Raw genomic sequence first — 144179 nt, 5'->3', positions numbered from 1 at the left:
GAGAGTGGAAGCTCCTTCCACATCGTGGCTGGAAACCAAACCTGCTGATCAGAACCTCTGATCCGGTGTCGCAGCTTTCCTCTCGTCTCAGTGGCACCTCGACACAAACGCACCCTGTAAACAGTAAAGTTAATCTCTTGTTTATGACGGATACGACTACACACAATACACATACCGTAACACGTGTATGGTAATCCGTCAATCCACTTGTAACACATTACATTAAGTGTAACACTTGTTACAGACATCCCTTTACATTTGTCGTCTGACCGCCTGTCACTGGACTGCGCTGCATAACCATGGATGTATTGCTGTATTTTCCGCACTATAAGGCGCACCGGATTATAAGGCGCACCTTCAATGAATGGCCTATTTTACAACTTTTTTCATATATAAAGCGCAACGGATTATAAAACATACGGATTATGCACAAATATGTCTAACTTCCTGCTGATGTGGCCCTCGACTTGCCATTTTTTAAATTCTGGCCCATGGTGTATTTGAGTTTGACACCCTTGATCTAAGCTCTAAATTCAGTTGGAAGATTAATAAGCAAAACACAAGTGTTATATTTAGACAATAACTGGGTGCATTTATTCACCATAGAAAATAGAAACACTTCTCTCAACAAGGTCTAATTCACCTCTATGTTATGCTTTGACAAAATGATGAGATCAAATACAGTTGACCAAGTTCAAGTGAAATTAAATGTACCTCTGTTTACCCCAAGGCTCTGTAAGATAGCACAAATAAGAAAGGAAAACACAATAACTCAATTGGCCAATGTAATTTTCTGTACCCAGGTACTTAAAATAATAAAAATAAATAATCATTTACACTTAATTTTTCACCAATATAGTATTTTTAGCGGTGATAATGTTGCCTGAAAGCTGATAATAATGGAACTGCATGTCAATCCCCCTCACTTAATCTCTGCGTAGCCTACCTGTCTCTATCCAGCAGTTCTTTCAACATAAAGGCAGAGTTAAAAAAAAAAAAAAAAACACACAGACTCCTCCAGCCTGTACTGCGAAGGAGGCTCAACATAGCCAGGTTTTGTGTTCATGTTCTAGCTCAACAAAATCTCTAGCCCTGCGGTCCCCTGGAGTTAACACGGTAGGCTACTACAGCTTATCATGTTGCTCATAACGCTCGGATCAACAGCTGAGCAGCGTATTCCCTCAGCTGAACATCTGTATGCGGAGATGAGAGAGAGAGTCAACAGCACAGGAGCAGCGTGATCTCTCCCTCCATACAAACGCTTCGTTCAAAGTAAAGGTGACTCCAGCTGAAAATGAGTTAAACAGCGGTGCTGTTATAGTCGATTTTTTCAAATTCTGAAGATAACCTACAGGCAACAAAGGTGCATTCACTGTGCTTTTACAGCGTAGTAACTTGCAAACATGCCGTGCGTGCAGCTGCACATTAATTGTTCGTCTTCGATTACAGTGTTTCGAAGCCAAAATTGAAATTCAATTAATCGTCCAGCCCTACTATATCGTGCTAAATGTAGTGTTTAAAATTTAGTGTTAATTTAACGACCGGACCACTTACTTCTGCTTTAAGTGATAACATTAAGTGATTACATCAATGTGACACCTTTAGACTGATATTCTCCTCTTGATACTCTAAATATTGATTTGGTTCATTTAAAGTTTGTGATTTTGGCCATTACTATGTGGTGATCATTTAATATTATGATTAGTATTATAATTACAGTGTTTGCAAAAGTTATTCATTACCCAGCATCATATTCAATAATAAATGTTGTAATGGACAGTGGTAAATTTATCAATTCCATATCACAAGTGCATCTTTATATTAGCAGATACATGACGCACATGTAAATACAGTGGTTCCCCCACCGTTAATTTTTTTAAAATAAAAAATAAAATACAAGCTATAGTCTAATACAGTACATGAGCTCCTGACGCTCAGCTCAACGGGTGAGGAGGCGGAGACAACTCTCAGCGGTGACGCTCAGAGAAGTAAGCAGCAGCGATCAGCTGATCTCTCCTCCGTACACTGGAGTTTCACAGTTAAGGTGACGCCAGCTGACAATGAGTTAAATAGTGAAACAGCGGCGCTTTTATCGCCAGTTTTATGATTAAACTCTGAAGCATGAATTGATGATCTACAAGCTGGGTTAAAAGAGACGACGATACCACGCCACTAACCCACTAACTGTGCGTTCACACCAAAAGCGATAAAATCGCCTGTAGTCGCTCTGGTCGCTACTATCCGGCCGCTTGCCAGCTCGAGCAGGCCCTCGTACCAAGCGACCGAGGGGCGGGACTTTCAAGCTGTGCTGCAGATATGTGTCCATTCTGGCTCTCTCAATTTCTCCGGCTGTGAGAATCCCGGTCCGCAATTGGCTGTCGCCGTGGTCGCGCCGCTGCTCATTTGCATAAAGTTGAGCCTCTCTCAACTTTGGTCGCTAGCGTCGCTTCCATCGCGTCGCTCGCACCGCTCAAATCGCGTCGCTCCCGCCGCCGGTCGCTCCTCATCGCTCCTTGTCGCCAGTGTACATTGAAAATGAATGGCAGCTAGTCGCCACGGTCGCTCCGGTCGCTTTTGGTGTGAACACACAGTAAAGTGGCTTCACAGTATTCTCTCGTGTTTATTTGTTTGACTTCCTGCCCGGCTTATCGATCGCTGTAGGGCGCGAGCCGGCCGCGGTGCACGTGAACAACACGGTTGATGGGGCGAGCCGCCCCGCTAACAGAACAGTAGGGGAAACACTGTTATTACCATTCACGTTCATGCGTTCATCTTGTTTTTGTTCATTTCCTTCCTCATTTCTACCGCTCACTTCTAGACCCACTGGTGACTGTAATGCGCCACCTTGTGGAGGTTTATGTGCTACTACATGCAAAAACACTTCAAATCGATATACATTATGTTAAATTTATGGAGGCTATACACCAGAGATGGGATCAAGTCACACATGTGCAAGTCTCACGTAAGTCTCAAGTCTTAACCTTCAAGTCTCAAGTAAGTCCCAAGTCATTTTCCTTTTGGGCAAGTCAAGTCAAGTCACAGGTTTTGTCAAGTCAAGTCCAAGTCAAGTCCTGCATAGGTCAAGTCAAGTCCAAGTCAAGTCACCTTATTATTGCAATTTCACCCGCAGAATCTAATCTAAATAAAGTGAAGACAATAGAATAGAATAGAAGAGAATAGAAAATCTATTAGCCTATACTATCATGACAACACCATTCTCAGCTTCATACCAAGTAGTTTTAGATATTAATTTCATATTTTCAAAATTTTCAAAAGTCAAACAATGTGGAACATTGAAACATCCCTGGATGCTATGAGTGTGACAGGCAAACAGCCAATCGGCTAACAGCGGTGTAGTTGGGTTGCAGCACCATCTGCAGCAGTGAGAACGTGAGGCTGAAGGAGAGGAGGTTAAAACCTACATCCATGTTAAAAACGGACACGTTAGCTCCTCGCTATGGTAATCTCCGATTGAATACACTGTGATGCGAGCGTCACACCATGGATGTATTATATTATAATATATCCATGTAGCACACCCGCTGATCCTGATGGCCCCTTTGCTCCATATCAAACCCCCTTCTCACTCTCTCTCCCCCTCCCTCCCTCTCTCCGGTGCTCCTTTCAAAATAAATGCATGAAAAGTCCGCGGGGAAACAAAACAAAACACCGACTGAGCTGGTGCCGTGCCGGTGAGAAATTCGGCGGTGGTGGCTGGTCATTTAAGTTATTCAAGTCATGTGTCTCAAGTCAAGTCCCGAGTCTTTAACGTCCAAGTCCGAGTCAAGTCGCAAGTCTTTTATTTTTTGTCAAGTCAAGTCAAGTCACGTCAAAATAGCGACTCGAGTCGACTCGAATCCAAGTCACAGTGACTCGAGTCCCCATCTCTGCTATACACTGATTATCAAAGGCTTCAAATGCAGCTGGTAATGTTTGGATTGATGAGTGATTGCTCCTCCAGTCGGCCTCGGTCCTCTCAGTGGTGGTCTATGTATGGGATAATGTAGTTTGGAGATTGTTATGGAGAAATAAACCCTGACAGGAAGTAAGGAACTCCGTACTTCATGAAGGGGTTTATTTCTCCATAACAACCGGCCAACTACACATTATCCCGCTTATAATCAGCTTATTTGGATTGTGGATGGGTTGGACATTGAGAGGGTTCAGTCATACAAGTACCTCGGGGTACACCTTGATGACAGGCTGGACTGGTCCGTACACACTGATGTGTACAAAAAGACACAAAGCAGGCTCTTCTTTTTAAGAAGACTCAGGTCTTTTGAGATTTGCAATGTTATGCTGCGTATGTTTTACCAGTCTGTAATTGTAAGTGTAACATTCTTTGCTATTGTCTGCTGGGGTAACAACATCAAAGTGAGGGACAGGAACAGACTAGACAGGCTCTTCAAAACATGTAGCTCTGTGATGGGGGAGGAAGCAGAGCTGCTAGAGGCTGTGGTTAAGTGGAGGATGGGGTGTAAGTTAAAAACCATCCTGAGGGACGCCTAACACCCTCTACACAAAACCCTCTCAGGTCAGAGGAGTAGCCGTAGCAATAGGCTCATCTCCCTGACCTGCAGAACTGAAAAATATAAGAGGTCATTTGTTCCTGATGCAATAATTTTGTATAACAATTCCTAAAATGTTTTTTGTGTTCATCTTTCTTTCTTTTTTGTGTCATTGTTTTGCGAGCCACTGGACTATTTTGCATTTTCCCTGTTAGGGATAAATAAAGTATTCTCTACTCTACTCTACACTACATGGCCTATGAGTAAAATGATTAATTTGAAACATAATGTTGATCAAAATACGATTTTCATCAGTTTTTAATTGCATCATTTAGCAAATCTGCAAGGCTAATCACATCCGCTGTTTTGCTGAGCCTCCTCCCGGTCGTGCATTTGAAGCCTTTGATAATCAATCAGTGGATCGATTGATTACACGTGTTAGAATGTGTGTATTGTGTGTACAGTGTTTCCTCAAGGATTTTTTAAGGAGTGGCTTTTGGGGTTTTATTTAAAAAACAACCCGTCAACAGCGACCACTGATCTGAGTCTGTTGTCTTTCTCTCACCTGAGTTAAATGATTATGTGGAAAAACATGCTGTGGTCTGTCATCCAGGTGCAGGGGGGGTGCAAAGAGTAGATACTGAGCAAGATAGTTATCTGTAGTTTACCTTAGTAGCTACTCGTTAGGTGCAGTGCAGGACTCTGCCGTGAAGGTGGAGGCATGCTCTCCTTGTAACAAGTTACTAGTCATTTATCTAACGTCACTATTAGTCCCAAGCTGTTTAATGATGATAAAAAAACAAAACATAAGGTAAAGTTTCTCTTTTCTGTAAGCTGGTGATGTTTGGATTCACTGATGAGTGATTGTTCCTCCTGTTAGCCGTTGCTATGGAGTCCCATGCTATGGTCTATTGAGAAACACTGCAGAATTGATTGAATCTAGTATTCAAGAGACATATGTTCTAATATATATTAATTATGAATATGAGGGAATATTATAATAAAATGTTTTTATTAAGTTCAAGTACTTAATAAATATTTTATTGTGCTAAAAATCCATAAAGATTATCCATCATATTCTTCATACTTTTGGCAATATGGCCCTGAAGTTGAATTGTTGTTAATGTTCATAGCTCATACTGTCAACCAAATTTGTTTTACAGAGGCATTGAAGAAGAACGCATTAACGTCTAAGGTCAACCAGCAGGAAGCAGAGAGGGCGCTCTCGAAATGGTTTACCGGGGCAAGAGACAGAGGAGGCCGAAGGGCGGCCAGACAGCCAATGGCAAATTAACCCTCTGGTCCAGCTAAAGAAAAGTTAAGTTACTCCTGTTAAGGCCCAATGTTAACACCACAACATGTCAAAGTAAAAATTGGTTACACATTGCAATTTTTTTTTTTTGCTTAGCAGCTGTTAAAGGGATAGTTCAACATTTTGGCAAATTGGCCCATTGCCATAATCGCTATAGTCATAGCAGTAGGTTCATTACCTTTAATTGTAGGCTAAAGCTATTTTCAGTACGGCGGAGCGCAGCAGCAGGCTGCTCAGAGCTATGCTATGGAGGCTAAGGGAATTTCTTGGTTTCCCTCATTAAACTCATCAAATACAAAATCCCAAAACTCCACAGCGCTTTTGTTGTGAGCTGCACAACCACCACTCTATGAGATAATAACGGAACGATACAAAACTGAGCCGTTTTCGAGGTAAATACATGCAAAACCGCTGATGCATGTTGCGTTCAGGGACAGTTTTTCAGCAAGCAGTCTCCGTATTTACCCTGTATTCACCTCGAAAACGGCTCAGTTTCGTATCGTTCCGTTATTATCTCATAGCGTGGTGGTTGTGCGGGTCACAACTTGTCCACAAAAGCGCTGTGGAGTTTTGGGATTTTGTATTTGATGAGTTTAATGAGGGAAACCAAGAAATTCCCTTAGCTTCCATAGCATAGCTCTGAGCAGCCTGCTGCTGCGCTCCGCCGTACTGAAAATAGCTTTAGCCTACAATTAAAGGTAACGAATCTACTGCTATGACTGTAGCGATTATGGCAATGGGCCAATTTGCCAAAATGTTGAACTATCCCTTTAAAACTCTTCCGTTGTTGGACACGACATGAAACTACTCCAGTTAGCTCAGACATGTTGTAACTAAGATATCCGCTGGAGATTTTTTTTTATGGACCGTTTTGAGTCACTGAGTTGTTAAAGTTGAACAGGTATAACTGTTAGCCGTATGATAACCAAGTAGTTGTAAACAACAAGGTCGTCCTAATGAATGATGTGTAAGGGCCTGTTTTAGTGAGAGAATGCTGATGTCTGATAAAAAATGTTGAAAAACTGAAATAAATCAAAGATTCAAAAAAAAAAAGAATTTCCTCCAATTATTTTGAGGACAGTCATATGTCTGCCTTTGAACAGGGCCAACATTGATTTGTTTGCTTAAAGTTTGCTGGAGCTTTTTTCCGTTTTATATGACCATGTGCCGTACAGTTTTTTGTGACATGTCGGCTAAAAGGCATGATCACGTGACTTTTGGTGTAAAAAACATGACATCATAATAGACATATGGCTAGATGAGAATTAAAAGACCAACATACTTTTTACTGGACCTCAATCGACCAATGATAAGTGGTATAATCTGATATTTTAGAGCAGAGTTTTTTTTTATTTAACCAATACTGGTTGGTAATTTATTTTTTGACTAATTGCAGTTGTGGATGTTGATTCAAATTGTACTCAGTACTCAATTAGGATGTTGTATGAAAATATTATATGTGTGTATCTGTAAAAGGTAAGAGATTTGAAAGTGGGATGCATGTTTTTTCAGCTCATGTTGTCCCCATGTAGGACCTATATAGGACTAAAAACTGGGACAAAAATGGGTCTTGTATATCTTGCCTAGTTGGAGCCCACCTAACACATAGTGTAATCCTGCATTAAACCCACATGGGCAATTGGCTTGGGGCCATTATGGAACCCGCTGACAATCCCACTTGCAACCCACATACCAGCCATTACTGTCCCCATTTAGTACCCACATAGGACTAAAAGCTGGGACCAAGATGGGTCTTGTCTGTTTTGCCCATCTTGGGCCTATCTAAAACCTTGTGCTATCCTGCCTTAAACCCACATGGGCAATTGGCTTGGGGCCATTATGGAACCCGCTGACAATCCCACTTGCAACCCACATACCAGCCATTACTGTCCCCATTTAGTACCCACATAGGACTAAAAGCTGGGACCAAGATGGGTCTTGTCTGTTTTGCCCATCTTGGGCCTATCTAAAACCTTGTGCTATCCTGCCTTAAACCCACATGGGCAATTGGCTTGGGGCCATTATGGAACCCGCGGACAATCCCACTTGCATCCCATATTTCAGCCAATACTGTCCCCATTTAGTACCCACATAGGACTAAAAGCTGGGACCAAGATGGGTCTTGTCTGTTTTGCCCAGATGGGGCCTACCTAAAACCTTGTGCTATCCTGCCTTAAACCCACATGGGCAATTGGCTTAGGGCCATTATGGAACCCGCGGACAATCCCACTTGCAACCCATATTCCAGCCCATACTGTCCCCATTTAGTACCCACATAGGACTAAAAGCTGGGACCAAGATGGGTCTTGTCTGTTTTGCCCAGATGGGGCCTACCTAAAACCTTGTGCTATCCTGCCTTAAACCCACATGGGCAATTGGCTTGGGGCCATTATGGAACCCGCGGACAATCCCACTTGCAACCCATATTCCAGCCCATACTGTCCCCATTTAGTACCCACATAGGACTAAAAGCTGGGACTAAGATGGGTCTTGTCTGTTTTGCCCAGATGGGGCCTACCTAAAACCTTGTGCTATCCTGCCTTAAACCCACATGGGCAATTGGCTTGGGACCATTATGGAACCCGCGGACAATCCCATATGGGTGTGATCTGAGAATCCTATATAGGGCCCATTATTTAGCCCAGTATTTACCCACATGGGCCCCACATAAAAATGTTGGCTGGGTCCATCCACTCATCCCTCTATCCATCCATCCATCCAGCCTTTCAACCATCCATCCATTCATCCATCCATCTACTCATCCATCCTTCCTTCCATCCATCCATCCATCCATCCATCCATCCATCCTTTCAACCATCCATCCATCCATCCACTCATCCATCCACTCATCCATCCATCCATCCATCCATCCATCCATCCATCCATCCATCCATCCGTCCATCCATCCATCCATCCATCCATCCATCCATCCATCCATTCATCCATCCTTCCTTCCATCCATCCATCCATCCATCCATCCATCCATCCATCCATCCATCCATCCATCCATCCATCCATCCATCCATCCATCCATCCTTTCAACCATCCATCCATCCATCCACTCATCCATCCATCCATCCATCCATCCATCCATCCATCCATCCATCCATCCATTCATGTTAATGAGTCAACAACAATAACCTGTATAGGCAGGTTTGTTCAGGGACAAAGAGATACTGCCACCTCCTTTCCCTCTCTCTCTCCCTCCCCCTCCCTCCCCCCCTCCCTCCCTCCTTTCCTCCCTCCCCCTTTCCCTCTCTTTCCTCCTTTTCTTCCTCCCTCTCCAATCAGAGTCGAGCTCTCCCATCACTCTGTGTTTTTCCTCCTCTCTCCCATACGTCTTGCATCCTCTTTATGGCGTTCATATTTCAACTATACGGCTCTCTATATGGCGGCTATATATATGGCATATGATTAACGGCCCTCAACCCGCTCTGTGTGTCCACTAAATCATAAATATATATATTTTACAGACTTATATACTTCTTTGGAGCCAGAGATGAAATTTTAATTTGAGATACCGGCCACTGTGTGTGTGTGTGTGTGTTTTATTTTCTGTGTGAGGCTGCAGCTCTTTAACTCCCTTTGTTGTGGCTCCATCATCCTCCAGTGGCTTTTCAAAGGCTTCAGAGACTCTGCAGGGCACAAATCAAATCTTATATGTGTGTGTGTGTGTGTGTGTGTGTGTGTGTGTGTGTGTGTGTGTGTGTGTGTGTGTGTGTGTGTGTGTGTGTGTGTGTGTGTGTGTGTGTGTGTGTGTGTGTGTGTGTGTGTGTGTGTGTGTGTGTGTATTTGTGTGCGTATGTGTGTGTGTGTTTGTGTGAGTGTTTGTCACATGCATGTGTTTCAATAAACTCAGTCCTCGCTCTCGGGGAAGTTCACTGTGTTTATGTCTGAGTGTGTGCTGCTGTTACTGCTCTATTAATCCCTGTCAGCTGCAGCTGCATGGAAATGTGTCTGTGGTCAAAGAGTCAACATCGCCTCCGCGGCCTCATTACAGCTGCAGGAACTATAACGTCAGGTGAGCTGCTGCTGCTGCTGATAATGATAATGATAATAATAAACTTCATTTAAAATGCTCGTCAGAATAGCACAAGATGCAGCTCAAAGTGCTTTGACAAATGTAAGAGGCCATTGTTGTGAATAATAATTAATAATTCCTTTGGGTAAGATCGGTTTCTTTCCTCAGCTGCACATCCACTTCATAAATAAACTATATATATATTGTATTGTTGTATTGTTGCGTATTTATAGATACTGCTTTTCTCTAAGTGAATCACTTAAAGGGATAGTTCAACATTTTGTCAAATTGGCCCATTGCCATAATCCCTATAGTCATAGGAGTAGGTTCATTACCTTTAATTGTTGGTGCAAGCTATTTTTAGAACGGAGGAGCAGAGCGGCAGGCTGCTCAGAGCTACGCTACGGAGGCTAAAGGAATTTCTTGGTTTCCCTCATCAAACTCATCAAATACAAAATTCCAAAACTCCAAACGCTTTCGTGGACAAGTTGTGAGCTGCACATTCACCACGCTATGCGATAATAACACAACGTTACCACACAGAGTTGTTTTAGAGGGAAATTCAGAGACTGCTTGATGAAAAACTGTCCCTGAAGGCAACGCGCATCAGCGGTTTTGCATGAATTTCCCTCTAAAACAACTCTGTCTCGTAACGTTGTGTTATTATCTCATAGCGTGGTGAATGTGCAGGTCACAACTTGTCCACCAGAGCGTTGTGGAGTTGTTGGATTGTGTATTCGATGAGTTTGATGAGGGAAACCAAGAAATCCCATAATGAGCCTCCGTAGCGTAGCTCTGAGCAGCTCACGGCTCTGCTCCGCCGTTCTAAAAATAGCTTGCACCGACAATTAAAGGTAACAAACCTACTGCTATGACTATAGGGATTATGGTAATGGGCCAATTTGACAAAATGTTGAACTATCCCTTTAACTCGAGGATCTTAAACACCACCTGCAGGTAGAAAGGTGTAATAACAGACACTATGATATGACCACGCTGACAGTTTATTACCGACTGGGAAGCTTCTAATAAAATAAAAGCAATAATAATAAAAACTCTGCTCTCTGGGGAGTCGAGTTGTTTCCTGCGGCGCTTTATTTTGAAATATTTTTTCCATGTGAACAGGATTTTCATTTAACAAAATAAAAGAACCAAAGGAAAACTGGTGATTTGTGAAGATCATCCAACAAATATGCAATTAATGAATGAATTAGTCAAACTCATTTACATGCAGTCAGCCACTAACTGTCTGAGCCCGGGGGTCGTGACCTGGAGAGGGGCGTGTGTGTGTGTGTGTGTTGCTGTTTTGTCCGAGTGGCTGTGTGTTATTGCGCCTCGGGGCTCGATCTGCTGCTTGTTAGTCCTCATTTATTACTGGTTTTTAATCTTTTCACATGATTTGATAATAACAATAAGGAGATAATTCCACTTCTGTCTTCGAGGCTGCAGCCGTGACGTAAATTAAATATTCATGAGCTTTTAATTCTGCAGCAGCGAGCGGCGGCGGCGGCTCGGAGGAAAACTCCAACGGAACATCTGTCGTCGTGAGTCTGGGGCCCCGAAGGCGCCGACGGAGGAGATTTAATTGTTCCACGACCACGACGGAGAGACAAAGAAAAGAGTTTTAATGAAAGTTAATATGATTTTACTGTAATAAACTAAATGTTTTAAACCATCAACAGGAAGTTTCCAAAAAATATCTGATAAATGAACGATAATCAATGAAAACCTTTAAAGTTTTTAGTTTCCTATCTCATGATGTCATCGTGTTCTTAATCGATAATCTGTAGCTACAGCGCGGTGAGATCTACGGTGGCTCTGAGGGGTCAGCTCACTGCAGCTACAGGAAACACATGTACGACGAGGAGGAGGGAGAGGAGGATGAGGAGGAGGAGGAGGAAGATAGAGGAGGTGGAGGAGGAGGAGAGGAAGATAGAGGAGGAGGAGGAGGAGGAGATGAAGGAAGATAGAAGAGGTGGAGGAGGAGGGAGATGAGGAGAAAGAGGAGGAGAAAGGAGGAGGAGGGTGAGGAGGAAGACCTGGGGGGAGAGGAGGAAGACAAGGAGGAGAAAGGAGGAAGATAGAGAAGGAGGAGGAAAAGGAGGAGGAGGGGAGGAAGATAGAGGAGGAGGAGGAGAAGAAAGAGGAGGTAGAGGAGGAAGATAGAAGAGGAAGAGGAGAAGAAAGAGAGCGAGGAGGAAGATAGAGGAGGGCCAAGAGGAAGAGGAGAAAGGAGGAAGACAGAGGAGGAGGAGGAGGAAGGAGGAGAAAAAAGAGGAGGAAAAGGGGGAGGAAGGGGAAGAGGAGGGGAAAAGAGGAAGAAGAGGAGGAAGACAGAGGAGGTGGAGAAAGGAGGAAGAAGAGGAAGAAGAAAGAGGATGAGAAAGAAGGAGAAAAAGGAGAAGGAGGAGAAAGGAGGAAGAAGAGGAAGAAGAAAGAGGAGGAGGAAGGAGGAGGATGAGAAAGGAGGAGAAAAAAGAGGAGGAAGATAGAGGAATAAGGAAGAGGGACAAAGCCTCATTAAGAGACGAGTCTCTGGTTTAAGTAACAAAGGGGAAAAAAAAGAAAAAAAAATGAAGATGGAGTGAAGGTGAAGGTGAAGAGAGAGAAAATGAGTCCAGAGAACGAGGGAGGGGGGAAATGGGAATGATGGAGGGAAGTGACAGGGAGAACGGGGGAGGAGGAGGGGGAGGAGGAAGGGAGGATCAAATTTTATGGTCGACTTCCTCCTTTCACCGAGTCTGGAAACAGCCAAACAATTTACTGTCATGAAGCTTTAACCTTTCAGAGAGGAGGAGGAGGAGGAGGAGGAGGGAGAAAGAAGAGGACGAGGAGGAGGAGGAGGAAGAGGAGGGAGAAAGAGGAAGAGGAGGAGGAGGAGGAGAGAGGAGAAAGAGGAGGTTGATTCTCTGTCCGAGCTGTTTTCTGCATGAAAGCCTCCATCCCTCCATCAATCACCTGTACAAGAGAGGAGGTGTGTGTGGTGTGTGTGTGTGTGTGTGTGTGTGTGTGTGTGTGTGTGTGTGTGTGCGTGCGTGTGTGTGAACAAAGAAGTAGGACAAAGTCGTAAAGAAAAAAGAAAAGGCGTCCGTCGACAGGTTGAATAATATTCTGCGTTTGTGTGAAAAAAGACACTAGTTAGTTAATTAGTTAATTAATTATGTTAATGAAACCACAGTGATGATGTCACAGCTCTCTCAGCCAATAGCATCGTGTTTCTTTACTACAAGTTTCAAAGTCTGTCACAATTTATTTAACAGGATTGATGTTTTTTTTTTGGAGGGGGGGAAACAAACCAAACCAAACGGTGAAGTCGTCACTGTGTTTAACATCAAGCTGTCGCCTGATTGGCTGTTACACTGTGACATTGACACGGTGCAAACTGAAGGAGGAGGAGGAGGAGGAGGAGGAGGAGGAGGAGGAGGAGGAGGAGGAGGAGGAGGATGAGAAGAGGAAGAAGAAGGAGGAGGAGAGGAGAGGAGGAAGAAGGAGGAGGAGGAGGAGGAGGAGAAGAAGAAGGAGGAAGAGGAGGAGAGGAAGAAGAAGAGGAGAGGAGAGGAGAGGAGGAGGAGGAGGAGGAGAGGAAGAAGAAGAGGAGAGGAGAGGAGAGGAGGAGGAGGAGGAGGAGAGGAAGAAGAAGAGGAGAGGAGAGGAGAGGAGGAGGAGGAGGAGGAAGAGGAAGAAGAGAGGAGGAGGAGGAGGAGGAGAAGGAGGAGGAAGAAGAGAGGAGGAGGAGGAGGAGGAGGAGGAGGAGGAGGAGGAGGAGGAGGAGGAGGAGGAGGAGGAGGAGGAGAAGAGGAAAAAGAAGAAAAGAGAGAGAGAGGGACACGACCCCTTTCCATCTAATGAACGGCCCTTGTGCTCAGTGGGTCAGTGGATCGTGAGTTCGAGCCCCTGCAGCGTGTGAAACATCGACCACAGAACAAAGAGGCGGCAAAACAAGAAGCTGTTGTTCCACTTCCTGTCCTCCATTAACCCCTTCATCCTCATCCCTTCATCCTCATCCCTTCATCCTCATCCCTCCTCCTCCTCCTCTATGTGAGTCAATTAGAAGCCCTTTAGTTTTGATTTATGGACCGTCGGCCTCCTGTGGCCAAATGGAGCGCTGAATTAATATGCTAGTGTGTGTGTGTGTGTGTGTGTGTGTGTGTGTGTGTGGAGGTCACACTTCCTCCAGATTCAGACTGTAACGTCGTCGTAGTAACGGATCAGGAACAATAACATACTCTGTAACTTCCTGGTGATGATGATAAGATCAGATCAGATCAGATTGCACTTTATTGTCAGATCTCTGAAATGTGTCTTGCATCCCATAATGACGTCCAAAGTTTCACATTAATAACTAACAAAACAACAGACACGTAACATTTAAACAAAACACAAACTACATCCTAATTCTAATTCACAACATAAATCCAACATTACAAAGTGTCTGTGGTGCAACACCCAGTGCTCAGTCTGTACATGAACCCTACACACTAAAAAATGTTGGGTTATCTCTGTAACCCAATTTCTGAGTTATTGGTGTTGAGTTAAATTTTTGGGTTGTTTTTCCAGAATGTAACCAAGGGGGCAGTTGTGGGTCTGAGAAGTGAAGCTCACTTCCGCGTTCAAAAAACTGCAATCCCCTCTTCTTCCTCTGGGGGCTGGTGTCAGAAGGGAGCATTCCCCATAGACCCCCATGTTAAAATCGCCGATTTTACATCCTCAGTAAACATGATCAAAGCCTGGTGTCAGAACGTTTTTTTGTCTCAATCGATAGTTTCTACCCCCGCACACACTCTGAGGGGGGTGAATTTTTTTTTAACTCTATCGTTTTACTGTTATTCGGTTAAAACTCTGGCCAATTAGGGCGCGGAAACGTTGAGTGACAGGTCCGAGCAGCTCCGTGGACAGCTGCTTTGAGGCCAGTGGGCGGGTTCTCGGCCGGCCAATCCAACATGGCGCTGTTCAGGCCGCCATGTTGGAGTCACAAAAACGACTCCCCAAAACCAATGGGTGACGTCACGGACGCTACGTCCATTCTTTTTACAGTCTATGAGTGTAACCCATTTTCAGTGTTATAGGGCTATGAATTTAACCCAATTCCTGGGTTGTGCAAGTAATTGGGTTATTTTTCAGTGAGTAACCCATTTGTTGGGTTGGGTTGGGTAATTCTGTGACTTAAAGGATAATTTCCGTTTTTTACAACCTGGATTTCTAGCATAAAATAAGATCATTTTACTCACCCAGAAACTTTGGTGTCATTTGGAGTTGTTTTGACGAAATTAGCCCCAGTGGAGCGGCGCGTATATCCGTATAATGCGAGAACACGGGGCACCCAATGCAGCCTCTAAATAACACATTATCCGCTGCAAAACTCGTTCATTTCGCCAATATTTTGTTATGATACACTAGTGATATTCCCCTCCGAGCCCGTGGTGGCATGTTATCAACATGCTGCGCCTGTAGGTTGACCTACTAACCTCCGACCTGGATGATGTCATCTCCGACCGCTGCCCGGCGCGGCTAACTTGCTACGGCTAATGCTACGGTTCGTTTCTGCGTGTTTCCGACTTGTCAGAACAAAATGAGCAGCTGGATGAAGTTCAGCTTCCACAGGCTTCCTCTCTTCAACCTGGACTCACTAAAGCTCCGGCTAGTTGAGCTAAAAATGGACCCGAATGCCGAAGCAGAATGATTATTATCATAATGAGCCGGGCAGCGGTCGGAGATGACATCATCCAGATAAGAGGTTAGTAGGTCAACCTACAGGCGCAGCATGTTGATAACAGCTAACCCCGGACTCAGAGGGGAATAGCACTAGTGTATCATAACCAAATATTGGCGAAATGAACGAGTTTTGCGGCGGATAATGTGATATTTAGAGGCTGCATTGGGTGCCCCGTGCTATCGCATAATACGGATATACGCGCCGCTCCACTGGGGCTAATTTCGTCAAAACAACTCCAAATGACACCAAAGTTTCTGGGTGAGTAAAATGATCGTATTTTATGCTAGAAATAAGGTCCAGGTTGTAAAAACGGAAATTATCCTTTAACTGGCCGGTTCGCTTGAAAAAATGCCGTCCGGGCACTACAACATTGGGTTATTTTTAACCCAACTATTCGGTCGAGCAAGTGCTTTATACATGACCCAATAGTTGGGTTAAAAATAACCCAACGTTGTAGTTATGCATAACCCAAAGTTGGGTCAAAAAGATTAACAATTAATTAAAAATAACCCAAAAAAGGGGTTCGTCCTTATTTGAACCAGCAGTTGGGTTAAAATTGGGTTATTTTTATACCCAACTGTTTTTAGTGTGTAGGGTCTACTTAGAGCCCAGACTCTGATTTAACAATTTGACAGACGAGGGACAAAAGAGTTCCTCAGTCTGATGATGATGACGATGATGATGATGCGTTCAGGGTCGACCGATTCATCAGGTTCAGGGTTTTTCTTCCATTTGTTGAGGTGAAAACATCCTGGGGGGGTCAGAGTGGGGGCAAGTATACATCATCATCATTATCATCATCATCATCATCATTATCATCATCATCAGACTTTTTGTAAGACACACACTCTGACCTGAGGCTGTTGACACCCGACGCCGATACTTCATAGTTCACAGGGTCATGAACTACACACACACACACACACACACACACACACACACACACACACACACACACACACACACACACACACACACACACACACACACACACACACACACACACACACACACACACACACACACACACACACACACACACACACACACAGAGAGAGACACACACACACTCGTCTGTTGACTTCTCAGGGTCTAATCGAGACAAACGGGTTCATATCTCCGCTGCACAACAGACCTGATGTATGAGGGACAAAGACAATGACTTAATGTTAAAGTAATAAACACAGAAATGAAAATTAATTTCTCATTTAAAGGTCCAGTCTGTAATAATAATCAAGGTTTATTGTTAAAATCTGAATCTACTACCCATGAATCTATTTGTTTAAGTGTATAATCGCTATAAAATAAAATGTGTTTGGTTTTCGTAGCCTCATAATTATTCTTTTATATCTACATTTTAGAGCCTGATAATCTAATAATCAGTTTGAGTAGTTTTTAAAGGGAAAAAAAAGTCAAAATTCTCTGATTCCAGCTTCTTAAATGTGAATATTTCTGGTTTCTTTGTTCCTTTATGACAATAAAGTGAGTCTCTCTTTGGTTTGTGGACAAAACAAGACATTTGAGGACGTCGTCTGGTGGTTTGGGAAACACTGATTGATATTTTTCAACATTTTATTGACCAAACAACTAATGGATTAATCGTTTAAATAATCAACAGATTAATTGATAATGAAAATAATTGTTAGTTGCAGCCTTACTGTACATACATATAGCAAGGGTCTCGCTTTACAGAGTGTCGCCATGTTTGTACGGTTTGTTTTGTCCTCGGGGGCCACTGCCACGCTGGATGTCACGGTTTTATCTCCATTTTACAGACTGGACCTTTAATTATGAAGTAATAAACACAAAAATTAAAATTGAAAATGCTAAAAAAAAAAAAGCTAAATAAATTCATCTTAGTCCTGAATTTTTTTTTTTTTATTGAAGAATTTCCACTTTTCTGCATTTCTGTGTCCATATGCTAATTAGGTGGGCGGTCCAAACGCCAGTCTGAAGCAGGATTGGTTGGATGGGGCCGGTTAAAGTTTGCCAGCAGCTTTATCAGTCCCTTCAGGAATTCACAATGACGCGATCGCAACAGTTAACACAAATTCAACCAATTCCCCGTGAATTTTGTGCGATCTTGCAATTTTGTACAATCACCACAACTTTTCCGCAAATTGGACCAATCGTTGGTGCTTTCCGTGAGTTTCCACAGCGGAGAGGGAAAGTTGGGACGGAGCGGTGGTCCAAAGAAAGTGAGTCCACAGAGGAACGCCGTGGCCCGGCTGACGGCAAGAAACTTGATACAACGCGAAGGTAAAGGAACGCGAGCTGAGTCGAACGTGTTGAGTGTGTGAGTTGTTTTAGCACCATTTTTAAAGAGACATTTACATTTTAAGTAAAACAACTTTCGTAATTTTCCTGTGCCTTTCTTAAAGGGACAACAAGGAGTTTTGGAAAGCGAGGTGTTCTCATATTACATTTACCATGAGCCTCCACGCGTGCACGGTGAAATTCTTTGAGCGGCGCAAGACAGACTCATGTTTTCATTCATCAAGAATTAAAGTCAGAGGTTGGAAGACGATCACATACCGTCGTAGTTCCCACCATAAACGGAGATTCGGTGGCGTTATTCTCATGACTCGCCACGAAACCGAAAGCATTTCCACCACCACTAATAATAACAAAATAACCATAGAGACAAAACCATAGATTTATCTAAAATGGACCATTAACAAGTGGTAACGTAGATTCATCCACATTAATATCAGACTTTTTTATTGTCGCAGAATTTTTCGTTCTGCCGCTGGAGAAACTCCTCGTTGTCCCTTTAAAACAGAAGTAAGCGATCCGGTGGTTTTGGCTAATGCTGCGTTCCAGGCCGGCTTTTGAAACCGTAAATTACAGCTTCGAGTCACAACTTACGACTTTGTAGCGTTTCAGGCAACCCACTCGTGTTTCTCCGACCTGTTTTACCTGTGAAAGTCACTATAACGGCCACTCGTAACTTCTGACCCGTGAACTCGTACCAGATCAAACTGGTACGACTTCACAGGTCGGGAAAACACGAGTTACGGGTTGCCTTGAACGCACCAAAACAGTCTTCGTCCCTACGTCACCACATTCACGGCGCATCCCTTGGCTGCACACACAGCCCTGCATGCCGTTCTCTCTCCTCATTGGATAAAAACTATAGGATACGAGAAAAGTTTTCTCCTCGGCTCAGAGCAGAGCAGAGTGACTGACAGACCCGTGTTTCAGACCAAACACTCTATGTAAGTGATTGCTGTCGGAAGATATAACTATTTAAGACTTATATTAACACAAAAATATCGCTTACTTCTGCTTTAACAAGTGGAAAATTGTGACATTTCAAAATTTTCAATTGTGTGTGTGTGTGTGTCCAGCAGCAGTAGATGTGTAACTCCCCTGCAGGGACGCCGATGATCCTCCATCTAACTGAGCTCATTAAGGCTCCGAGGTCTTTTCCTTCTGAACACTGTGTGTGTGTGTGTGTGTGTGTGTGTGTGTGTGTGTGTGTGTGTGTGTGTGTGTGTGTGTGTGTGTGTGTGTGTGTGTGTGTGTGTGTGTGTGTGTGTGTGTGTGTGTGTGTGTGTGTGTGTGTGTGTGTGTGTGTGTGTGTGGATTATTAGGGGTTTAATGGCTAACGAGGCCTGACAGGTGCTGCTGCTCTGGTTGAGATTGAGGAGCGGCAGGTTAACGACGGCGGCTCAGATCGTCATCACTCAGACTGAGTTCAGCTCAAGACTGAACAAGGAGGAGGAGGAGGAGGAGGGGGAGGAGAAGAGGAGAAAGAAAAGGAGGAGAAAAACGAGGCAAGGGGGAGGGAGAGGAGGAGAAAGGAGGGACAGGAGGAAGAGGAGAAGGAAAAGGAGGAAGAAGAGGAGAAAGAAGAGGAGAAAGAGGAGGAGGAAGAGAAGGAAGAAAAGGAAGAGGATGAAGAGGAGAATGAAGAATGAAGAGGAGGAGGGAGAGAAGGAAGAGGAGGAGGAGAAGGAAGAAGAGGAGGAGTAAGGAAAGAGGATGAAGAGGAGAAAGAAGAGAAGAAAGAGGAGGAGGAAAAGGAGGAGGAGGAAGAAGAGAATAAAGAGGAGGAGGAGGAAGAAGATGAGGAGGAAGGGAAGAGGGTGAAGAGGAGGAAGAAGAGGAGGAGGAGGAGATGGTGGTGGAGGAGGAGGAAGGGGAAGAAGAGGAGGGACGAGGAAGGAAAGAGGATGAAGAGGAGGAAGAAGAAGAGAAAGAGGAGGAGGAGGAAGAGGAGGAGGAGGAGGTCTCCATTGTGAATGGATGAAGAGTGTGACTGTGATGACACAAAGTGACCAACAGCTTTGGAGTTAAATTTCCCACTGACCTGAAGGCAACACGACACGAGTCACAACCGACTGGAAACAAACATGAAGAACAGAGCAGCTTCTAGTTTCTCCTCCTCCAGGTGCTCCTTCTGCTCCTCCTGCTCCTCCTCCTCCAGGACAAAGAGAGAGAGGAGCTCAGAGAAACACCAGGTCTCTACCTCCCTCTGCTGGTGGAGGAGAGACACTGCAGCTCTGAGAACAAAGGACAGAGAGACCAACAATAGAGAGAGAGAGAGAGAGAGTGAACACAACACAACACCTGCACCTATCTATCTATCTATCTATCTATCTATCCATCTATCTATCTATCTATCTATCTATCTATCTATCTATCGTTCTATCTATCGTTCTATCTATCGTTCTATCTGTAATCCAACTGTAAGCACTTTTAAATCCAGGTTAAAAACATTTCTCTTTTCATGTGCTTATAGCTGAGCTCTTTTATTGTAAGAACTTTTAACTTTATCTATTTTATTTTACTTTTTTGGTATTTTTTGCTCCTGCTTTTAACTGTGTTTTTTGTCTTTATGCTGTTTTATGCTGTTCTTAAAAAAAAAGTTTTGTCTTTTTTAGTGTTGCACCGATACCGATACTAGTATCAGTAGGGGGCCCGATACGGCACTAAAATGCTGGCATCGGTATCGACGAGGAAAACAAATGAGGCACCGATGCCATTTACTGATAACTAATATGAACGCTGCGCCTTGTGTCTTCTCTCGCCCGACACTCACTGCTGTGTGATCACACGTGTTCAGTGCATGCCAAGCCAAGTAAGGATGTAAACAATTAAATTAATTGCAGTTAATCAATCCTTTTCTACGAGTTTTTGGTGAAATGTAAACAAGCAAAGCCGACATAAAGTAGCGGGATCTCTATTTAAATGTGTGCGCACCGCACTGAGCAGCGCACTGAGCAGCGCACTGAGAACACAAGGGAGAGAGGAGGTGAAAAGAGGCAACAACACTGTTACCTGCTGTATACTGGCCTCAGGCTGTACCATCACGAAAACCCAGACCAGTGTGTAACGAGTCAAAAAGCCGCCGTCACTGAGCTGCCAAACCGACGCGGATCCGGTGTGTTCATCCATCTATCAGCATCAGTTTGGCATTAAATAGATGTAACAACGTCCCTGGCAACTAAACTGATAAATAATCATAATCAATAGTTATTACGTATAATATAGAATGAGTCAAACAGCAACTACAGAGACAGCGAACGCATCGTCTGACTGGACATCTACTTCTACAGTTACACAGATCAGTGGTTTGCTGATCAATCAGAGCCCCGAGGTCGTCATGACATCACTGTGACATCATCACTGTGACTGTGTGGTCTCAGGTGTTGAGGATCATTTCAGCTCTTTCACCCGCGTCGTGACAGGTGACAGGTGAATGTGTGTCAGCGTTTAGCTGCAGGGTCAGAGCTGATTCGCTGCTCCACACACCTGCACCTGCACCTGTTGAAGTTTAACTTTGATTTGCACAACTGTAGAATCAACAAAATAAATGAAATGAAAAAAATAATAAAACATGTGCAGGTGAGGTAGAAATCTACTCTGGTCTTATCTTTAAACATCATCTATAAAAAGTAATTACACAAATAACAAAACAAAACAAAAAATATATACAGTATATATAGGTTGAATCGCATTAAATAGAATAAAAATAAAGGAAACAACAATTAATTTGAACCCTCCTGTTGTCCTCCTGGGTCAAGGAAGGAAAGAAGGAAGGTAGGTGGGAAGGCAGGAAGGACGAAGGGAAAGAAGGAAAGATGGACAGAGGGGAAAATGGGAGGAAAGAAGGAAGGGGAAAAGGAAGGAAAGATAGATGGAGGGAAGGAACACATTGGGTCAAAAAGGAAGGAAAAAGGAAGGACGAAGGGAAGGAAGGAAGGAAGGAAGGAAGGAAGGAAGGAAGGAAGGAAGGAAGGAAGGAAGGAAGGAAGGAAGGAAGGAAGGAAGGAAGGAAAAAAGGATTGTGAAAAGAAGGAAGGGACAAAGGAAGGAAAGAAAGATGGAGGGAGGGAGCAGATTCAATCAAGGAAGGAAAAAGAAGGAAGGGAAAAAGGATTGTGGTAAAAAGGAAGGAAAGAAAGATGGAGGGAGGGAACAGATTGGAAGAAGAAGTAAGGACGGAGGGTTATGTTTTTTAATCAGAGCATGTTTTAGTCTCAGTTTGAATCTGGGCAGAGACAGAGAATTAGTGAATAAATGTAGTTCCGTAACTGCGCTCCATTGAAACCTGACGTATGGGACCTGTATGAATGAATTGAATTGAATATTGATATTTATTTAAATGAATCACCTCACAGTCACCATTTGAACAGCAAACGTCTCATTCTTTAAAAAAAAAATCAATCTCAAAAATCATTTGCCAAACCAACTGAGAAAAACTGTAAACATGAAAGGAGGCTGAAAATCACAGAAATGTCTGTTCTGATGATACAAGTCCTGAAATGTGTGTTTCTCTTCTATAAAACACATTCTACACCAGACATGCGACCACCTGTAACCTGTATACTATAACAACTGTCGGGGCCCCTTTTGAGTTTTTACTTTTCAGTTAATTGTACACAGTGGCGGCTGGTGGTCAAATTAGTTGGGTGGGCTAATAAATAAATTATACCCATTAAATGGTTAACACAGCTAAAAGTTAGGGTTATCCCGTCTCACAAAAGTATAGCAACTAACTAGGCCTACACACTAGCCTGGTCGCGCCCACACTAGTGACGTCACGCCTCGCAAAAGCGCTGCTGACTTCTAGTCTGGCCAACCGTGCTATTAACTCGATTTCTGTCTCCCGAATTTTCGGGAACTCCACCCTCTTTTTCGAGAGCCAATCAACGTCGAGCCTCTCCAACGGCTCTGGGTAGAGGCGTGTTCAAGTGCACGACTTTCCAATGTTGATAGGTTGATACTCAGCACGTCAGAGGAAAGAGCGGTGTGATTGGTTTAAGCTTCGACACCGCCTATTCTGGCTTCGACCAATAGCAGACTGAGGCATTTGAGGGGGGCGGGTAAACCAGGTTTGAAGGATGCGCTTTGAGAAATGGATTCTCTTAACGTCTTGGCCAGACCCAATGCTGAGTATCAACATTGGAAAGTCGTGCCAACCAGGCTACCTACACACTGCATTAAGTAGAAGGGTCTAGTCCAAAAAAAAAAGAGAACTTCACCTGGTTCTCTCTCTCTCTCTCAGCACTGGTTGTCAGAATATTTGGATCTGATTAGATCATATATTTTACCCCCAATTCCATATTGGAGAAGTTGTAAAAATAACTCTCTCTCTCTCTCTCTCTCTCTCTCTCTCTCTCTCTCTCTCTCTCTCTCTCTCTCTCTCTCTCTCTCTCTCTCTCTCTCTCTCTCTCTCTCTCTCTCTCTCTCTCTCTCTCTCTCTCTCTCTCTCTCTCTCTCTCTCTCTCTCTCTCTCTCTCTCTCTCTCTCTCTCTCTCTCTCTCTCTCTCTCTCTCTCTTCAAATTCGCTTTATTGGCATGACAGTTAAAAGAACTATGTTGCCAAAGCATTAGTAATCAATGACACAGTACAACTCATGAATATATACAACAATATACAAATAAATAAAAAATATACATAAAATGATTTACCCTATGCGTGTGTGAGAGCATGCATGTGTGTGCTGATCAAGTTCTCTCTCTCTCTTATACATAGTCTACATCACATGAAACAAAAAATAAATATGTGTGGTAAGATTGGGCATCATTAGACTGTTGCAAGTTGTTATATACTATATAAAACATACACATATTGTTCTTAAGTGATGAGAGTAACAAATGATTAAAAAAAAATAAAAAAAAAAATAAAAATGATAACAATATTAAGTGACATCAATAATGGTTCTGATAGTAACAAATGATAATAAAAAGCAACAACAATATTAAATGACATCAATAGTGGTTCTGATCAGCATTCGTGTACTTTTCTAGTATCGTGGCAGAATGTTACATATTGTGCAGCTAATTTAGCAAATTGTGGATCTTCTCCCAGAAATACTTTTAACAGATCGTCACCTGTTTTCCCTTGGTATGATGGATCTGCTGCAGTTATCTTTTGTATGAACACCTCTCTCTCACTTTGGTACAGAGGGCAGGAGAGGAGAAAATGGGCCTCAGTTTCTGTTTCTCCTGAAGAACAGTGTTTACATGTTCTTAGTTCTCTGGGCTTCCACTCTTTCTTATGCCGACCTTTTTCCACCTCTAGTTGATGGTCAGAGAGCCTGTACATTGCCAATGTGTGTTTTTGTTTGGGATTTTGTACACTTATTAGATATTGTGCTGGAGAGTATTCTCTATCCAGTGAGCGATAACATTCCAATTTGTTGATGGTTTTAATTTCATTTTTCCAATTGTTAATATAATTTATTTTGTTCTCTTTGTCGATTGATATTATGTGAGTTTTGGAGAGATTTTGGAGGTCTTCGATTTTGAGGTGGTAGGTTTCTCTGGTGTTACTCAGGGGGTCTGTCTCTGGGCAGAGGCTGTTACAGAGAAAGGCTCTGTGGTTATACAGTAGGAGTCAGGATCAGCTTGTGCTAAGTGCACCTGAAACTTAATTGACCTTTTAATCATGTGTAGAGAGAGAGGGAAGTGTCCCAGCTCTGCTCTACATGCATGATTTGGACAGTTTCTATGGACCTTGAGGATTTCTTTGCAGAACTGAAGATTAAATTTCTCTGTGGGTGTTGTGTCCCACGAGGTGTGCCTCTGTGTCATTAGAGGGCCCCACACTTCACTTCCATACATAAGTATGGGTTTTATTATACTGTTAAATCATTTTAGCCAAATTGTAATTGGAGGATTGAATTTGTATAGTGAGCTTTTGATGCTATAGTAGGCTCTGCGTGCTGAGGGAATTTATTGCTTTGTTAAAGCTACCGGATGCATTGATAATGATGCCGAGATAATTATATTCCATTGTATGCTGAAGTGTGGTCCCTCTTACCCTGAAAACATGTTTGGATTCCTGCAGCCTGGCCTTTTTTTGGAATACCATGACTTTGGTTTTGTTAAGGTTGATATCTACAGCCCAGTTTTGACAGAACGTCTCCAGCAGAGAGAGGTTCTGCTGTAGACCATGTTCTGTTGGGGATAGTAGAACCAGGTCATCTGCATACATGAGGAATTTGATTTCTTTGCCTTGTAGATCTAATCCTGGGCTTGGGGACTGTTCAAGAAGAGTGGCCAATTTATTGATATAAATATTGAACAGAGTAGGAGACAGGTTGCATCCCTGATGCACTCCTTTTCCTTGTTTGAAGAACTCTGTTCTGTTGTTTCCAATTTTAACACAGCACTGGTTGTCAGAATATTTGGATCTGATTAGATCATATATTTTACCCCCAATTCCATATTGGAGAAGTTGTAAAAATAACTCTCTCTCTCTCTCTCTCTCTCTCTCTCTCTCTCTCTCTCTCTCTCTCTCTCTCTCACGCCGCACGCACACACACAAACACCTACGCACGCACACACACCTGACGATATTGCTCAATTAAAAAAAAAAGAAAAAAAAGAAGACGATATATGCAGCTCATATCGACGGCCTTCTGGTCTGTTATCGCCATGTCATGGTGCTCCCGGTGAGTTTAGAAACTAGATTCTCCACTTCGTTCATGTTAGCAAAGACAGTTTAGAGCAGTAAATGTGATGCTAGCGCCTAGCGCCGCTGTTTCTGTCTTCTCCCTCCCACAACAACACAACTTTTCCTCCGGTTCCTGTCATTGGTCTGAAAACAGCGGTGTTGGGCTAAATGAAATTAGCCCCAATGACAAGTAAACCAAGGGGGCGGGACATGACGCCTGTCAATCACTGACCGCTGCTGATTGGTCAGAACCGCTCGGCCTGTGGGCTGAATGAAATTAGCCCCAACAGTCGGTCAATGGCGAGGGCGGGACATGGCTCCTGTCAATCATCCACAGTCGGAAAATGAATGAGAGCAGACTCGGTGAGCTGGGGCTGATTAAAATTAGCCCATTTAGAGATATCCTGTGTTTTTCTTGAAACTATTTAATATTGTTGCCAGTTCCGATTTTACTAAAGACTTAGAACAATCTTTTGTATGTTATTTAGAGAATATAATATAGGCTATATATACAATATTTTTTCCTCATCTTTTGTTGTGTAATGCAGGGAGGGCTTAGCCCCACTAGCCCATTGATACCAGCCGTCACTGATTGTATACAATGTTTTTGTGTATGTTATTTTGTTTTAGTAGTACTTACATGATACAATTGTGTATTACATTTTGTGCAATATCTACACACTTCTGCTTGTGCAACTGGGTGTAATGGGCATCGTGCAACACAACCTGGCACTTTAAACTGATGTGCACTTTAGGGCCTTGTGCAATACTATCTGGTACCTATGCACTCTTGCACTTTAGCACTTGTCACTTTAAACCAGCACTTATGCACTTTATCTCCCAGAATGAAACTCTTGTTCTTCATTGTCATAGTCGCCTTTTTGTCTTTTTGTGTTGTCTACATTATTATGTGTAATGTGTACTGTTATTGAACTGTTTTTATGTTTATGGGACTCCGGACGGAAACTAGCATCTTGCTATAATCCGGCACATTTACATGTTTTTATCCATTAATGTGCACTGTCCCATCCAAATAAACGGATAAAGTAAAGTTAATATTCTGACTCACTGTGTCAGGATTTTCAGGGATGCAGGACCCAAATGCAGACTTGAAGAACAAAAGGCTTTATTTACCAGGCTCGACACGAAACGGGAACACAGGAAACACACCATGGAATCACGAGGACAAACGACAAATGAACCGACATGAGACAAGGGAGAACACAGAGGTTATATACACACACGGAAACGAGAAACAGGTGGTGCAATCAGACAGGTGAGACACGTTCGGTAATCAAGGGCAGGGAGCACACAGGAAGACAGGACAAGGACTTCAAAATAAAACAGGAACTAAACTAGGACAAATACACAGACCATGACACAACACAGAACTTCAAAATAAAACAGGAACTAAACTTAACTAAACAGGGACCCATAAAAGGACATAACACTAAGACAAGACAGACAAGGAACACAACAGAGTCATGACGCCCTGTTCCTCTTCCTGACACAAACCAGTCTGACGACCTCTCCCTCCTCCTCCTCCTATCAGAGTTCAGCCTGTTCACTGTTCCCTCCCCTCTCACACACCCTCCTCTTTACACAGCGGAGGAAACCAGTGACGTGTCAGAGCTTGTGTGGCTCAGAGAACAGCTCTAGTCCTGGAAACAGAAAGTGAAACTTATTGACTTCACTGACGACGGTTGTAGAGGAGAGATGGCGCAGCAAATGTTTCAGCTGGATGGAGACAAACTGAGCTGTTCCATCTGTCTGGATCTTCTAAAGGAGCCGGTGACTATTCCCTGTGGACACAGCTACTGTATGAGCTGTATTAAAAACTACTGGGGTGAAGATGATCAGAAGAACACATGCAGCTGCCCTCAGTGCAGACAGAGCTTCACACCGAGGCCAGCCCTGATGAAAAGCACCCTGGTAGCAGAGTTAGTGGAGGAACTGAAGAAGGTAGGACTGAAAGCTGCTTCACCTGATCACTCCTACGCTGGACCTGGAGACGTGGCCTGTGACTACTGCACTGGGAGGAAGCTGAAAGCCGTCAAGTCCTGTCTGGTGTGTACGGCCTCTTACTGTGAGCAGCACCTTCAGCCTCACTACGACGTAGCTCCACTGAAGAAACACACGCTGGTCCAAGCCTCTTCTAAACTTCTGGAGAACATCTGCCCTCGCCATAATGAGGTGATGAAGATTTTCTGCCGCACCGATCAGCAGTGTATCTGTCATCTTTGCTTCATGGATGAACACAAAGGCCACGACGCAGTCACAGCTGTAGCAGAAAGGGCTGAGAAACAGAAGGAGCTCGGGCTGAGTCGTCGAAAAATCCAACAGAGAATCCAGGACAGAGAGAAAGATGTGAAGGTGCTTCAACAGGAGGCGGAGGCCATCAACCTCTCTGCTGATGAAGCTGTTAGTAACAGTGAGAAGACCTTCACCCACTTGATCCAACTCATTGAGAAGAGAAGGTCTGAGGTGAAGCAGCAGATCAGATCTCAACAGGAAACTGAAGTGAGTCGAGTCAAAGAGCTGGAGGAGAAGCTGCAGCAGGAGATCACTGAGCTGAGGAGGAAAGACTCTGGTCTGGAGCAGCTGTCAATCACAGAGGACCACCTCCATTTCCTAAACAACTACCCCTCTCTGCCACATCTGGGTGAAGCAACGCAGTTACCCACCGTCAAGCGACCACATTTTGAGGAAGTGACAGCAGCAGTGTCAGAGGCCAGAGATAAACTGCAGGCTGTTCTCAATGAGGAGTGGTCAAAGGTGGAAGTTTTACCGCTGCAGAGAGAACCTCAGACCAGAGCTGAGTTCTTGAGATATTCAAAACAAATCATTTTGGATTCAAACACAGCATACACATGGTTGTCATTGAGTGACAGGAACAGAAAAGTAACTTGGATGGGTGAGCACCAGTCATATCCAAGTCATCCAGACAGATTCACTGGATGTCAGCAGGTCCTGAGTCCAGAGGGTCTGACAGGACGTTGTTACTGGGAGGTGAAGTGGAGTGGTCACGTTCGTATAGCAGTTTCCTACAAGAACATCAAGAGAACAGGGACAGGGACTGAATCTGTATTTGGATACAATGACAAATCCTGGGCATTATACTGCTACAGTGGTGGTTATAGATTCAGACATAACAGTAATGATACCTCCATCTCAGGCCCTCAGTCCTCCAGAATAGGAGTGTACCTGGATCACAGGGCAGGTACTCTGTCTTTCTACAGCGTCACTGAAACCATGACTCTCCTCCACAGAGTCCAGACCACCTTCACTCAGCCTCTACATCCTGGATTCTGGGTTTGTCCAGGTTCAGTTGAGTTGTGTGAGCTCAAGTAAACAGGAGTGTTTAGTGAGATTCATCATGATGCTGCAGTCGACTGTATGTGTAGGTTTGTCTGCACTGATACAGACTGTGATGGTTTTTCTTGGGTTTTCTCTGGTTTTGTTGGTTAATTTTCTACTTCTGGATTAGATTATTTTTGTTTGATGATGAAACTTTATTACTTTATTGTTATTGGCACTTAACATGTGGATTATATTATGGATGTGGAAAATATCAGCATGTGTAAAATGTCTATCAAAGTTTATTGATCATATTAATCATCTGCCAGATGTTTGTGTCGCTATGAATATAACTTGGATGATTTAATGTTTACTCTGTTGTTGTAATCATGTTATCTAAATCACTTTACTCTTATTCATGGAGAAATATATTTAAAAAACTATAATAATCTAAATTTTATCCATGTTGTCAATGAAAAAATATAAGATTGTAAAATTTAAAAATATGATCTTTTAAAGTGGGTTGAAGTGTTGTTACTTGGTCACAGTTTTAGGGAACAGGTGTGTAAACTTTTTGTACAACATTGAATAAATCATCTCAGTCTCCATTTGAACAGCAAACGTCTCATTCTTTTTAAAAATCAATCTCAAAAATCATTTGCTTTACAGTTTTCTCCATTTTGGCTCATTTTTAAAAACAGAAATTACATTCTCAAAACAACATGGACAAACCTCCAAACCACTTGGCAAATGTTCACAACAGAATTGTATTTCTCGATCATTTCATCAAATTGCAAATGTCTTCGTACATCTTTGTAAATGATTAAATACAGGTAGCTGCAGTAGCACAATGTCCAGGTGAATAGAACTTATAAATCTAAACTGATTGTTGATTCTCAGTCTAATGGTTGTTCTCTCCAAAACATGTCAGCATCATCACTAGCAGCGTTTAGAGAAATGAGCCAAACCAACTGAGAAAAACTGTAAATATGAAAGGAGGCTGAAAATCACAGAAATGTCTGTTCTGATGATACAAGTTCTGAAATGTGTGTTTCTCTTCTATAAAACACATTCTACACCAGACATGCGACCACCTGTAACCTGTATACTATAACAACTGCCGGGGCACCTTTTGAGTTTTTACTTATCAGTCAATTGTACACAATATTTTTGTGTATGTCATTTTGGTTTTAGTAGTACTTACATGATACAATTGTGTATTACATTTTGTGCAATATCTACACACTTCTGCTTGTGCAACTGGGTGTAATGGGCATCGTGCAATACAACCTGGCACTTTAAACTGATGTGCACTTTAGGGCCTTGTGCAATACTATCTGGCACTTTAGGTAAATGTTTTTATAGGGCATCGTGCAATAAAACCTGGTACCTATGCACTCTTGCACTTTAGCACTTGTCACTTTAACGCAGCACTTATGCACTTTATCTCCCAGAATGAAACTCTTGTTCTTCATTGTCATAGTCGCCTTTTTGTCTTTTTGTGTTGTCTATGTAACAGTTGTCTGCGTTGTGTTGTTTAGTTGCAAGAAGGACCGACACTCTCTTAGCTTCAGGACCGGACTTTTATTGCCTGGACAATGATACGGAAATGACTGGTCAGCTCACGGTCAAGCACAGCACTCGTTAGCACAGCTTTATGGAGGAAAATTAGCAAGTTAGCTTAGCCTTCGAGCTAAGGTCGCTAGTTATAAACATTACACAAAATAAACCCTCTGTAACACATTTAGTTACATGTAAAACTGTCGCCAGCTTCCTGAACATAATATCATGATAACTGCATTATTACATTACATTGTTTACACAGTTTCAGTGGCTATAACGCTGTGCTTCGTGTAACAAACCTACCATGGGCTCAATCCTCGCATACTGGCACTGTGTTTACGTCACAGCCCATATTTATGTGCTGAGGGGAGCCCTGCTAACCAGTGAGCGTCCGTGATACATGAATAAAGATAAATATGATTGGCTGTCACTGTGGAAGTGGAATCAACACCAAAACTCTGTTACATCTACATTATTATGTGTAATGTGTACTGTCATTGAACTGTTTTTATGTTTATGGGACTCTGGACGGAAATTAGCATCTTCCTTTATTCCGGCACATTGACATGTTTTTGTCAATTAATGTGCACTGTCCCATTCAAATAAACGGATAAAGTCAAGTAAATATTCTGACTCACTGCTCCTCTTCCTGACACAAACCAGCCTGACGACCTCTCCCTCCTCCTCCTGCTATCAGAGTTCAGCCTGTTCACTGTTCCCTCCCCTCTCACACACCCTCCTCTTTACACAGCGGAGGAAACAAGTGACGTGTCAGAGCTTGTGTGGCTCAGAGAACAGCTCTATTTCTGGAAACAGAAAGTGAAACTTATTGACTTCACTGACGACGGCTGTAGAGGAGAGATGGCGCAGCAAATGTTTCAGCTGGATGGAGACAAACTGAGCTGTTCCATCTGTCTGGATCTTCTAAAGGAGCCGGTGACTATTCCCTGTGGACACAGCTACTGTATGAGCTGTATTAAAAACTACTGGGGTGAAGATGATCAGAAGAACACATGCAGCTGCCCTCAGTGCAGACAGAGCTTCACACCAAGGCCAGCCCTGGTGAAAAGCACCCTGGTAGCAGAGTTGGTGGAGGAACTGAGGAAGGTAGGACTGAAAGCTGCTTCACCTGATCACTCCTACGCTGGACCTGGAGACGTGGCCTGTGACTACTGCACTGGGAGGAAGCTGAAAGCCGTCAAGTCCTGTCTGGTGTGTACGGCCTCTTACTGTGAGCAGCACCTTCAGCCTCACTACGACGTAGCTCCACTGAAGAAACACACGCTGGTCCAAGCCTCTTCTAAAGTTCTGGAGAACATCTGCCCTCGCCATAATGAGGTGATGAAGATTTTCTGCCGCACTGATCAGCAGTGTATCTGTCATCTCTGCTCCATGGATGAACACAAAGGCCACGACGCAGTCACAGCTGTAGCAGAAAGGGCTGAGAAACAGAAGGAGCTCGGGCTGAGTCGTCAAAAGATCCAACAGAGAATCCAGGACAGAGAGAAAGATGTGAAGGTGCTTCAACAGGAGGCGGAGGCCATCAACCTCTCTGCTGATGAAGCTGTTAGTAACAGTGAGAAGACCTTCACCCACTTGATCCAACTCATTGAGAAGAGAAGGTCTGAGGTGAAGCAGCAGATCAGATCTCAACAGGAAACTGAAGTGAGTCGAGTCAAAGAGCTGGAGGAGAAGCTGCAGCAGGAGATCACTGAGCTGAGGAGGAATGACTCTGGTCTGGAGCAGCTGTCAATCACAGAGGACCACCTCCATTTCCTAAACAACTACCCCTCTCTGCCACATCTGGGTGAAGCAACGCAGTTACCCACCGTCAAGCGACCACATTTTAAGGAAGTGACAGCAGCAGTGTCAGAGGCCAGAGATAAACTGCAGGCTGTTCTCGGTGAGGAGTGGTCAAAGGTGGAAGTTTTACCGCTGCAGAGAGAACCTCAGACCAGAGCTGAGTTCTTGAGATTTTCAAAACAAATCATTTTGGATTCAAACACAGCATACAAATGTTTGTCATTGAGTGACAAGAACAGAAAAGTAACTCTGATGAGTGTGGACCAGTCATATCCAAGTCATCCAGACAGATTCACTGGATGTCAGCAGGTCCTGAGTCCAGAGGGTCTGACAGGACGTTGTTACTGGGAGGTGAATTGGAGTGGTAACGTTTTAATAGCAGTTTCCTACAAGAACATCCAGAGAACAGGGACAGGGTCTGAATCTGTATTTGGATACAATGACAAATCCTGGTCATTACACTGCTACAGTGGTGGTTATATATTCAGACATAACGGTAAAGTTACCTCCATCTCAGGCCCTCAGTCCTCCAGAACAGGAGTGTACCTGGATCACAGGGCAGGTACTCTGTCTTTCTACAGCGTCACTGAAACCATGACTCTCCTCCACAGAGTCCAGACCACCTTCACTCAGCCTCTACATCCTGGATTCTTGGTTTATCAAGGTTCAGCTGAGTTGTGTGAGCTCAAGTAAACAGGAGTGTTTAGTGAGATTCATCCATGATGCTGCAGTCGACTGTATGTGTAGGTTTGTCTGCACTGATACAGACTGTGATGGTTTTTCTTGGGTTTTCTCTGGTTTTGTTGGTTAATTTTCTACTTCTGGATTAGATTATTTTTGTTTGATGATGAAACTTTATTACTTTATTGTTATCACCACTTAACATGTGGATTATATTATGGATGTGGAAAATATCAGCATGTGTAAAATGTCTATCAAAGATTATTGATCATATTAATCCTCTGCCAGATGTTTGTGTCACTATGAATATAACTTGGATGATTTAATGTTTACTCTGCTGTTGTAATCATGTTATCTAAATCACTTTACTCTTATGTATGGAGAAATATATATATATAAAAAAAACTATAATAATCTGAATTTTATCCATGTTGTCAATGAAAAAAATATAAGATTGTAAAATTTAAAAATATGATCTTTTAAAGTGGGTTGAAGTGATGTTACTTGGTCACAGTTTTAGGGAACAGGTGTGTAAACTTTTTGTACAACATTAAATAAATCATCTCAGTCACTATTTGAACAGCAAACGTCTCGTTCTTTTTAAAAATCAATCTCAAAAATCATTTGCTTTACAGTTTTCTCCATTTTGGCTCATTTTTCAAAACAGAAATGACATTCTCAAAACAACATGGACAAACCTCCAAACCACTTGGCAAATGTTCACAACAGAATTGTATTTCTCGTTCATTTCATCAAATTGCAAACGTCTTCGTACATCTTTGCAAATGATTAAGTACAGGTAACTGCAGTAGCACAATGTCCAGGTGAATAGATCTTATTGATCTAAACTGATTGTTGATTCTCAGTCTAATGGTTGTTCTCTCCAAAACATGTCAGCATCATCACTAGCGGCGTTTAGAGAAATGAGCCAAACCAACTGAGAAAAACTGTGTATATGAAAGGAGGCTGAAAATCACAGAAATGTCTGTTCTGATGATACAAGTCCTGAAATGTGTGTTTCTCTTCTATAAAACACATTCTACACCAGACATGCGACCACCTGTAACCTGTATACTATAACAACTGCCGGGGCACCTTTTGAGTTTTTATTTTTCAGTTAATTGTACACACTATTTTTGTGTATGTCATTTTGGTTTTAGTAGTACTTACATGATACAATTGTGTATTACATTTTGTGCAATATCTACACACTTCTGCTTGTGCAACTGGGTGTAATGTGCATCGTGCAATACAACCTGGCACTTTAAACTGATGTGCACTTTAGGGCCTTGTGCAATCTGGCACTTTAGATAAATTATTTTATAGGGCATCGTGCAATACAACCTGGTACCTATGCACTCTTGCACTTTAGCACTTGTCACTTTAACGCAGCACTTATGCACTTTATCTCCCAGAATGAAACTCTTGTTCTTCATTGTCATAGTCGCCTTTTTGTCTTTTTGTGTTGTCTACATTATTATGTGTAATGAGTACTGTCATTGAACTGTTTTTATGTTTATGGGACTCCGGACGGAAATTAGCATCCTGCTATAATCAGGCACATTTACATGTTTTTGTCCATTAATATGCACTGTCCCATTCAAATAAACGGATAAAGTCAAGTAAATATTCTGACTCACTGCTCCTCTTCCTGACACAAACCAGTCTGACGACCTCTCCCTCCTCCTCCTGCTATCAGAGTTCAGCCTGTTCACTGTTCCCTCCCCTCTCACACACCCTCCTCTTTACACAGCGGAGGAAACCAGTGACGTGTCAGAGCTTGTGTGGCTCAGAGAACAGCTCTATTCCTGGAAACAGAAAGTGAAACTTATTGACTTCACTGACGACGGCTGTAGAGGAGAGATGGCGCAGCAAATGTTTCAGCTGGATCGAGACAAACTGAGCTGTTCCATCTGTCTGGATCTTCTAAAGGAGCCGGTGACTATTCCCTGTGGACACAGCTACTGTATGAGCTGTATTAAAAACTACTGGGGTGAAGATGATCAGAGCAACACATGCTGCTGCCCTCAGTGCAGACAGAGCTTCACACCGAGGCCAGCCCTGATGAAAAACACCATGTTTGCAGAGTTAGTGGAGGAACTGAAGAAGGTAGGACTGAAAGCTGCTTCACCTGATCACTCCTACGCTGGACCTGGAGACGTGGCCTGTGACTACTGCACTGGGAGGAAGCTGAAAGCCGTCAAGTCCTGTCTGGTGTGTACGGCCTCTTACTGTGAGCAGCACCTTCAGCCTCACTACGACGTAGCTCCACTGAAGAAACACACGCTGGTCCAAGCCTCTTCTAAACTTCTGGAGAACATCTGCCCTCGCCATAATGAGGTGATGAAGATTTTCTGCCGCACTGATCAGCAGTGTATCTGTTCTCTCTGCTTCATGGATGAACACAAAGGCCACGACGCAGTCACAGCTGTAGCAGAAAGGGCCGAGAAACAGAAGGAGCTCGGGCTGAGTCGTCAAAAGATCCAACAGAGAATCCAGGACAGAGAGAAAGATGTGAAGGTGCTTCAACAGGAGGCAGAGGCCATCAACCTCTCTGCTGATGAAGCTGTTAGTAACAGTGAGAAGACCTTCACCCACTTGATCCAACTCATTGAGAAGAGAAGGTCTGAGGTGAAGCAGCAGATCAGATCTCAACAGGAAACTGAAGTGAGTCGAGTCAAAGAGCTGGAGGAGAAGCTGCAGCAGGAGATCACTGAGCTGAGGAGGGAAGACTCTGGTCTGGAGCAGCTGTCAATCACAGAGGACCACCTCCATTTCCTAAACAACTACCCCTCTCTGCCTCATCTGGGTGAAGCAACGCAGTTACCCACCGTCAAGCGACCACATTTTGAGGAAGTGACAGCAGCAGTGTCAGAGGCCAGAGATAAACTGCAGGCTGTTCTCGGTGAGGAGTGGTCAAAGGTGGAAGTTTTACCGCTGCAGAGGGAACCTCAGACCAGAGCTGAGTTCTTGAGATATTCAAAACAAATCATTTTGGATTCAAACACAGCAAACACACGTTTGTCATTGAGTGACAGGAACAGAAAAGTAATTTGGATAAGTGAGGACCAGTCATATCCAAGTCATCCAGACAGATTCACTGGATGTTACCAGGTCCTGAGTCCAGAGGGTCTGACAGGACGTTGTTACTGGGAGGTGAAGAGGAGTGGTTTTGTTTTAATAGCAGTTTCCTATAAGAACATCCAGAGAACAGGGTCAGGGTCTGAATCTGGATTTGGATACAATGACAAATCCTGGTCATTGGACTGCTACAATGGTGGTTATATATTCAGACATAACAGTAATGATACCTCCATCTCAGGCCCTCAGTCCTCCAGAATAGGAGTGTACCTGGATCACAGGGCAGGTACTCTGTCTTTCTACAGCGTCACTGAAACCATGACTCTCCTCCACAGAGTCCAGACCACCTTCACTCACCCTCTACATCCTGGACTCTACGTTTATTCAGGTTCAGCTGAGTTGTGTGAGCTCAAGTAAACAGGAGTGTTTAGTGAGATTCATCATGATGCTGCAGTCGACTGTATGTGTAGGTTTGTCTGCACGGATACAGACTGTGATGGTTTTTCTTGGGTTTTCTCTGGTTTTGTTGGTTAATTTTCTACTTCTGGATTAGATTATTTTTGTTTGATGATGAAACTTTATTACTTTATTGTTATTGGCACTTAACATGTGGATTATATTATGGATGTGGGAAATATCAGCATGTGGAAAATGTCTATCAAAGATTATTGATCATATTAATCCTCTGCCAGATGTTTGTGTCACTGTGAATATAACTTGGATGATTTAATGTTTACTCTGCTGTTGTAATCATGTTATCTAAATCACTTTACTCTTATTCAGGGAGAAATATATATAAAAAACTATAATCTTAATTTTATCCATGTTGTCAATGAAAAAATATAAGATTGTAAAATTTAAAAAATATGATCTTTTAAAGTGGGTTGAAGTGTTGTTACTTGGTCACAGTTTTAGGGAACAGGTGTGTAAACTTTTTGTACAACATTAAATAAATCATCTCAGTCACCATTTGAACAGCAAACGTCTCATTCTTTTTAAAAATCAATCTCAACAATCATTTGCTTTACAGTTTTCTCCATTTTGGCTCAATTTATGAAACAGAAATTACATTCTCAAAACAACAGGGACAAACCTCCAAACCACTTGGCAAATGTTCACAACAGAATTGTATTTCTCGTTTATTTCATCAAATTGCAAATGTCTTAATACATCTTTGTAAATGATTAAGTCCAGGTAGCTGCAGTAGCACAATGTCCAGGTGAATATCTTATTGATCTAAACTGATTGTTGATTCTCAGTCTAATGGTTGTTCTCTCCAAAACATGTCAGCATCATCACTAGCAGCGTTTAGAGAAATGAGACAAACCAACTGAGAAAAACTGTAAATATGAAAGGAAGTTGAAAATCACAGAAATGTCTGTTCTGATGATACAAGTCCTGAAATGTGTGTTTCTCTTCTATAAAACACATTCTACACCAGACATGCGACCACCTGTAACCTGTATACTATAACAACAGCCGGGGCACCTTTTGAGTTTTTACTTTTCAGTCAATTGTACACAATATTTTTGTGTATGTCATTTTGGTTTTAGTAGTACTTACATATTACATTTTGTGCAATATCTACACACTTCTGCTTGTGCAACTGGGTGTAATGGGCATTGTGCAATACTATCTGGCACTTATACTCTTATAGGGAATCGTGCAATAAAACCTGGTACCTATGCACTCTTGCACTTTAGCACTTGTCACTTTAACACAGCACTTATGCACTTTATCTCCCAGAATGAAACTCTTATGGTGCCTCTACCTGTGGAATGTGTTTGTCAATGTGTTCTACATTGTCATAGTCGCCTTTTTGTCTTTTTGTGTTGTCTACATTATTATGTGTAATGTGTACTGTCATTGAACTGTTTTTATGTTTATGGGACTCCGGACGGAAACTAGCATCTTGCTATAATCCGGCACATTTACATGTTTTTATCCATTAATGTGCACTGTCCCATCCGAATAAACAGATAAAGTAAAGTTAATATTCTGACTCACTGTGTCAGGATTTTCAGGGATGCAGGACCCAAATGCAGACTTGAAGAACAAAAGGCTTTATTTACCAGGCTCGACACGAAACAGGAACACAGGAAACACACCATGGAATCACTAGGACAAGTGACAAATGAACCGACATGAGATAAGGGAGAACACAGAGGTTATATACACACGAGGAAACAAGACACAGGTGGTGCAATCAGACAGGTGAGACACATTCGGTAATCAAGGGCAGGGAGCACACAGGAAGACAGGACAAGGACTTCAAAATAAAACAGGAACTCAACTAGGACAAATACACAGACCATGACACAACACAGAACTTCAAAATAAAACAGGAACTAAACATAACTAAAGAGGGACCCATAAAAGGACATAACACTAAGACAAGACAGACAAGGAACACAACAGAGTCATGACGCCCTGTTCCTCTTCCTGACACAAACCAGCCTGACGACCTCTCCCTCCTCCTCCTGCTATCAGAGTTCAGCCTGTTCACTGTTCCCTCCCCTCTCACACACCCTCCTCTTTACACAGGGGAGGAAACCAGTGACGTGTCAGAGCTTGTGTGGCTCAGAGAACAGCTCTTTTCCTGGAAACAGAAAGTGAAACTTATTGACTTCACTGACGACGGCTGTAGAGGAGAGATGGCGCAGCAAATGTTTCAGCTGGATGGAGACAAACTGAGCTGTTCCATCTGTCTGGATCTTCTAAAGGAGCCGGTGACTATTCCCTGTGGACACAGCTACTGTATGAGCTGTATTAAAAACTACTGGGGTGAAGATGATCAGAAGAACACATGCAGCTGCCCTCAGTGCAGACAGAGCTTCACACCGAGGCCAGCCCTGGTGAAAAACACCATGTTTGCAGAGTTAGTGGAGGAACTGAAGAAGGTAGGACTGAAAGCTGCTTCACCTGATCACTCCTACGCTGGACCTGGAGACGTGGCCTGTGACTACTGCACTGGGAGGAAGCTGAAAGCCGTCAAGTCCTGTCTGGTGTGTACGGCCTCTTACTGTGAGCAGCACCTTCAGCCTCACTACGACGTAGCTCCACTGAAGAAACACACGCTGGTCCAAGCCTCTTCTAAACTTCTGGAGAACATCTGCCCTCGCCATAACGAGGTGATGAAGATTTTCTGCCGCACCGATCAGCAGTGTATCTGTCATCTCTGCTCCATGGACGAACACAAAGGCCACGACGCAGTCACAGCTGTAGCAGAAAGGGCTGAGAAACAGAAGGAGCTCGGGCTGAGTCGTCACAAGATCCAACAGAGAATCCAGGACAGAGAGAAAGATGTGAAGGTGCTTCAACAGGAGGCGGAGGCCATCAACCTCTCTGCTGATGAAGCTGTTAGTAACAGTGAGAAGACCTTCACCCACTTGATCCAACTCATTGAGAAGAGATAGTCTGAGGTGAAGCAGCAGATCAGATCTCAACAGGAAACTGAAGTGAGTCGAGTCAAAGAGCTGGAGGAGAAGCTGCAGCAGGAGATCACTGAGCTGAGGAGGAAAGACTCTGGTCTGGAGCAGCTGTCAATCACAGAGGACCACCTCCATTTCCTAAACAACTACCCCTCTCTGCCACATCTGGGTGAAGCAACGCAGTTACCCACCGTCAAGCGACCACATTTTGAGGAAGTGACGGCAGCAGTGTCAAAGGCCAGAGATAAACTGCAGGCTGTTCTCGGTGAGGAGTGGTCAAAGGTGGAAGTTTTACCGCTGCAGAGAGAACCTCAGACCAGAGCTGAGTTCTTGAGATATTCAAAACAAATCATTTTGGATTCAAACACAGCACACACACGTTTGTCATTGAGTGACAGGAACAGAAAAGTAACTTACATGAGTGTGGACCAGTCATATCCAAGTCATCCAGACAGATTCACTGGATGTTACCAGGTCCTGAGTCCAGAGGGTCTGACAGGACGTTGTTACTGGGAGGTGAAGTGGAGTGGTGAAATTTTAATAGCAGTTTCCTACAAGAACATCCAGAGAACAGGGACATGGACTGAATGTGTATTTGGATACAATGACAAATCCTGGGCATTACAATGCTACAGTGTTGGTTATAGATTCAGACATAACAGTAATAATACCTCCATCTCAGGCCCTCGGTCCTCCAGAATAGGAGTGTACCTGGATCACAGGGCAGGTACTCTGTCTTTCTACAGCGTCACTGAAACCATGACTCTCCTCCACAGAGTCCAGACCACCTTCACTCAGCCTCTACATCCTGGATTCTACGTTTGTTTAGGCACAGTTGAGTTGTGTGAGCTCAAGTAAACAGGAGTGTTTAGTGAGATTCATCATGATGCTGCAGTCGACTGTATGTGTAGGTTTGTCTGCACTGATACAGACTGTGATGGTTTTTCTTGGGTTTTCTCTGGTTTTGTTGGTTAATTTTCTACTTCTGGATTAGATTATTTTTGTTTGATGATGAAACTTTATTACTTTATTGTTATCGGCACTTAACATGTGGATTATATTATGGATGTGGAAAATATCAGCATGTGAAAAATGTCTATCAAAGATTATTGATCATATTAATCCTCTGCCAGATGTTTGTGTCACTATGAATATAACTTGGATGATTTAATGTTTACTCTGCTGTTGTAATCATGTTATCTAAATCACTTTACTCTTATTTATGGAGAAATATATATAAAAAAAACTATAATAATCTGAATTTTATCCATGTTGTCAATGAAAAAAATATAAAATTGTAAAATTTAAAAAATATGATCTTTTAAAGTGGGTTGAAGTGTTGTTACTTGGTCACAGTTTTAGGGAACAGGTGTGTAAACTTTTTGTACAACATTAAATAAATCATCTCAGTCACCATTTGAACAGCAAACGTCTCATTCTTTAAAAAAAAAAATCAATCTCAAAAATCATTTGCTTTGCAGTTTTTCTCCATTGGTTTGGTTCATTTTTCAAAACAGAAATGACATTCTCAAAACAACAGGGACAAACCTCCAAACCACTTGGCAAATGTTCAAAACAGAATTGTATTTCCCATTAATGTCATCAAATTGTAAATGTCTTTGTACATCTTTGTAAATGATTAACAACTGGTAGCTGCAGTACCACAATGTCCAGGTGAATAGATCTTATTGATCTAAACTGATTGTTGATTCTCAGTCTAATGGTTGTTCTCTCCAAAACATGTCAGCATCATCGGCGTTTAGAGAAATGAGCCAAACCAACTGAGAAAAACTGTAAATATGAAAGGAGGCTGAAAATCAGAGAAATGTCTGTTCTGATGATACAAGTCCTGAAATGTGTGTTTCTCTTCTATAAAACACATTCTACACCAGACATGCGACCACCTGCAACCTGTATACTATAACAACTGCCGGGGCACCTTTTGAGTTTTTACTTTTCAGTCAATTGTACACAATATTTTTGTGTATGTCATTTTGGTTTTAGTAGTACTTACATGATACAATTGTGTATTACATTTTGTGCAATATCTACACACTTCTGCTTGTGCAACTGGGTGTTGGGCATCGTGCAATACAAGCTGGCACTTTAAACTGATGTGCACTCTAGGGCCTTGTGCAATACTATCTGGCACTTTAGATAAATGATTTTATAGGGCATTGTGCAATAAAACCTGGTAGCTATGCACTCTTGCATTTTAGCACTTGTCACTTTTAACGCAGCACTTATGCACTTTATCTCCGAGAACAAAACTCTTATGGTCCCTCTACCTGTGGAATGTGTTTGTCAAGATGTTCTTCATTGTCTTAGTTGCCTTTTTGTGTTGTCTACATAAGGTATTATGTGTAATGTGTACTGTCATTGAACTGTTTTTATGTTTATGGGACTCCGGACGGAAATTGGCATCCTCCTATCAGAGTTCAGCCTGTTCACTGTTCCCTCCCCTCTCACACACCCTCCTCTTTACACAGGGGAGGAAACCAGTGACGTGTCAGAGCTTGTGTGGCTCAGAGAACAGCTCTATTCCTGGAAACAGAAAGTGAAACTTACTGACTTCACTGACGACGGTTGTAGAGAAGGGATGGCGCAGCAAATGTTTCAGCTGGATCGAGACAAACTGAGCTGTTCCATCTGTCTGGATCTTCTAAAGGAGCCGGTGACTATTCCCTGTGGACACAGCTACTGTATGAGCTGTATTAAAAACTACTGGGGTGAAGATGATCAGAAGAACACATGCAGCTGCCCTCAGTGCAGACAGAGCTTCACACCGAGGCCAGCCCTGGTGAAAAGCACCATGTTAGCAGAGTTAGTGGAGGAACTGAAGAAGGTAGGACTGAAAGCTGCTTCACCTGATCACTCCTACGCTGGACCTGGAGACGTGGCCTGTGATTACTGCACTGGGAGGAAGCTGAAAGCCGTCAAGTCCTGTCTGGTGTGTACGGCCTCTTACTGTGAGCAGCACCTTCAGCCTCACTACGACGTAGCTCCACTGAAGAAACACACGCTGGTCCAAGCCTCTTCTAAACTTCTGGAGAACATCTGCCCTCGCCATAATGAGGTGATGAAGATTTTCTGCCGCACCGATCAGCAGTGTATCTGTCATCTCTGCTCCATGGATGAACACAAAGGCCACGACGCAGTCACAGCTGTAGCAGAAAGGGCTGAGAAACAGAAGGAGCTCGGGCTGAGTCGTCACAAGATCCAACAGAGAATCCAGGACAGAGAGAAAGATGTGAAGGTGCTTCAACAGGAGGCGGAGGCCATCAACCTCTCTGCTGATGAAGCTGTTAGTAACAGTGAGAAGACCTTCACCCACTTGATCCAACTCATTGAGAAGAGAAGGTCTGAGGTGAAGCAGCAGATCAGATCTCAACAGGAAACTGAAGTGAGTCGAGTCAAAGAGCTGGAGGAGAAGCTGCAGCAGGAGATCACTGAGCTGAGGAGGAAAGACTCTGGTCTGGAGCAGCTGTCAATCACAGAGGACCACCTCCATTTCCTAAACAACTACCCCTCTCTGCCACATCTGGGTGAAGCAACGCAGTTACCCACCGTCAAGCGACCACATTTTGAGGAAGTGACAGCAGCAGTGTCAGAGGCCAGAGATAAACTGCAGGCTGTTCTCAATGAGGAGTGGTCAAAGGTGGAAGTTTTACCGCTGCAGAGACAACCTCAGACCAGAGCTGAGTTCTTGAGATATTCAAAACAAATCATTTTGGATTCAAACACAGCATACACATGGTTGTCATTGAGTGACAGGAACAGAAAAGTAACTTTCACGAGTGTGGACCAGTCATATCCAAGTCATCCAGACAGATTCACTGGATGTTGTCAGGTCCTGAGTCCAGAGGGTCTGACAGGACGTTGTTACTGGGAGGTGAAGTGGAGTGGTCACGTTTTAATAGCAGTTTCCTACAAGAACATCCAGAGAACAGGGTCAGGGTCTAAATGTGTATTTGGACTCAATGACAAATCCTGGTCATTACGACGCTACAGTGGTAGTTATACATTCAGACATAACAATAAAACTACCTCCGTCTCAGGCCCTGAGTCCTCCAGAATAGGAGTGTACCTGGATCACAGGGCAGGTACTCTGTCTTTCTACAGCGTCACTGAAACCATGACTCTCCTCCACAGAGTCCAGACCACCTTCACTCAGCCTCTACATCCTGGACTCTACGTTATGGGTTCAGCTGAGTTGTGTGAGCTCAAGTAAACAGGAGTGTTTAGTGAGATTCATCCATGATGCTGCAGTCGACTGTATGTGTAGGTTTGTCTGCACTGATACAGACTGTGATGGTTTTTCTTGGGTTTTCTCTGGTTTTGTTGGTTAATTTTCTACTTCTGGATTAGATTATTTTTGTTTGATGATGAAACTGTATTACTTTATTGTTATCGGCACTTAACATGTGGATTATATTATGGATGTGGAAAATATCAGCATGTGTAAAATGTCTATCAAAGATTATTGATCATATTAATCCTCTGCCAGATGTTTGTGTTGCTGTGAATATAAATTGGATGATTTAATGTTTACTCTGTTGTTGTAATCATGTTATCTAAATCACTTTACTCTTATTCATGGAGAAATATATTTAAAAAAAACCAAAGATTATCCATGTTGTCAATGAAAAAATATAAAATATAAGATTGTAAAAAAATTTTAAAGTGGGTTGAAGTGTTGTTACTTTTTCACAGTTTTAGGGAACGAATGATTTAATGTTTACTCTGCTGTTGTAATCATGTTATCTAAATCACTTTACTCTTATGTATGTAGAAATATATTTTAAAAAAACTATAATAATCTAAATTTTATCCATGTTGTCAATGAAAACATATAAGATTGTAAAATTAAAAAAATATGATCTTTTAAAGTGGTTTGAAGTGTTGTTACTTGTTCACAGTTTTAGGGAACAGGTGTGTAAACTTTTTGTACAACATTAAGTGTCATGCACCAATTAAGGCGCCATGCAGCCTATCAGGGCTTATACAAGACACATTATCATCATATTTAGACACCAAACAAAATCATCAGAGCACAGACAAAACAAAACAAAAACAAAAACCACATGGAATTCACATAAATAATTCACTTTTTCTTTTTGACCAGGCACTTTTTATGAAAGTGTAATAAAGACTTCTTTTCTGAGAAGCACAAAAGATTTTTAACGGCCCGACACACATCCTCAACCCAGAGTTTGATGTGCTGCCCTCAGGACGAAGGCTCACAGTCCCCAAAAGTATATTGAATAGATATAAGAACTCATTTATCCCTTCCGCCATTAAAACACTAAACAATAAGTACTGTAGCAGCACTTAATGGCAGAACTGTAAGTTTTTTACTAATTCGACCGGTTTTTACCTACTTTTTTTTTTTGTTTAGTTTTACTGTTTTATTACTTTTATTATTTCACTTTGATCATATAATTCTTTTTTATATGTAATGTAGCACTCTAGTTTATTTATGTATTGTTGGTTTTATTCCATTGGTTTAGTTTTTCTCTGTTGAACCACAGCGCACATAGGACTTTAACTTAAAGAGCTGCTGATCTGATCAGTTCTACAGACTGTTTTTACTGACCTATTTGTAATAGAGTGGAAGCACCCTTCACTGTTTTGAATGCGTGTTAAAGGTGTGAAAGTATTTTGTATGGATGTCTTGTATGTATTGTCTTGTGTATGCAGTGGCTCCGAGCCCAAAACAAACTTCCCTTCGGGACAATAAAGTACAATCCAATCCAAACCATTCCAACTTTACCTCATCATCAGCAGCCCAAAACAACTCAGGCTTCACATTTTGCAAATTTCTGAACCAAAAACTGCCTGTTCTGGCTTCGTCATATAACGGACAATGAAACACAAAAAATGCAGTTCATCCTCAATTACATTTAGATTACATAATGTGCATAGTCCTGCATAGTGTAGCTGGGCCACACTCACCTGTTTCCTCTGTGACCACGCCCACTGCTCCACCTGCCGCCCCAGGAGAGACCAGAGACCGACCTCCTCCTCAGATTTCTGTCTCTGACCCTCCTCCTCCTCCTCTTCCTCCTCCTCCTCCTCCTCCTACTCCTCCTCTGTCCACAACGGGCTGTAGCAGATATTTAGTCAGTTGGAGCCACAGGTGATACAGGTACGTCCGTTACAGTGAATCCTGACTTTTTCTGTTGGATTCAATCTGATCAACAACTCCAGACATAAAGAGACACAGAGATACACACAGGTAAGACTCCTCCCTTTTATTGTTAACACGTCATTAAAGGGATAGTTCAATTTCATTTTTGGCAAATTGGTCCATTGCCGTAATCACTATAGTCTATATAACAGTATAGGTTCATTACCTTTAATTGTTGTTGGTGCAAGCTATTTTTAGAACGGCGGAGCAGAGCCGTGAGCTGTTTTAGAGGGAAATACAGAGACAGCTTGATGAAAAACTGTCCCTGAAGGCAGCGCGCATCAGCTGTTTTGCATGAATTTCCCTCTAAAACAACTCTGTCTGGTAACATTGTGTTATTATCTCATAGCGTGGAGAATGTGCAGGTCACAACTTGTCCACCAGAGCGTTGTGGAGTTGTTGGATTGTGTATTTGATGAGTTTGATGAGGGAAACCAAGAAATCCCATTAGCCGTTCTAAAAAATAGCTTACACCGACAATTAAAGGTAACGGCAATGTTCCAATTTGCCAAAATGTTGAACGATCCCTTTAAGTGTGTGTGTGTCAGCTGAGGTTGAACTGAATTTCTGTTTTCTTTCTTCCAGATCAAAATGGGCTGCTTCACATTTGTCAAACTGATGATGGTCATCTTCAACCTGCTCATCTTTGTGAGTAAACCTTGTGTGTGTGTGTTTGTGTACATGTGTGTGTTTGTGTGTGCTGCTGCAGTTTTACATCTCATTAACTTTTAGCCTGTTAAATTAATTTCTGTCTTAATTATGAGCGAACCTTCGCAGCTGAATCCTCCTGGACTCATCATTTTCCCCACGTGGAGCCACATCTGTCCATTTCATTTAGAAGGAAACAGTTAAAGTTAAAGATCCAATCTATGTGGAGAAGGAACTGAACAGCGGTTTATACTTATAGACATGGACATGGGAAGACAGAAAGAGACAGACGGGATTTGAACCAGCGATCTCTGCTTTGGACAATACCAACATGGGATGTGCTTTAACCACTCAGCAGCAGACGGACAAATAAAAACATGAAAATACGAATGAACAAGTGAAAAGAGTCAAATGAAGCAGAAACAGTGAAGCTGCAAATGACCTGAAAACATCCACAATTAGTGTGGGAGTTGAAGCTTTTAGCCCGGGTTAACTTGACTCGTGCACCTTTACTGCATGGAAAAAATGTCCACAGGACTCCGGTGTAAATAGATTAGAAAGAATGTATTTATTCCTTGTTTTCCAAAGTATCCAATTACAGGAGTAATCCAAAATCAAAGTTTCTCATTCAAGAAAAGCACTACGGTAAGAAAACTGTGTGGCTCATTCCTAGCCAAGCCTCAACTGCCTCTGTCTTCTTAAAGCAACAGTAACAAAGGTTACAAAAAATTCTTTTTAACTTATCATGAATTAAATCAAATGAATTGTACTAATCTTTTGCCTATTTTAATCAACTATTTATCCAAACAAATCAATTATTTATTTACACTCATATGTGAACTTTGCAATATAAACAAACAAAACATGTAGAAGCACACAAAACACACACACTTTGGCACAATTAGTGAGAGGTGATGAAGATGATGATGAAGATGATGATGATGATGAGAGGAGGGCTGAGGTCTAGCGTCGTCTTCATCCTCCTCCTCCTCCTCCTCCTCCTCCTCCTCCTCCTCGGTGTCTGGCCTTCATCAGGTCATGTGACCCATGGAGACGGTTTCATACTCGGCTCGTGTCTCTTTCATTCGAGTCTTTTCAGAGAACCAAACCAATTCCATTTCAATCGGAGAGAAGAATATGGAGGTGGAGGGGAGGCATCTTCCTATCTCCTCTCTCCATTCACCCCCCCCCCCCCCCCCAGGGTCCGTGGCCTCCCATCCTGCAGCCTGTTATCCATCCCGTCTCCTCTGACCCTGATGGGATGGATTTCCATCTGCTCTCTCTCTGTCAAAAAAAAACCTGATTTAGTTTCTGTGGTTTTTGAACACGTGGGCGTTGAAGTGACAGCAGAGGCGTTGCAACAGGGCAGGAAGCCCAGGCAATAGGACAAATCTCCCCGTTGTTTACAACTACTTCCATTCGAACAATAGTGACGGACGAGAGTTTCGCTAGCCTATATACTGTAGCCTATCTAGTTTGTCATGTCACTATATCGCTGTTTAGACTAATCTGATGTTTGTAAAATCTATAAAACCAATGATTGGAGAAACATTACTATTTACGTGTGCACATTTTTGTTATTAGTCATGGTTATCATAGATTAGCCAGGCTACCTCAAAATATTGATTTTTCCACTAAAACTGAAATATTTGCTATGTTGTTTGTTGTCACGACCAGAAACTTGAGAGTCACGTGACTTGGACGCAAAACAACAGGAAAAAATATAGTCCGAAAAAATGTAACCGTCATACAATTTAAGAGCCGTTTTGTAAAAACCCTCTATGTTTTTGCACTTTGGACCAACGTAGCCAAGGTAGACTGCATTGGCATACCGTATTTTCTGGACTATAAGTCGCGTTTTTTTTTGTAGTTTGGCTGGTCATGCGACCTATATTCAGAAGCGACTTATATATCAAAAATATAGCCTACGCTATGACCACAAGAGGGAAGGGAGGCTTTTATTTCTAAATCCCTCCTCATTCAGTAGCTCCTCTACATCTTCCTCACGTGCTGTTCTCCTCATAGATGTATGGCTGCACTGTCGGACCTGTCTCCATTGCACCGTAGCGCTTCACTCCCAGTCAATTCAGAGTATTTTCACAGCGTGTTCTGCGGTCCGTCTTCGGTCTCTGCTCCGGTCCCGACCGGGCTACGGACACGGAGCAGAGACCCAGAGGAGAGGTCGGCTTCACTCCCGTCAGTCTTCACAGACAGTCCACGAAGACTTTCTGATCGTATCCTCGTCAGTTTGCTCCAGGCGACGGAGTTGTTTTTCTTTTTTCTTTTTTTTCTTTTTGGACCCGGCCGTGTAAACAAAGCCCCGGCCATTATATAAGTCCCGGCTATTAATTAAATGTGTGAAAAATAAATGCGATTTATAAACCGGTGTGACTTATATATGTTTTTTTCCTCTTCATGACGTATTTTTTGACAGATGCGACTAATACTCCGGTGCGACATATAGTTGCATATAGGAAAATACGGTAGTATGCAGAATTGAATCATCAATAGTTTGGGATTTTTGGATTCATTAACAGTTAATGTTTGTGGTCCCGGTTGGGGGCTGGGGGCCTCTTGCCTGGGGCCTCCAGAGTGTCTAGAAATGCCCCTGAGTGACAGAGCCTCCACCTGCTCACGGTGCTGCAGCATCACCTCCTCCTCCTCCAGCACCATGAGCTTCCTCCTCCAGCGTGCCGGCTGTAATTAAAGCAGCTGAGGCCTGATGCAGGCCGACGTGGAGGTAGACGGGAATATGTCTGTCACATCGCGTTTAGCTGCTGGAGTCATGACGGAGAGAGAGAGAGAGAGAGACGGGAGAAGATAGGTGGAGGAGCAGGGAGACAAAGAGAAGATGGAGGGGGTTGATCCCCACATGGGAGACGTCGGCCTCTGACATAGTGGGGGCTGCAGCGACTGATAGAGTCTGACAGACAATATCAGGTTTCAAACATGGTTTCTGCAGAAGAAGATGAAATCACTGTAGGAGGAGGAGGAGGAGGAGGAGGAGGAGGAGGGAGGAGGAGGGGAGTCAGGGGTGGGGGGCTGAGGAGATAATGCAGGTGGATCAGTCTGAAATATGAAACATGTGACACAGTTTGTTGGTTTGTTGGCAGCAGGTTGGACCAGTTCCACAGAGTTCAGTTTTCTGTCCATTGTCCATTGACAGGAAGAGTTCGACAAAGACTTGAACCAGAGGATCAGTGAGTCGTCCTGAAGGAGCAGGAGGAGCAGGAGGAGCTCCTCCATCTGACCTCTGGCTCATCCACCTTCACTAAACTGAAAACAAGATTTCTGTCTGTTACACTGCGTCGCATCAGCGTTGGGGTGTAAGAGTGGTGCTGCTAAAGTGTAAAGTTTGTGTTGATAAAGTGTAAAGGTGGTGATAAAATGTAAAGTTTGTGCTGCCAAAGTGTAAAGTTTACAATGGCAAAGTGTAAAGTTAGTGTTGATAAAGTGTAAGTGTTTTGGTAACAAGTAAAGGTGGTTTAGGTAGGCCTAACGTTAAAGGTGGTGTTGGCAAAGTCTTAAGGTGGTGTTGGTTAAGTGTAAAGTTGGTTAAGTTGGTAAAGTGTGAAGGTGGTTTTGGTAACGAGTAAAGGTGATGTTGGTAAAGTGTAAAGTTAGCGATGCTAAAGTGTAAAGTTAGTGTTGGTAAAGTGTACAGGTGATGTTGGTAAAGTGTAAAGTTAGCGATGCTAAAGTGTAAAGTTAGTGTTGGTAAAATGTAAAGCTATTGTTGCTAAAGTGTAAAATTAGCGTAGCTAAAGTGTAAAGTTAGTGTTGGTAAAGTGTAAAGTTAGTGTTGGTAAAGTGTAAAGTTAGCGTTGCTAAAGTGTAAAGTTAGTGTTGGTAAAGTGTAAAGTTAGTGTTGGTAAAGTGTAAAGTTAGCGTTGCTAAAGTGTAAAGTTAGTGTTGGTAAAGTGTAAAGTTAGTGTTGGTAAAGTGTAAAGTTAGCGTTGCTAAAGTGTAAAGTTGGTGTTGGTAAAGTGTAAAGTTGGGAACGTATAAAGTCGGTTTTGTAATGAGTAAAGGTGGTTTTGGTAACGTTAAAGGTGATGTTGGTAAAGTGTAAAGGTGGTAAATAATGTGTAAAGTTAGTGTTGGCAAAGAGTAAGGTGGTGTTGGTTAAGTGTAAAGATGGTGATGATAAAGTATAAAGGTGGGGTTAGTAAAGTAAAAAGTGTTAGTAAAGTGTAAAGTTGGTGGAGTAAAGGAGGCAGAGCTCCAGCGTACTAGCTCAGACACATGACGTGAGGCCTGAGGCTGCAGCTCTGCCTCACAAAGTAAACTCCTCTGTGAATGGAGGGAGGAGGAGGAGGAGGAGGAAGAGGAGGAATGAAGAGGAAGAGGAGGAGGAAGGAGGAGGTGATGGAGCTGCTGTCTCCATATCGTCCGTCTTGCCTCCGGACTGAGGCAGCTCTTGATTGACGTGTCCCTGTCTGTGGTGAAGTGTGGATTACCTCCTGTCCCACTTTGTGACGCCACAGGGCCTCAGTTGATCCCATGTTCGATCCCCTCATCCTGTTCTCCTGGTTCTCCTTGTGTTGCAGCTGGGGGGGCTGACGCTGCTGGCCATGGGCATCTGGGTGAGCGTGGACGGGGGCTCCTTCCTGCAGCTGCTGGGCCCGTTCTCCAGTCAGGGGATGCAGTTCGTCAACGTGGGCTTCTTCTGCATCGCGGTGGGGGCCGTGCTGCTGCTGCTGGGGCTGCTGGGATGCTGCGCAGCGCACAAGGAGAGCAAGTGTCTGCTGCTCACGGTGGGTTCTTCTTCATCCTCACACGGCACCTCATCATCATCTTCAAAACAAAACGCACACACAGTAGATTTCTCCTGTTGTGGAGAGAGAAAATAAGTCCAGCAAAATGAGGTTTCACTTTAAGTACTTTATTTTTATCTTGCAAGAGGTGGACTGTCATACACACAAAAGTCTGTACGAGAGTGCACACAGATTTGGTTACATCAGGTTACATAGGCACAAGAGCGAGAAGGAGCCATGTGCTCCTCCTCGGAGGCGGCATCATACATGGTCCAATAACATTATTGCATTCTTGCAGAATAAGTTTGCATAACCTAGTACAAGTTTGCACTCAGCGCTTTTGACATATCTTTGGGTTATTATAAAATCATCTTATATGTAAAGGCAGGAAGCTTGTGGTTGTCTGTAACTGAGGGTTTGTTGTGGTTTTTTCACACCTCAGCATGTTGACATCTCATTGACATCTCACTGTGATTTTGAATAAGGAGACAACTGCTTGCTTAAGCGTAAACATCACAAAATAACCGGAACCCAGTCGAACACCTGCATATTGCTTCATGCACAGCAGACAAGGGCAACTTGCGCTTTCTTCAAGATTCATCTAAGGTTCATGAACATACATCTTCAAAGTTCAATCAAGGGTCATCATAAACATAAAAATTTCCATTACACTCCACAAAGCTGGAGGTCACAGGTTCCTGTTTAGTCCAGTCTGACAGGTCCTGTGTCTCCATCATGTTTCATAATAAGACTATACCGTCCTCAGCCCCAGCACCGACCAATGAGCTTCTACAGGTGCTCCCTACTTAATGAGACAGTAGGCTCATGTCTGGATCCTGTCCCTGTTACAAAGGAGCTGTGAAAACTACATTTAAACTGGTCAAATGCCTCATACCATTTTTATGCGGATGATTCTGCACAAGCATTGAAATCTCAGCATGTTAGTGTGGCTCCGTCTCTTTTTTATTTCAAAACGAGCATGTAGTTGACGCGTGTCTTAAGTCACAAAAACTCCACAGTTCTTCTTTCTCACAAGGGTTTATTGAAACCTTTTTTCAAGTTACAACAAAAAAAACTGTGCAGCACTCCAAAATGGGGCAATAACCATGAGCACGTCTCCATACTCACAACTGAACCAAAATACGCACACATCACGTTACGCACATCTCAGCCAATAAGAAGAGTGCAGTTGTTATTAACTAATAGGCATTCTTATAACCTCAAATATATCAAATCAGGATAATGTACAACAAATCTAAATATTTATCACCTTATGTGTAATATACAAAATGGCTCTAACACGGCCTCTGACGCAGTGCAGACTTGTCTGGACAAATTGAAATTGGTTTTAAATACTGAAAAGTCCAAAGTAATTCCTATTCAAATGAATCTGTTCTCCCAGAGAATATCCCCTCAGTTAGAACTGTCCAAGCTAAAGCTCTAGAGCTGATCACCAGTTACAAGCACCTGGGATTAATTATTGATGGGGAGCTTTGAGTCAAAGCGCATGTTAGAAATTTGGTCTCTAAATTAAAGGGTAAAACTCTGTTTCTATTACAGAAATAAGTCAGTTTCTCCCTCAGAGCTCGGTAGCTTCTGATATCAGCAATTTTCTTTTTCTTCAGAGAACTAAAAGCCATTATGCCTCACGATCAAATGATATGTTGTATCTTATCTTATCTCTTATCTTATCTGATCCTCGTGTTCGGACTGAAACGAGAAAAAAAGCATTCAGCTTCTCTGCCTGCTCCAATCTGAACCAAAATTAATTTAACTTTAAGTCTTCTGTTCCATCTTAAAAGTTCAACAATGGAAATCCATTGAACAGTGCCTGTGTTCTTAAACTGCACTTTGTCTGATTGCTTACACTTTTATATTTAATTGTCTGAAGAACAGGAAGAAAAGAATCGCTGTGACAGACAGGAGCTTTTTGTTTTGTTTTTAAACAGGAAATAAAGATATTTATTTTTTCACTTTTGTCTCGTCCTCCTCTTCCCATCATGCAGTTCTTCTCCATCGTCCTCATCATCTTCATCGCTGAGGTGGCGGCAGCGGTCGTGGCTCTGGCCTACTCCTCATTTGTAAGTCTCCTCTCCTTCTTCCTCCTCTCCCTCACCCTCTCACCTCCTCTCTGGGTTTTATCTCCATGTAAATCCTCCATCACCACGGCGACGTCCATCATTGACTCAGTGGTTTTACTGGTTTCTGGTTTCCGTGGCGTCTCCACATTCAGCTGCTTAATGAGACTGTGACGTCCGCGGGCCGAGAGACTGTCTCTCTCACTTTGAGCAATTTATTACTCTGGGATATCGAAGCTAAAGCATTTTATATGCAAAACAGCCTATTTACATATATCTGCCCCCTCAACACACACACACACACACACACACACACACACACACACACACACACACACACACACACACACACACACACACTCCATTTCCACTTAGCCTCTGGTATAATAATTACAGGGATTTCAGATGAGCTACCAGCTCCTGATAAATACAACAGAAAAGGAGGTTTTATCCTCGCTAACCTCAGCCCTAACCGCAGCATTATCTCATGAAGGTCAAAGGTCAAAGACGTGACCTTTTTTTTTAGTGTGTCTGTGTGTGTCTGTGTGTGTCTGTGTGTGGGATCACAGATGCTTCGGAGCTAATTTACTGTGTAGATGTGGCTGAACTGTGGCAGCATCTCTGATAAGAACACAATAAAAACACAATAGAATAATAATGAAGAGGGACGGTACTCATCTAATATACATTTACATATATATATATAATATATATATATACATGTAAATGACTGAGAGCTGATCTGACACATTAATCTGCCTCAGGCCACAAGACAAAAACCTGCAACAACTCATTATGATGACAGCCAGGCTATTGCACACGCTGAAACATAAACTAAAACATCCGGCCAATCATGATGCTGCGTTCACATGTCATCCGGCCGATGGCGAATCGGGTGTCATTCTAGATGACAAGAGAAGGCCGTCAACGGCAACCGTACATGGCAACGCCGTCAGAAGTTAAAATATTTTAAAGGAGACATATTCTGTCCCCTTTTTCCACAAATTAAAATAGTTCCCAGGTGTCTTAAAGGGATAGTTCATCATTTTGGCAAATTGGCCCATTGCCATAATCCCTATAGTCATAGCAGTAGGTTCGTTACCTTTAATTGTTGGTGCAAGCTATTTTTAGAACGGCGGAGCAGAGCCGTGAGCTGCTCAGAGCTACGCTACGGAGGCTCATGGGATGTCTTGGTTTCCCTCATCAAACTCATCAAATACACAATCCAACAACTCCACAACGCTCTGGTGGACAAGTTGTGACCTGCACATTCACCACGCTATGAGATAATAACACAGAGTTGTTTTCGAGGGAAATACAGAGACTGTTGATGAAAAACTGTCCCTGAAGGCAACGCGCATCAGCGGTTTTGCATGAATTTCCCTCTAAAACAACTCTGTCTGGTAACGTTGTGTTATTATCTCATAGCGTGGTGAATGTGCAGCTCACAACTTGTCCACCAGAGCGTTGTGGAGTTGTTGGATTGTGTATTTGATGAGTTTGATGAGGGAAACCAAGAAATCCCATAATGAGCCTCCGTAGCGTAGCTCTGAGCAGCTCACAGCTCTGCTCCGCCGTTCTAAAAATAGCTTGCACCAACAACAATTAAAGGTAACGAACCTACTGCTATGACTATAGCGATTATGACAATGGGCCAATTTGCTAAAATGTTGAACTATCCCTTTAACGGCCATCCTAGGTGATTACACGTGTTCAGGTGTGAACACAAGGCACATTCAGGACATGTAGGACATCTGAAGCTCCGCCCACTCTGGTGAAGGGTTACCGAGCTCCCACTCTGACAACAGATCTGTGTGCTGATTGGCTGACAGCTGATGATGTCACTGAACAGAACAGAAACGGATCAATAACACGGAGCTGGAGGGTTTTATCTTGTTTCTGGGAGCTGATCACTTATCTGTGTTGATAGATGTACAGAAGGCCGAGTGTGTGTGTGTGTGTGTGTGTGTGTGTGTGTGTGTGTGTGTGTGTGTGTGTGTGTGTGTGTGTGTGTGTGTGTGTGTGTGTGTGTGTGTGTGTGTGTGTGTGTGTGTGTCTGTGTGTGTGTGACAGTGATGAATTAACCCTCTGATCTCAGCCGCTCTCTCGGCTTCTTGGGGGGCACTTTTAATTGTGGAGTGTATCCCAGCATCCCCCCTCGGGCAGCTCCTACACCCCCTCCCCCTCCTCCTCCTCCTCTCTTTAATGTAAACACACACACACACACACACACACAGACACACACACTCCTCATCTGTTCGGTCTTTGTGTGACTGTACGCGACAGGATTATTTATCAGGTTGGAAAAAACAGACTGAGGAAGGAAAGAGGAGGAGGGAGGGGAGTGTGTGTGTGTGTGTGTGTGTGTGTGTGTGTGTGTGTGTGTGTGTGTGTGTGTGTGTGTGTGTGTGTGTGTGTGTGTGTGTGTGTGTGTGTGTGTGTGTGTGTGCGTGTGTGTGCTCTACACCTCCATCTGAATTCTGACCCGTCTGTATTTTACACTGTGGATAAACTCAGTGTTCTGACTGAAGCATCAGCAGCATCTATATATATGTAAATGACCCAACACACACACACACACACACACACACACACACACACACCCTCCATCCCAGCGTTTACGACCGCGAAAAGAGGAGAAGAGGAAAAAGAAGTAGAAGAATGGAGAATTACGCCTCCACCATTTCTTTTTGATTTATTTCCATTTGTTTCCAGAAGCCGTTTATTTCCCAGGTGCTTTGAGAGAGAAGATTTATTTAATTCCTGATGAATCTGTGTGTGTGTGTGTGTGTGTGTGTGTGTGTGTGTGTGTGTGTGTGTGTGTGTGTGTGTGTGTGTGTGTGTGTGTGTGTGTGTGTGTGTGTGTGTGTGTGTGTGTGTGTGTGTGTGTGTGTGTGTTCAGGCCGAGGGGATCCTGAAGGCGTGGGCGACTCCGGCTCTGCAGCAGGAATACGGCAGTGAACCTGTGGTGACCAAGATCTGGAACACCACCATGATGGAGGTACAGACCAGAATAAATACAGATTTAATAGATACAGGTGGTGGTGGTGAGGGGGGCGGGGCTTAGTTGTGACATCACAAAGTGACAGGAAGTCCTGACGGCTGGTTTTAAGGCTCAGTTTCTGAATACAGGCTGTGTGCATTTCTCTGTGGACTGAGGCTTTGATACTTTCACAGTATTAATATAGAACCTAGAGCTGCTTTATTATCACACTACACATGGACATCTACCTTTATACTGTATGGAGCTTTAACACAAACATCTACCTTTATACTGTATGGAGCTTTAACACAAACATCTACCTTTATACTGTATGGAGCTTTAACACAAACATCTACCTTTATACTGTATGGAGCTTTACTGTATGGAGCTTTAACACAAACATCTACCTTTATACTGTATGGAGCTTTAATAGAAACATCTACCTTTATTTTGAAGGAGCTTTAAAGGGACAACGAGGAGTTTTGGAAAAGCAAAGTGTTTTACATTTATGAGCCTCCGCGCACCGTGAAATTCTTTGACCGGTGCAAGACAGACTCATGTTTTCATTCATCAAGAATTAAAGTCAGAGGTTGGAAGACGATCACATACCGTCGTAGTTCCCACCATAAAGTCTCATGACTCGCCACGAAACCGAAAGTAAAGAAACGCTGGTCGGCTCGCCCAGCATTTCCACCACCACTAATAATAACAAAATAACCATAGAGACAAAACCATAGATTTATCTAAAATGGACCATTAACAAGTGGTAATTCATCCACAATAATATGAGACTCTTTATAACCAAATAGAAACTCCTCGTTGTCCCTTTAACACAAACATCTACCTATCTATCAAGGAGCTTTAAAGGTATAGTATGTAGGAATTCCCCCCATCTAGCGGTGCGGTTGCATATCGGAACGTATTCTTGATGTTGCATTCACGTGAAATCAGGCAGACATCAGACAGACAGGCGTGACAACATGTTGTCATGGTGATGTGGTATTGTTTTACCGTCTTTCTCTGGTGGAGTAAAATGACATCCGGTTGGTTTGCCGACGGCCGTCTGCCTGACTGCACCTGAATGCAACACCAGTGCCTCCGTCCTTCCTCACACTACACAGTGGTGACAGTTTTAACAGGCCGTTTCCGTGGTTACCTACGGTCACGATGCAACATGGCCGCCTCGGTTCGGTGCGTCGCCCACTTATGTATTTGTAACGACTTGTAACAACTCATTCTAAGGAACCAGAAAGCTTTCATTTGTATGCAGCTGTGATTCACCTTCAGTGAAATACGGATTTATGAAAGACATGTTTGATTTTTGATAATAAAAAGACAAATAAGTTACATACTGGGGCTTTAATATAAACTTCTACCTTTTCATCTCTCAGCTTAACTGCTGTGGCTTCACCAACTACACCGACTTCATGGGCTCCAGGTTTGAGGAGGAGAACGGAGGAAGTCTCCCGCTGAGCTGCTGCTGGACCAACAGTGCCCCCTGTTGGCCGGACGAGGCACAACGCAGCGCCGTGCCGGTGAGACGCACAACACGACACGACACAAGCAGGTTGGACAGAGTGAGAGGAGTTACAGCTGCAGTTCCTCCACCGACCACTAGAGTGAACAACATTATAAACTCTAAAAGAGACTTTACTGAACTATGACTCTGTCTCACCTCTGATCAACTGATGAATGAATTAACATCTGATGGCTGAAGCTCTGATTTCCTCCTGGTCAGGGCTGCTTTGAACACATCCTGAAGACGCTGAAGGAGCACGCAAACATCGTGGGAGGAATCGCAGCAGGAATCGGGATCGTAGAGGTAAAAATGAGAAGAAAAGAGGAGAATCAGGCCTTAGAAATTATTATAATATTAACAAATATTATAATATATATATATATATATATATATATATATATATATATATATATATATATATATATATATATATATATATATATATATATATATATATATATATACACAAAATATATACAAAAATAACGTTGTACAGATTGTTTTGATAAAGATCTTCATCTACACGAACTCAGATAACCTTTGACCCTGTGGCGGATCTGGCCCAACCAGCTTCATGACAAAATAATATTAATGATAATAATAACGGTGATCATTTTTATTTTAGAGTCTTTCTCTCTTTTTGTTACTTCATGCTCATTTAAAAACGTATGTATGTAGACTAGACAATAAAAAAGTTCTATAAAAAATCGTTCTTTTACATGATGTTCTAAGTCACGTTAGAAGCTCTCTGCGTCTACTTTCCATTCAGATCCCATGGAGTTCGGCACTCACAGCAGAAACAAGGCTCTCTGCCTTTTAAAGGTGTACAGAAATGGCCGTTTGTCCTGTTTGTCGCGCCGAGTTGTGACGAGCTGCAACACGAGTTTACCCGAGTAAGGAAAACGAATTTGATTGGTCGTTATCGAGCGGGCGGGATATTCAAAGCTTGGGGCGAGACCGAGCTCTGTGTGTGTGTGCGTGTCTCAGACGTTTGAATGACGGATGACGGATCCAATATCAGTGGCTGATGAATCGTGTACAGGCTGACGTATAATCCGTGCGCCTGCATTATCCAATGCGGAAAAAAAAATACACACTTTCATCCCAGATTAAATCAAAAATAGAATTTTAGAATTTTGCACAAAGTTTGGCCTACAACGTCTGATAGATGAGTGATTACACTAATTTTATAACCCACAGTGGGCTCAAATTAAATGTTCTTTTCTGTACAGCTTTAACAAATATATATAGTATATATTCAAAAATAACATTGTACAGATTGTTTTGATAAAAATCTTCATCTACACAAACTCAGATAACCTTTGACCCTGTGGCGGATCAGGCCCACCCAGATTGACAGCTTGCTCATCAGATTCATGACAAAATAATATTAATGATAATAATAATAAAAGGTATATACATAGACTAGACAATAAAAAAGTTATATAAAAAATCGTTCTCTTTTACATGACTGACGTTCTAAGTCGCGTTAGAAGCTCTCAGCGTCTACTTTCCATTCAGATCCTATGGAGTTCGGCGCTCACAGCAGAAACAAGTCTCTCTGCCTTTTAAAAAAAAAAAATCTCCATGTAAGTGAACGGGAGTCAAAATTCTATTTCGTGATCCGATTGAATTGTGTCATGAGAAAAATATCTGACCTTAACCTACTTAAAACATCATGTTTCATGCCAAAAAATCAGCAGTTTGTCGTAAAACGGCAACAGAAGAATGAATTTTCTGTGAAGATCGTTCTACAGACTACACTACAGTAACAGGCAGTGGAGCAGCTGACACGATGCATGAAAGTCAGTTTTTGACCAATTCTTAAGCAGTTTGGTTTGTTATGAACTTCAGAAATATAGTTATCAAAATTATAACTAATTTGAATCATGTATTTTTCTATCAAAGTAATATTTGTAATATTTTTGTGTGGACAAGAGGAGAAAACACATGAACAGAGAAGAGATGTGAGTGTGTTGTTGGAGTGACATCAAGTCTGACGGAAACAAACTCGTCTCATGAATATAAAACAGATTGTTTTCATTTAAACATGTTTTAAACCTCCTCCTCCTCATCCTGCTACATCAACATTAACATACATCACCTTGTTTTTCTCCTCAGATCGCTGCCATGATCGTGTCCATGTACCTGTACTGTCACCTGGACAACCGAGTCAGCTGAGATGGAGACAAAGCATCGGCACCGTCTCTATAGCAACAGCTACATCATGTTTCTATCTATAATTCATGTTTATCAATAAAATCATCCAAAATACTTTTGTTTTGTTCTGAAAAGGAGGAGAAGCATTGATTTAATATGATTAATATAAGAAACAGTTGCTATTTTTAGTTAATCATTATAATATAGCGCTTTGGGTATCGTTGCAGGTATAGTACAGCACTATATCAATACAGAACATTTACTATTTACCAAAAACGTTCTTCCTACAGTGACACCGATCAGTTTGGATTAATGAACTCATCTATAATCTGTTAGTAAAATATTAATTCTTGAAGACAAGCAGTTATTTAATTATAAAGACGTATTAATGCTGCAGTTCAAATAGTTTCTTATATTTCATAACCATCTATGGACAAATCACTGTCTGACTCTAAATAAATGACATCATTGATCACTGACGTCTCCTAAAACACTGTTATTGATATAATACTTGATTTATAAATGATGAACTCAGTCTTTATATTAAAAATGACACAGACGGAAATCTGCTGAAACAACAGTATCTGAGTTTAAATCAACTTCCTTTTGTTTCTTTGATTTATGATTAATGTCGATTGATCGCAGAAAAACGGTAGGCCTACGATTATAAGTTGTTAATATTTTTCTAATGGAATCGAGCGCTGAATCAATACGAACCAACGGCCCAAAATATTTCCTTCAACACAGCTGGACTCAAATGAAGGTGTAGAACCGTCTCAAAGGTGAATAAAGGAAAGTGTTACAGCAAAGGCTCTGAAAACTGTTTTTCATATTTATTTAAAGTGCAAAAATGTCTAAAATTCTGGGTTTGTGCCGTCATGATGGGATGGTGAGATAAGATTGATGAAGAAAAATAAGAATTTTACAGATTTTAATGTAAAGCTGCAAAATAACAAATGTTATTTTGCAAATATAACACCTTTCTTAAAGGGATAGTAGCATTTTTAGGTCAGGTCCAAATAAAAACTGCATTTTTCCTGCACTTTGAAGGGCTGGAAAAAATTATATTATAGCGAACAATGGAACTGTGTATTTTTTTTCAGGTAAAACCTCTTTTAGGCCGTGAAAATAGGCCGTTTCTTTGGGTCCATTCACAACACTGTATGTTGTAAATCTCTGGGCAGGGCTATTATGGGCTGGCGTTGCTAACAGGAGGAGTGCAGAGAGTCTTCTACTGCAATTAAAGTACTTAGGGGCTATTTGGAGATCATACAACCCCACTTTAAAAAAAATGCTACTATCCCTTTAACAAAGTTTTAAAGTGATGTACAGACTAAAATAATGTAATTTTCATCTGTACATCTCATTCCAACCTCCAGCTGAGAAGCTTTGAGGACTTTGGTTTCTGCTGTTTTAACTGACATCCTGAGACGAACGTTTCCATGTTGAGGTTCAGTCTCTGGATGTTTTTAAAAGTTTTAAAAAAAGACACAGTCAAGGTGTTTTCTGGTTCTGTACCTGAACTCTGGACTTCCACGTCGTCGTCACAGATGAACAGACTCAGAGAAGGTCGAAGCTCGGAGGACGAGGAGCCGCAGGAGACCAGGTGACTTCACCTCGGTTCGACCACAGAGAGTCACCGCAACCTCAGGATTTCCATACATTTCCCTCTCTCCGCTGCTTTGCCTGTTGTTTTTTTTCTTCCCTGGGGACCCTGAAGGCAGCACGGACGTCTGAGCTCAGAACGACAACAACTGAATAATCAGGGTTTATACAGGAATCTTGAAGTTAATTCTAAAACCTTTTTAAGACTTTTTCAAGACCTTCTCAATATTTTTTAGTACCTCACCACCACTTCAAGCTGTAACCATTTACACCAGTGACACTTTTAACTGAACAGTTTTAGTTTGTGATAAAGACTGTAGACCACTATGATACAACAGAATTCAAAATAGGATAATAAATCAAAGGCAGAGTTAAAAAAAAAAAAAAACATTGCTCCACTCTCAAAAAACAAAAACAACAATCTTCTTTTCTTTTTTTATGTACCGGTTCATCTTTGTTTTTTAATAAAATGAATAAATTCACACACTTTCACGATGTTTTTTACAACTCAAACTCTTGGACAGCTAATTCAGAAAACACACCTTCAAAATGTAAGACTTTATAAAGTTGTGAAAAGACTTTTTAAGGGTCTTAATTTTCCCAAAATTGATTCATCACCGTTTAATACTTTTCAAGACCCCGCGGATACCCTGATAATGTGCAGTAGGGCTGAGTTGAAAATATCGATTTTCCAATTCATATCGATCTTTATTTGAAAGAGCCAATATCGATTCATAAAACCTTTAGTTGCACTGTCTACTTCTGGAGTGGGTCATGTTAAATAAATAAATGTGCATTAATGCAACTTTTTCGGTCAATTTAAAGTAAAGATGAATATTTTTAATAATACACCTGATTAGAGAGTTTAACCTGTACAATTTGCAACATTAATTTTGTGTAAATCTCCTTTATAAGCAGACAAACTGGTGTTAAAACTGAAATATCTTGTGAATTTAATCAAATCAATAAGCGATACTCAGCTCTAATGTGCAGTGATGATAACAAAAATCAATAAGTCGGTAAATAGTAAAAATCTGCTTTATTCATTTCCATGATAAAAGTTAAAGCCCCCCACCCCCCCTTCAGTCACATGACTCAGCTGTGAAGCTGCTGACTCATGGTTAATACAATAACAACATGGTTCATGTTCACACACACACTCTCTCACACACGGAGGTTTATGACTTTAACTCCTCGTATGAAGCATCTGCCATAATCAATAATCAATAATCCATAATCACATCTCATTGGTTCATCTCAGTGACATCATTACCAGACGCCTCGTGGTCGGAGGATCGTCTGTGTTTCAACACGTGAAACAAAGAAACAGAAGCAGCTCCCAATCAATCAATCAATCAATCAATCAATCAATCAATCAATCAATCAATCAATCAATCAATCAATCAATCAATCAATCAATCAATCAGATATTTAAAACCGAGAACAGAAGCGACAAGTTTTTACTTTTCAGTCAGAAAATAAATGTTTCTAAATCTCTTTTTAACCTCGACATTCATCTGAACATTACCCAGAAGGCCGTTCTGTGCTGCTCCAGCTCCTACGGCGGCTCAGAGCGACCAAACATGAACAAAAAAAAACAAACTAAAACTCACACATTGACATTTATCACACAGAGTCGACGTTTGTGTGTTTTTTTTCTGAGCGAAGCCGGTGATTCAAGTTTGATAAATGATATTTATATTTATAACACTGATTTATTATTTTCTGTCGCAGCTCTGAGAACCAGAACCAGAACATGTGTAGTGTGATTATAAAGCAGCTCTAGCTTCTATATTAATACTGTGAAAGTATCAAAGCCTCAGTCCACAGAGAAATGCACACAGCCTGTATTCAGAAACTGAGCCTTAAAGGGATAGTTCAACATTTTGGCAAATTGGCCCATTGCCATAATAATCCCTATAGTCATAGCAGTAGGTTCGTTACCTTTAATTGTCGGTGCAAGATGTTTTTAGAACGGCGGAGCAGAGCCACGCTATGAGATAATAACACAACGTTACCAGACAGAGTTGTTTTAGAGGGAAATTCATGCAAAACCTCTGATGCACGTTGCCTTCAGGGACAGTTTTTCATCATCAGTCTCTGTATTTCCCTCTAAAACAACTCTGTCTGGTAACGTTGTGTTATTATCTCATAGCGTGGTGAATGTGCAGCTCACAACTTGTCCACCAGAGCGTTGTGGAGTTGTTGGATTGTGTATTTGATGAGTTTGATGAGGGAAACCAAGAAATCCCATAATGAGCCTCCGTAGCGTAGCTCTGAGCAGCTCACGGCTCTGCTCCGCCGTTCTAAAAGCAGCTTGCACCGACAATTAAAGGTAACGAACCTACTGCTATGACTATAGGGATTATGGCAATGGGCCAATTTGACAAAATGTTGAACTATCCCTTTAAAAAAAAAACAGCCGTCAGGACTTCCTGTCACTTTGTGATGTCACAACTAAGCCCCGCCCCCCCTCTCTGTAGTGTGTGTGTGTCTCTCAGGCACAGTAAAAACCATCGACCCACTGATCCTTTTAAAGTTTTCATCAAAAAATAGATATTGCGTTTATATACATCATCTTTTCACCCGCTGTAAACGTTAGGCTCTTAAAAAACACACCGACAAATCCATAAAAGTGTTTTTTTTAAAAACAAATTAACAAAACGACCTACTGAACTGAACTGGTTTAGACCGGTTAGACCGACTGACCGACCGCTGGTAAATAATAAATAGAGATAAGTTAAAACATACAGTATGTACGAGATGGACAGAGCACTCAGCAGTCAGTAGTTTCCCCAAAAAAAGAATAAAAGCGAGTGAGTTTGTTTCGTTCGTTACCGCTCCAGCTGAGTGTTGCCATGGTAACGGCCCCATGAAACAAACAAACGAAAACCCGGTTGAGCAGCAGTTCAACCAACGTTCGATTCCCACAGGACGGCGTCGGTGCTGCAGTCTGTAGCGTTATGTGAGTCCCTCTGTTGTTTAGAAATAACAATAAAAACTCCATTTCCCAGAATTCCTCAGTTCAACATCCAGGAAGAAGCAGCCGGTGGTGTAGTTTGTAGTTTGTAGTTCCCAGGCTGGTTGTTGTTATGAGAGGAGAAGTGTTAAGGCTTCTGTGTGTGTGTGTGTGTGTGTGTGTGTGTGTGTGTGTGTGTGTGTGTGTGTGTGTGTGTGTGTGTGTGTGTGTGTGTGTGTGTGTGTGTGTGTGTGTGTGTCTCTACAGCTGCTCCACCGCTGCTCCCTCCTCTTTGGGTGGAGGCTCCAGGTGGATCGGAGCGACGCCGGCCGGTTTCTTCACTCTGGAGAGAGAGAGAGAGAAAGAGAGAGGAGGAGGGGCTTGTTGTTATGGTAACTAACTGGTGTCATGGCAGTCATCTGAAAATGTTTTATTTTTGTAGGATCAAACTTATCCATCCATCCATCCATCCATCCATCCATCCATCCATCCATCCATCCATCCATCCATCCATCCAATCACAGATCAGAGCATCAGCATGTTCCCATTTTTTTATGAACGCACCTGATCAGTATTTAAAGAATCTGGATACTGTATATCACACATATGCCGTCGCACATTGTCCATCTTTGTGTGTCCGTAGACTCTCGCATTGGCTGACTTTTATTTATAAATCTATTCTTGGACTTTTGCCTACATATGTGTAGAAACCACAGCCGATGTGGCCTCAGCGTTCTCAGGACATTATACAGATGCAGGTCCCGAGAGTGAGAACGGAACTGGGCAAAAAGGCTTTTAAATGTTCAGCCCCGTCGACCTGGAACGATGTGCAGATAGAAGGACTAGGAACTGACACATCTTGTAACTCTGGGTGAATTCAGGTCAATTATAATAGACAGAGAATTGAGCTCAATGGGATTGTGTGTGATTGCGTTGTTTAATCATGTTTTCCTGAAATGTGTGATTGTATTTTATTTGAGTCTTGTGTGATGTGCAACTGAGCTGTTTGTGCTGCCGTCTTGGCCAGGTCAGAGGTTTTAAATCTCAATGAGTTTTTACCTGGTTAAATAAAGGATATTGACCACGTCCTGCTGTCAGTGAACGCCTCACACCTTTCTGTTGTGTGTTCCTATACAGGTGTGTGTGTGTGTGTGTGCAGGTGTGTGTGCAGGTGTGTGTACTGTGCAGACTTCAGTAGAGTCAGCTTGTACTCACGAGTATGGCGAGATGGGCGTGGCCACCACCAGCACCTGGTTCCTCTTCCTGAAGAGTCGCCACAGACCGCGGTGGTTTCCCCTGACGTCCAGATCCCACACATGGAGGCACTGACACACACACACACAGGTAGGGGTGGGAGAAAAAATCGATTCACATAAGTATCGCAATTTTTTTTTTGACGATTTTTTTAATAGATTTTTTTTTTCAAAAATCGACTTTTTTTTATTTTTTATATTGTGCAATGTGCATTTGTTCGCCTTCTTTACATACAGAGAGTCCAGGTTTTGAAAAGGGTTTAAATTCACTTTATAATGGAGTATGTTCATTTATAGGCTCCTACAGTGTTTGTGTGCAGATAAATGTTAAAATGTAGCAGTTTATCTCATTTTGTCAGAAAGGTTTCAGAAGCATGTTTTTTCTAGACTCTTTTATATAATCTTAAAAACTGACTTACATGTGATGTGTATTTTTGGGGGAAATATGGTTCCTGGAATAGTCTGTAGATTATCATAATCATCCAACTTTCACTGGTGTTAAAAATACAGACTAAAAATCCAGAAAATTGGTAGAATCGCAATTTAAATCGAGTCGGCATCCAAAAAAATCATAGAAGAATGGAATCGGGAGAAAAGCGTATCGTCCCAGCCCTACACACAGGTGTGATTACCACCGACTCAACGACCTTTGACCTCCGTTACCTTGGCGAGCTCGGTCCAGGTGGACGTGTCCGTCTCCGTCTCCATCTTGATGAACATGACGTAGGTCTTCCCCTCCGAGTCCGGGAGGAACGAGTCCTCACACGGGTTCTTACTGTGGTCCAGCACCTCCGCCTCCCTGCAGAGAGGGACACGGCCGCCATCTTTGTAGTTTTTATCTCTTTCACAGTCTCATGACTCTCTGGTTTCTATCGACTCAGACAACAAGACGACATCTACTCCCTCTATCACTCTCACTATTAGAACTTTTATTATCTAGTCAACATAACACGACTATAACAATATAACACGACTCACTTCAGCAGCGTCTGGATTTCCACTTCATAAGCTTCTTTCTTCAAACTGTGGAGCAGGAAAACAACAGAGTTAGTTCTTCACTTGCTGCGATATCAGCATGATACCATATTATTGCGATATTAAAAACATTTCTTCTACTTCCATTTCTTCTTTGCTTGGATGTAGGTACTATCTAATTTGTGAATTAATTCGTTGTAACAAGGGGTAGACAATATAAGTTCGCTTCTTTCTGCCCCCTTTCATTCAAGAGTTACAGTATTGTCATTATTTATTTTATTTTTTGTTTTTATGCTCGATAAATGAATGAAATAAATAAATAAACTAAACTAAAACTAAACTAAACATTTCAATATGCTGCGTTACATTGGGATTTATCAGCTTTTTTTCAACTGCAAATGAAACTTTGGTAGCATCAACAAATTTTTTTTTGTCAAGCATCTGACAAACTGAACTGTTTGTATTACTCACTACAGTTGTGCTCATTAGTTTACATATCCTGGAAGATTTTGTAACTGTGTACTATTCATTAAGGAAAACATGAGTGATAAGGCAAAACAGATTTCTCTTATTTTTTTAAATGGGATTCAGATTAAACTGTTGAGACATCCCAAAATAACACAATCATTTAAAAAAAAAAAAAAAAAGATCATCAGAGAGTCTGACCAACAGATTTTTGATGGTAGCAGACTGTGGCTTGGTATCAACAGAACTCCTCAATTTCTACTTTTATGAGAGCTTGAACTCTGCTGATTGGCTTTCTCAAGTCTCTGGAATCTTTTTATATAATTTTTCTGTTTTATAAAGTTGAACAACCTCCTCCCTCAGGACTTTAAACAGTTCTTTTGCTCAGAATCCAGCAGAGTGTCCATCCCCCTGTATATTATTATCAGGGTCAAACGTTGAGGGGATGTAAACTTTTGATCAGGGCCATTTTGGTGTTTGCACTTATCATTAGGATTTATAAAGATGAAACACAGTTGTGTGATAATAATAAATGGCTTCGTCCCACCACTAACTCTGAATAAAAAAAGGTTTTGTTGCATTATCAATTATATTTTCTGAAATTTCACAAATTCTGCCAGTGAATGTCAACTTTAGAGCACAACTGTACATGAACGCTAAAATGTGGACCGTGCTCCTGCAGCTCCATCTAGTGGACAAAACAAGCAACTGTTACAATAAACAATAAAATCTTGATACTTGCCGTTCGTTTATCGATACAGTGTTGCCATGCAAAATACTGTGACAGTATCCTGTATCGATTTTTACCCCCACTCCTAGTTCTCTCACACACACACCTGTCGACGTTCTTCAGCTGCACATTGGGAACAGTGTTGAACTTGTGTTTCTTGAAGTAGACTTCCTGCAGGACGGAGGAGCAGCACAGTCAGGGTCAGGGGTTAATTATAACTCTAACTTTGTTCTTTCTGTTTTTCTGTCTTTGAGCTCTTACGTGGAAGTATCCGTTCATGTTGAGGCCGATGATGCCGAAGTGGTACGAGCGGGAGATGTCGGGGATGATGCACTCTCGGCCTTTCCTCTGCTCCGGCATCCGCATCCACATGTCCCAGTCCCACAGCTGCAGCACAGACACAGAGACACAGAGACACAGAGAGCGTTTTATTATAGGCCATTTACCTACTTTATCTTATATTTATCCACTCTTGTGTTTTTTCTTTTCTCTGCAAGTGTAAAAGACAGTGTTTCCTGAGTCAGGGCTCCACTCCGCCTATAAATGGAGGCATTTTGCACCTTAATTTTGAGACAATGCAAGTACATTTCTCATCTACTTGCACATGTACAACCAGTAAATCTGTCTTTTTGTTTTTTTTAAACACTGGTGAAACGTGGAAGAGGCCACTCAAATGTGTGTGAGGATCATGAATGAAAAGGAAATGTGAATATTTGCTTTGCAAGTGGATTTACAGTGTGCACCCCCTTCAATTTTAAGTTAGGGGGCAGTTAGTCTGGTGCCCTGTCAGGTGTTTTTAATTCCTCAATATTTTAATTTTGTGTGTCTCTGTGTGTAAATGTCCTTCTTGGGTAACGCTTTATAATAAATACACACTATTAAGCTTTAGTTAAGCATTAATAAATACTGAATTCATCATTTATAACACATTAATACTCATTAGTATGTAGTTTATAAACACAGTTAGTGCTGATCAATGATGAATAAAACATTTTAACTGTTTATAAACTACATACTAATGAGTATTAATGTGTTATAAATGATGAATTCAGTATTTAAAGCTTAACTAATGCTTAATAGTGTGAACTTATAAAGTGTTACCCCTTTTTGTTTATTATTTTATCATGTTAACTACATTGAGCTGCTTTTTTGGTATAAAAGCTGCTCTACAAATACGTTTTGACTGATTGATAGTAGAAGGAGAAGAAAGCTGTGGTCAACATGAACTGAGCTGAGCGGTCGATCTACAGTCAAACTGTGGTTTTTAAATGAAGAGTGGAAAAGTGCGACAGTGGAGAGTTACGTCACTTTCTGGGTTCTGAAAACTGATGCACAAAATGAAAAATAGATGTAATAAAGAAGTTTCATGTGTTGGTGTTGTCGTCTTCTTTTAGACAAACTGGTGAAACGAGACACAGCTCATTGTGACCCGACACCTGCAGCCGGAGGGAAGCAGGTTAAAATAGACGGAGAGAGGAAGAGCAGAGATTGAGGAAGAGTAAATGAAGCTGCTGCACCTTCTCGGGTGTCGGCCATTTTGGCTCCAGTTCGTCCTTGTAGAGACTTTTCTTCAACACCCAACCCAGACCGGGCATGCTCTCCACTCTGTAGAGGAGCGCCGGGTCCTCCGCCGTGTGCTCGTAGCCCTGAGGGGGGAGAGGAGTAGGGGGAGGGGGAGGAGAAAGAAAAGGAGGAGGAGGAGGAGGAGAAGGAGGAAAAGAAGGGGGAGGAAGAGAAGAAAGGGGAAAGGGAGGAGGTGGAAGAGAGGAAGAAGAGAAAGAGGAGGAGAAAGAGAAGAAGGAGAAAGAGGAGTAAGGAAGAAAAAGAGGAGGAGAAGGAGAAAGAGGAGGAAGAAAGAGAAAGAAGAGGAGGAGGAGAAGAAAGAGGAGGAGGAGGTGGGAGGGGGTAAGAGAAGGAGAAGAACGGGGAGAGGAGGTGGAGGAGGAGGAAGAGAGGTAGAAGAGAAAGAGGAGGAGGAGGAGGAGGAGGAGAAGAAAGAGGAGGAAGGAAGAGAAGGAGGAGGAGAAGAAAGAGGAGGAAGGAAGAGAAGGAGGAGGAGAAGAAAGAGGAGGAAGGAAGAGAAAGAAAAGGAGGAGGGGGAGAAAGAGAAGGAGGAGGAGGAAGAGGAGGAGAAGGGGGAGGAAGAGAAGAAAGGGGAGAGGGAGGAGGAAGGAAGAGAAAGAGGAGGAGAAAGAGGAAGGAGGAAAAGAAAGAAGAGGAGAAGGAGAAAGAGGAGGAGGAGGAAGAGGAGAAAGAGGAGGAGGAAGAGGAAGGAGGAGAAGAAAGAGGAGGAGAAGAAGGAGAAAGAGGAGGAGGAAGAGAGGAAGAAGAGAAAGAGGAGGAGGAGGAGAAGAAAGAGGAGGAAGGAAGAGAAGGAGTAGAGGAGAACGAGGAAGAGGAGGACAAAGAAGAGGAGGAGAAGAGGAGTGAGAGTCAGTGACATGTTTCCCTGCAGCAGCAGAAACTTGAGGTTCTGATGAAGTTTCTCAGTTTCTCCCTCGGGTCAGAAGGAAACTGATCGATGACATCACGTGTTGCTGCTCCTCCTCCTCCTCCTCCTCCTCCGTTATGTAACTGACTCTGATCCACAGGTGTCAGACTCATCTTAGCTCAGAGACAATCTGATCTGCCGGTGGCTGCACCAGTAGAACAAAACCAGACCATAATAACCTATAAACAACAAAGACTCGAAACTTTTTCCTTTTATACATTAAATCAGTCCCTCCAGGAATTCGCGATCGCAACAATTAACGCAAATTCATTTTTACACTTGGTTAAATTCCACCTGTCCCTGTACTAAGTTACCCGCCACCTGAGCTGCAGCAGGTGGAGCAGCAGCAGGAGGAGCAGAGGAGCAGGTGAACTCACTCACCTGGTCGTTCCAGGCTGAGATGCAGTACAGGCTGTCGTCCTCGTCCAGCAGGTGGATCGTCTGGCTCAGGAAACTGAAACACAGTTTGTCAAACTTTTTGATTTTGCAGAAAATGAAACAAATCAAAGTTTATTTCACTTTAGACCTTCAGAATAAAAGTCTATACAGTAGCCTACCAGTCAAAAGTGTGGACACATTCTCATCCAGTGTTTTTTCTTTATTTTGATCACCTTCTATATTGTAGATTCAAACTGAAGACATCAAAACTATGAAGGAACTCATGGAGTTATGTAGCAAAGTTTGACAAGATATTTACTATTTACACACTATGATAGTTTCCAAAGGGGGGGGGGGGGCTACTAGCTACTAACTATTAGCAAACCTCTGCTAAGGGCCCTTTTACTTGTAAAGGTAAAGGTAAAGGTACTTTATTTGTCACATATACAGCTAGTACAGTGAAATTCTTTCTCTGCATTTAACCCATCCCTGAGGAGCAGTGGGCAGCCACGGTGCGGCGCCCGGGGACCAACTCCAGATTATGAGCCAGTGCCTTTGGTCAGGGGCGCTGACTGGAGGATTAACCTAGCTGACATGTTTTTTGTGGTGGGGGAAACCGGAGCACCCGGAGGAAACCCACGCAGACACGGGGAGAACATGCAAACTCCACACAGAAAGGACCTGGGCGGCCGGGGATTCGAACCCAGGACCTTCTTGCTGTGAGGCAACAGTGCTAACCACTGTGCCACCGTGCCGCCTCCTTTTCTGTCAGTTTGTAAATATAACAGATGAAAGAGAAAACATAAAAAAAATAAAATACAGTTTAAAATGTGAAGGGAATGTCTCGTCAGTAACTTTATACCTGTTGGTGTCATTTATCTTCCACTTGATGAAACAAACTTTTACATGATACTGTAGTTTTGATGTCTTCAGTTTGAATCTACAATGTAGAAAGTGATAAAATAAAAATAAAGAGAGGAAGGAGGAGATGAAGTCCAAACTTCTGACCGGTGGTGTACATGACAACATAACGACATCAGAACGAGCTCAGAGCAGACGATGATGATGATGATGAGCTCTGCTGCCCCCTGCTGGTTCAGTTTAGTTTATTTTATTAGTTGTGCAGTATGGCAAGTATGGCGATTTAACATTTAAAAGCTAAGTTTGACTATCCGGAATTAACATTGTAGATATCAACAACGTCTTTCTGACTGGTCGTAATTACTGTACATTTTGATTAGTTGGATTTTTTATTCAAGATATCTGTAATTCAGTTTTGCCTCTTGTCAAAAAGAACATGTCAGATATCCACAACTACATTCTTCCTAGGACAAATGACATCACTTTAACCATTCATGTGTATGGGGGTTTGTCATTACAGATATCTACAATTCAGTTGCAGATATCCACTATGTGAATTACAGATATCTGTAACTGAATTATGACTAGTACTAATTCCAGTTACAGATATCTACAACTTCATTTTGCCTAGTCAAAACTTAATTTCAGATATCTGTACAGGGACATGTAGATATCTGTAATTGAGGTGAATTAAAGATATCTTGAACTGGAATTATGACTAGTCAGAATGACGTTGTAGATAACTCAAACTGGAATTAGTACTAGTCGTAATTCAGTTACAGATATCCGTAATTCACATAGTGGATATCTGCAACTGAATTATAGATATCTGTAATGACAAACCCCATACACATGAATGGTTAAAGTGACGTCATTTGTCCTATAGGAAGAACGTAGTTGTGGATCTGAAATGTTCTTTTTGACTCGGCAAAACTGAATTACAGATCTACAACACATCTCCAGTCTGGCTTTTAAATGTTAAAATGGCTTGACATAGTGCAGCAATAACAGAGAGATAATAGAGTAAATTAAAACATTATAATAAACTGGTCACTGTGTGGATGTCTTGAAACCAACGCACCTGAAGAAGTCGATGGAGACGTCCAGGTCTTCCTCCAGGACGACGGCGTAACTGGCATCCTGAAGACAACAACAACACGGGATAACACCGAGTTATAGACGACTGATAATCAATCCAATCGATCGATTCATCAGCTCAGAGTCAAAACATCAAGAGGTTAAAGGACAATTCCGGAGCAAATTCAACTGAGGGCTGTATGTTCCTAACATTTTAGGTCTAAAAGAAGGAATCTGAATGTTTTCAGTTTAATGTTTCCTGTTTTGCGGTAGTTGTGTCTGTCCCCCGCAAAATTCTCCATTTCTTCACCCACGTTTAATTTTACTGTAGATTAACTGTATAATCTCCCTATTTTTCTGCTCTTTGTGCTCTATAGGGATGTAATGATATCAAAATCTCACTGTATGAATCAATCAATTTTTTAAAATCAATTTTTTAGTGCCTTTGAGAATCGAATTTAATTTCTTTTAATGGCATTTAAGGCCTTAATTTTAGCAAAATATATTTAATGACTTAATGCTTTTTGATGACCCGCGGAAACCCTGTTTACAAACATGTCGGCTTGCTTGAAGTAAATAAACTTCTGGCTGCATGTTTGAGTCTCCACCTGACGCTGTCTGTGGCTTTGAGGGATGGAAACAGCCTAAACAGCAGAACTTCAATCCGCTCCCATTCATCATCGTTGCCGTGGCGACGCGGGGACAGACACAACTACCGCAAAACAGGAGACATTAAACCGAAAATCTTCAGATTCCTTCTTTTAGACCTAAAATGTTAGGAAAATACAGCCCCGGGGTGAATTTGCCCGGAATTGTCCTTTAAGTTTTAAAACATGCGTTATTAGACAGTTTGTGAACTTTGACCTCACCGGGTGGAGGTTGAAGGTCGCCGTCAGACTGGCCTTGTAGTGCTGCAACACACAGAGAGAGAGAGAAGAGACAAACACAGCCCTGGTTACCATGACAACCCGAGGTTTCACACGGTAAAAGTTGTTGTTGTTGTTGTTGTCGTTGTTTTCTACCTGCGACACTCTGGCGTTCTTGATGCTGATGGGCGTGTGTTGAACTCCCTTCAGTCCAAACAGCTCCACCACGTCCATGGGCTCCTACACACACACACACACACACACACACACACAGGCTCGTCAGCGCTATTGATCATCTATCAGTTATCTATCGGTGATTTCATCCCTTCGTCCAATCAGGTCTTTTGACTTGGAAATAGTGACAGTGAATACCCGGTAGCAGTCCATTTCAATGACGCCAGACATGACATCTCCTCCCTGCGTTTTTGTGGTATCGAAAAGGTAGTCCCACCACGCGGGGGGGGGGGGGTCATGACCTGCTGTTAAAACGTCGTGAAGCATTCTGGATTTACAACTTACAGACTCTGTCACCTAGAGGTCTGAATGATGATTTGCCTCTTCATGTGTGTTTGTGATCATTTTGACAGGTTTCTTCCTAACCCCCCTCTTTGGCTTAAAAAATGTGAAGAAATTTGTAAAAATGTCTAATGTTTATAGTAAATGAATTATGTTTGTATTTTCGATATTTTCGATATGATATGATGTTGTTTTCGATGTGGGGTGATGTTTTGTTTGGTCTCCTTACATGTAGGCTTATTTCAGATATGTAGGCTACTTTAATCGTTGGATGTCTTAGTATTTTGTCAAAAAGATGTTTTTCTAGATATTTTTTCTATATTCTTTGTTTCCCCGAGTGCCCCTCAGGGTCTTAAAAAATCTTTAAAAACCTTAAAAAACTTTTAATTATTCGAATTTTTCTTAATGTATGAGATTCTTTAATGTAATGTGTATTTTGATACAATGTGTATATTTTGTTGACACTATATGTAACTTTTCCTCTGTGGTGTTGTCACGTGAGGACGCTGATTGGTTCCGAGGTTATTTATACCGCCTCCTCCCTCACACACACCTTTAGAACCTGACGAAGGTCTCTTGTTTCTCTTCCTGTTTTGATATCTTTGTGAATACAAACAGAACTTAAAAGTATGTTGTTTATGTTTTGTTTAGATAAAAATCAATAACATCTATTCATTTTTTTTTCTTTTTTATAAAAACCTCAGTTGCCCAAAGTGCTGCACAACATAAATACAACCCAGTGCCGCCAATATAAAACATATATAAAAACTGCATTAATTAGCAACATAGATTAACAATAAAGCAATAAAATCAATCACTAAAATGAGGTAGAACAAATAAAAGCTATAGTAATAATAAAATAAGAATTAAAAATAAAAAGTCAGGGTGTCAATCACCTGTTGTTTATGCTGTCTGTTTGTTTTTTAGTTTTAGTTTTTTCTGTCCTTTTGTGTGAGAGAAGAAGTAAAAAAAATATGAGAAAGAAAAAGACAAAGGAAAAGAAAAAAAGCCCTGCTAAGGGAGGTGAAAAAAAAAGTAATTAATAACTTATTTTTAAATGACAATGACAGGAAAAATACACTGATAAAAAGAGGTTTTATGGTTTTAAATTCAAAACTAATATGTAGCTGCTGCTGATCCTCCAGAAACACCTGAGGAATAAGAAGTAAACGAAGCGGTGTCGTTACCTCGTAGTATCCGTCGATGAAGACGGTGACCATCTGAGGGTTGACGCCGTGAGCCGACAGCAGCGACCGCAGCATCCTGGACACACACACACACACACACACACACACACAAAAACAATCGACCAATCAGACGCTGACATGAGCTTGGTTTCTATGGAGACAGATGAACAGCTGATGGAGATGTGGTTTTGTTGCTGGTACCTGTACAGGTAGTTGGGTCTGTTTCCTGCGATGACGGCCACCGGGACGTTGAAGACGTTGTTGTTGACCAGCTGCAAGAAGGAAAGAATATGAACATTAATCCAGATCAACACAACTCAGTCAGACAGAAAGAGACGACAACTTTACACCGACTGCCTGTTGCTTTTCACTTCATCTCCCCATCTATCTATCTATCTATCTATCTATCTATCTATCTATCTATCTATCTATCTATCTATCTATCTATCTATCTATCTATCTATCTTCATTAATTTAGTTACTTGTTTCTTAATTTTGTTATTTATGTTACAAGGCAACGAGGTTGTATTAGTGATAGGGCTGACCCAAAAAATTTGAGGCTTCGAAGCTTCGTTCGTTGCCATGGTAATTGATCATGAAAGTCCGTGATCGATTTTTTTCCCCCTCCTTTTTCCCTTTTTGACACCGGTCCTCATCGGCGATTGTTACATTAAAATGAGTAGGCTACTTGGCATCCTGGAAACCTGCCTGATTTTGGAGATATGCAGTGTTTGTTTGCCATTACTTACATTATTACCGCTCGCGCGGTTTGTGTTCATTTTTTGTATGTTGTCATTATTTTGTATCAGATGTATTCTCATTAAATAAATGTCATTAAATGATTATTGTGGAGAACTTGAGATGTCTGAAGGTCCCCAGAGGTCAGAGACTGTATCATCAGTCATCAGTGTGTGTGTGTGTGTGTGTGTGTGTGTGTGTGTGTGTGTGTGTGTGTGTGTGTGTGTGTGTGTGTGTGTGTGTGTGTGTGTGTGTGTGTGTGTGTGTGTGTGTGCAGGGCTTAAAGTAAAAAAAAATCCTGAGCCTGAACTTTTTTCCAAGGAGCGGGGGTGCAGTGGATCCGACGCATAGCCTACACATTATAGGCAATTTAGAAAACAACTTTTTGGCATTGTGCTTGGTGATGTACACAGGGTTCATACACATTTTAACCAACAAATTTCCATGACTTTCCCATGACTTGGCAACAAGTTTCCATGACATTACAAGACCTCTAAAACATCAATATATGCATGAAATGTATGAAAACTATGTGTAAAAATAAATAAATAAAAAGTGGAAATGTCAAAAAATAAATCTAATGACAATGGGCTTTATCCTTTTTCCACTACTTCCTGAGCTCAAGCCCGCTTCATTATTACATACAGACAAACTGATAAATCCAGGTGTGTCTGACCTCACAACAATGGACATTCCCCCCCAGAAAAAAAATGAAATGTGATTTTAACACATTGAAGCATTCTGGTGTACTCTGAGAAGAACATGAAGGGAAAATTTGTTTCAGATTAAAAAAAAAAAAAAGAAGCACATTGAGTATTGACTGAGGGTCCTATAGCTTTGTTGCCTTACAATTGTAATCTAGGGGTCTGGACCAGCCATTGAAGGGCCCGTTTCCTCTGTTATGGGGGGGGGGGGGGGGGGGGGGGGGGGGCACGTCCGTGCAGCGTTGCGCTGCGGACATGCACGGAGAAAAAAAAAAAAAAACGAAATCGAATGCGCGCCGTTACGTCCGCTCGTACCACCAGGTTCTTTTGTGCCGACGTCAACAGCGGCAAGAGACCCGACGCTACCTGGCGTATCACTGCCTCCAGCGAGTGACTGAGTCACGTCACCAGGCTCATACAGTAGCGCAGGCAGGCCAGGGTTGTCTTGCATACGACACATTTAGCTTTGTCTTTGTCCTCCGTCTTCTCCAGCCATGAACTTCTCTGTGTGCAGCCAAATATTGTGTGTGTGTGTGTGTGTGTGTTTTTTTTTTTTTCTGAAATTTTCAAACGTCGGAGATCCGGCACGGGGCCGGAATACTTTAAGCCCTGTGTGTGTGTGTGTGTGTGTGTGTGTGTGTGTGTGTGTGTGTGTGTGTGTGTGTGTGTGTCTCACCGGGTCAGGGTTGAACTCGATGGGCGCCGGGTCCTTACAGCTGCAGATGCTGCCGTATCCTTCCACTTTGCTGCAGAACAATTTCCTCCTCCTGTTGAGCTCCGTGTCGGCCCAGTGGCACTCTGCCTCTGGGGGACGGACACACACACGGTCACATTCAGACATGACACAGGTGCAGATATAAAAAGCACTAGTTTATCTGAACCGATCACCAGGACTCCAGTTGTTCAAAAGGTTTAATCCGATTTGGATTCTGGATCATGGATTGGATCAAATCTTGGAAATGTGTTGTTTCAAAACTAAAACTAGATTCTAGTGTGTTGTGTTGTTGATCAGGAAAACTTTGATCCAGAACATCAGGATTATTCTAATTGCAGCAGTTTGGTGGATTCAGGAACTAAATGTGATTTATATTCAATTCAAACTGGTCAAATAAACAAGATCTATCATCTAGTATACAGTATATACACTGATTTATATTTTGCAGCCATTACAGTGATAAAGTGAATAAAATTAACTTTTGATCATTCAACAAATTAAGAACTCTAACTGTTTCCTCTCCAACTACTGGACATTCAAATGAATTTGAGTCATGTATATTTGCTTTTTTATTTGTTTGTTGCGGGTCAGATCAAGTCTGGCTGTTTAAAAGACATTGAAGAAACAAAAGAACAGCTCAGAAAACAAAACAAACTGCACATTGAGTGAGCCCATGCTGCTCTTTGAACAGTTGGGGTTAGGGATGACTAAATTACTTGTTTTCACAATTAATCGGGGTATTAAATGCCACAATTAATTGATCGTAAAGATTCCTAAATACCGTCACTTTCCAAAAAAAGATTATGTATGAACCGTGTGGGCAGATGTGGCGCCAAAGTAAAGGTAAAAGCAGATACTGGTCCATACGTAACATTTAATTGGTAGGAATTTAAATGTTAGAGTCAGTGTCATTGTAATAATTGAAAAAAAAGATTAAAATGACCTTAAACATTTGGTATATATGACAATTAATGACTTACATATTTCAAACACTTTAATAATTGGTCATATTTGAATAGATACTTTGTGGAAATAATTAGTAATGTAATTATATTTTGACTATATTTGATTTTACACATTAAGAGTGTTTGAAATTAATTGATGCAATCATAACACCGTGATTATTTCTCTGACAATAATCGTACCTAGAAAATCTGTAATCGTGACATCGCTAGTTGGGGTAAAAGTAAAATGGATTACATGATCCTGGAAGGTAAAACAAGGTATTTAAACATCCAGATCATGTTGATCCAGATTAAACCCTATTGATCAGCTCCAGATGTTTTACTCCCCACACAGCAGCTGGATGGGGATGAGGATGAGGATGAGGATGAGGATGAGGATGGGGATGAGGATGAGGATGGGGATGAGGATGAGGATGGGGATGGGGATGGGGATGAGGATGAGGATGGGGATGGGGATGAGGATGGGGATGAGGATGAGGATGGGGATGGGGATGGGGATGGGGATGAGGATGAGGATGGGGATGGGGATGGGGATGGGGATGGGGATGAGGATGGGGATGGGGATGGGGATGGGGATGAGGATGAGGATGGGGATGGGGATGGGGATGAGGATGAGGATGGGGATGGGGATGGGGATGGGGATGGGGATGGGGATGAGGATGAGGATGAGGATGGGGATGGGGATGGGGATGGGGATGGGGATGAGGATGGGGATGGGGATGGGGATGGGGATGAGGATGAGGATGGGGATGAGGATGGGGATGGGGATGAGGATGAGGATGGGGATGGGGATGGGGATGGGGATGGGGATGAGGATGAGGATGAGGATGGGGATGAGGATGAGGTGTGTACCTTCGGAGGCGGTGAGCTGCACCTCGGTCTTCAGCAGCACCGCGTCGCCCCACGTGGACAGAGCCGCAGACTTGGAGTGTTTCTCTCCGTACACCTGACCTGCACACAGTGACGTCATCATCAACACCGTGATGTCATCAGGGGATCGAGCCAATGAGAAAACTCCACAGAGAGACATTAAAGGGATAGTTCACCCAAAATTGAAATTGGATACCAACTGTCTTCGTAACAAAAAGACACACCAAAAAACATCCAAATACCTCCATGCTGCTCGTCTGTAATGTCCCTCTTGTATTGAAGCCCCGAAATGAGAAATTGTCCCGGAAAAAATTAAATAAGCCTATATTTCAAGCTTGTTTTGTAGCGGAAGCTTCTCGAAGCTCCTCTTCCCGGTTCCGCTACAAAACAAGCTTGAAATTTAGACTTATTTAATTTTTTTCGGGTTTTTCAATTTCGCATTTCGGGGCTTCAATACAAGACGGACATGACATACGAGCAGCATGGAGATATTTGGATGTTTTTTGGTGTGTCTTTTTGTTACGAAGACAGTTGGTATCCATTTGCAACCGTTATATGGACATGCACTGCTACGCCGAGACCCCCTGTAACTCAGAGAAGCCACAGAGGACTCTGAAACTTCTCCCAGCCCTTAGTCCACATGAGGGGGAGGAGATAATGAGTCAAATTTAAATTTTGGGTGAACTATCCCTTTAAGACAAATATATTTTGTATTACAAGTTTTGTCAAATCTTATGTTCAAATATTCAAATGAGCCATTTGTCTAATTAAATATGCGCTAATTTGCATAATTTTCCAGCACAGAAATCTCTTTTTATCACTCTGTAAACTCCATCATCCCTCCATATTTTCTCCATGTTTTTAGTAATAAAATGTTGTATAAATGAGGCTGTGAATGATATATCAACAATCCCCTCCACCTTCAGAATATAGAAAGGGATCAAAGTGGAAGGTTTGGTGTCTCTGCTGAAGTGGAGATTTCTAGCTCAGAGTCTGAGTCTGAAAAACTCTTTCTGAGAAAATGGCCTTTAAAAGACTTGCAACGTAAAACTCCATAGATTGTTACTGTCAATCGTACTTTTAGGATTTGTCTCAAACACAAAGACAAACAGGAAGTGCTCTAGCTACCTCCTTTCTTCACCACCAGCGTCCACATGTCCCTCCAGCTCAGGTTGAGCGCCGCCTGGCTGCCCAGAGTCTTCAGCAGGTTCTTGGCCGCATCTTTCAGGTGGAACGTTCCCTCGTCCTGCAACCGCGGAAAAACACACACACACAGTTAGCGTTGTATTGGTATCGTTACCAAAATGTATGTCGATACTTTTCAATACCTTTCCAAATAAAGGGGGAACACAAAAAATGAAGTTAGTATCTACAGGTAATACTCAGAAAATTAGAATATCGTGAAAAAGTTCATTCACTTCCCCATGATTGCGAACTGTACTGAACCAGACAGAGAGCTTTTAAAGGCTCAGGAACCCTTTGCAGGTGTTTTGGATTAATTGGCTGACAATTTGAGCTACAACATTGAACTTTTTCACGATATTCAAATTTTTTGAGATTCTGATTTTGGGGTTTTCATAAGCTGTAAGCCATAATAATCAAAATTCTAACAAATAAAAGCTTGAAATATCTTGCAATGCCTGTTATGAGTCTAAATAATATATTCATTTCACCTTTTAACTCATTGAGTGCCAACCACGTAATTTCTCGTTTTTCGTTCACATGCGTTGAGTGCCAACAACGTAATTTTACGTTTTTTGCTTTTTTTTTAAATTATGAAAATAGACACTTTAATACACATTATATGTAAAGTTGGGGACTCTACGACGAGGAGAACTGAAATAGATGACGATCAAAGTCACATGACAGCTCATGATCTGGAAGTTTTTATCATAACTCGGCTTCTACAAACGAGTTCTGCATGCAGATGCAGCAGCTGCTCCGCTGCTGCTCCGCTCTCACCCGCGCTGCTGCTCCAGCTGCTCCAGCTGCTCGGAGCTGAACCAGGAAGCTCTCAGCCGACTGTCCCGCCCGGTCTTCATCTGGAGCAACACCGTGTCCTCCCCAAAGTCCTCCCGCGGTAAAATCTGATGGTCTCTGGACCAAAGCAGACCGGCATCACCGACCCGTACCACAGAAGGACCGCGACCACCGGCGGGACCGGTCTTCCCGAGCCGCGGTGGCCGACTGACCCTCACGCTCCGCGGCGAGAAGCTGTGACACGGCACGGTGCGTCTGTGTTATTGTTGTTTAGTGGCGCCCCCCCCGCCCCCGATGGTGGTTTTGTGAATAGAACAACAACTGTTGTATATATTTATCTTATACGAGCCCTTTCATCCAGAAATGCGAGTGTCAGAAGAGCGACAGACACAAACAGAGCACCTTTCATAAAAGACGCTCTATCTCCTTTTCTAGAAAAAAAGGAGGGATTTTGGTGAAACCCAGCCATGTTTAGCTTGACTTTTCTCTGGAACGGAGGCACGTAGAAACAAACGGTTTGTGGCCACTTGAAGCATTAAGTTAAACCTTTCAATTGAGCCACAGTATGTGTTGGTGGCAATAATATAGAATACACTGTGGCTCTACATAAAAAGTCAAAAATGGTCTAAATTGCCGGTACACTTGACTAAAACTTTGGAAAGGAGCGCGGCACTCAATGAGTTAAATTGAATTACTTAAATGAATGAACGTTTTCACGATATTCTAATTTTCTGAGTATTACCTGTATATACTGTAAAAAAATCGATTTTAAAATCGTCAAAGAAGATATCGCGATATTTATGTGAATCGATTTTTTCTCCCACCCCTAGTCCACACACACACACACAGACATTACCTACCACTGAGAATAACAATGAACTGCAATTTTATGCAACAAAGAAACTATTTTTTGTAAAATTTTTATTATTTTTTCTTCATGTCCATAACAGAACAGTGTGAAGAGAGAACATGAGGCTGAGGGAGAGGAGATTATTCAGTTCAAAACACTTTATTTGTCCTCGAGGGATCATTTAAAAGGCGTGACGAGCAGCAGGAAATAACAAACAGAACATCAAACAACATAAAAACATTTGTAAAGTGCTGCAGTTAAAATATTGTGTATTGTATTATAAAGAGAAAAGGACACGCGACTCTGGTGTTAAACCTCAGTAGAGTTCCTGACTGCTTTAGTAGCACGCTGCCTTTGTAGAACCAGTTGCTGTCTGTCTATGTGTGTTCTTGAATTGTCCCTCGGGGATAAATAAAGTTATTTGAATTAAATTGAATAGACAGGATACCTAACAAGCTTACACACGGTTCTTCTCAGAAACAGTGGACTGACCTTGACGGTGAAGATGAGGACGCGGCCGCGGGTCACCATGTTGAGGAAGAGGATCATGGCTTCGTCCTCGTGGGGAGAGTAGGTGTCAAAGATCCTCTTGGCCATGACGTGACCCTGAGACACAGAGAGAAGGACAATGTTTAAATGTTTTAATGTTTTTAAATTGCACATTTGGAGTTTGGGGAAACGTAATTTCGATCCCCTGTGTAACTGTCAGTTACATTGTGTGATTGACAATAAAGTTTACTGAACTGAACTGAACTGAACTTTAATCCAGTTTCATCTGGATCTAAATTATCTGGATTTTGAAGGAATCCCTTGTTTTTCCATCCAAGATCACACAATCTAACTTTTATCCCAGTTGGACTGAATCTGAATCTGATCCAAATATAAATCAATAAATGTGTTAAACTACATGATAAATGTTGTTTATTTTTACCAGTTTGAATTTAATTTAAATCACATTTTGCTCCTTAATCCACCAAACCGCTGGAACAGAACAATCCAGATGTTCTGGATCAGAGTTGATTCCTACTGAAATCCAGATTAAAACCAAGACTGGATCATGTGATCTAATGTGATCTAATCTGATCTCAGGAACCATTTTTCACATTTCACATTTTCAAGATTTGACCCAAAATCTGATTAGTTTACCTTTGAACAACTGAGTGACTGCATTGATTATTGATTATTCTATATCTTTTGTGGCACCGAACGAAATGCTCCGGTACCGTGGAGTATCCAAACATGCCTCGTCTCTCGGTGCCAAGTTTCGGTTAAATAGGCCGACCTGACAGCCATGTTCAGGCAGACCAGGGACAGTTGTAACACTGTTTGCATTTTTCTCAACAAATCAGAAGCCTATTTAAAAACTTTAATGTGTCAACTACAAAACATTTTGTATGAAAACGGTTTTAAGTAATACTTTCAGGTTGCAAAATTCATCTAAACAAATTGATTGCAATGTAGTTGTAACACATGCCAGGGTGATCTACCTGTTGAGCCTTAGAAAAGCTGCTGGTTGGAATAGAAAAATACAACTCGAGATTTGTACCTTAAAGCAGAAGTGAGTGATATATTTGTGTTAATATAAGTCTTAAATAGTTATATCTTCCGACAGCAATCACTTACATAGAGTGTTTGGACTGAAACACGGGTCTGTCAGTCACTCTGCTCTGCTCTGAGCCGAGGAGAAAACATTTATCGTATCCTACAGTTTTTATCCAATGAGGAGAGAGAACGGCATGCAGGGCTGTGTGTGCAGCCAAGGAACGCCGTGAATGTGGTGACGTAGCGACGAGGACTGTTATGGTGCGTTCAAGGAAACTCGTATTTTTCCGACCATGAAGTGGTACCAGTTCGATCTGGTACGAGTTCACCGGTCGGAAGTTACGAGTGGCCGTTATAGTGACTTTCACCGGTAAAACAGGTCGGAAAAACACGAGTGGGTTGCCTGGAACGCTACAAAGTCGTAAGTTGTGACTTGAAGCTGTAATTTACGATTTCAAAAGCCTGCCTGGAACGCAGCATTAGCGAAAACGACCGGATCACTCACTTCTGCTTTAATGTGTAATGTAATTTTCACTTTTTTAGAACTGATATTATAAAATTTATATCGTTCAGGAACCGGTGTCGAAGTGAAGGTATCTGTTTTTTTTGGCCCTTCAAATTAAAAGCCCTATAGCCTTTCATATACAGTTCAGTCATATTGATTTTGACTTAATTTTGACAAGACAGGGCTCTAAATGTTTGTTTTTTTGGTCGAGATTTTGGTGGGCTAATGTTTTTTTGGTCGACCAGTGCTTGGTCGACTATTTGGGGGAAGTTATAATTGTTACTGTTATATATTGTTTTTATAATAAATAATCCAGTTTTTGCTATCAAAATCTCTTCTTTTTTTTTGTGATCAAATTTTTATTGGGATTTGAAGGACAACAATCATCATCATTCAACAGCACATAAATAAAGTAATTACCGTATATATTTAACCTTAATAAAAGTCGAATTGAATCGAATCGTGTATCGAACCGTGGGTCAGAAATCGAGATAGGAATCGAATCGTGACTTTGGTGTATCGTTACAGGCCTGCATGATCTAATCTGATCTCAGGAACCATTTCTCGGTTTTGAAACAACACATTTTCAAGATTTGATCAAAATTCTGATTAGTTTACCTTTGAACAACTGGGTCACTGCATTGATTATTGATTATTGACAGATCAAGCAGCTGTTTCTAATGAAACCTGTGAAGTGAGGAGGAAGAGGAGCAGCAGGTGTGATGAAGGTTCTGTACCGTGGCCTGGTTGAGGACGATGACGTGGATCCCTCGGCCCTGCTCCCGCATGTCGTCCTCCAGAACCTGCAGAGACACATGGTGGACAAATATCAAAATCTATTGCAATATTAGATTAAACAAAATACATCCTCAACAAATACTCATTACATTTACTGTACCGAACATTTGTTGAGCCATACATGACTTATTGCATAGAGGTCTGGGGGCATGCGTATAAAACTATTACAAAACCAATTTTCATATTACAAAAGAGAGCAATAAGGATCATCAACAGGGCCGATTATCGAGACTCAACAAACACATTTTTCATAAACCTACAGATCTTAAAATGTTATGATCTTGTGGACTATAGAACTGCTCAAATGATGTATAAAGTAAATAATAATCTGCTTCCAGAGGATGTTTCAGACCCGAACCAGTAGATATGAACTAAGACGGACTTATGTGTATACAAAAGTACAAAAGTACGAACAAATGTGAAACAAAGATGTATTAATCAATTACAGGAGTCAATCAATGGAATAATCTAGAATTAGAAATCAAACTGTGCAACACACTTAACAGATTCAAAAAGTTATTTAAAAATAATATTATTAATAAATATAAAACTGATTTATAAATACCAGTGTGCTTATAAACTGCTGTATGTAGAATATGCAGGTTTTTTTTTGTTGTTCTGTAAAAAATTTTAAATTGAGTGAACGGAAAATGTTAATTTAAGAATGGTAGGCAAATAAGCTGCTGCTTCAGCCTCTTACACCTTTTCAGTCAAAGTGAATTGTTTTGCTTGTTGTGTTTTTGTTCTGATTTGTTTTGTTTTGTATTTATACCTTTATATTTGTCTATTGTATTTGTTTTTATGAGACCGAAATAAACACACTAAACTAAAAAACTAAAACACTAAAAAACAACAACGACGGTGGTAGAACTGGTGCAGAACCGACTGACTGGTTGTTGTGGTTTTAACTCACCGTGGTTCCGTCCACGGCCACGTAGACCTTGGAGCGGCTCGAGTACACCTCGATGTCCAGGACCTTGCGTCCGCTGGCCGGCCTGCGGGGCGTCTCCATGTTGGGCGCTGCGTCCTCTGAGGAGGGGAAGACACAGCGGAGACATGTGAAGACACGGTCGAGCTGGACTCTGGATCATTAAAGCCCTAACTGGTCTTTTACCATCACATATTCACTTTTTTATTATATTATATTAACTGTTTTCTCTCTTCTTTTGGAAAGTCCAGCTTTTCTTCCTGTTGCACCTGCGACCTGAACACTTATTAGGACAATTTAAATCCATAATTACTCTTATTTTACCTCCAATTGCTCCTGTTTATAATCAGACTTCTCTGTTTTCAATTTATGATTGTCACTTTTACTTTTAGGTATTTTTGATACGTTCATTGTTTGTCTCAAATGTTTTCGTTTTGTCTCGGCTACATTGTAAATGAGGTTGGTTCCTCAATATATCTCCCAATTTAAATAATGGTTAATAGATAGATAGATAGATAGATAGATAGATAGATAGATAGATAGATAGATAGATAGATAGATAGATAGATAGATAGATAGATAGATAGATCTTTTCTCACCATATTCTTGTGCTGCTGCTTCTTCGTTAGCGACTCTTCTAGTGTCCAAGATGAGTTTAATGTTGACGATGACGGTGATGAGCAGAAACAGCACAGCACCGGCCTGAAGAGGAAGAAAACACATAGAAAACATTCAGTTAGAACTGTAATAAACTCCAGAGAAGGAAGGAAGGAAGGAAGAAAGAGAAAAACGAAGGAAAGATAGAAGGAGGGAGGGAACAGATTCTTTCAAGGAAGGAAGAAGGGAAAGAAGGGAGGAAAGAAGGAAGGGAAAGGGGAAGGAAAGAAAGATGGAGGGAACAGATCAGGTCAATTGGATCAAAAGAGGAAGGAAGAAGAAGTAAGGACAAAGGGAAAGATGGGAGGAAAGAAGGAAGGGGAAAAGGAAGGAAAGATAGAAGGAGGGAGGGAACAGTTGGGTCAATTGGGTCAAAAAGGAAGGAAGGGAGGGAGGGAACAGATTCGTTCAAGGAAGGAAGAAAGAAGGAAGGGAAAAGGATTATGGAAAGAAAGATGGAGGGAGGGAACAGATTTGTTCAAGGAAGGAAGAAGGGAAAGAAGGAAGGGAAAGGGGAAGGAAAGAAAGATGGAGGGAGGGAACAGATTTGTTCAAGGAAGGAAGAAGGGAAAGAAGGAAGGGAAAGGGAAAGGAAAGAAAGATGGAGGGAGAGGGAACAGACCAGGTCAATTGGATCAAAAGAGGAAGGAAGAAGAAGTAAGGACGAAGGGAAGGAAGGAAGGAAAGAAAGAAGGAAGGATGGAGGAAGGAAACAGAAGGACAACAGGAGAGTTAAAGGTGGAAGCAGCTCCATGTTCATCATCATCATCATCATCATCAGGGCCGGTCCCTGGTATAAACCCTCTATGCGGTTGTTTAGGGCCACAGCCGTTAGGTGGGGGGCCACATGATCAGAAAGGTACCGGGGTTCATCAAGTCATTTAAACATCCTGAGGTCTGCACGTGCAGCTATGAGCTTTATATGTAATGTGAAGTCAATATTCAGCTTCTTTTATCTCACATTTGAGACATTTGGTGAAAATAGAACGGCAGAATGACAACATTTGTGCTCAAAAAGCAATTTTACAAAATGTCATTTTAGACTTGTTTTCTACACTTATCTATTACTGTATTCATATCCTATTTCAAGCACCAAAACAGTTCATTCTCATGACTGAAGGAGTGTTTTCTCAAGGGATTTGAATTTTTTTCAAAAAGCAGACCTCAAATTTCCAGCATTTGTCCTAAATTATTTCTTTCTACAGTGTTGTAGGACAAACTGGCCTCAGTGTGCTTACAGCGGAGGTTCTAATATTTAGACATAAAACACTTGAGTATTGTTACATCTGCAAGTATCTTAAAAAGATACATTTAAGAAAATATGTAAAAGTTGAGAAAATGGCCTCAAACCTCATGTATTCAGTTTTAACCAGTGATTTGGTGTTTGTGCTTAGAGTGCAGGGCCACAAACAAAAATCTTGTTTAGGGGGCCACCAAAATCCTAGGGCCGGCCCTGCTCATCATTATTAGTGTTACTACAGACAACAGTGAGCCGACCTGACAGAAGCGGCGGATGGTCCTCTTGTTGGTCAGCTTGTACTTCCAGGTGAGGTAGAGGCTCCTCTGCTGCCGCGGGACGAAGGGCTTGGCTCGGGGGTTGGGGGTCCAGGTCTCCATGCCGACGGGACACCCACACGGAGCTCAGACCCTCCGCCGGCCCGGGACACGCACCGCACCGCACCGCTCCACAACCACAACAACACACTGCTGTCGCTCCGTCACATCCTCACCTGACAAACACAACACACACACACACACACAGCGGCGGCTACATCACACTGCACTAACTGAATTTTGAAGTTAATTCTAATACCTTTTTAAGACTTTTTCAAGACCTTTTCAAGACCTTCTCAATATTTTTCAACACCTCACCACCACTTCAAGCTGTAACCATTTATATCAGTGACACTTTTAACTTAACAGTTTTAGTTCTTGTGATAAAGACTATAGACCACTATGATACAACAGAATTCAAAAAAGGCTAGGATAATAAATCAAAGGCAAAGTTTATCAAAAAAAACTGCTGCACTTTTACAATGTTTTTTAGGACTCAAACTCTTGGACAGCTAATTCAGAAAAAATACCTTCGGAATTTAAGACTTTATAAAGTCGTGAAAAGACTTTTTAAGGGTCTTAATTTTCCCAAAATTGATTTATCACCTTTTAATACTTTTCAAGACCCCGCGGATACCCTGTTATTTAACAAAATCATGTACAAACAACATGGCTTACATCATTAACACTTAATGCAGAATAGAGACTTTACATGAGAAAGTAAAATACCCATGAAATAGATCAAATATAATAAAATCAAATAAAATAAAAAAGTATCTTTTTGAGCAGAGCATATTTTTTCAAATAAACTGAAAAGTTTCATTGCATATTTACTTTTCATTATGTTAGGGGCTTTATTACTAGTTTAGCTTAGTTTTTTTTATTCATATTTATTCTAGAATGGTATTTTAGATTTGCAGATTGTTTTTTTTTTTATGTTTATTGTCTGTCTGTCTATTTACTGTCTGCACCGACTCGAGGGTCTGAGAGTAACACAATTTCGATTCTCTTATGTCTCGTGCATATTGTGGAATTGACAATAAAGCTGACTTTGACTTTGAGAAGTTCGTTATGAAACACATAGAACCTAGGTTGCACTTTCATATATTTACATTTGTGTATGTAACATTTCCCAAAGAGTATAGGCCTATTGTTTACCAGAAAGTCCCATTCATTATTGTCCATAACAACTCCATTAATAATGTTGTAATGTTTTTGAGAAAAGGGTTGTGTGCAGCCAGTCGTGCATATCAGTCCAATGCAACAAAACTGAATTGAACTTTTATGTCTCCTTATAATTTCATACAGATTGTGTCACTGCATCCTTAATACTATTGCTATAAGTTAGCCTTCTGCCTGAGTCATTTCAATCTCCTAATTATCATATTATGTACTCTTTATTCTCTTCTATAGGAGCTGCTGTGACATAATCATTTCCTGCAGAAGGATCATTAATAAAGTACTATCCTATTGTATTTTATTCTATTCTAATGACCAAGTGCATCTGTCGCTAGCTGCCTAGCAGAGTATTTTAACAGCTGCTGTGGGACTCGAACCCGGTCCACAGTCCACAGCTCCGTCTCCGGTCCAACGTGTGTATCGGTACTCACTCAGTCGTCGCTGATCAGGACATTATTATTGATCCACCGGCAGTAAAAACGCTGTAAAGTGGCTCCACAAACTGCTGCAACGCGCTACATGCTACATGCACGGTGTTTTAGTGTTAGCGTCGCAGAGGAAATGACGTCACCACGCTGCGTCTTCGTCTTCTTTTTCTTCTTATGGTATTACCGGCAGGTTTTACTCCAGTCCAGCGTAGTGCTGCCCTCCACAGGTCATGATGGCAAGGCAAGGCAAGGCAAGGCAATTTTATTTGTACAGCCCGTTTTTACAAACAGTTTGTCTCAAAGGGCTTCACATGGCATCGTAACAACATCCTGTGTCCTTAGACCCTCACATCCACTGAGGAAAAACTCCACGGAAAACCCTTTTAACAGGGAAAAATCGGAGAGAAACCTCAGGGTGAGCAACAGAGGAGGGATCTCATTCCATGAAATCGGTAACTTTTGCGTCCCCAAGAAGTAATCAGTCATAAAATTATGACAACAACAACAACAACAAATTAATATGTAATTTAAAAATATAACATTACCATATCTTCTCTCCTTACTATAACATCAAATTTAAGTCAATTAAATATAATTTTAAATAATTAAAATGACTTTTATGCTGATGAGGGTGAGGTTTTTGGCCTGTCCCTCACTGTTGTTGTTGTACGTCAACAGGACTTTTAATATGTAAAATGTTGGCAAAATGTTAAAATGTTCACATTTACATATTGTTATAAGTATGATCTTATTGTAAAACAGTGTTTTTGGTAATAATATATATTAATTATTATAAATATTTACCAATTTATCGGTGTCCCCTGATTTTATGTCAACCCTGTTACCCTAACCAAAAAACCCTAAAAAAAAAACCAATGGTAGCTACATCCCAGATTTGACATGGTTGACAGGAGTTTGCATGATCTCTTACCCAGGATGCGAACAGCTCAGTAACAAGTAGCTTTCTCTCATCTCTGATGTGCTATTTTTGATGTTTTTTCAAGGTTGGACAGGGGGGGACAAGCATACAACGTCAACCCTGTTACCACTTTTTAACATATAAATCTAAACAATTTTCTATTTCTCATAATATAATCAATATCTACAGGTAATTACCTTTCAAAGCACATAGCTTGCCCTTTAGCTAGCATTTATTTCAGCTAGCAATGGGCAAATTAGCTTGAAATAGTCAACCCTGTTACTGTCAACCCTGTTACCTTTGCAGTGTAGACAATAGAATGTGTGTCCTGTCATCTATTACTCTTGTCAACCCTGTTACCATAACGTCAACCATGTTGTTGTCATTAATTTGATAAAAATGTTTTTAAAAAATGGTATTTCAACTGTTACCATTATAATTAAAACTATATAGACTATATATAGAAAAAATTCTCAATAAACTCTAATTAGAAATACTGTATATTGTAAAGTTTATGTCGGACTCGGTAACAGGGTTGACAAGATTAGAAAACATTAAAACTGTAATAAAATATGGAATTTCACAGCCTGAGATGGCACAACATCATTTCTTGTCATTTTAAACTTTCTTTGATTCCTGGCTGCTTAAAAAACAGCAATTAAATATAGTTTAAATTTTAACTTTTCAAAGTTGAAAAGTTACCGATTTCATGGAATGACGTGCAATAGATGTTGTTAGGCTACAGACAAGACAGTTTACAGTTTATGTCACAGAATGTGCAAAATAAATGTTGGCAAGACGCTCATTAAATTCACTTATTAGTGTGAATGCTGAAAGCACACAAACACACACAGCTAAATCAGACTGACAAAGGACGCAGCTTTTAACATGATGTGTCAAGTCTCTCTATCTATCTATCTATCTATCTATCTATCTATCTATCTATCTATCTATCTATCTATCTATCTATCTATCTATCTATCTATCCATCCATCCATCCATCCATCCATCCATCCATCCATCCATCATCTCTTTCTATCCATCACCCCCCTCTGTCTGCCTTTCTTTCTTCAGGGTTCCTACAAGTTAAATGTAAGACTTTTAAAGCCACTTGAAATGACATTTAAGACCGACTTCACAATAAACACAAATGCAGAAAAAAAAACAAAAAAAAACACCACATGAATTACATAGGGTTAGGGACAATTTTACCCACTTCCAAGGTAAAGTGACTGCTACATGAACATTGGATTGTGTCTCTTTCCAGCTGTCCTTTCAAAATAAATGCTAATAATATCTACCCCATTTCTTTGTCTTTTTACTTTTACTTTCTTTCTTTTTTCTGCCCCACTCTATCTCTATCTATCTACCTCTTTCTATCTGTCACCCCCTCTCCCTCTGTCTCTTTTTTCTCTCTTTTTGTTCTTTCTTTCTTCTACCTCCTTTCTCTGTCTTCTTTCTTTCTTTCTTTCTTTCTTTCTTTCTTTCTTTCTGTCTACCCCTCTCTATCTCTTTATATCAACCTCTTTCTATTTATCATACCCCCCTCTCTGCCTCTTTTTTCTCCCTTTATCTTCTTTCTTTCTTTCTTCTGCCCCTTTTCCCTGTCTTTTAACTTCGTTCTTTCAATCAATCAATCAATCAGTCAATCAATCAATCAATCAATCAATCAATCAATCAATCAATCAATTAGTTTATTTCGGGCATGTCAAACACATGGCCGAAAGGGAAAGCGGGAGAAGCAAAAGCTTATCTAGTCCCGCCCCCATTACCCACAGAAATATTTATCATAATCTTTTCTTTCTTTCTTGCCTCTTTCTTCCACCCATAGAAAGACATTCATCTCTCAGCTTCCAAGTTTTATGTTTTAGCTTCAGCCTTTTTCAACATTTCCTCAGCAGTTTCTTCCTCAGCAGTTTCTTCAGCTAACTCAGCATTGTTTCAACAATTTCTTCAGCTCATTCAGCAATAGCATTCAGCTGCTTTCAGCATTCACACGCATTTCCTGCTGGAAATGCTTCTTTTTATAGTTGTAACATGCAGCCAGAGCAGTAGAGCAGTGTTGGGGAAGTTCACTTTCTACGTGAACACATTTTAAAATGAACTAGTTCAGTTAATATTTCATAATTTAAAGTTTTTAACAGTGTCACAGCAAGGCTAATAGACGGGTTTCTGTGCAACGTCATCGCAGATGTGCGCGTGCAGCCACGGGGCAGAAATCGGGACATTTCTCATTATTTACAAGCTGAGTCAAGCAGAAAACGAAAACGACAAAAAGTTGTTGTGTTGTTAACTGCACAAACGGGCAAAAGGATGGATGGAAATTGTATAATAAACCAAGGGATCTCATCCGTTTGCCAAAAAAAGAAGATGAAGCGTGTTGTGCTACAATATATGTACGTGGTATGGTCACCTGGGGTTTAAAAATAGAGCCAAACTGGCAAAAAACTGTAAAAATGGCCAGTAGAATCATAGGGAGGAAGCAGAAACAGCTGGGATGTATTTATGACAACAGAGTCGAACAGAAGGCACAGAGGATTTCAGCAGATCCCAGTCACCCCCTGGCCAATGAATTTCAAAAACTCCCCTCAGGAAGGCGCTATAGAGTTGCCAAAACTACGAAAAATATTTTTAAGAAATCATTCATACCGCATGCAATCACAATATTAAATTCATAAATGCATTTCAGGACACTTTGGAGCTATGTACATCACCTTTTTACTCTTTTACTCTTTTACTCTTTTATTCTTTTATTCTTTTACTCTTTTGCTATGCTATTTTGCTATAAACAACTGCTGAAATGACGCCCCAGTGGTGCTGAAAACCGATACAAAGGTTAAGTTGAACAAGAGTCCTCATGGCTTTTACACCCAGCCCTGAGTCCAACAACTTTCTATTTGACAAATTTGAAAGAGGCTTGCCGCTTGCAGCTCGACTTGGATCCCAACGTGTAGCATGAGTCAGGACTGCACCTGGACTTCAGCCTTTTGACTTTTGCTTTGCAACAGCTTGGTGTGTCACAGCCACAGGAAACCTCAGATATGTACATTCAGACTCAAAGTTAAGACAATCGACTTTGGATTCAATTGGTCTTGACTCAGGACGTCAGAAACCCAACTATCTGAGCTCAGACCTGTTGAGCTCTGACTTTATATTGATTGTTTCTATTAATTAAATGAAAAATGGTATTTTCCAGCTTAAATTATTCATTTACGTGTTGATATTTGCCAAATTCATGCTAAATAGTTACAATCTGAGTATTTTTACATTAAAATCCATGTATTTTCTCTTCCTGCTAAACAGCTTTTTTCGTAATTTTACCAGACATACATGTCATGATGTGTAACTGAACCACGCTCCCAGAGCCGTTTCAGGGTGTCTTTACTGGGAAACTAAAGTCTAAACTCAGAACTCAACATATCGTTGTTTACAACCCCATAAAAGTTGAACATTAATGAACTTATGGTGCTACACCCAAAGCAGAAGCAGACATAAAGAGCTGACCATAGAAGGTTACGTTTAGAAAACTACTGAAACCAGCTGGACGATGAGGTTAGTCCCGGTTTTGTCGTAACCATACTAAATGACATCATTGATATTACTTCATTGATTCTGATTTTAGGTTTGAACATTTTGTTCCATTTCTTTGTTTCTTTCAAATTTCCTTTCTTTCTTTCTACCTTTTATTCCTCTTCTTCAGTCATCCTCCCTTTCTTCTTATGCTTCCTTCCACTCCTTGACTTATTTTATTCCTTATTCAGTTCCTTGTTGACAGTTTGATTAAATTAGACTAGATTAGAAAAACATTATTGTCACAGAAAATCATCTTTGGCGTGGCTCAAAACATTAAAAGAAGACAGACATGATAAAAGAAATAAAACAAAATCAGGCGTTGATACTAAAAGGAGGGGGAAAACACAAGCATACTGCATGTTGATTAAAGTGCTTCAAGTGCAAACAAGGTGATCAGTGATGTGGTGCTCTTGAATCATTCAGTTTGTTGAAAATGGTTATGGATGTGGGAATGATTGAGTGTTTGTAAATGTTTTTCTTGACTCATGGGACTGTAGCGGCGTCTTGATGGGAGAAGCTGGAAGGACTTGTGCTTAGCTCTCTTTGTGACTGCTTGAGTATGGAGTTCTGATAGTGGGGTTCAAGTTTTGCCTGTTATTTTACTTGCTTGTTTAATGATCCAGGAAAGCTTAGATTTGTTTTTTTACTGTGGTGTGTGTGAACCAGGGTGTGATGTTAAAGGTCAGGACAGATTCAATCAGAGACTTGTATACAGCTGTTAAAATCTCTTGCCTGACCTCAAAACTCTGCAGTTTCCTCAGCAGGAATAGGCATGGCTGAGCCTTCTTGTAAACAGAATCAGTGTGTTGAGAGAAGGGCAGGTTGGTGTCAATCTCCACTCCCAGATATCCGAACACCTCAACCTGCTCCACCTCCTGTCCATCCAGCTGTAGGGGTTCATAGAGAGGTTGTGATGTGATGTCCGTCTCCCACCACAGCAGAGCTCCTTAGTCTTGGAGATGTTAAAGAGATAGTTCACCCAAAATTCAAATTTCACTTATTATCTACTCACCCTCATGTGGACTAAGGGCTGGGAGAAGTTTCAGAGTCCTCCGTGGGTTCTCCAAGTTACAGGGGGTCTTGGTGTAGCAGTGCATGTCCATATGACGGTTGCAAATGGATACCACTTTTCTTCGTAACAAAAAGACACACCAAAAAACATCCAAATACCTCCATAGTGCTCGTCTGTAATGTCCGTCTTGTATTGAAGCCCCAAAATGCGAAATTGTTCAGAAAAAGGTTAAATAAGTCTATATTTCAAGCTTGTTTGTAGCGGAAGCTCCTCTTCCTGGTCCGTCCAAATCTCGCGAGATTTGGATGGAGTGGTATCCATTCGCAACCGTCATATGGACATGCAGTGCTGCACGGAGCCCCGCTGTAACTCAGAGAAGGCACGGAGGACTCTGAAACTTCTCCCAGCCCTTAGTCGACATGAGGGTGAGTAGATAATGAGTGAAATTAGAATTTTGAGTGAACTATTCTTTTAATTACTAAGGACTCTAATCCAGGACATCAGTGTGTCGACCTGCTGCTTGTATGCAGAGGGAGATGTTGTTCCCGATGTTTGCCACCAATGCCATATCGTCTGCGTATTTTAAGAGCGTGAAGTCATTAGGCGTGTTTCCACTGCAGGAGTTCCTGGTAAGAGGAGGGGGGTAAGAACTTTACAGGAACCGTCCTCTCACTCGGCCCTCTCAGCGGCCGTGTCTCCACTGCAGACCAGGACCCGCCAGGCTCTGGAAGCGACATGCAAGTAAATCTCAAGCCCCATCAGGGAGTTTTTCGGGGCCGATCTGAGTACCTACCCTGGAGCAGGGACTCCTTTCCATGGAGTTTGTCCTCAGTCGATGTGGGGGTCTAAGGACAGAGGATGTTGTTATGATGCTATGTGAAGCCCTTTGAGACACACTGTTTGTAAAAACGGGCTACACAAATAAAATTGCCTTGCCTTGCCTTTCAGCCCTGTAAAGGTTCCTGCTGGGGAAGTTCCTGCAGTAGAGACCAGCCCCAATGGCCCCAGCCCCGTAATAGTACCCTAAAGTTCCTGCGGTGAAAACGCGCCTATTGCCGTTACAGGTTATTTGGTTGGTGTATATGGAAAACTGAATTGGTGACAAGACACAACCTTGGGGAGTTCCAGCATTCCGAGTCAGGTTTCTGGATTTGACACCATCAACCACAACATGCTGAGGTCTGTCCTGCAGGAAGTTTTTATCCACCTGAGAAGTAATGGGTTAACCTGAAGTTCCAGAAGATGGATGCATAAAGTGTGTGTGTTCATGAAAAGAATCCGTGTGTGGGGAGTCCAGATATCTACATATATTGTATTGTATTATTGGATTAAGATGATGTGTGATGATGATGACTAATTGACATGCACGAAATGAACCAAATAAATAAATAAATAAATAAATAAATACTGTGTCCAGAAAGGTCACGCAGGCATCCTCCACTCCTCGCTTAGCCTTGTAGGCGAACTGGAGTGGATCAAGACTGTCTTGCACATACAGTATATTTCATTCCTTCTTTGTTTCCTTATTCATTTCTAATAGTGTTAAATCTCTAAAAGTTTTATTTTCCTCCTTCAGTCATTCATACATTTTTCTGCTCTTCAGTTTTTCCTCTTTCCTCCACTCATCTTTTCTGTTATATTCCTGTTCTGATGTTTCCTACCCTTGTGCATTCCTTCCTTCCTTCCTTTTTTTATTCCATGAAATAATGAAATTAATAATACTCTTTCCTTTTGTTCTCCACCAGTTCTGCTCAGAGTGAAACAACACTGGAGGCCAGACTGGAGGCCCTGCAGTGCCACTTCACCTGGCACCTGGAGCCTGAAAGGCACAAACTTTACAGTCTCAGGGACAATCTGGAAGACATCGGGGCTGAGGAGGGAAACAATTGGTTGGGTCACATTTACAATCTGCAAGGGTTCACCCATTACAAGCTGGGCTGCTTCGAACAGGCCTGGAGTTTCTTCAGCAGGGCTGCAGAGGCCTTCCGCCAGATGAGAAACACTGTCTCAGATGAGGGCCCCTGGTTGGTGGTGAACTATGGAAACAAGGCTTGGCTGCACTACTATCAGCATGAACAAGCGGAGAGCCAGGCTTGCTTGTCAAAGGTTGACGAGCTAATGGACGAGTATCCATCTCCAACGCAGGACGAGCTCCATCCAGAGATCTACGCTGAAAAAGGCTGGACTCTGATGAAGTTTGGCCCAGAGAAAAAGCTGCTGGCTGCAGGTTACTTCCAGAGAGCCATCAGGATGCAGCCGGACATGGTGGAGTGGCAGACCAGCCACGTGTTGGCGTTAGTAAATCCCTTGGATAACAGCAACAAAAACCTGGGGGGTGACATCTTGGAGAAAATGAAAATCGCCAAGCAACACGACCCAGACAACCTGTACCTCGCTGCTCTGTACCTTGAAGCTTGTGCCAAAAAGGGTCAAAAAGTTGAGGGTGAAGCCCGTGAGCTGGCCACAAAGGTTTTGAGAAAGCCAGTTAGCAGCTACAGCGGTATCGAACCAATACTGAGGGTCTATAGAAACTTCATATCTAAGGATGAGGCGATCGATTTGGTAGAGGAGGCAATGGAAAGACACCCAGAGGAACGTTACCTGAAGAGGCGTGCTGCAGTCTGCTATGAAACCAGAATCTACTCCGACAGCGACAGTCCCCTGGAGAACAGCATGATCGACAGAGCGACCTCTCTCCACAAAGAGGTGATTGCTCTTTACCCTGATTCTTCACTTAGAAAGAAAATATCCCTTGCAAACATTTATGGACGATCAAACCACAACCAAGATGAGGCTGACCAGATGTACGAGGAGCTGCTACAAAGTCCTCTAGATCCTACAGGGACTCAGATGGTCTACAATTACTATGCAAAGTATTTACATTTCATCCATAAGAAGATCCACGACTCCATAAGATACCACATGAGGGCAGCAGCCATTCCAGCCTCATCTTTCTTCCGTACCAACAGCATCAGTATTTTGGAGAGGATTAAAGAAAGAGGGAGAAACCGAATGTGTGGAGAAATTGAGGATTTTCTTGCAACTCTGCAACACTAATAGCTGATAATGAAGAGGTACAAGTTACAGCTCAATTTCACAAGTCACCAGTTAGCCTAAAAAAGGTTTAACATCTATCTGAAGATCTTCAATTTAGAGAATGGGAAAAACATTGAAAGAATAAAAATTATCTTGAAAGATTCTGTAAGTGATCATCACCTTTTCACTGCAAACGTTGTTGTGACTAAACTGAATCTTCCTGTGAGTGTTTTAATATTAATATATAATATAGTCTCTAAACTGATACTTTTGTAATTGTACTAAACTGTATATTTAATGTTGTTTAAACCTCTGCTGTCCATTGAGCTTAAATAATATTGTATTTGGAATGGTTGGTGTGCAAAAATCAAATCAAAAGCTGATGAAATGACTGCAGTGAGCGGAGTAGTTCAATAATAAAACAATAATAAAACACACCCACCCAGTGTTTTTTGTTTATTTGAAACAAAGTGACAAGGTGAACAGATGTCACATTGAGAGGACAGGTGGATGCATGACACAACATACCAGCTCAAGACGTACTTTTGATTACCAATAACTTATTAAAGGTTATGTATTTTCTCTTCCTCCAAAACAATTTCAACCGTTTCATGACTCATCCTGGTAACCAGCGCAGCAGGTGAAGAGTGCAGCTGGCAACAATCCCACAGGTGGTTCTCGACATTTAAGATTTAAGATACTTCACTTTCATTATACATGGCCAGGCAAGGCAAGGCAATTTTATTTGTATAGCCTGTTTTTACAAACAGTTTATCTCAAAGGGCTTTACGTGGCATCATAACAACATCCTCTGCCCCTCACTTCCACTGAGGAAAAACTCCATAGAAAACCCTTTTAACAGGGAAAAATTGGAGAAACCTCAGGGTGACATGCATGTACAACAAAATGAAGGTGCAAACTGCACAGTCAGGATGCAGATTAAAAAAACAAGAATAAGAACAAATAGAATAAATAAAATAAACAATGTACATCACTCACTCATAAGCATCCATTCACTGACTCACCCAACATTCATTCACTGACCACACAGCAAACATCACACACACATCAGTACCAGTGTAGTGTAGGCCAGGGCTAATACCAAAGTACAATATCAGATGGATGCTTCGCTGTTCAGGCGGTTATGGCTAAAACTGTTCCAGAATCATGTGGTGCATGTTTTGATGGATCTTTATCTTCTGCCAGATGGCAAAAGTTCAAAAAGGTGGTGGTCCTTGTTGATGATTATGTGTGACTTCTGCAGACAGCGAGAGGTGAGGATGTTGTTCAGCGCTGGTAGTTGAGAGATGGTATTGTTTTGTTCAGTTTTTATAATTCTCTGCAGAGACTTTTTGTCAGCCGCAGAGAATCTCCTGTACCATGTCAATATGCCGTAGGTCAGGGTACTCTCAATTAGGGATGTGCACAGTTACTTGAGTACTCGAGTACCTGAGTAGGCAATCTGCTAAACGGTTATGAATTATTACCCAGTTAAAGCAGAATGTTTGAGTTAATATAAGTCTTAAATAGTTATATCTTCGGACGGCAATCACTTACATAGAGTGTTTGGTCTGAAACACGGGTCTGTCAGTCACTCTGCTCTGCTGTAAGCCGAGGAGAAAACGTCTTGTATACTTCCTTGTATCCTACAAGCTTTATCCAATGAGGAGAGAGAACGGCATTAAGGATGTTTAAGATGTTCTAAGAGGACCATGGTATTTGAATACAGTAAGATGTGGTTGTCAAGGAGGTTATCTAAGGCCATTCTTAACAGAGCAAAATCACTTTCTCTACCACTCTTGAACACAAGGAGTGAGGGCTTTGGTATCCCATAGGCTGAGGCCAGGACCAGATCCATAACATTGGGGGGTTGCAAGTGCCCAGAACGTGGAGGCTGGGATGATATCTGCATAGGTGGTAAACTCCCAGTGAAGGTGGGCTGCACAGGGCCAAGCATGGATGCAGATTGATTGGGGGCTTGGACTGAGCTTAAAGCTACAGGTGCATGCCTAGATGAGATTTGACTAGGGGCTTGGACCATGCCTAGAGTTACAGGTACATGGTAGTTAGAGAGGGACTGTAGTATGGCGTCAGCAGGCAGAGGGGGGATATATGACTGGACAGTAAAGGTGGGAGCCTGGACAGGGGGTAGGATTTGCTGCACTGGTTGAGGCATAGGATGAATCTGAGGGGCATTGGAATAGCCAATTTGTGATAATGAGTGTGTTGAACCAGCTTGAGACTCAGCATATCTCATGTTTACAGGAGCAGGAGTAAATATTCTGGAGGGAGGGAGATCATAAAAGGAAGTGGAAGCTACATGGTCTTGAGGAGATGATGATGTTGGCGCAGAAGCTGCAGCAGGGTGATCATCTGAGAGGTTTTCTCTGAAAAAACTTGAAACAAGCTGGGCTGCCTCAAGCTCTTGCTCCTTAATGCGGATGCGTCGATTTCTTGCAACCTTTCTGACAATTTTCTCTCTCATCTGTTGTGCTTCCTGTTGTCTTTGCTGAGCATCTCTGGCTTCCTTGTCTATCGATGCACATTCTGTATCAAGCTCTTAATCCTCCTTTTGTTGTCTTTTTAACTCCTCCAGCTCATCTCTCCTCTTCTTTTCCTCAAGGAGGCTGGCTTAACCTACCAATTTGAGAGGCTGGGGGAAAACTGGAAACTGACTTAGAGCCACTGACTTAGTGGCACACAAACCACCAGGACACAGAAGTGATTTGCCTTTAATCTCTGTTTCACTAGCTAGGACCACATCAACACATTGAGAGTTTTAAGGTTTTTTAATGAAATCAAGAATGAATAAACAGTGATCTGGAGAGTCTTCAGCCAGGCTGTGGAGACTCTGGGTGGGGGTTCCGTCTCCGGCGGTTCGTCTTGCCCAGGCTGGAGTTAACCCCCCTGGACCTGAAATATAAGGGGAGACGCTGAGTCGACCTGGAATGGAAGAAGAAGGAGCGTTAGAGAAAGGGAATGAGGGAGGGTTGATGACTCACATCGGAGTGGAGAGGGGAGGCACGTCTTAAATAGGCTGGCAGGTGATTGAGGAAGTGGGTCAGGTCTATTCCTGCTCCCGGACTTAAGTTAACACATTAAATTTAATTTTTTTGTTTTAATGTTTGAATTGAGGGGTGGTGTCACCGAGTGCCATGGTTAATGAGATGAAGTCAAACACGCATGGCAAACTCAGGTGAGCACACAGAGTCTGGAGACAAAGGAAAGGAAGGAAAGCCTCAACTGGGCCTCTATTTGTAAAGTGGGAGGAACAGTGGGAGGTGCTCACATCTCCATCCCAATAGGCTATATGCCCAGCTGGCTGAAATCCAGGAAGTAGTGGTACTTCCTGGTTGGTACTACCTGAATTTCAGCCAGCTCCTTTATTTCCTGTTGTACATGATTGGCCAAACTGATTAATCCCGGTGTGTCTGACCTCAAAACAATAATCAGCCACACCTGGCTAGCTGAAATTCAGAAAGTACCAACCAGGAAGTATCACTACTTCCTGGATTTCAGCCAGCTGGGCATTCTCCTGCAGGCAGGAGTGCTCAGACTTGGAGTTTGTGACAGATACCAAGCACAAAACAAACACACTTGAACTAAAAATGGATAATGTCTTGGTGAAGGATCCCGCAAGAATTGCAAACATTTTTTAACAACTATTTTTTAGACAGTGTGCTTGAAATTGCAAGACTTTTTACTCCCTCAACTATTGTACCTCGCCTGATCAGCAACGAATGGTCCATTTTTCAGCTGGCTAACATAACAGAGACAGATGTCACAAAGATACACACACAACACTCCAATGCTCCAAAACAAAAGATGTACTTTATGGTATTGATACAAACTTCATAAAGACACACATGCATTGCTCAAACCCATTACTCACCTGGTTAACTTATCAATTGACCAGAACAAAGTCCCGTCAGCCTGGAAGGTGGCCAGGGTGACTCCCATTTTTTAAATCTGGCTCCAAAACACTGGAAGCCAACTACAGATCAGTATACTACCAATTATCCCCAAGGTAGCTGAAAATGGGTAGCGAACCAACTGATCAAACATCTGGACGAAGGTCTCACTCCATTACATCCTATGCAGTTTGGCTTCAGGGCACATCATTCCGCTGAGTCAGCCAATTGTATGTTCAGTGAAAAAATTAAGTGTCTGTTGGACAAGTCCCCATGTGTTAGTGCTGTATTTCTCAACCTTAAAAAGGCATTTGACACCGTTGACCACCAATTACTGTTAAACAAGCTCACTTTTTTTTTTTTTTTTTTTTTTTTTAACTTTTTAACTCTGATAACACCATGAAATGGCTCAAATCATACCTATCAAGCAGAACTCAATGTGTAACTGTCGACGGGGTCAAATTGCCTTTTCGCTCTACTACTGTTGGTGTCCCTCAGGGTTCGATCCTTGTGCCTCTGTTATTTTCACTGTACATAAATGACCTCCCAGATGTGATGCCCAGACCTTAATGTCCAGATGTATGCAGACAACAAAGTCATTTTTACACATGGTCCGAACTCTGACATTACTTCCAGCAAACTCACAAATGCTCTAACTAAGGTACAAGACCAGCTTAAAGGGACAACGAGGAGTTTCCATTCGGTTATAAAAAAGTCTCACATTAATGTGGATGAATCTACGCTACCCAAACTTGTTAATGGGCCCATTTTCGATAAATATATCGTTCTGTCTCTATCGTTATTTTGTTATTATTAGTGGTGGCGGAAATGCTGGTCGAGCCGACCAGCGTTTCCTTCATGGCAAGTCATGAGAATAACGCAGCCAAATCGCCGTTTATGGTCGGAACTACGACGGTATGTGAACCTCTTTGAACCTCTGACTTTAATTATTGATGAATGAAAACATGAGTCTGTCTTGCGCCGGTCAAAGAATTTTATGGTGCGCGCGGAGGCTCATAAATGTAGCGTGAAAACGCTTCGCTTTTCCAAAACTCCTCGTTGTCCCTTTAATAACAACTGCCTCACGCTCAATACAAAAAAAAGGTGTGTATGACATTCACTAAACAACCAATAAATCAGAACAGATCAAAAGTATTCATTAAAGGAGAGGAACTTGAATTGGTAACCCAGTTCAAGTACCTGTCCTTGGTATTACACTAGATTATAATCTCACATTTAAAAAACACATAAAAAAAGTAGCCAACACTATAACATTTATCTAACAAAATTTTAAACACATCAGGCCCCTCATCTCATCTGACGCAGCTAAATCTTACCTCCATTGCATGATTCTATCCCACATTGAATACTGTTTCGTGATATGGTCGTTAGCTGGTGTCACCACACTGAAACTGATTGCACAACTATATAAAAAAGCCATTATTTGCCAGAAAATCATATTCTTCTCATCACTGTCCAATTCTTGTTAAGAACAATTTCTTGAGCTTTGAAAATCTTAAAAGTTTTAAAAACAGTTGTTCTCAACGGGCTGGCTCCTTTCCCGTTGGGGGATTTTTTTTAGACGGAGAGACCACATAGGCCAAAACTCCCTAAATGTTAGGGTTAGGGTTAGGGTTAGGGCAGCACATGTTGGAATAGTCTCCCAACCCCGATTAGAGACAGACCTACTTTTAATGCATTCAAAAAACAGCTTAAAGAATGGTTACTGTCTCACCAATTTGCACCCATGAATGAAATATTGACTAGCACTTTAATACAGTAGCCCTTATTTCTTACCATATCATATTCTGTATTGTAATTTTATTGTGAAACTGCTGCAAATATTCTGTTTTCTCTTATGGTTATGCAGATAACAATGCCATGCAGCGCTGCATTAGATAAAGAACAGGTGTGGCAATAAACAACAGGGAAGTGCCTCCTTCAGCTATGTTTACTTTGGCCAAAAAAAACATGGTCTTTCACCTTCCCACGCTCTGCCCCCTGGTACACCCCGGAACTTCATGGACTCAAAACTGAAGGAAGCCGTCTGGAACGCCTCTCAAGAAAAAACAATCTCACTGTTCACAATAACATGTACCACAATCACCTGCTGAAATATAAAGATGCCATTGACAAGGCCAAAATGGATTACTATACCCCTGTTATTGGGACTGCTGAAGGAAAAACATACACTCTGTTCACCACTCTCAACAATATGTTACGCCCCCCAGACACTCTTACCTCTCACATGTACTCTACCACCCTCTGCAATAAATTCATGGACTTTTTCAGTGGCAAAATATCTAGTATTCATGATCAGTTACCTCCTCCATGCAAAAGCACCGACTGCAACGACTGCCTTATTCCTGCTCCATCTCTCATATCTTCATTCTCTAACTTTGAACTCCCAACCATCACAGAAATGGCCAACTGTGGGGTATGAGGAAGGGAGGTGCAGGTACATATGTCAGGCTGTTTTCTGCTTGTCAAAACAATGTCTGACTTGAAACAACAACAATTGTATGAGGTATCTTGATATTTCACTCATATAACAAACATCATGCGCAGGATCTGTATACTGATTATAACACACTCTGGTCAGTTCCACATAGAAACAGATCGTTTGTTTTTTAGACATTTGATTTATAATAAATAAAAATAAAATATACAGCTCATCAGTCATTGACAGATACGGTCCAGGTTTTCTGTATGTCAGTCATATTCTCATGAACACAACATCTCAGCAAGACTTTAAAGGAATTTCTAAATATTTCATTATTATGTTCATCTTAGTGTTCAAAGGTCAAGGTCACTGTGACCTCACAATCCATAACATATGAATCTAATCGTTCATTATGACATTTAGTAAAATACACATACCCATAGGGTAAATTGATGAAGTGATCAAGTTAAATAAATAATTTATTATATCACCCCCTGCATTATGAAGGGATGAACAGATTACTAAGAGAGATGGTACGAATTTTAGTCACAGTTTTTCAGGGTTTCTTCATAGGAGTTCAGTTTGTTAGTTAACAGTATGTAAATAGCATTGTACTGGACAAACACACATTCAGTGTATAGCATTAAAAAAGACTACAACTGTATGGACAAGAAGCCAAAACATCTTCTCAGAAAACAGAGGAGAGAAAAAATGTCATCATCCTCATTGAAATGTGGAATTCATTTTTTAACCTTCATCATTCTGGTTTTAGTTCTTATTTAAACAAACATACTAACACTGAAAATGAAACTATAAAGGGCGTGAAAAAGGTGTTCACATGATTGTCCACTGAACAAAAGAGGGGTTGACCGTCTGAATGATCCTGTTGTAAAAAAAAAATGGGAACACATCCAAACCGTGACGTTGGTACACATGAACCTTCAGCACCTGTACAGTAGCTATATAAAGTCCAGCAGGCTGATCAGCTGCACTGTCACCATCCACTCACCTGTTCATCATGATGAAACTGATCCTCTCTCTGACTCTGGTCTGGGCGCTCGCCAGCTCAGGTAAGACCACCTCTTCTTACTGTGGAGATTCTGCAGGTACGAGACGACCAATATTTAACAGATGAATAAAAACTAGAGCTAAATAAAAGATTAATTACTTCAATCAACCAGCGCTGACCATGTGAAACGATCTAAATCCAGGGGGAAAATTCACTCACTACAGTAAAAGAAACAAAAAGCAGTGAAATTTTGGACAGTTCAAATCATTTGTAAATCATAGCAACCACTACATCTTAAAATCGTTCGCCCTGTTCCCACGACAGTGATCAGCTGTGAGTGCCTGTTAATGTGATTTATAATGCCTCAATTTATCACTTGTGATCAGATGCTTTTTTTAGCCAATAAACCAACGTATTTGTTGACAATGTGTTTGTGTAAAAGTTTAAAGTTTCATTGTAAAGTTTTACCCATTTGAAAACAGCGGGATATCAGTAAAATGGGCGGTCCTTCAGAGAACGTCAGTAGGTCTAAGACCGGGGTCTGCAACCATTTGGGCCCTTTCCCACCATATCAAAACCCATTCAGAGCCACAACCCCCACCCCCACCCCCACCCCCTTGATTTCCGTGACGTACAGTAACCTGAATATGAAACTCATATACATCGGTTCAGGGTCCGATATAGAAATATACATATTTTCAAAAAAAACTTCACTGCACGGGTTGTAAGACGTCACTTTGATTATCACGATTGCAAGCTCTCATCTGAGAGACGCGAGCGATGTTTACTTTTTCTGAAGTTCATGGAGGAAAAAATCGCATATTTTGATTGACAAAATATTGAAACAAGTTTTATTTTAATGTCACATGAGCACCTCAATGTCCAAAGAAATAACCATTACAATGGACAAAAAAATGAATGGCCATTATTTAGCCTTTATTAGAATAATTTTTTCCCAAATAAACTTGCCCTCTCTAAACCACGAGAGCCACAGCAGAAGGACGAAAGAGCCGCATGCGGCTCCAGAGCCACAGGTTGCCGACCTCTGGCAACCTCTATGCATCCTGAACGAGTCTTGGGTGTGTTCACACCTGAACTCACCTGTGATCAGACCACCTGAGACAGATGTCATCACCAGGTGTGAAGGAGGTTTTTGTGATAATAGCAACAATGATAATTAAAGCCGCAAGCGGCGCTTGCCCCATGCAACCGAGGGGTCTGAGGCATGTTGGGGCTGTGGCGAGAAGGGAGAAAAAACCTGGAAGGTGGCAAAAAATGCAATGTTTCGTTCATCCACCAGGTGGTGCTAAGCAGTTGTGGGTGGGTGCGTTCAGGGGCGGTCCCTCATCACTCATGTGAAGTTTGGAGCAAATCGGACAAAGTATGATGAAGTTAAGATAAGTTGATGGTTCATCCACCTGGGGGCAGTAGGAGCGTAACCAAATGTGACCTGGTGCGTTCAGGGGTGACCATCATCACTCATGTGAAGTTTTGAGCAAATCGGACAATGTCGATGTAAAATATTGTACTAACTGTTTCCACAAGGGGGTGACATGAGTGAGATTGCCTCCGAGCATATAGAGGCGTTGAGGTCGCTACCCTGGACCTGTGTATCCATTTTCATGATGATACAAGTTCATTGAAGACATGAAAAAGCCAAACGTATTTTGTTGGCGAGGGATTGATGGTCACCGCGTTGCCACATGGACGCCATTACCTGTAGCTTCACAGCATTCATAATGTAACTTCACCAACTTGTTGCATGTTGTAGAAGTGGAATGAAGTTGATGGGGCAAAGTATGTATTTTGAAGTAATTTTAGTTCACTTCCTGTTACTACCGGGGGCGCTATGAGGAAGACAGGAAGTTAATATATCAGGACGTTCAGGGTGGAGCCATCATCATGTCCAGCAAGTTTGAAGTTGATTGGATGAAGTATGTGGGCGTGAGAGCTGTTCGTATGTACATGGCGAGCACCAAAACAGTCGCCAAAGTTCATTGAGCCGTAGCAGCCACGCCCCATGACCTGTACACCTGTACAGCACAAGATAAGATCACCATGGGGTCTCGATGCTGGAAAACAAATTTGAAGACGATCAAGTGAAATCTCTAGGACGAGTTTGTTCAAATACGAGGTGTGGAAATGGCGCCATCAGTGAAATTAAAATCAAAATGGCTGACTTCCTGTTGGGATTTGACCATGACCTTAAGAGACTTTTTTGTGTGTCTGGGTATGATAAATATGTGTACCAAATTTCGTGTGCCTACGACAAACTAAGAAGAATGGCGAGGCCATTGAGAAAATTTGTAGGGGGCGCTATTTCACCATTTTACCCCGCCCATGTGCGGCACCACCAAAATATCGAATTTCAGGGAAGGCCGCTCCCACATGCAAAAATTTGGGACTTCTCGAATATGGGAAAGTGGCAAATTTGGGGCATGAAGTTGCGTAAGAATAATAAACAGCGCAATTTCAATAGGGCCTTCGCCGATGCTTGTCGTCGCTCGGGCCCTAATTAGATTTCTGAGCTTTTATAAACCATCAAACCCTGTAACCCTAAAGATTGCACACCTTTGACTTGACGTTTATTTTTCTCTCCACTGCAGCTCGAGCACTGAATTGTACGTTTTGCACGGATCAGGCATGTTCAATAAAAGAATCAAAGGCATGCACCACAGAGACCATGTGTCTGACAGCCTCTGTTTCAGGTAGTCTCCTCTTTATGTTGTTGATTATTTTTCACTAAAATACATGTGTGTTTTCCATTGACATTAACAAACTGCACTTGGACTGTGTAGTTGTTTCAGGTGGAAATACAACACAGTATATCTCCAAAGACTGTGTAGTGCCCTCCCAGTGTCTAGCCACAGGTGTGAACACATTTTCACAAAGCTTCGGTGGTGCAAGTGCAGTGGCAACAGTTAACTGCTGCAGCACAGATAACTGCAACTCAGAAAATCTACCCTGTAAGTACAGAGGGATGACTGTGATCTTGAAGACCAGCTTAATCTGCGTTCACATCGGACCTTTTATTTTTGTCGCTGGTGACAAGTTTACATATTAAGTCTATGCAAACGAGCGACTGAGCAATTAATCGCTCTGTCGCTCGAGATGAGAAATCCCAAGTCTCTGGCCGTCAGTCGCTTGTCGCTCAGCGCTGATTGGCTGCCATAATCTATGCGTAACTATGACAACTACTGAAATCATGGAAACGTAATACAACTCCACCGGTCCGGCAGAGCAAAGCCGGCTTGACGTTGTACGGCGCTTGTGGGACTTCCACAACAGGTAAACAGCGCCAGCAGGTAGGCTACGATATCAGCCGTGCTGGACCAATACAAACAGGAAGAAAAGAGCGACTCCGAGCTCCGATTCACTGGAATCGCTTGAATGACGTCATCAGAGCGATCTGTTGAATTGTGCCAAACTGACGAGCGACTGCAGCTGAGTGACAGAGCGATTTTTTTTGAATGACTCAGCGACAAAAATAAAAGGTCCGGTGTGAACGCACCTTTAGAGAGATGAGGAAAGATTACTGGAGACTCTGTTTTCATTTTGTGACACTTAAATGTTGTTTTCTGTTTCAGTCCCTCCTGCTGAGGCCCCCAACAACCTGTCATGTTTCACTTGTGATCCTATGACATTTCAATGCAACATTTCAATAACGTGTACTGGATCTCAGGACCGCTGCATTCAAATAAATGGTGAGTGTTCTCCTTATCTGACATCTGTCCTGACTCCACATTTACTTACTTACAAAAGGACTTAAATGATTTTCAATAATTTTCTTTTGCTCTAAATAAAATAACACTGAGTTGAACTATTCTCCATTAGGAAGTGTAAAGTGAAAGAGATGGTATTCACAAAAATGATGTGAAATTATATAACATTTTAACATACAGTATAACATAACATTTTTTCATCTGTAGGGACGGCTGGGTCCAGAAACACACCAATCTTTGGCTGTGTATCTTCAAACATGTGTAATGCTGCTCTCCTGGGAAATGCTACTGCCAGCGGTCCAATCTGCTGTAACACCAATCTGTGTAATGATGCCTATACCACAACCACAACAACTGCACCAACAACTACAACTCCTCCCAGTGACGCCTGTTCTGTCAAACTGAGTATGATCCATCTGCTACTGGGACTCTTCTTCTTCACCCTCTATTAGAGCACAGAAACAACAAGACAAATCAATGGAAGTTGTATGACAAGAATTGATTTATGGTTATCTACACTGGATATTGCTGAATTTCAGTTTCAGAGGTCTCTATGTCAAGTGCACCACTTACAGATCACTGCTCATTATATCTGGAACTGAAACCAAAATCAAGTCCTGATAAAATAAATATTAATTGGAAATTTAATGCAGACTTACTGAAGTCTGAACACTATTGTAAAAAAAAAAAAAAAACTACTCTTATTACTACTAGAGATTAAATTTGACACAACTATTGGGAGTTATAGTAATAGATGGGTTTTTTTCAAATATAAAGGTCGGCAATTCTCTATCAAATTTGGTTAACAAAGAAGCAAAGATATAGTATGAGAACAAGAACTTTACTTAGTTCAAGAAATCGATAAATGCTGTAATGTTGAGAATATAAAAACCCACCTTCCCCCGTTCGTTGAGATGTGTGATTCTGAAATTGAAATGATGGAACTAAAAAGTAAAGTAGTTAAAAAAATTTCAGTTGGAGAAGCTCCAGGACAGGATGGACTAACCACACATTTTTTACAATTTTTTCTGGCAAGATATCAAAGAACTGTTATTTTACACCATTACGCCGGGAATGTTTTATGAATAAGGACATGATGCCTACAATGAAACAAGGATTAATAACACTCATCCCTAAACCCGGAAAGGACAAAAAACAATAGATAATCTAAGACCATTTATGTTCAGAGCACCAAATGACTGGAATCACCTACCCATGTGTATCAGATCTTCTCCATCTCTTAATTGCTTTAACCATGCCCTGTCTTCACATCTTGAAACTACTTGTTCATGCTTTCATTGAATCTGTCACCACATTTCGCTAAATACCCATCCAAACTCAGTTGCAACTTGTCTGACTGATTTTTGTATGTCTGTCCAGATTTTGTCTTTGTCTTGTTTTGTTTTGTTTGTTTTTTATTGTATTGTTCTGTATCCTTTCATTGTACTGTGATGTGTTGTGTTGTTGTGTTTTATGTTGATGTGAGGTGCGCAGGACCCCCTCGAAAACGAGTTGCGACAACTCAAGGGGTTTATCCTGCTGATAATAAACAACTTAAACAACAACCAATAACATTACTTAATGTCGATTACAAACTATTCGCTCAGATCTTTGTCAACAGGTTGAAAGAAGGTTTGCCTCATGTTATTAGTGAATCCCAATCTGGTTTCTTCAGAGAACCTTCAATTCACAACAACATTAGATTAGTACTAGATTTATTAGACTACGCAGATAAGATTAAAGATGGTGGTTTAATTTTTGTTTTTAGACTTCTGTAAAGCATTTGATAAAGTTGAACAAAAAATGCAACACAGATACCATAGGCTCTAAAGGTTCTGCTGTTTTCTCTAAGGATTCAGGGCTCCATCTAAATCTGAGTAAATGTGAATTAATGGCAATACATGATCAACCCCTGGTGTCTATTCAAGGTATTGCAATCAAAAAGGAGGTTAAATATCTCATTATCTGTAAGGACTTATATTATAGAAAGAAAACTAATATGGACAACATTATGTTGAAGAGTAAAACAATTCTAAATTCATGGTTGTAAAGAGATTTGTCTATATTTGGGAGGATTTTATTATCTAAAATGGAAGCTCTGTCATGTTTTGTTTATCCAGCATACTCCTTGGCTATCCCTACTACTATGATTAAAAACATCAACCATCACAGGGGTACCCCAGAGATACCTGTTGTTTACTGTAATAAAACCAAATTCTGCATATTGAATATTCTACATTTTTGTGAGTGTGGAGGAGGTAAGGTTGGATGACATAAAAATAATGTTAAGACACTAATGTCAAATTGAAATGAATAAATGCATAAAATTGGATCATTAGATATATTCACATGGTTTAGAGGCCATTGGGGGAGTGGCCCATAAAAGCCAGAAAAGTGATTTGAGTTTGTGTTGACACAAATATGAACTGAAATTAGAGTCTTTCCGCCTGAAGTACAAGTCTTCAGGGCCTAGTGGTAGTGAGGTAAAGTTCAATAAAGATTAAGAAAAAAAAAACTGCAGCAGTGTTGAAGGGTCTCAGAATCAGAATCAGATTTATTGGCCAGTATGTTTACACACCCATGAACTTGTTTTGACACATTTTGTCTCATACAGACTTACAGACAAGAACAAGACGACATATACAAAATAATTCAAATATGTAGAAATAAAATATATAAAATCTCAAGTCTCAAGGTCAAGGTTCAGGTCTTTAGGCTGACAAGTCCTGTTTCAGAATTTTGTTTTGATATGTGCCTGTGATAAATGTCTGTGAATTGTGTGAATTTGTAAACATGGGTGGGCAACATCAGCAGTGTCTCAGTGAAATATGGTAGTCTAGGTGAAATATAGCAAGCAGTGCAAACTGTTCGAGCTATGAAAACAGCATTTCTGCTGACTGCTGAAGGGAGAAGAAAATACTGCTTGTGGGGATTGTTTGTCCAAAAGGTCAGAGGTCTTCGGACTGGCGAAGGTATGAACACTTAATGGTTTAGAGGTTTTCAGACTGGGAAATGTATGCATACTTTGGGTTAAAGGTTTAAAAACATTAAATATACAGTTTACTACAATTACGAAAGTAGGTCAGCCTCATCTTGGTTGTGGTTTGATCGTCCATAAATGTTTGCGAGGGATATTTTCTTTCTAAGTGAAGAATCCGGGTAAAGAGCAATCACTTCTTTGTGGAGAGAGATCGCTCTGTCGATCATGCTGTTCTCCAGGGGACTGTCGCTGTCGGAGTAGATTCTGGTTTCATAGCAGACTGCAGCACGCCTCTTCAGGTAACGTTCCTCTGGGTGTCTTTCCATTGCCTCCTCTACCAAATCGATCGCCTCATCCTTAGATATGAAGTTTCTATAGACCCTCAGTATTGGTTCGATACCGCTGTAGCTGCTAACTGGCTTTCTCAAAACCTATTTTACTGTGTGTATTCTCCGTTTGTTTTGTACTGCATTGTGCATCAATTTTTATTATCCAGTTACTTTTTAGTTTCATGCACTTATATTTTCCCATTAGCTTCAGTTGTTATTAGTACTTTTGTGTCCACCAGATGGCAGCAGAGTGCTCAGGTTTAACTTTGGAATTTAGGTTTGTTAAGTTTTGGTTTGACTTTAGTTTTTAATTTGTCAGTTGCAACATTTCATTTAACACGCCAGATGGAGACAAAGTTCAATCGTACTGCAGTACATTCTTTCGGTCAGACCAAACAGTTTATCTCAAAGGGCTTTACATGGCATCATAACAACATCCTCTGCCCCTCACTTCCACTGAGGAAAAACTCCATAGAAAACCCTTTTAACAGGGAAAAATAGGAGAAACCTCAGGGTGACATGCATGTACAACAGAATTAAGGTGCAAACTGCACAGTCAGGATGCAGATTAAAAAAACAAGAATAAGAACAAATAGAATAAATAAAATAAACAATGTACATCACTCACTCATAAGCATCCATTCACTGACTCACCCAACATTCATTCACTGACCATGTTTTTAAATAGAGACTTAGGAGGCAACTACCACTGGAATATGATCAAAGCTGAACTAATGCTGTTATTATCTTTTCTGTATCTTGATTTTTGTGACTGTTGTTTGGTCTGACCGGACCACTTGGACTTTGTTGGGTGTTTGGGCTTGCTGTTGTTTGTTTTGTTTTTGGGTTGGGAATTATCATTATAATTGTCAGTGATATGTTTTCTAGTCTCTCTCCTTTTTTTCCTTTGAGGGTTAAGGGGAGGGTGGGGTTTGTATGAGAGTGGGTGTGAGTGAGACTGTGGACTTATGTACTGTACTGTTGACTGTATTATTAGTATATTTTATACTTGTACCACTATGTCTCTTTGACTGTCTATTTTTATTGACTGTGAATAAAGATGATGATGAGACTGTTCCAGAATCGTGTGATGGATGTTTTGATGGATCTTTATCTTCTGCCAGATGGCAATGGTTCAAAAAGGTGGTGGGCAGGGTCCTTGATGATGTGTGACTTCTGTAGAAAGCGAGAGGTGAGGATGTTGTTCAGGTAGTTAGAGATGGTAATGTTTTGTTCAGTTTTTATAATTCTCTGCAGAGACTTTTTGTCAGCCACAGAGCAACTCCTGTACCACGTCAGAATGCCGTAGGTCAGGTACCCTCAATGATGCAGCGGTAATAAGACACAAGGAAGTTCTGGGATAGGTTTATCTTTCTGAGTGTGCTCATTAAGTATAATGGATGGTGTGCCTTTTTCACATACAGTACATGCAACACTAAAGGCTACCACAGACATCAATCAATATCCCTGACTGACAAGTTCCTCCCTGGCTAAATGTTTTTTATCAGACATATGACATGACGTGTAAATGACCAGCGCCCTTGAGAGTCATTTAGGGAAATTAAAGTCTAAACCCAGGTGTCAATTTACCATTGTTTACAACTCCATAAAACATTAATGATGTGATGGTGCTACACGCAAAGCAACAGCAGCAGCAGATATAAAGAGCTGATCATAGAGTGTTACATTTGGAAAACTACTGAGACCAGCTGGACGATGAGGTGAGTCACTGCTTTCTTGCACCTGTACTCAGTGACATCATTGATATTACATTTTGCTCCACTTCTTTCATTCCATTTTCCTTCCTTTATCCCTTTTATTTCCTCAGTTTTCTTTCATTTTACTCCTTTCTTCACAGCCTTCCTTTCTACTTCCACCATATCTTCCCTTTTTTCTCTTATACTGTAAATTCCTCTTTCATTCTTTCCTTATTTCCTTCCCTCTCGTTCATTTGTTGATATTGAATCTCTTGTTTCTTCTATCTGTCCTGTTTTTACCCTTGTATTACATTTCTTACTCAATTTTCTTGTAAATATATTTCATTCCTTCTTTGTTTTCATATTCTTTTCTAATATTATTACTTATCTATACGTTGTATTTTCCTCCTTCAGTCATTTTTACTTTTTCTCCTCTTCAGTTTTTCCTCTTTCATGTCTTCCATTCATCTTTACTATGACATTTCTGTTCTGATGTTTCCTACCCTTGTGCATTCATTCCTTCCTTTTTCATTCCATCAAATGATATGAATAATAGTCTTCCTTTTGTTCTCAACCAGTTCTGCTCAGAGTGAAACAACACTGGAGGCCAGACTGGAGGCCCTGCAGTGCCACTTCACCTGGGACCTGGAGCCTGAAAGGTACAAACTATACTGTCTCAGGGACAATCTGGAAGACATCGGGGCTGAGGAGGGAAACAGTTGGTTGGGTCACATTTACAACCTGCAAGGGTTCACCCATTACAAGCTGGGCTGTATCAAACAGGCCTGGAGTTTCTTCAGCAGGGCTGCAGAGGCCTTCCGCCAGATGAGAAACTCAGATGAGGGCCCCTGGCTGGTGGTGAACTATGTGTGGCAATGCTACAAGGAGAAATTAAGTTTACTTCCTTACTGAACCCAACAACGCCACCTGGGGGAATTTCGCCCCCAGGAAATTTAGGTAAGATACTAATTTCTATTACCCCAAAGGACACACAGGTTTAAGAGACACAGCGTGCAGACGTGATTCCAGAAAAAATTACAATTTATTGACAATATTCTTTTAAAAAAATATACAATTCGAATTGCTATAAAATCAATCAGGAATATTGCACAAGTTAACCAGGGCCACTTGAAGCATATTACGTGTCAATTAAAGTGCTAGGTGCAGGGCTGAGGGCTCACTGGCATGGAGGACTGCTGATAAGGGGGGAGGGAAGGGGCCCTTATGTTAACACCACACATGAAAAACACACACACACACACACTGGTCACACCAAAGTGCACTACTGTACAGGGGAGTGAAGGGGACCACCACCACCGGGATCAGTCAGTCTCCTGCCTCTGTGGCACCAGCAGCTCCTGCCCAAGAGAGAAGAGACAACGGTTAAAGGCTTCAATTACTAGGCCCAAATACATACACCAAAATATTTTCTTTTTATCACACACACACACACACCCACTCACACACTCTCGAACCCTCTGAATATATAAGCAAAACAAAAAGAAACAAAATACCAAACTAACTACGCCCAGGGGCACAGCGCAGTTGCAGTTTTAACAGGGTTCAGGTGCTAGGCAAAAGGCCTGCACCTCACACTCATACCCAAAACAAATAACCAAAATAAAAATTATTAAATACTAAACTAATAATATGAGCTTGTAAAGAAAAGAAACAAAACAAACTCAGACAGAACAGCAGTAGGGACCCTGGCAGTGTAGAGGCCCGCTTCGTTAGGGACGTGGATGCTTCAGGGCTCCGGCACAGGGGGAGGTGCACTACAACACGGCAGCTTCGCTGTAGACAACAGGTCAGAGGCGGCAAAGTCATATTTAAGAACAGCTAAAGAAGGCACATTACACTAAAGCACAAAACAATGAGACAGCCTACCGTAGAAATTGACCACCACGCACGCAAAGCATACGCGCCCGCTTCCAGACCACACTCCCACTTCCGACGTAGTCGGGCCACACTGCTGCAACGCCAAGGATAGTCAGCCATGTTGCTACATAACACCGATGCGCAATACAATGAGATCGAGAGACCTACCTGACAACGTAGAGCGGAGGCACAACCAGCAGCAAAAGGAGCAGACACTGTGTGGCCGTGTGAACCGCCACACTCACGCACACACACAAAAGCCCCCAGGACCAAACTCCTTCCTCACGCTCCAGCCAGACGACCAGCCGACTCTGCTACAAGCAGAGAGTGCAATAAACACCATGCCAAACCACAGATGCAGAGCAATAAACTACTGGTAGAAAAACTTACCGGAGAACATGAAAAGTATTGGATTAGCCTGTTGCACCTCACCGCCACACAAACACTGCCGCCGTCACGCCAGACGAAGCTGCACTGACGACGCTACTGAGACGAGGCAGGAGGACACGCACCTGGACTAGGTGAGCCTCGTCACATATAATTTTCGGTGCGCCGCCCCTTAATCAAGGGGGAGATTGATCCCAGACTGTGACACAGTGGGCAGGAAAAGAAAGTGGAATTCCACCCTAAAGCACTACACCCAAAATATAAAAACAAACAATGAGTGGGCCACTCTGCCACATTTACCCCCAGCTTTTGCATCGCCGTCCCGGCGATGAACCTAAAGCAAACTTGAAGTTAGCACCATGGCCGGTGGGGAACATACTGGACATTAGACACTGCCCTTGGGTCAACTGTTCCTTCATCAACATGACCAACAGCCTGTGGAAGACGATGGACGTTAGAATGCTGGCCCGCAGTGGCTCGACCTGTTCTGCGAAGGACGGGCTGACTAATACTGGCGGGATCAACCAGGGGTGGAGAAGGAACTGGGATTCCAGACTGTCCCTGCGCCAGAGGTGTCTCTGAGGCAGGCAGGTCCCTCCATGGAGGTGCAGCACCAGACTCTATGGACCTCGGGTTTCTGACCGCATCTGCAGCAGATGGTAACGGGGTTTCAGTGACCAACACCCATAGGTCATCCTCAGTCGACAAGTTATCCTCTGGCACCACTGGCAATGACGAAGGAACTGGGGGGGGGACAACCTTATCACGCCCCACTTGGGCCTTTAGCATGTTACGGTGCACCCTTTTCACTCTCCCCCGGTCATCTACGGGTGCAATGGCGTACACCGCACCCTCACCACGGGGCACCTCCAGAACCTGATAGACCACCGGACTCCAAATGTCATGGATTTTATGACGTCCCCTAGCACTGTGGTCTCGCATGTAGACAAGCTGCCCCACACACAAAGGCTCATCACGAACCCGCTGATCGTACCGCTCCTTGCGACGACCAGCCGCTGCCAACAGCCGATCATGTGCCCCCTCAAACGCTACCCTAAGTCTTACCTGATGTTCAGCCACCCAATCTTGTACCCTTCCCGGTACAGGGTCCTGGACTCGGCCCAGCAGGAAATCCACAGGAAGGCCAGGTTCACGTCCGAACATAAGAAAGAACGGAGACTCTCCTGTGACCTGGTGAGGCGTGGTGTTATAACAGAAAAGGACCTGCGGGAGACAGGAGGCCCAGTCCTGTTTTCGTGAGACAGGTAGGGTACGCAGGAGGTTGTGTAGAGTTCGGTTGAACCTCTCACACTGTCCGTTTCCTGCAGGGTGGTATGGGGTGGTGCGGGACTTTTTCACCCCATACAGAGAGCAGAGCTGTTGAATCAAAGTACTCTCAAAACTGCGACCTTGGTCGGAGTGAATGCGGTTAGGTACCCCAAATTTAAAGAACCATTCATTAAGCAAGACCTGGGCCACAGTGGGTGCACGCTGGTCCCGAGTTGGGACAGCCACAGTGTATTTACTAAATACATCTGTCATTATAAGAACATTCTCCAACCCAGTGTGGGAAGGCTCCAGGACTGTAAAGTCAATGGCAACGATTTGGTTTGGCCGGGAGGCCAGCAAATGTCCCATAAAGCTATGTGCAACTGGCCCGGAGTCTTTTGCGACCTGACAACGCTCACATTCCTGTACACACTGCTTTATGTCTGAGCACATCCCTGGCCAATAACATCGCTCTCGTACCAGCTCCGTCGTCCGGTCAATACCCTGGTGGCCGTGTGCTTGATGAAGCAGCCTCAGCGTCTCCTGCTTCAATCGAGCTGGCAAGACCAGCTGGAGAGTCTCTTCACCACCATCTGAGCGAAAAACTCTGCGATAAAGGATGCCATCCCTCTCCACCAAACGATCCCATTGTCGCAAGAGTGCCAAAGCTGGTTTAGACAAATTCCGCTTTTCTCTTAAAGTCGGTTGAACCTGCTGCTTCCAAAAGACCAAGACCTCCTGTAGGAGGGGATCGGACTGCTGTAGCAAGTGAATATCTGAAGGAGTATGTGATGGAAGGGCAGATATCACGGACTGAGTTACTGGGGTCACTGCAACTGGTTGGGCAGCTTGCTGAAGTGCAGCTGGAACGGCTGTACCTGGTAGGGCCTGCTCAACAGCGGTGGGACCTGAGATGTACTGCCGGGAAAGTGCGTCAGCATTTCCATTGCTCCGGCCTGATCGATATTTGATCTTGAAATCGAAGGCAGCCAGTTGCGCAGCCCACCGATGCTCAGTGGCTCCCAGTTTAGCAGATTGAAGATGGCTTAACGGGTTGTTATCAGTGAAGATGATACATTGGTGCCCCAACAGATATTCACGAAACTTTTCTGTCATCGCCCACTTGAGGGCAAGGAATTCCAGTTTCATAGAACTGTAGTTGGTCATGTTTCGTTCGGTTGGTCGGAGGCCTCGACTGGCATAGGCTATTGGCCTAACCTTCCCCTCAAGCTCTTGGGACAAGACGGCTCCTAGGCCACCATAGCTCGCATCAGTCTCCAGAATGAAGGGGCGGGAAAAATCCGCGTATGCCAGAACTGGGGCTGAGACTAACTTTGTCTTCAAAGCCTCAAAGCTCTCTTCACACTGGGGTGTCCATGACGGACCAAGATCTTGTTTATGGCGTCGTTTGCCCTGTGTCCCAGCTACTTCAGCTACCAGCTTATGGAGAGGGGCTGCAACCTTCGCAAATCCCTCTACAAAGCGCCTATAATAACTTGCAAATCCTAAAAATGAACGCAGCTCTGTAGCATGGCGGGGGCGTTGCCACTTGGCAACCGCCTCAATTTTTGCTGGGTCGGTGGAAACACCTTCCCCTGAAATGATATGCCCAAGATAGCTGACCTCTTTCTGAAAGAAAGCACATTTTCGCAGTTTGACCTTTAAGCCTTCATGTTGTAGACGATTCAACACAAGTTCCAAGCGTTGCAGATGCTGGGTGATGGAAGAAGAAAACACAACAATGTCGTCGAGATATAAAAGAAGAGACTGACACTGCTGGTCCCCAAACATTCTTTGCATCAGCCGTTGGAACGTGCTTGGGGCATTGCACAGCCCAAATGGCATTCGATTCCACTCGAAGAGGCCAAAGGGTGTGCAAAAAGCCGTCTTGGGTTTGTCCTGCTCCGTCACGGGAACTTGATTATACCCGCTGGCCAAATCTAAGGTCGAAAACCAACAAGCACCGGAGAGGGCATCCAAACTCTCCTCTATACGAGGGAGGGGAAAAGCATCTTTTCTCGTCTTACTGTTAAGGAGGCGATAGTCCACACACATGCGCAAACTGCCATCTTTTTTTCTAACCAAGACAATTGGGGAGGCGTAGGGGCTACTGCTCTCCTTGATGACTTTGGCCTCCAAAAGCTGATTAATGTGGGCCTTGGCTTCCTCATACTCCGAGGGGGGAATGCGCCTGTATCTCTGTCGCACAGGGACGTTGTCAAGCACTGGTATGTCGTGAGAAATGAGCTTGGTACAACCAAGGTCACCGTCATGTGCCGAAAAGACCGAGCTATACCTCCGCAGAAGAGATCGCACCTCGGATTGGTGCTCAGGCGCTAAAGCGGACAAGTCTACTTCCTCTACTCCACTCTGTACAGGGACCTCAGCCGTACAAGAAGAAACTGTAGCTGTGGTTGACCTCACCTCTGTAACCCCAGTGGGTAAACTCACCACTTGGGCACGGCTGAGGGTACCCAGACGGATGCGTGGGTAGAGGAGGACGTCAGCCGTACCCACGTTGACTACAGGGACATAAGCAGTACCACGGACAACTTGAATAAGGCAGGGGGAAGCAAGGAGTCCCGCTGGAAGCCCAGATGCCAGGGGTTCAAAAAGTACGACAGAGCTAGAAGGTTGTTCAGGACATGTGCTTGCAATAAACTGCGTAACCCCACCGGGTATACGCACTGGCGTTGGGCCGCGGACCTTGACAGTCCCAAAGAGATCCCTTGACGGGAGAGTGGTTGATTGGTGGCACTGTTGTAAGGCCTCAAGAACTAAATCAGGAGCTTGATTCACGGCAGGCAGACTAAACAACCCTGCACCGTGTGAACCAAAAAGCTCCTGGTAACATCGTTGGATGATATTCATTCCCAAGATCCCAGGGACAGAAGACGATGCACCAGGAGGGTCTCGTACCACCAGTACCCCACATCCATGAAATACCTTGCCACACAGTGACACGTCCAGCTCAAGATAGCCAATGTACGGGATTGCTAAGCCGTTAGCCGCTCGAAGTTGGAGCCAATGACAAGACTGGAGGCGATTGTGACCCCATGGGGCAAAATGCTCCAAAAAGAAGCTCTCTGTTATGGTGGACACCATGGACCCAGTGTCCAGCAAGCATGGGACCGTAACACCACTCATCAAAAGATCCAAATGAGGACACGATGACATTAATTTACCCACGGTCCCTTCCCTTGAGCCCGTCGACTCCCCACCTGAGCTGTGGCTCTGCAACTCAGTGGGTTTCAGTTTTCCGACTGGGAAGCAGAAGGAGCCTGTCTGGTTTCATGGGTGGTTCGGTCGAAGGCAGAACTAGCACGGGCCTGAGGAGGAGCTTGCCGGCCATGACACTCTCTTGCAAAGTGGCCTGGTTGATGGCATCTACGACAGATCAATGGACCAGCATGATTATGGCGAGGTGGCAAGGAAGTGGTGTGCAAAGAGGCCACAGTCTGAGTGAGCTGATTAAGTTGTTCCTGCTGTCGCTTTAAAAGTTCCTTCAACTCACATAGGTCGGAGTTCTGTGGAATGGCCGAAGGTGGACAGGGACTACTTTGGACTCCATACTGCAGACCATACATGGCCGGGAGAGAATGACTGCGCTCTCTAGCGCCCCCTGGGAATCCCTCCCTTTCCCAGCGGAGAGCTTCCGCACGTACCTCTATCAAAGTGGCCTGAGGCTGACGCCGGACCAGCTGTTTCAACTCCCGACGAAGGGCGCCATCGAGAACATGCTCCACAAAGTGGTCTCGAAGCAGAACGGTAGAGTTAAGAAGACCATCAGGTGCCTGCTGCTTTACCCGCTCCATAAGGGCCATCAGAGCCAAGGAAAACTCTTGCAAGGTCTCTCCCTCTTGCTGCGTCCTGGCGAAAAAGGCTTGCTGCAAAGCTATATAGGAGCGGGTGCAACCATACAAGTCCTTCAGGATAGCAATGATCTGGTCTGGGTCTGCTTGCTCTGCTCTGGTGCGGTATTTTATCTCCTCCCTCGCCTCACCCTCAAGATGATCAAACATAAAGAGGGCCTGATCAGCAGCCGTAAGACGACGGGCACGGATACAGGCCTGGACTTCCTCTGCCCAGTCATTCACACTTACACCGGTCTTACCATTAAAGATTGGGCACCTACGGTCACGAGGCACTACCACCAATCGTTCTGTTACTGTAGCACTGACATCAGCTCCTGGAGCAGTACTCACCGGGGCAGGAGGGGCTGGAGCAGCCGCGCTTGAACCAGCCCGCGAGGCCTCCCTTTCCCGGCAGAGCCGCTCATTGTCTGCCTTCAGCTGCATGACCAGTTCTCTGAGCTGTTGCAGTTCCTCCTCCATGGTACCAGAGGTGGAGCTGCAGAAAACCTGCTAGATAAATTTAGAAGATGGTGTTTAGGGCTGGGTTAACCCACTGCTGTTCTGTCTGACTAATTACACACAAAACAAAAACACAAGCTTTTTTTTTTTTTTTTTTTTAAAGGAAACAAAACCCAAATAATGAAAGTAAGGTGAGGAAAAGAAAACAAAAAGGAATACACGTCTGACTTCAAAGTGTCATCCTGCCAACAACGCCAAGTTGTGGCAATGCTACAAGGAGAAATTAAGTTTACTTCCTTACTGAACCCAACAACGCCACCTGGGGGAATTTCGCCCCCAGGAAATTTAGGTAAGATACTAATTTCTATTACCCCAAAGGACACACAGGTTTAAGAGACACAGCGTGCAGACGTGATTCCAGAAAAAATTACAATTTATTGACAATATTCTTTTAAAAAAATATACAATTCGAATTGCTATAAAATCAATCAGGAATATTGCACAAGTTAACCAGGGCCACTTGAAGCATATTACGTGTCAATTAAAGTGCTAGGTGCAGGGCTGAGGGCTCACTGGCATGGAGGACTGCTGATAAGGGGGGAGGGAAGGGGCCCTTATGTTAACACCACACATGAAAAACACACACACACACACACACTGGTCACACCAAAGTGCACTACTGTACAGGGGAGTGAAGGGGACCACCACCACCGGGATCAGTCAGTCTCCTGCCTCTGTGGCACCAGCAGCTCCTGCCCAAGAGAGAAGAGACAACGGTTAAAGGCTTCAATTACTAGGCCCAAATACATACACCAAAATATTTTCTTTTTATCACACACACACACACACACCCACTCACACACTCTCGAACCCTCTGAATATATAAGCAAAACAAAAAGAAACAAAATACCAAACTAACTACGCCCAGGGGCACAGCGCAGTTGCAGCTTTAACAGGGTTCAGGTGCTAGGCAAAAGGCCTGCACCTCACACTCATACCCAAAACAAATAACCAAAATAAAAATTATTAAATACTAAACTAATAATATGAGCTTGTAAAGAAAAGAAACAAAACAAACTCAGACAGAACAGCAGTAGGGACCCTGGCAGTGTAGAGGCCCGCTTCGTTAGGGACGTGGATGCTTCAGGGCTCCGGCACAGGGGGAGGTGCACTACAACACGGCAGCTTCGCTGTAGACAACAGGTCAGAGGCGGCAAAGTCATATTTAAGAACAGCTAAAGAAGGCACATTACACTAAAGCACAAAACAATGAGACAGCCTACCGTAGAAATTGACCACCACGCACGCAAAGCATACGCGCCCGCTTCCAGACCACACTCCCACTTCCGACGTAGTCGGGCCACACTGCTGCAACGCCAAGGATAGTCAGCCATGTTGCTACATAACACCGATGCGCAATACAATGAGATCGAGAGACCTACCTGACAACGTAGAGCGGAGGCACAACCAGCAGCAAAAGGAGCAGACACTGTGTGGCCGTGTGAACCGCCACACTCACGCACACACACAAAAGCCCCCAGGACCAAACTCCTTCCTCACGCTCCAGCCAGACGACCAGCCGACTCTGCTACAAGCAGAGAGTGCAATAAACACCATGCCAAACCACAGATGCAGAGCAATAAACTACTGGTAGAAAAACTTACCGGAGAACATGAAAAGTATTGGATTAGCCTGTTGCACCTCACCTCACCGCCACACAAACACTGCCGCCGTCACGCCAGACGAAGCTGCACTGACGACGCTACTGAGACGAGGCAGGAGGACACGCACCTGGACTAGGTGAGCCTCGTCACATATAATTTTCGGTGCGCCGCCCCTTAATCAAGGGGGAGATTGATCCCAGACTGTGACACAGTGGGCAGGAAAAGAAAGTGGAATTCCACCCTAAAGCACTACACCCAAAATATAAAAACAAACAATGAGTGGGCCACTCTGCCACATATGGAAACAAGGCTTGGCTGCACTACCATCAGAATGAACAAGCGAAGAGCCAGGCTTGCTTGTCAAAGGTTGACAAGCTAATGGACGAGTATCCATCTCCAACGCAGGACGAGCTCCATCCAGAGATCTACGCTGAAAAAGGCTGGACTCTGATGAAGTTTGGCCCAGACAAAAAGCTGCTGGCTGCAGATTACTTCCAGAGAGCCATCAGGATGCAGCCGGACATGGTGGAGTGGCAGACCAGCCACATGATGATGTTAGTAAATCCCTTGGATAGGAGCGAAACCCTGGGGGATGACATCTTGGAGAAAATGAAAATCGCCAAGCAACACGACCCAGACAACCTGTACCTCGCTGCTCTTTACCTTGAAGCTCGTGCCAAAAAGGGTCAAAGAGTTGAGGGTGAAGCCCGTGAGCTGGCCAGAAAGGTTTTCAGAAAGCCAGTTGGCAGCTACAGCGGTATCGAACCAATGCTGAGGGTCTATAGAAACTTCATATCTAAGGATGAGGCGATCCATTTGGTAGAGGAGGCAATGGAAAGACACCCAGAGGAACGTTACCTGAAGAGGCGTGCTGCAGTCTGCTATGAAACCAGAATCTACTCCGACAGCGACAGTCCCCTGGAGAACAGCATGATCGACAGAGCAATCTCTCTCCCCAAAGAGGTGATTGCTCTTTACCCGGATTCTTCACTTAGAAAGAAAATATCCCTCGCAAACATATATGGAAGATCAAACCACAGCCAAGATGAGGCTGACCAGATGTACGAGGAGCTGCTACAAAGTCCTCTAGATCCTACAGGGACTCAGATGCTCTACAATTACTATGCAAAGTATTTACATTTCATTCATAAGAAGATCCACGACTCCATAAGATACCACATGAGGGCAGCAGCCATTCCAGCCCCATCTTTCTTCCGTGCCAACAGCATCAGTATTCTGGAGAGGATTAAAGAAAGAGGGAGAAACCGAATGTGTGGAGAAATTGAGAATTTTCTTGCAACTCTGCAACACTAAGAGCCGATAATGAAGAGGTACAAGTTACAGCTCAATTTCACAAGTCACCAGTTAGCCTACGAAAGGTTTAACATCTATCTGAAGATCTTCAATTTAGAGAATGGGAAAAACATTGAAAGAATAAAAATTATCTTGATAGATTCTGTAAGTGATCATCACCCTTTCACTGCAAACAATGTTGTGATTAAACTGAATCTTTCTGTGAGCAATTAGTTATGTTTTAATACAAATACGTCTTCAAACTGATACTTTTGTAATTGTACTAAACTGTATATTTAATGTTGTTTCAACCTCTGCTGTCCATTGAGCTTAAATAATATTGTATTTGGAATGGTTTGTGTGCAAAAATCAAATCAAGAGCTGATTAAATGACTGCAGTGAGCGGAGTAGTTCAATAATAAAACAATAACTAAACGCACCCACCGACTGTTTTTCATTGAAACAAAGTGAGATGTTTCTCAACACGGGTAAAAGAAAAACTACCAGGCTAAAGGCTACCACAGACATCAATCAATATCCCTGACTGACAAGTTCCTCCCTGGCTAAATGTTTTTTATCAGACATATGACATGACGTGTAAATGACCAGCGCTCTTGAGAGTCATTTAGGGAAATTAAAGTCTAAACCCAGGTGTCAATTTACCATTGTTTACAACTCCATAAAACATTAATGATGTGATGGTGCTACACGCAAAGCAGCAGCAGCAGCAGCAGATATAAAGAGCTGATCATAGAGTGTTACTGTTAGAATAAAATGTAACATATTGAGAGTCACTCCTCTCAGTTGACCTTCAGTTGATCTCTGAAGGTGTGAAACCAGTGAAGGGGGATATGAAACTTGCTACCGCCCACTTGTGTAACCAGCAATGCATATTTTGTATAACCTGCTTGTGTGTACTCAATAAAAGGAAGCTGCAAACTGGGGAGCGTTGGAGTTGGCAGAGAGCACTCAGAGGAGTGCTGCGCTCCCCTTGCAAGTAAACAGCTACAATTGTGTTTGTCTCAGTCTGTTCAGTGATCCAACGGTGAACGAACGGGGTTTTTCTACCCAACAGTTACATTTACACAACTGAGACCAGCTGGACGATGAGGTGAGTGGGGTGCAAAGTCCGTAGATGGAAACACACACGATTCGAATTTCTTTTAATGCGCATTTCCCAGTAATTCGAATCACTTTGGATGGAAACATGGCTATTGTTACTTTTTCTCCTCTTCAGTTTTTCCTAATTTCATGTCTTCCATTCATCTTTACTATGACATTTCTGTTCTGATGTTTCCTACCCTTGTGCATTCATTCCTTCCTTTTTCATTCCATGAAATTATATGAATAATAGTCTTCCTTTTGTTCTCCACCAGTTCTGCTCAGAGTGAAACAACACTGGAGGCCAGACTGGAGGCCCTGCAGTGCTACTTCACCTGGGACCTGGAGCCTGAAAGGTACAAACTTTACTGTCTCAGGGACAATCTGGAAGACATCGGGGCTGAGGAGGGAAACAGTTGGTTGGGTCACATTTACAACCTGCAAGGGTTCACCCATTACAAGCTGGGGTGCTTCGAACAGGCCTGGAGTTTCTTCAGCAGGGCTGCAGAGGCCTTCCGCCAGATGAGAAACTCAGATGAGGGCCCCTGGTTGGTGGTGAACTATGGAAACAAGGCTTGGCTGCACTACCATCAGAATGAACAAGCAGAGAGCCAGGCTTGCTTGTCAAAGGTTGACGAGCTAATGGACGAGTATCCATCTCCAACCCAGGACGAGCTCCATCCAGAGATCTACGCTGAAAAAGGCTGGACTCTGATGAAGTTTGGCCCAGACAAAAAGCTGCTGGCTGCAGATTACTTCCAGAGAGCCATCAGGATGCAGCCGGACATGGTGGAGTGGCAGACCAGCCACGTGTTGGCGTCAGTAAATCCCTTGGATAGGAGCGAAACCCTGGGGGATGACATCTTGGAGAAAATGAAAATCGCTAAGGAAAATGACCCAGACAACCTGTACCTCGCTGCTCTGTACCTTGAAGCTCGTGCCAAAAAGGGTCAAAGAGTTGAGGGTGAAGCCCGTGAGCTGGCCACAAAGGTTTTGAGAAAGCCAGTTGGCAGCTACAGCGGTATCGAACCAATACTGAGGGTCTACAGAAACTTCATATCTAAGGATGAGGCGATCGATTTGGTAGAGGAGGCAATGGAAAGACACCCAGAGGAACGTTACCTGAAGAGGCGTGCTGCAGTCTGCTATGCAAACAAAATCTTCTGCAACAGCAATAGGCCCCTGGAGAACAGCATGATCAACAGAGCGATCTCTCTCCACAAAGAGGTGATTTCTCTTTACCCGGATTCTTCACTTAAAAAAATTATATCCCTTGCAAACATATATGGACGATCAAACCACAACCAAGATGAGGCTGACCAGATGTACGAGGAGCTGCTACAAAGTCCTCTAGATCCTACAGGGACTCAGATGCTCTACAATTACTATGCAAAGCATTTGCAGTTTGTCCGTAATAGGAGCTACGACTCCATAAGATACCACATGAGGGCAGCAGAGATACCAGTCAAATCTTTCTACCGTTCCAACAGCATCAGTATTCTGGAGAGGATTAAAGAAAGAGGGAGAAACCGAATGTGTGGAGAAATTGAGGATTTTCTTGCAACTCTGCAACACTAATAGCCGATAATGAACAAGTTACAGCTTAATTTTACAAGTCACCAGTTAGCCTTCAAAAGGTTTAACATCTATCTGAAGATCTTCAATTTAGAGAATGGGAAAAACATTGAAAGAATAAAAATTATCTTGAAAGATTCTGTAAGTGATCATCACCTTTTCACTGCAAACAATGTTGTGACTAAACTGAATCTTTCTGTGAGCAATTAGTTATGTTTCACTATTAATACATCTTCAAACTGATACTTTTGTAATTGTACTAAACTGTATATTTAATGTTGTTTAAACCTCTGCTGTCCATTGAGCTTAAAGAATATTGTATTTGGAATGGTATCAAATCAAGACCTGATGAAATGACTGCAGTGAACGGAATAGTTCAATAATAAAACAATTAAACACACCCACCCAGTGTTTTTTCATTTGAAACAAAGTGAGATGTTTCTCAACACAGGAAAAAGAAAAACAGATGTCACATTGAGAGGACAGGTGGATGCATGACACACAACATACCAGCTGAAGACATACTTTTGATTTCCAGTCACTTATTAAAGTATTTTCACTTCCTCCAAAACAATTTCAACCGTTCCATGACTCATACTGGTATCCAGCGCAGCAGGTGAAGAGTGCAGCTGGCAACAATCCCACGGGTGGTTCTCGACATTTAAAGGGACAACGAGGAGTTTTGGAAAAGCGAAGCGTTTTCACACAACATTTATGAGCCTCCGCGCGCACCGTAAAATTCTTTTGACCGGCGCAAGACGGACTCATGTTTTCATTCATCAAGAATTAAAGTCAGAGGTTCAAAGAGGTTCACATACCGTCGTAGTTCCGACCATAAACGGCGATTCAGCTGCGTTATTCTCATGACTCGTTGCTAAACCGAAAGTAAAAAACGCTGGTCGGCTCGACCACTAATAATAACAAAATAACGATAGAGACAGAACGATATATTTATCGAAAATGGGCCCATTAACAAGTGTGGGTAGCGGAGATTCATCCACATTAACGTGAGACTTTTTTATAACCGAATAGAAACTCCTCGTTGTCCCTTTAAGATTGATACGTCACTTTCATTTTACATGGCAAGGCAAGACAATTTTATTTGTATAGCCCGTTTTTACAAACAGTTTATCTCAAAGGGCTTTACATGGCATCATATAACATCCTCTGCCCCTCACTTCCACTGAGGAAAAACTCCATAGAAAACCCTTTTAACAGGGAAAAATTGGAGAAACCTCAGGGTGACATGCATGTACAACAAAATGAAGGTGCACAGTCAGGATGCGGTTTAAAAAAACAAGAATAAGAACAAATAGAATAAATAACAAACAATGTACATCACTCACTCATAAGCATCCATTCAGTGACTCACCCAACATTCATTCACTGACCACACAGCAACCATCACACACACATCAGTACCAGTGTACTGTAGGCCAATACCAAAGTACAATAAAATGTCTGTTATCAGACGGATGCTTCACTGTTCAGTGTGGTTATGGCTGTGGGGTAAAAACTGTTCCAGAATCATGTGGTGTATGTTTTGATGGATCTTTATCTTCTGCCAGATGGCAAAAGTTCAAAAAGCAGCAGAGCGCATTTATGTCCTGGCACAAAGATGCACATCTTCCCCATATGTGCATCTTGAACCACAGTCTCTACTCTTATTATCCACCTGATATTTTGTCTGACGATGCTGTGTGTCACATCTGACGGACAGAGCGCATTTATGCCACGGCTGCACTCTGTCCATCAAACATGGCGTCATTCTATTTTTATTGAAGTATTCGGTTACCCAGGTAGGTTACTAACCTGGTCCTACTCGGTTAGAAAATTCTTCAAAATGCCCATCCCTACTCTCAATGATGCAGCAGTAATAAGACACAAGCAGGTTCTGCAGGGGTTTATCTTTCTGAGTGTGGTCAGGAAGTATAACCACTGCTGTGCCTTTTTCACATGTGCAACAGACATCAAACAATATCCCTGACAAGTTCCTCCCCAGCTTAATTTGTTTTATATGACATGACATGTAAATGAGCAGTGTTCTGAGTCATGAAATGAGGAAATGAAAGTCTAAACCCTGGCTTCAATTTACCATTGTTTACAACTCCATAAAACATTAATGATGTGATGATGCTACACGCAAAGCAACAGCAGCAGCAGATATAAAGAGCTGATCATAGAGTGTTACATTTAGAAGCCTTGGTAATAATGCCTGGATATCAGGTATTTATTTTAGTCTTAATCCAACATTCAATTAACCTGGTCAGTTCTGGACTCAGAGATCCTCATTATGTTAATCGGGGGCTCCCAGGCAGTCTCATGCCGCACATGCGGGAGCATTGGCCACTCCGACTCACTGTGCCCTCAGCTACCGTTCCTGCCGCCAGCTCCTCCCCAGCATGATGATCTCGCACCGCGCTCCGTGACTGATAAGCGTGGTAGAAAGGTGGAATTGTTTAATAACCAGCCCATCTGCAACAACTTCAATGAAAATGTTTGCACTTACCCAAGTCGTGTATTTCTTCATGTTTGCAGTGCATGCAAGGATGCGCACCCTCGATCTGTGTGTCCCCGGCGGCTGATCCCCGCCTGCCTGGCCCGCTCTCGCCAAGCGAATCGGCGCGGCTCTCAGTAATCTTAAAAGATCACCCATCTACTCCCGTTAATGTGAGGGCTCTGGCTCTCGAATTGTCCACTCATCCTGACACTGTTTTCACCAATCACCTGCTCACGGGTCTATCTCAGGGTTTTCGAGTGGGAGTTGTTTCTTCCCTGGGCTCTTGCTATGTTGCAAAAAATCTCCAGTCGGCGCTCAAAGATCCAGAGAGCGTCTCCCAGCTGCTAGGGAAAGAACTTAATAAAAATTACTTAATTGGCCCCTTCGACTCCCCTCCTTTCTCTGTGTTTCGCACTAGTCCAGTAGGTATCGCCACAAGGAAATACTCAGGGAAGAAAAGACTGATTTTTGATTTAGTAGGAGCCCCAGGAGGGGTCCACGTGCACCCCCCTTATTTTTTTTTCTAGTCTGGATTTTTTGCATCCTTGGAACCTCTAAAATAGAGATTTGGGTGATCCCCGGAACAAAACCTGTCCAAAATGTGTTTTTTGCAATGTTTTAGTACCCCTATGATACCTGTGGAATTGTTGCCAGGAATGCCAGTCAGACTGTCTTTCAAAGACTGTAGCACGCTCAAATTTCGAGCGAGCCCAAAGATAGAGATATCAATGTATTCGGGACAACCTCAGGTTTCCAGTGTGACCAAGTTTGTTAAGCTACCTTGTCAGAAAGGGAGCTAAAAACCGAATGATTTAAAGTCAGATGAAAATTTTGTGAGGGAAAAACAGCCATCTACATGTTTTCAAATGGTCCCTTGACCTGTCACCTAGATGTATGTGAATGGAAATGGGTTATATGGGTACCTACAAGCCTCCCCTATCCAGACATACCTAATTTGTGTGAATCTAATGCAGTTTTGGGGGAGAACCATGCAGTAATTTGCATGCAGTAGCCTACAAATATGTCATTTCCGCCTATATACAAAATGGTGTATTTGACTATTTCTGCACACTGGGTGTTCATAAACAGTCACAAAATTGCATGAATTGGGTATGACTGGATAGCTGAGATGCTTGTGCATCCAATCAGCCTATTCAATTGTGATTTTAGTCCATAAAGTAGTGTATTGGCACAAATGGTGCTTATTGCTTATCATGAGCAATAATTCAATCACTCTTTGAAATGTATAGGAAAAGGATTTATTCACGTGTGCTAAACAGTAATTTCACCAAATGTAGCCATTTAGTAACTATGTATGAAATGCAATAACTTGTGGTCATAGGAGCAAGAAATATTGCAAACATTAACTACTGTAGGAACCAGGGACATGTCCCCTATAGAATTCCTCTAGAGGAAGCTTGATTTTAGTAGTTCTCTTCATCATCATAAATTTTTGCTTCAATGGTCTCATCTTGCTCTTCTTCCTCTTCTTCACTATCTGCCTCCTGTGTGAGTATGTCAACCAGAGATGGAGGCATTATGGGTCTAGCAGTCCACACTACTCCACAGTACTCCATAGTACTCCACAGTACTCCATCTTCATTCTTTTCTCATCCCTGGTGAAAATCATTTTGTAATATATGTTCTTGTTATACATAAAAAAGCAAACACAGTTAACAATATAATATTATTTACCAGATGTAGGTCATTTAGGGTGCTCAGAGATGGGTGTAGCTGCCTGTTTGTAACCTGCCACTCCAAAAGAAAGTTAATGCAGTGCATGTGAAGATGATACACAAGATGGTCAGAGAGGATGAGTCCCTCTCAGCTAAGTCTGAAGTGGACCTTAGACACCTCCCACCATCACAATGCTGTCGCCATCCACCACAGTGCTGTCTCTCCACCCACATTGATCGCTGCAACCATAGAGTTGCAGGTTACAAGCGGGCAGCTACCTTGGACTGCTGGACCGATAATGCCTCCATCTCTGGTTGACATATTCACACAGGAGGCAGATAGCGAAGAAGAGGAAGAACAACAAGATGAGACCATTGAAGCAGAGACTTTTGATGATAAAGAGGAATAATAAAATCAAGCTTCCTCTGCAAGAGGAATTATGTATGGGACATGTCCCTGGTTCCTACAGTAGTTTATGTTTGCAAATTGTCTTCCTCCTATACCATTAGTTATTGCATTTCATACATGAGCTCTTGAGGATAGTATTGTGTTAAGTTACTGTGTGTTTAGAGTAATGACTGTTCAGGGGAAGGAACTGTTCATGATTTGTCCTGGACCTGATGGACCTGTACCTGCTCCCAGAGGGCAGCATGCTGAACAGGTGATGGTTTGGATGGAAGTGATCACTGAGAATTGCTGTAGCTCTGGAGAGGCAACAGAGCTAGCAATATAGTCCAGGGAGGGAGGTGGACAGCTGATCACTTCTTCTGCAGACCTTATCACTCTCTGCAGTCTCTTCCTGTCAGTCACAGTGCAGCCAGCATACCATACAGATGGCATGGCATACACCAGCAAACTCTCAATTGAGATGAGAAGGTCTTCCTGCAGTTTGTTCCATCTCAAGACCCTCGGAGGGGGAGACGTTGCTGGGCTTTCTGGACGAGGACAGTTATGTCAGCTGACCACGATAGATCCTCTGAGATATGGATGGATCCCTACAAACTTAAAGGTGGAAACCCTTTCCGCAAGGTCAGGAGGGGGGGGGGGGGGGGGGGGGGGGTCAGTCTTGTGCCTCCAAAAGTCAGGATGGAAGAGCTCTTGTCACCAACTTTAACAGACTGTGGATGGTTAGAAAGAAAATTCTTAATCCAAGCACAGGTGGTAGGAGGGAGGTTTAGTGTGACCAGCTTGTCTGGTATGATGGTATTGAATGCCGAGCTGTAGTCGAAAAGCATCCTAACTTTCCCTGAAAATTGAGTAAGTGTGGAGGATGCCACCCTATTCCAGCTGAGATGAAGATGTGCTTTCGTGGTTGCCATGCTAGTGGAGTAAAGGTTAAAGGCCTGGAAGTGGAGATGAACTGGGTCCTTTCTGCCGTCAATTATCAAGGGAAATGTCAACTCCCTGCCCATCAAGAGTGATGAGCCGGAGATATTGGACTCAGAAAGTAGATTGTTTCAAAATCATAACAATTGTGTACATCCCACCAACGGCTGCTGCTCAAGTTCAATGCAAAGTTTTCCATGCAGTCGTTGCTAGGATACAGGCCAAACATCCTGAGGCACTGACCTCAATGACGTTTCCCTGATGGACTGACTGGGGGATGTGGTGGAGAGATGCACACTGAAGATGGAGGAGGCCATTCTGAATAACTTGGATCATCCTCTTCATGACAACTTGATGGACCAGGAAAGCAGTGGTGGTGGACGGCTCCTCTGTCTTCACTGCAGGACGAAGAAAGCCATCAGGCTGAAGGTAGCTACAAAGAGTCTTCTCTTCTGCAAATTGTCAGAAGACTCTTCTGCGAATGGTCGATCACAGACAAATTAATTTGTAAAGTAATTTGTATTCGTATTTGTAACAGAAGTCCAAGGATGTTCCAGGTAGCGTCCTCGGTGGACTTGCTTGTCTTGTAGGCAAACTGATGGGAAGCGGTCCTTGATGTGCCTTAGGACCAGCCCCTCAAAGCACTTAGTGACCATGGGTGTTAGGGTGATGGGTCTGAAGTCAATGAGGCCGCTGATGGTGGTGGATTTGGGAACAGGGATTATGGTGGCTGATTTCAGGCAGTGAGGGACAGTGGCATATGTCAGTGAGAGGTTGAATATTTTTGTAAATACAGTAGACAGCTGATCAGCACACACTTAAAATACTTTGCCAGGAACTCCGTCAGGATCAGCAGCTGTCTTCTGATTCACTGACTTAAACACACTTGTGAACCTGATGTTCTTTGAGGGAGAGTGTGCGTGGATATGCTCAGAGGAAACTATGGGCAGTGGTGTGTGGGAGGCTGGAATGCTTTGGGTTTCTCAAAGCGGGTAAAGAAGTGGTTTAGCTTCTCTGTTAAAATGACCTTACAGACCCAGCCATGTTGCCCTGATAATATGTGTTTTAGGCCTTCCCACACTTGCCTGGGGTTGTTGTTTAACATGTAATCCTTCAACTTGTTCTTATCGGCTTTATTGCTCAAGACAAGCAATAAGCACCATTTGTGCCAATACACTACTTAATGGACTAAAATCACAATTGAATAGGCTGATTGGATGCACAAACATCTCAGCTATCCAGTCATACCCAATTCATGCAATTCCCCTCCTGGGGCTCCTACTAATTTGTCCGCTCCTCGTTCAGGCCCCGTTATGAGCGTTAATAGTCTCATTCCCCCTGTTCCTTTTTCACTTCACTACGCCACAGTCGTCAACGCAATTAAATTAATTAAACTCGCCGGGCAGGGGGCTTGGTTGTCCAAAGCAGATATAACAGATGCGTTCAAGATCGTTCCCATTCATCCGTCACAGTGGCATCTTTTCGGCATCAAGTGGGAGTCAATGTTTTATTTTGCAGTGAGACTCACCTTCGGCTGCAGGAGCAGTCCGTGCATTTTTAATATGGTGTCAGAGGCTCTCTGCTGGATTCTGCTCAATAATGTCAAACTTCCTTCAGTGCTTCATCTGTTGGACGATTTTTTGCTCATCGATTCCCCTAATGATAGCTCGGGTTCCTCGCTGGGAAAATTAAAGCGCCTGTTCAGCCAGCTCGGCGTGCCTCTCTCAGAGGAGAAAACTCTCGGCCCCGCAACATCCCTCGAGTTCCTCGGAATCCTGCTGGATACTGTGGAAATGAAAGCTTCACTCCCAGAAGAGAAACTGACCAGAATCTGTGAAATCAGCCAGGCATTCATGTCAGAAAAATCAATCTCAAAGCAACAATTACTTTCTCTTCTGGGCCATTTCAACTTTGCAATGCGGGTTATTCCTCAGGGTCGCTCGTTCATCTCCAGGCTGCTCGATTTAGCGTCTTCTGTGCTGTACCTGCATGACCAAAAAGTCTCTTTGGTTTTGATTTTAACCCATGTGTCGTCCACATACCTGAACCAGTGGCTCGGTGTTGTTCCTTCAAAGGAGTTCAAAGCCTCCCAGTGAGCAAAAAGTGGTCCAAAATACGTCGAAAAGACGTGTTTTCCGAACGTCCAGAAGACGTCTTCAGAGGAGCCAGAATGAAAGTTTTTATTACGTCTTTTCTGGACGTTGAATAGATGTGTATTTTAGATGTCATATAGACGTCATTAAAAAAAGTTTTCGGGACGTAATTATTGAACGTCCAGAAGACTTCTTCAGAGGAGTCAGAATGAAAGTTTTTATTACGTCTTTTCTAGACGTTGAATATACGTTTTATTGTGGATGTCATTTAGACGTCATTAAAATACGTTTTCGGGACGTAATTATTGAATGTCCAGAAGACTTCTTGAGAGGAGCCAGAATTAAAGTTTTTATTACGTCTTTTCTAGACGTTGAATAGATGTGTATTTTAGATGTCATATAGACGTCATTAAAATACGTTTTCGGGACGTAATTATTGAACGTCCAGAAGACTTCTTCAGAGGAGTCAGAATGAAGGTTTTTATTACGTCTTTTCTGAACGTTGGATATACGTTTTATTGTTGATGTTATGTAGACGTCATTAAAATACGTTGTCAGGATGTAATTATCAAACTTCCAGAAGACGTCATTTAAGGAGCCAGAATGAACGTTTTTATTATGTCTTTTCTAGACGTTGTGTAGATGTGTTATCTTGGATGTTATATGGACGTCATTAAAATACGCTTAATTTTTTTTAAATTATTTTTATTATTATAAAATAATAATAAAATATAAAGCAAAAAACGCAACAAAGGCATCTCCTTTTGTGTACAACACAGGAGGAAATTATAAACAAATCAAACACATCGACACACAAACATCGACAAAAAGAAAACGTTTTCAAGACATAATTATTAAACATCCAGAAGACATTATTTCAGGAGGAAAAACTGCTACTTTAAAGATTTCAAATGCAAATACATGACTACAATAAAACATACTTACTGCACTATTTAATGATTCAGATCAAACTGTTACATTTCTCATAAATATAATATAATGGAGGAATATAAATGCATTTGATAGGTCAATAAGACTTTCAGCTCAACTTAATTAAAAGTAAAATACACAACATCATTGCCTGTGTAATGTATTCAGCTTTAAATTTACAACAAACTACTGTTCACAAACAGTTGTTCAAAACAATTACACAATGCAATGTAATAACGAGTAAAATTAAAACATCACAGAGGTCAATGATTCTATACCAGAAGTCATGCAGCAGATGAAGCAGATGAAGAGACGTCCACCTTCCAATTGCTAGTATTCAGCTGGCTCCTTGGTGCATGTAGGGAAGAGAAGAGGGGAGAAAAAAAAATTAGTTTTTTATATTATTTAAATTATGCGTACAAATAATGCTCTGGCATCCTTTGCTGCATTCTAATGTCCAACCTAAGTTGTGCCACACTGCACCAGTCTCAAACTAGCAAAGATAGGCTATTTAAGTTGTGCTTTACACCTGATGAAAGATAGAACGCATACACTCGCGTGGAAAAAAGTAACCACTAGATGGCAGAAAACTTAATTCATATGAACAAGGAGAAACAAAGACAGCAGGGGTGCATTTCACAAAGCAGGTTCAACAAACTCTGAGTCTAATCCTAAACTCAGAATTCAGAGTTTTGTGTTTCAGAACAGGTGATAACAGTTAGTTCATTCAACTCTGAGTAACTTGACCCTGAGTTACGGGGAGATGAAAAGCCCTCATCAATGGAACAAAGATAACAGGATTCACCATGGTAACCAGCAAAAAAAAGCCTCACCCCTCCCACTTCTCACAGTGGAGTGAACACACACACTACAAAAAAAAAATTAAGAGAGAGAGAAGTGTCTGTGTGGTGTCATGTGAGGGTTGTTCAGATAAACTGAGGTTGCAGAACAACGGGAACGATCAAACAAATCCTCATGGAGAATAAAACATCACGTCCTGTCAGCCGCTGCTTTCAGTCTGCAGCTTCAGATAAAAAGGAGAAACTCAGGGTTAGTTGGAGAAAACCTGCTCCCGACCAGGTTAGGTTCACGGAGTGTGTTGCCATAGTAACTGACTCAGAGCTGTTACTCTCTTTGTGAAACGGGCTGGAGTTACTCCTCTTTCTCCGGTTTTGACTCGCCTCCCTTTGTGACACGGAAAACCCAGAGTTTGCCTCGCAGGGTTACGGTAATAGACTCAGAGTCTTCACTAAACCTGGGGTCCGTGTCACAAAGCAGGTTCAACAAACTCTGAGCCTAGTCCTGAACTCTGAGTTGATCTACTCTGAGATAGGAAACTCAGAGTTGTGGGTTTCAGAACAGGTGATAACAGTTAGTTCAATCAACTCTGAGTAACGGGGAGATGGAAAGCCCTCATCAATGGAACAAAGATAACGTGATTCACCATGGCAACCGGCAAAAAAAAAAACGTTGCCCCTCCCACCTCTCATGGTGGATTGACGTATGAATGCTGACGCAGACGCGACCCCCCCCCCCGTACCTTCACACCGCGGGACATTACGTGAGTATTAATCTATAAAAATACATCTGGAGAGTTATTCAACATTGTGTGTTTGAGCAGGTGCAACTCCAAATGTGCGTTTGATATGTTAAATTCAGTTTGTCAGTTTGTCTCCATGATAACGTGACGGGGCTGTGCGTGTAGTCATCAATCACACCTGGAAATAATCCAGAAGTGGATCGATCTGCAACGAAAAAAATAAGAGAGAGAGAGAGAAGAGCAATTTTCTTCTGTGTGCGTGTCCATGTTGTGTCATGTGAGGGTTGTTGAGACAAAGTGACGGTGCAGAACAACGGGAACGATCAAACAAATCCTCATGGAGAATAAAACATCACGTACTGTCAGCCGTTGCTTTCAGTCTGCAGCTTCAGATAAAAAGGAGAAACTCAGGGTTAGTTGGAGAAAACCTGCTCCCAACCAGGTTAGGTTCACGTGTGCGTTGGAGGTTGCCATAGTAACTGACTCTGAGTTTCAGTTACCTCTCTTTGTGAAACGGGCTGGAGTTACTCCTCTTTACCTGGTTTGAGTTACCTCCCTTTCTGAAACGGAAAACCCAGAGTTTGCCTCATTTCAGGGTTAACAGACTCAAGAGTTTTCACTAAACCTGCTTTGTGAAACGGACCCCAGATCTGTGAATACCTGGAGTCCAGACTCAATACCAGTAACATCAACATGCTACATGTCGTTTTCAATTCAAAAAACCTACTCTTGGTCAACAAAGCAGCTCCTGGTCTGGCTACACAGTACATCAAAGACAGTTTAAAACCCCAGCAGACTGCCAGTTGGAAATCTCCAACTCTGCAAGTAAAGATGGCTTTTAATATTTATCCACCTAAAACAGTTTACCTACTAATTTTATGACTTTCTCCATTACTGTGTTCTTTTAAAACCAAACTCAGGACCTCTCTATTTTCTTAAATGTTAGTGGACGGGGCACAACAGCTACACTGCACTTGTTGGAAATTGAATTCCACTTGAGCAACTGAGGTGAATTACAAATAATGCGTGGTCTGGCAGATAGATGCTCATCAATGACTATTATTGTCAGAACAGTACAAATCAGAATAGAAGAGATGCCAGAGAAATTTCCTCCAGTGAGAGGAGTTGAACCCCTGACACCTGGTATATGCTGACTGTACTTCATCAGATCCTACACAAGTTTGATAAATGAGGGGGGGCCATAGTCACTATCTTGGGTGTAAAAAAGTGTTGGAAGGAAAATTCTATAGAGCAGGGCTGTCGCCTTCCATCTAGTTTTGACTTGAACATAACACACATTCATCAGAGATGTGATGATTAAAATTTAAACAGTAATACGGTAATCTGTAACTGTATTGAAAGCGTTAGCTGTTTCATCTCAATGTGTGTGTATCTGTGTTTGTGTTTAATTCCTAGTTTGTTCATTACTTATGTAGGGGGAGGTGCTATACAAATAAAACTGAATTAATCTGAAATAGGTTTTACTGTATGAAAAAATTTAGAAACAAAACTGCATTTGGTGTAGATCTTGGTCTGTTTTCCTACCTGTTTGTGTGCTGAACTCCCCATCATCTTTTGCTCTCTTGTGGTTCTCCAGCATGATGATCTCACAGGTGAAGCACTGCTGTGGGTCCTTGGCTGTGTAAAATACAGTTGGACATAAAGAATATTCAGTCATATTTCACATCTAGTACTTTGGGATATTTGTCATGTGGGGAGGTTCTTGAACGGTGATCTACCCTGCACACATCAGTGTTTACATAAACAGATATAGATATTTTATTGGTCCCTACAGGGAAATTTAGAAACCTCATGTGAACCTAAACACAAAACCAATGAGGACATCTCTTCGTATCAGGTGGAATTATATGTGAATGAAGAGCACTACCTACCAGGCTGAAGTAAGACATAAAGTGAAGTTGTTGATATTTTGAAGTCCCCAAAACAGCATCACACCATCTTGCCGCGCAGTTCTTGATCTCAGCAGACTGGAAAGAGATGAAGGTTGTGCCTAGTAGAATTTAATGCTACTCCATCTCATATCAGTTAATGTTGTTTTCTTCAATGGCCAGGAAAAAAGAGGTTGTTTCCAGTTTAGAATTATAGGGATAGTTCGCCCAAAATTCAAATTTCCCTCATTATCTACTCACCCTCATGTTGACTAAGAGCTGTGGGAATTTTCAGAGTCCTCTGCTCCTTCTCTGAGTTACGGGGGGGGGGGGGGGGGGGGGGGGGGGTCCACGCAGCAGTATTTGTCCATATAATGGTTGTCAACCAACTTTTTTCGTCCAAAGAGACACACCAAAAAACATCCAAATACCTCCATACTGCTCGTCTGTAATGTCCCTCTTGTATTGAAGCCCCCACATGAGAAATTTTTCCGCCGGTCAGTGGAAGAGCAGTGAACTGAGACACTGGGAGCTTCCGCTACAAACAAGCTTAAAATATAGACTTATTTCATTTTTTGCGGACCCCCCTGTAACTCAGAGAAGGAACGAAGGACTCTGAAAATTCTCACAGCTCTTGACATGAGGGTGAGTAGATGGAGTGAAATTTGACTTTTGGGTGAACTGTCCCTTTAGTAATAGCCTATTATTAGTATTAGTTAGACAATTACTTACCAGTCCGAGGGGACCATGAGCAGCAGACTGGAAACAACTCAGTCCAGATGAAGTGAAGGTTGTGCAGGAAACATCTGCTGTTCTGCTGCTCCTCTCCTCATCCTCTGTAACTGTACAAGTATATGACAGTCAACTTTTCTGTTATTCACCGACTCTATTCATTTACCTGCAGACTTCAGACCTGGTAGCAACATACACTGAAATTCGCTACTTAATACATTGTGAAACTGTTAGTATAGCTCATGTGCTAATGGCAGGTAATTTTTCATCTCAACACACACGTTAATGAAGCTGCACTGGTTGCAATATCGTCCTCACCTTAGTAAGATGCAGGAAAAAAATACTGCCACGGTCGCAATTACAATCGGCGTTTAACCGACTCCACGTCCCTTACCCCGCCCGCAGACACACACACAAAGGCACACACACGCACGCACACACTCACACACGGAGCTACTGAAACCGATGGCACACAAACAAACGTCACAATAATAACAGAGGAATATTATCTTACCTGTTCTTTTTTTGAAGAATTTAAATTCACTTGGTCTTGACCAGGTTCCGCCCGACGGTTTGTCCATGCCTTTATCCGTTTATCCATGGCATAAAAAAATCCACATGACGGTGATGCGCATTGTCGCGGTTACCATTTCCCAGCTGCAGTAGCGCGTATTTTCAAATTTGACGGAAAGGCGCGCCCATTGGCCGCGCTGTGATGACAGTCAAACTAACCAATCACGGTCAAATGCTCAGGTTGAGACAGCCAATGGGTGTTGTTTACTATGGTTACATAGTAATAGGGGGGAAAAATACTTAAACGTTTTTTATATGTGCTTAAAACCAATAAATGTGTGCATTTAGTTAATATCATTCATTGATTCCTTCATGATCAAAAGAGAAAAGAGCTGATGTTATGTACATTGTCCTTTTTAAATACATGAATTAAATTAAATAAGTGAAACATTGTATTTTTCATTAATTTATTGAATACATTTTGAATTAAGTGTTTCTGACAATGAAGAGCACCAGAGGTAGAGACAAGAGACAAAGATGCGGCACTCCATGCATGTTTTTTGATTGAATATTTTGAATGATGTATTATGAAGTTCTGGGCTCACACTGGTTCACACATGTAGAAATGAAGACAACATCAGCCACAGCTGGGTCAAGCTTCAAACCTGATTCTTGCTTCCATGTTCTACCAGGGATCTGCCATGCACTTTTATTGAATTGAGGACCCTTGTCCATACAGTATATTCGTTTTACTGATATACAAGCTGCTCTGGGGCTAGCACCCAAGGCAACTCTGTCGGTGAATTGGCAGCAATGCAAAAAAAAGTTTCCTATATTTACATCCAGAATTAGAAAAATTTAAATATTAAAGTGCACAAAAACCATGAACTGTAAACAGAGATTACCTTGGTAAAAGCTCCACATTTATACAGATATACTTTCATGTGCTTGAATAAAACAGAGAAAGATAGTAATGTTCCATTTACAAAATGGGAAATAAATGAAATCACATTTTTTTTCACATTGAAAAAGACTACGGTCGAAACGTCTACCTGCCTGTCCTACATTAAAGATCACCAAAGGATCTTATATTCAGAGTGTGCTGGTTTTTCTCCCTTTCAAATAAATGAAATCCACCATAATCCTTACAGGACATTCCTGTAATTTCATTGGCCTTTGCACACTTTCAAAAACACTAAATTTACTTCATAAACATTAGAGTTATACAAGTAATTATAAATAATCTTTTAGCAGAACATCATTTGTAACTCCTTTTGGTTGTCTATTGACGTCCAGGACCGGGTCAGGCTGGACGTATTGTCTCAATGTCATTTATCAACTAATTCTGGCTGTCATAGACGTCCAGATCAAGGCCTAGCAGAATATCTATTTGTAACTCATTTTGCTTAGACGTCCAGAGCCGGGCCAGGCTGGACATATATTCTCCATGTCATATATCAACTAATTCTGGCTGTCGTATTGACGTTCAGATCAAGGCCTAGCAGAACGTCTATTTGCAACTCATTTCGGTTGTCTATAGACATCCAGAACGGGGCCAGGCTGGACGTATAGTCTCAATGTCATATATCAACTAATTCTGGATGCCGTATAGACGTTCAGATCAAGGCCTAGCAGAACGTCTATTTGTAACTCAATTTGGTTGTCTATAGACATCCAGAACCGGGCCAGGCTGGACGTATTGTCTCAATGTCATATATCAACTAATTCTGGCTGTCATGTTAACGTTCAGATCAAGGCCTATCAGAACGTCTATTTACAACTCATTTTGGTTGTCTATAGACATCCAGAACCGGGTCAGGCTGGACGTATAGTCTCAATGTCATTTATCAACTAATTCTGGATGCCGTATAGACGTTCAGATCAAGGCCTAGCAGAACGTCTATTTGTAACTCAATTTGGTTGTCTATAGATGTCCAGAACCAGGCCAGGCTGGACGTATTGTCTCAATGTCATTTATCAACTAATTCTGGCTGTCATATTGACGTTCAGATCAAGGCCTAGCAGAACGTCTATTTGCAACTAATTTTGGTTGTCTATAGACGTCCAGAACTGGGCCAGGCTGGACGTATTGTCTCAATGTCATTTATCAACTAATTCTGGCTGTCATATTGACGTCCAGATCAAGGCCTAGCAGGACGTCTATTTGCAACTCATTTTGGTTGTCTGTAGACGTCCCCAACAGGGCCAGACTTGACATATAGTCTCAGTGTCATTTATCAACTAATTCTGGCTGTCATAGAGACGTTCAGATCAAGGCCTAGCAGGACGTCTATTTGTAACTCATTTTGGTTGTCTATAGACGTCCTGAACCGGGCCAGGCTGGGCGTATTGTCTAAATGTCATTTATCAACTAATTCTGGCTGTCATATTGACGTCCAGATCAAGGCCTAGCACGACTTCTATTTGCAACTAATTTTGGTTGTCTATAGACGTCCAGAACTGGGCCAGGCTGGACGTATTGTCTCAATGTCATTTATCAACTAATTCTGGATGTCATATAGACGTTCAGATCAGGGCCTAGCTGAACGTCTATTTGTAACTCAATTTGGTTGTCTATAGACATCCAGAACTGGGCCAGGCTGGACGTATAGTCTCAATGTCATATATCAACTAATTCTGGCTGTCATATTGACGTCCAGATCAAGGCCTAGCAGGACGTCTATTTGCAACTCATTTTGGTTGTCTGTAGACGTCCCCAACAGGGCCAGACTTGACATATAGTCTCAGTGTCATTTATCAACTAATTCTGGCTGTCATATAGACGTTCAGATCAAGGCCTAGCAGGACGTCTATTTGTAACTCATTTTGGTTGTCTATAGACGTCCTGAACCGGGCCAGGCTGGGCGTATTGTCTAAATGTCATTTATCAACTAATTCTGGCTGTCATATTGACGTCCAGATCAAGGCCTAGCAGAACGTCTATTTGCAACTAATTTTGGTTGTCTATAGACGTCCAGAACTGGGCCAGGCTGGACGTATTGTCTCAATGTCATTTATCAACTAATTCTGGATGTCATATAGACGTTCAGATCAGGGCCTAGCTGAACGTCTATTTGTAACTCAATTTGGTTGTCTATAGACATCCAGAACTGGGCCAGGCTGGACGTATAGTCTCAATGTCATATATCAACTAATTCTGGCTGTCATATTGACGTCCAGATCAAGGCCTAGCAGGACGTCTATTTGCAACTCATTTTGGTTGTCTATAGACGTCCCCAACAGGGCCAGACTTGACATATAGTCTCAGTGTCATATATCAACTAATTCTGGCTGTCATATTGACGTTCAGATCAAGGCCTAGCACGACTTCTATTTACGACTCATTTTGGTTGTCTATAGACGTTCAGAACCGGGCCAGACGGGACGTATAGTCTCAGTGTCATATATCAACTAATTCTGGCTGTCATGTTGAC

At 42.3% G+C, this 144179-nt stretch overlaps 9 protein-coding genes, 1 long non-coding RNA gene and 1 pseudogene across 12 annotated transcripts; 9 read left to right on the top strand and 2 right to left on the bottom strand.

Annotated features, from left to right (window-relative positions):
• Nucleotides 1–27183: 27183 nt before the first annotated feature.
• LOC310984501 (E3 ubiquitin/ISG15 ligase TRIM25-like) lies at nucleotides 27184–29226 on the top strand (the record flags this gene model as incomplete). Its single annotated transcript, XM_083969720.1, has 1 exon — nucleotides 27184–29226. One exon carries the CDS (start codon nucleotides 27184–27186, stop codon nucleotides 28816–28818), a length of 1635 nt encoding a protein of 544 aa, XP_083825846.1. The 3' UTR covers nucleotides 28819–29226.
• A 1962-nt stretch (nucleotides 29227–31188) lies between these two features.
• LOC310984330 (E3 ubiquitin/ISG15 ligase TRIM25-like) lies at nucleotides 31189–33189 on the top strand (the record flags this gene model as incomplete). Its single annotated transcript, XM_083969515.1, has 1 exon — nucleotides 31189–33189. One exon carries the CDS (start codon nucleotides 31189–31191, stop codon nucleotides 32821–32823), a length of 1635 nt encoding a protein of 544 aa, XP_083825641.1. The 3' UTR covers nucleotides 32824–33189.
• A 1485-nt stretch (nucleotides 33190–34674) lies between these two features.
• Nucleotides 34675–36309, top strand: LOC310985385 (E3 ubiquitin/ISG15 ligase TRIM25-like; the record flags this gene model as incomplete). The annotated part of the gene is made up of 1 exon (XM_083970959.1): nucleotides 34675–36309. The coding sequence occupies one exon, from the start codon at nucleotides 34675–34677 to the stop codon at nucleotides 36307–36309; it is 1635 nt and encodes a 544-aa protein (XP_083827085.1).
• A 2237-nt stretch (nucleotides 36310–38546) lies between these two features.
• LOC310985384 (E3 ubiquitin/ISG15 ligase TRIM25-like) lies at nucleotides 38547–40181 on the top strand (annotated as a pseudogene). The gene has a single exon. The product of its transcript is annotated as an E3 ubiquitin/ISG15 ligase TRIM25-like (transcript).
• A 1741-nt stretch (nucleotides 40182–41922) lies between these two features.
• On the top strand, nucleotides 41923–43554 carry LOC310985383 (E3 ubiquitin/ISG15 ligase TRIM25-like; the record flags this gene model as incomplete). The annotated part of the gene is made up of 1 exon (XM_083970958.1): nucleotides 41923–43554. The coding sequence occupies one exon, from the start codon at nucleotides 41923–41925 to the stop codon at nucleotides 43552–43554; it is 1632 nt and encodes a 543-aa protein (XP_083827084.1).
• A 2547-nt stretch (nucleotides 43555–46101) lies between these two features.
• tspan1 (tetraspanin 1) lies at nucleotides 46102–59679 on the top strand (the record flags this gene model as incomplete). The annotated part of the gene is made up of 7 exons (XM_083969874.1): nucleotides 46102–46161; nucleotides 50712–50918; nucleotides 52925–52999; nucleotides 55899–55997; nucleotides 57371–57514; nucleotides 57718–57801; nucleotides 59620–59679. The coding sequence occupies exons 1-7, from the start codon at nucleotides 46105–46107 to the stop codon at nucleotides 59677–59679; spliced, it is 726 nt and encodes a 241-aa protein (XP_083826000.1). The 5' UTR covers nucleotides 46102–46104.
• A 4009-nt stretch (nucleotides 59680–63688) lies between these two features.
• Nucleotides 63689–89566, bottom strand: pomgnt1 (protein O-linked mannose N-acetylglucosaminyltransferase 1 (beta 1,2-)). The gene is made up of 23 exons (XM_083969548.1): nucleotides 89438–89566; nucleotides 87771–88003; nucleotides 86216–86318; nucleotides 85602–85717; nucleotides 84628–84693; nucleotides 82336–82449; nucleotides 80142–80259; nucleotides 78996–79094; nucleotides 77140–77267; nucleotides 75223–75293; nucleotides 75022–75097; nucleotides 73475–73558; nucleotides 73322–73363; nucleotides 72457–72515; nucleotides 70518–70590; nucleotides 69163–69291; nucleotides 67907–68032; nucleotides 67752–67816; nucleotides 66454–66498; nucleotides 66139–66274; nucleotides 65438–65547; nucleotides 64484–64565; nucleotides 63689–64425 (listed from the first exon to the last, which is right to left on the bottom strand). Exons 2-22 carry the CDS (start codon nucleotides 87888–87890, stop codon nucleotides 64484–64486), a joined length of 1962 nt encoding a protein of 653 aa, XP_083825674.1. The 5' UTR covers nucleotides 87891–88003; nucleotides 89438–89566; the 3' UTR covers nucleotides 63689–64425.
• A 5920-nt stretch (nucleotides 89567–95486) lies between these two features.
• Nucleotides 95487–97995, top strand: LOC310985382 (interferon-induced protein with tetratricopeptide repeats 1-like; the record flags this gene model as incomplete). The annotated part of the gene is made up of 2 exons (XM_083970957.1): nucleotides 95487–95581; nucleotides 96684–97995. The coding sequence occupies 2 exons, from the start codon at nucleotides 95487–95489 to the stop codon at nucleotides 97993–97995; spliced, it is 1407 nt and encodes a 468-aa protein (XP_083827083.1).
• A 16089-nt stretch (nucleotides 97996–114084) lies between these two features.
• LOC310985381 (interferon-induced protein with tetratricopeptide repeats 5-like) lies at nucleotides 114085–124890 on the top strand (the record flags this gene model as incomplete). The annotated part of the gene is made up of 3 exons (XM_083970956.1): nucleotides 114085–114089; nucleotides 114644–114932; nucleotides 123877–124890. 3 exons carry the CDS (start codon nucleotides 114085–114087, stop codon nucleotides 124888–124890), a joined length of 1308 nt encoding a protein of 435 aa, XP_083827082.1.
• On the bottom strand, nucleotides 122757–123618 carry LOC310984367. 2 transcript variants are annotated; one of them, XR_014595304.1, is made up of 4 exons: nucleotides 123577–123618; nucleotides 123355–123500; nucleotides 123196–123280; nucleotides 122757–123102 (listed from the first exon to the last, which is right to left on the bottom strand). It is a non-coding gene; the product is annotated as an uncharacterized lncRNA (long non-coding RNA). The 2 variants fall into 2 exon arrangements; XR_014595305.1 differs by having other exon boundaries at nucleotides 123355–123497; nucleotides 123577–123613.
• A 1085-nt stretch (nucleotides 124891–125975) lies between the features above and the next one.
• On the top strand, nucleotides 125976–127548 carry LOC310985380 (interferon-induced protein with tetratricopeptide repeats 2-like; the record flags this gene model as incomplete). Its single annotated transcript, XM_083970955.1, has 2 exons — nucleotides 125976–125980; nucleotides 126246–127548. 2 exons carry the CDS (start codon nucleotides 125976–125978, stop codon nucleotides 127546–127548), a joined length of 1308 nt encoding a protein of 435 aa, XP_083827081.1.
• Nucleotides 127549–144179: the final 16631 nt, after the last annotated feature.

The sequence above is a fragment of the Trachurus trachurus genome (assembly GCF_905171665.1).
Source record: "Trachurus trachurus genome assembly, chromosome: 4".
Taxonomy (NCBI): Eukaryota; Metazoa; Chordata; class Actinopteri; order Carangiformes; family Carangidae; genus Trachurus; species Trachurus trachurus.
The sequence above is the reverse complement of the archived record's forward strand: the minus strand, read 5'-3'. Positions and strand labels throughout refer to the sequence as shown.

Bases quoted from the DNA above. Each gene is read 5' to 3' on its own strand.
- pomgnt1 (XM_083969548.1), bottom strand. From the start codon at position 87,890: ATGGAGACCTGGACCCCCAACCCCCGAGCCAAGCCCTTCGTCCCGCGG. The intron at 84,694-85,601 runs GTGAGTTAAAAC...GTGTCTCTGCAG, and splicing joins TGGCCGTGGACGGAACCACG to GTTCTGGAGGACGACATGCG. The intron at 73,364-73,474 runs GTAGAAAACAAC...TGTGTGTTGCAG, and splicing joins AGAACGCCAGAGTGTCGCAG to CACTACAAGGCCAGTCTGAC.